General features: G+C 35.0%; 1 non-coding gene and 1 pseudogene across 1 annotated transcript; both read right to left on the bottom strand.

Moving 5' to 3' along the window:
- Positions 1-22,016: 22,016 nt before the first annotated feature.
- Positions 22,017-67,585, bottom strand: LOC107949478 (cytochrome P450 81Q32-like; annotated as a pseudogene).
- Positions 67,586-108,340: 40,755 nt separating this feature from the next.
- Positions 108,341-108,447, bottom strand: LOC121212051 (small nucleolar RNA R71). Its single transcript, XR_005907262.1, has one exon. It is a non-coding gene; the product is annotated as a small nucleolar RNA R71 (small nucleolar RNA).
- Positions 108,448-139,415: the final 30,968 nt, after the last annotated feature.

The following is a 139,415-nucleotide window of genomic DNA, read 5'->3' as shown; positions in this document are numbered from 1 at the left end:
CCCGTACCCGAGTCGTCGCCGGAGTCGGACAGAGGGGTTTGCAGACTTATATCACTTCTTTGCACAATCCATTTTAAAAATTTCCAGGCAGTTGGCTAACTGCGTCACTGTCACCTTAAAAATCATATCTTGAGTTTCACAACTCAAAAATCAGTTTCGTAAATTTTCCCTGAAACTAGACTCATATTCCCATCTACATATTTTTTCTAGAATTTTTGGTGGGCAATTAGTACAGTTTATTAGTCAAATCTCCATGTTACAGGATCGACTACACTGACCTTTGCGCATTACGACTTGGATATCTCCTGCACAGAGCTTCAATACTGATGCGTTTGTTTCTATAGAAACTAGACTCAGAGAGGAATCTATAATATATGAATGACTCCTAATTATCTCTGGTTAATTTATAATGAATTTCAAATTCGGAACAGGGAATCCAGAAACCGTTCTGGCCCTGTCTCACGAGAACCTGAATATCTCTTAACATACTGTCCATATGATCGTTTCGTTACTTTCCTATGAAAATAGATTCATCAAGTTCGTTACATAATTTATTCACTATTTAATTCCATTCTATATTTTTAGTGATTTTCTAAATCTACATCACTGCTGCTGTCAGCATCTGCCTTTAAGGTAGACTTTACCTATTTCATAGTTTCCATGATTCAACTAGCCCTTTTAGCATAAATAGCACAAATTATGATAGTGATTAACCATTCCCATGGCCAATCCTTGTTAAGCATATCCACACCTCTCAATAACCATATCCATACCAAATGATTATAACATTATGCTCAAACATATATAAGCCATTTTCGCATGGCTATCCAAAATTATACAAATCCAAAGGGTCCATGACCCACAACAAAAAGGGTAGTCCTATACATGCCATATCCAGAGTTCAACTAAAAGAGTACCAAAAGGGCTTTGATAGTGTGGATGACTTCGATTCGATGATCCCGAATCGATATCTAACGAACAAATCTATAAAACAGAGAGCCAAAGCAACGGGGTAAGCATTTTAAAGCTTAGTAAGTTTCAAGTAATGAAATCGGCTTTGACTAAAGTATTACATTCACATAGCTAAATGAATCACTTTATTAATACACATTCTCATAAACATACTTACTTCACATTTCATCAACATATACACACAAGGTATTAACCTATCTAAAAGCCGAAAGTTCGTTAGTCGATTGAACGAATACTATTTAAAACGAATCGACTTTTCCGATGCACACGCAAACATACCTTATCGTTTGGGTTTTTCGAGCGTATTAATTGAATTTATTACAGCACAACACGCTCACCTTCGAACCCAAGTTTCTTCGGAATTTAGCCGGATATAACCACAAGCACAATTGCCTTCGGGTCTTAACCCGGGTATAGCAACTCGCACAAATGCCTTCGGGTCTTAGCCCGGATATATCAACTCGCACAAATGCCTTCGGGTCTTAGCCCGGATAAAATCACTAGCACAAATGCCTTCGGGTCTTAACCCGGATAAAATCGCTAGCACAAATGCCTTCGGGACTTAGCCCGGATATCATTCAAATGCTCATGCACACATATATCAACAATCATGACACATCCATATTTCATTTTCGTTACTAAGGCTCAAACACAGAACATTTATTAAACCTTTCCAATTTCGGCTCAATAGCCACACCAAAGAGCATGATTTCAATTGGCTTTATAACATAGTCTCTATGCACATTCGGCTATCCGTCATAGTATGACTAATCATTTCAATATAATTCAAGTAGGGTCATTACTCGAAGACTTACCTCGGATGTTGTCGAACGACTTCAATGGCTATTCAATTACTTTTTCCTTCCCTTTATCGGATTTAGTTCCCCTTTGCTCTTGAGCTTAAGTTCAACAAATTTTAAAATAGTCATTAATCGACTATTCAAGTATTACTTTCAGAATATAATATATATAGATTCGACTTTCACACACATAGATTACAGTAAGCTTTATAAAAATCAATAAATAATTCATTAGCAAATTTTCATTAATGTTTACAATATAATTACAATTTCCCTATAAGCTGACTTCCTGAGCAACAGTCACTAAAGTTTTTATAACTGGAGCTACGAAACTCCAAATCAATTGCCGTAAATTTTTCTTGACAGAAGACTCATTTATCTATTATCCATAAAATTTTCAAAATTTTTAGTTTAGCCCAACAATACCAGATTTTTCTTAAAGTTCACCTTGTTTCACTGTTTGACTAAACTGACTATCCTTCACTACGAATCAAATTTCTCATTGTACAGAATTCAAAATATGTTCTTGTTTATTTCATTTGAAACTAGACTCATTAAGGAGTCTAAGCACATAAATTTTATCTTAGGGCCATTTTTGTACAATTTATACTGATTTTATAAAAACAGAACAGGGAATCTAGTAGTCGTTTTGACTCAGCCCCACAATACTTCAAATATCTCAAGATCGGTAACTCTTTTGTTTTTATAGTTTCTTTTGTAAGAAACTAGACTCTTCAAGCTTTAATGACATAATTTACTCAGCTTCTAATTCAACTCCTACAAATTATGGCGATTTTCCAAATCACCTTACTGCTGCTGTCCCCAAGCAGATTATTACCAAATCAAATGCTAACATTTGCATTTCACCTTAGTAGCTAGCTTAGCAAACCTTAATTTAACATATAATTGTTCATAACACAATTAAAGCATCCTCTCCATTCCATCAATTCAAAACACATACATTGCCCAATAGTATCCAAAATCATATTCGCCTTAGTACACAACTTGTTAGCCGATTTTTCTCCATTTAGCAACTAATGCACATATGTGCTCATTTGTTAGACTCTACTTCACCTAACTACCATTTTCTTTTTCATCCAAATAACATGAACAACAACCATTTCTTGAACATTTTCTCTTCAACAATTCTTCATAAAACATAAAGACTATAACCCAATCTCATCCTTTAATAACTAAAACCGAATGCTCAAGACACCACACCATTTCAAATTTTGGTCATGGGTTAAGCAAAGAACTTAATGACTAACTAAAAAAAATGCTAAAAATCCAAGAATCATCCTTGAACTTACCTTGATTTAGCTAACCACCATAGCTGAATTTTTCAAAGCTTTTCTCTTCTAGGTACGGCAATGAGGAGCAAGGATGGAGAAACTTTGGTTTCTCCTCCCATTAACTAGTATTTTATTAGCCTTATTCCTTATTTCATTTTGTAACATAAAATTATTAGCATAAAATGTTGACACAAAATAATTATAATATGCTTTAGTCCATAACATGGCCGGCCACCATCTAGAATTTGGCCAATTTGACATGCAAGTACAAGCATTTTTAACATGCATCAATAGGCCACTTTAACATTTGCCTATCACATTTCTAAATTTTCTCACACAAGTCCTATTTAATAAAATTCACTTACAATTAACAAAATTAAACATGAAATTTTCACACATGCATATATACATATAATAAGCTTCAAATATGGCGGTTAATTATTTTTATGACTCGGTTTTGTGGTCCCGAACCACTTTCCGACTAGGGTCACATTTTGGGCTGTCACAACTCTCCCCCACTTAAGAAATTTTCGTCCCCGAAAATCTTACCGGTAAATAGGTTTGGGTATCGTTCTTTCATCGAGCTCTCGGTTTCCCAAGTAGCTTCCTCGATCCCGTGTTTGAGCCATAACACCTTTACTAACGGAACCCTTTTGTTTCGCAACTCCTTACTTCACGAGCTAGGATACGAATCGGTTCTTCTTCATAACCAAGTCAGATTGAATTTCAACTTCTGAGGGATTAATCACATGTGACGGATCGGATCTATAACGTCGAAGCATCGAAACATGAAAGACTTCGTGAATCTTTTCAAGTTCAGGGGGCAAAATCAATCTATACGCAACCGGACCAACTCGTTCGGAGATTTCGTACGGCCCAATGAATCTGGACTCAACTTGCCCTTACGGCCAAATCTGAGTACCTTTTTCCAAGGCGAAACTTTAAGAAACACTTTATCTCCCACCTGATATTCAATGTCTTTTCGTTTCAAATCCGCATACGATTTCTGACGATCTGTGGCTGTCTTCAGACTTTCACGAATTATTTTTACTTTCTGTTCGGCATCTTTAATCAAATCAACTCCGAAAATTTTACTTTCACCGAGCTCGGTCCAAAACAATGGTGTACGGCATTTACGACCGTACAAAGCCTCGTAAGGTGCCATCTTAATACTTGATTGAAAACTATTGTTGTAAGCGAATTCAATCAAAGGTAAATACCGTTCCATGAACCACTAAACTCGAGGATGCAACATCTCAACATATCCTCAAGTATCTGAATTATCCGCTCGGATTGACCATCGGTTTGGGGGTGAAAAGAGTGCTAAAATGCAGCTTGGTACCCAAAGCTTCTTGCAATTTCTTCCAAAATCGTGAGGTGAATCTCGGATCTCTATCCGACACGATAGAAATAGGTACCCCGTGTAATCTCACAATTTGAGAAACATACAATTCGGCTAGTTTATCCAATGAAAAATCCGTACGCACGGGGATAAAGTGAGCCGACTTAGTCAGTCTATCAACAACAACCCAAATCGCATCCTTCTTACTTGCCGACAATGGCAGTCCGGACACAAAGTCCATTGTGACTCGATCCCATTTCCACTCGGGTATCATGATCGGCTGAAGTAATCCTGAAGGCACTTGATGTTCCGCTTTCACTTGTTGACATATTAAACATCTTGAAACAAAGTCGGAGATGTCTCGTTTCATACCATGCCACCAAAACGACGTTTCAAATCGTTGTACATTTTCGTACTCCCGGGTGACTTGACATTCGGCTACAATGGGCTTCATTCAGAATCATCGAAATGAGTTTGAATTTCTTGGAACACACAACCGACTTCTGAACCTCAAACAATCGTCATCGTCAATTTGAAATTCGGATTCCATATTCGGAACACATTCAGCCCGTTTTGCAACCAATTCATCGTCGACTTTCTGAGCTTCACGAATTTGACGAATCAATAATGGTTTGGCCTTTAATTCAGCTACTAACACATTGTCGGGTAGAACAGACAAGTGCACATTCATCGCTCGTAAAGCAAACAGTGATTTCCGGCTTAAGGCGTCCGCAACCACATTAGCCTTTCCCGGGTGGTAATCAATGACAAGCTCGTAATCTTTCAAAACTCAAGCCGACGTCTTTGTCGCAGATTTAAGTCTCTTTGAGACATCAAATATTTGAGACTTTTGTGATCCGAAAATACATGGCACTTTTCACCAAATAAGTAATGTCGCCATATTTTTAAAGCGAATACGATGGCAGCTAGTTCGAGATCATGGGTCGGATAATTTTTCTCATGTGGCTTTAATTGTCTCGACGCATAGGCCACCACTCGACCTTCTTGCATCAATACGCAACCCAACCCAAGTAGGGATGTGTCACTATAAATGACAAACTCTTTGCCTGATTCGGGTTGCACTAAAATTGGAGCTTCAGTCAAATAAGTTTTTAGTTGATCAAAACTTTTCTGACATTTCTCCGTCCATTCGAACTTAACATCCTTTTGAAGTAGCTTCGTCATTGGTGTGGCTATCATCGAGAAACCTTTGACAAATCGTCGGTAATAACCGGCGAGCCCCAGGAAGCTCCGAACTTCGGTAATATTTCTTGGAGGCTTCCAGTTAAGTATGGCTGAAATTTTGCTCGGGTCAACTCGAATACCCGATGCGGATACCACATGACCCAAGAAGCTAACCTCTCTTAACCAGAACTCACACTTACTGAACTTAGCATATAACTGCTTATCCCGCAAAATTTGCAACACTAGTCTCAGGTGCTCAGCATGTTCGGTCTCATCTCTTGAATAGACCAAGATGTCATCAATGAACACAACTACGAACCGATCCAAATATGGTCTGAAGATCCGATTCATCAAATCCATAAATACCGCAGGGGCATTAGTGAGCCCAAACGACATCACTAAGAACTCGTAGTGACCATATCTCATTCTGAAGGCAGTTTTGGGTATGTCCGAATCTCGAATTCACAACTGATAATAGCCCGATCTCAAATCTATTTTTGAGAACACTGAGGCTCCCTTCAGTTGGTCGAACAAATCATCGATACGCCGGTAACGGATATTTGTTCTTTATTGTCACTTTATTCAGCTGACGATAGTCAATGCACAACCTCATGGTTCCGTCCTTCTTTTTCACGAACAATACTGGTGCACCCCAAGGTGATAAGCTTGGTCGAGCGAAACCTCTATCCGTCAATTCTTGCAACTGAGCTTTCAACTCTTTTAACTCGGTTGGTGCCATACGATACGAAGCTATCGAAATCGGCGTAGTCCCAGGTACAAGCTCAATACCAAACTCTATCTCCCGAACAGGTGGTAAACCCGGTAATTCTTCAGGAAAAACATTTGGATATTCACAAACCACCGGCACAGATTCGGGTTTCTTTTCTAATTCTTTGTCATCAAGTACATACGCAAGGTATGCTTCGTACCCTTTTCTTACATATTTCTGGGCCAACATTGAGGATATTACAGCTGGCAACCCATCCAAGTCCGTAGACTCAACTCGGATTACTTCTTTATTTGCGTACCTCAAATCAATAGTCTTGCTTTTGCAATTCACAACCGCATCATGCACGGTCAACCAATCCAACCCGAGAATAACATCAAATTCATCAAACGGTAAAAGCATCAAGTCCGCTGGAAAACAGGAACCTCGAATTACTAGGGGACATTTCTTACACACTTTGTCGACAAGCACGTAACGACCCAAGGGATTTGACACCCGAATTACGAACTCAGTAGACTCAATAGGTAAAGTCTTACTGGATGCTAAGGTTTCACATATGTAAGAATGAGTAGAACCGGGGTCAATCAAAGCAATTACATTAGTATCAAAGAGAGTAAAAGTACCGGTAATAACATCAGGCGAAGAAGCATCCTCACGGGCACGTATAGCATAAGCTCTAGCAGGCGCACGAGCCTCGGATCTGGTCGTAGCATCTCTAGATCCTCTCTGACCACCACTAGCATTGCCCGTATTTCTAGATGGTCTACCTCGAGCAGTGGTAGCACCCGGTTTCCCACTCTGATTTACATTCTGTTCAGACAGCCTTGGCCAATCTTTAATGAAGTGGTCAACTGATCCGCACTTGTAACAGGAGCGGTCATGGAATCTACAACTCCCCGAATGCCATTTACCGCAATGTCGACATTCCGTTCTGTCTCGACGTTCATTCCCAACACTGGCGACCGAAGTGCCTCGTGTACCCACAGGGGGTCGATCACGATCTCGTCTAAAAAGGCCCGAAGTGCCTCTAGACCGGCCCACATCATCTCAAAATTTCTTCGATGCCTATTGAAGAGACTTTCCCAAGGATCTTTTACGAAACTCTCCAGTTCCCACATCAACTTTTTGTTTTTCTTTTCTAAGCTCTTCGGCTTTACAAGCTCGCTCGACAAGTACTACGAACTCTCGTATTTCAAGAATGCCAACGAACATTTTTATATCTTCATTCAGCCCATCCTCGAAGCGTTTACACATGATAGCCTCGGACGAAACACATTCCCGAGCGTATCTACTAAGTCTAACAAATTTTCGCTCGTAATCAGTAACTGACATAGAACCTTGCTTAAGCTCAAGAAATTCCTTCCATTTTTTATCAACAAATCTTTGACTGATATACTTTTTCTGAAACTCAGTTTGGAAAAACTCCCAAGTTACTTGCTCTCGGGGCACAACAGAAGTCAGAGTACTCCACCAATAGTAGGCAGAATCGCGTAGCAAGGAGATAGTACACTTTAGGCATTCATCGGGTGTACAAGATAGCTCATCGAGTACCCGGATAGTGTTGTCCAACCAAAATTAAGCTTGCTCGGCATCGTCGCTATCCGTAGCTTTAAATTCAGTAGCCCCATGTTTTCGGATTCTGTCAACTGGGGGCTTATTTGACCTTATTTGGTCAGTTACCGGAGGTATTGTAGGTGCGGGGGTGGTATTTGTCGGGAATGGAGGTTGTGGAACAGCCGTATTAGTTCGAATGTATTGGTTGAACCAATCATTCATCACGCTATAGAAAGCTTGTCTAGCTTCATCATTCGGGTTACTAGCATTAGGTTGAGAGTCCACCGGCGCTGTCCCTTGTGCGGGAGCAGGCGCTACACTCTCAAGATCATCAGCTACCGCTCGGTCGGGATCGAGATCCATTACTATAAATAAACACATTTGCAAATGTCAGAAATCACCACACTATCAAATAATCACATAAAATGGCATGTATAGCTAGACCCAACGCATTACGGTAGTCCTAGAATCGACTAAACCGTAGCTCTGATACCAATAAAATTGTAACACCCCGTACCCGAGTCCGTCGCCGGAGTCGGACACGAGGGGTTTGCAGACTTATATCACTTCTTTGCACAATCCATTTTAAAAATTTCCAGGCAGTTGGCTAACTGCGTCACTGTCACCTTAAAAATCATATCTTGAGTTTCACAACTCAAAATCAGTTTCGTAAATTTTCTATGAAATTAGACTCATATTCCCATCTACATATTTTTTTCTAGAATTTTTGGTCTGGCCAATTAGTACAGTTTATTAGTAAAAGTCTCCCATGTTACAGGGATCGACTACACTGACCTTTGCACATTACGACTTGGATATCTCCCTGCACAGAGCTTCAATACTGATGCCGTTTGTTTCTATAGAAACTAGACTCAGAGAGGAATCTATACATATATGGAATGACTCCTAATTATCTCTGGTTAATTTATAATGAATTTCCAAACTCGGAACAGGGAATCCAGAAACCGTTCTGGCCCTGTCTCACGAGAACCTGAATATCTCTTAACATACTGTCCATATGATCGTTTTGTTACTTTCCTATGAAAATAGATTCATCAAGTTTCGTTTACATAATTTATTCACTATTTAATTCCATTCCTACTATTTTTAGTGATTTTCTAAATCTACATCACTGCTGCTGTCAGTATCTGCCTTTAAGGTAGACTTTACCTATTTCATAGTTTCCATGATTCAACTAGCCCTTTTAGCATAAATAGCACAAATTATGATAGTGATTAACCATTCCCATGGCCAATCCTTGTTAAGCATATCCACACCTCTCAATAACCATATCCATACCAAATGATTATAACATTATGCTCAAACATATATAAGCCATTTTCGCATGGCTATCCAAAATTATACAAATCCAAAGGGTCCATGACCCACAACAAAAAGGGTAGTCCTATACATGCCATATCCAGAGTTCAACTAAAAGAGTACCAAAAGGGCTTTGATAGTGTGGATGACTTCGATTTCGATGATCCCGAATCCGATATCTAACGAACAAATCTATAAAATAGAGAGCCAAAGCAACGGGGTAAGCATTTTAAAGCTTAGTAAGTTTCAAGTAATGAAATCGGCTTTGACTAAAGTATTACATTCACATAGCTAAATGAATCACTTTATTAATACACATTCTCATAAACATACTTACTTCACATTTCATCAACATATACACACAAGGTATTAACCTATCTAAAAGCCGAAAGTTCGTTAGTCGATTAAACGAATACTATTTAAAGCGAATCGACTTTTCCGATGCACACGCAAACATACCTTATCGTTTGGGTTTTTCGAGCGTATTAATTGAATTTATTACAGCACAACACGCTCACCTTCGAACCCAAGTTTCTTCGGAATTTAGCCGGATATAACCACAAGCACAATTGCCTTCGGGTCTTAACCCGGGTATAGCAACTCGCACAAATGCCTTCGGGTCTTAGCCCGGATATATCAACTCGCACAAATGCCTTCGGGTCTTAGCCCGGATAAAATCACTAGCACAAATGCCTTCGGGTCTTAACCCGGATAAAATCGCTAGCACAAATGCCTTCGGGACTTAGCCCGGATATCATTCAAATGCTCATGCACACATATATCAACAATCATGACACATCCATATTTCATTTTCGTTACTAAGGCTCAAACACAGAACATTTATTAAACCTTTCCAATTTCGGCTCAATAGCCACACACAAAGAGCATGATTTCAATTGGCTTTATAACATAGTCTCTATGCACATTCGGCTATCCGTCATAGTATGACTAATCATTTCAATATAATTCAAGTAGGGTCATTACTCGAAGACTTACCTCGGATGTTGTCGAATGACTTCAATGGCTATTCAATTACTTTTTCCTTCCCTTTATCGGATTTAGTTCCCCTTTGCTCTTGAGCTTAAGTTCAACAAATTTTAAAATAGTCATTAATCGACTATTCAAGTATTACTTTCAGAATATAATATATATATAGATTCGACTTTCACACACATAGATTACAGTAAGCTTTATAAAAATCAATAAATAATTCATTAGCAAATTTTCATTAATGTTTACAATATAATTACAATTTCCCTATAAGCTGACTTCCTGAGCAACAGTCACTAAAGTTTTTATAACTAGAGCTACGAAGCTCCAAATCAATTGCCGTAAATTTTTCTTGACAGAAGACTCATTTATCTATTATCCATAAAATTTTCAAAATTTTTAGTTTAGCCCAACAATACCAGATTTTTCTTAAAGTTCACCTTGTTTCACTGTTTGACTAAACTGACTATCCTTCACTACGAATCAAATTTCTCATTGTACAGAGTTCAAAATATGTTCTTGTTTATTTCATTTGAAACTAGACTCATTAAGGAGTCTAAGCACATAAATTTTATCTTAGGGCCATTTTTGTAAAATTTATACTGATTTTATAAAAACAGAACAGGGAATCTAGTAGTCGTTTTGACTCAGCCCCACAATACTTCAAATATCTCAAGATCGGTAACTCTTCTGTTTTTATAGTTTCTTTTGTAAGAAACTAGACTCTTCAAGATTTAATGACATAATTTACTCAGCTTCTAATTCAACTCCTACAAATTATGGAGATTTTCCAAAATCACCTTACTGCTGCTGTCCCCAAGCAGATTATTACCAAATCAAATGCTAACATTTGCATTTCACCTTAGTAGCTAGCTTAGCAAACCTTAATTTAACATATAATTGTTCATAACACAATTAAAGCATCCTCTCCATTCCATCAATTCAAAACACATACATTGCCCAATAGTATCCAAAATCATATTCGGCCTTAGTACACAACTTGTTAGCCGATTTTTCTCCATTTAGCAACTAATGCACATATGTGCTCATTTGTTAGACTCTACTTCACCTAACTACCATTTTCTTTTTCATCCAAATAACATGAACAACAACCATTTCTTGAACATTTTCTCTTCAACAATTCTTCATAAAACATAAAGACTATAACCCAATCTCATCCTTTAATAACTAAAACCGAATGCTCAAGACACCACACCATTTCAAATTTTGGTCATGGGTTAAGCAAAGAACTTAATGACTAACTAAAAAAAATGCTAAAAATCCAAGAATCATCCTTGAACTTACCTTGATTTAGCTAACCACCATAGCTGAATTTTTCAAAGCTTTTCTCTTCTAGGTACGGCAATGAGGAGCAAGGATGGAGAAACTTTGGTTTCTCCTCCCATTAACTAGTATTTTATTAGCCTTATTCCTTATTTCATTTTGTAACTTAAAATTATTAGCATAAAATGTTGACACAAAATAATTATAATATGCTTTAGTCCATAACATGGCCGGCCACCATCTAGAATTTGGCCAATTTGACATGCAAGTACAAGCATTTTTAACATGCATCAATAGGCCACTTTAACATTTGCCTATCACATTTCTAAATTTTCTCACACAAGTCCTATTTAATAAAATTCACTTACAATTAACAAAATTTAAACATGAAATTTTCACACATGCATATATACATATAATAAGCTTCAAATATGGCGGTTAATTATTTTTATGACTCGGTTTTGTGGTCCCGAAACCACTTTCCGACTAGGGTCACATTTTGGGCTGTCACAGGTGTCAGAGTTGTTGAACCCTGAAACAGGGGAGACTTTAACTAATAAACTGTACTAATTGGCTTGACAAAAAATTCTAGAAAAACATTAGTAAATAGATATGTGAGTGTAGTTTCAGGAAAAAATTATATAATTGGATTTCATGTTTCGGAACTCGAGATATAAATTTTTAAGCGACTGTGATGCAGTTGGCCAGCTTGTCTGGAAATTTTTAAAAATAAATTGTTTAAGCTGTTAAATTGATGAATTAAGTTTAGTAACACCTCAAGCTCGACTCTGGCGACTGTATCGGGCGTGAGGGCATTACAACACCTTTACTACTAGCTCCATTTTCGATATTCCTCGGTGGCCTACCCCTATTAGTAGTATTACTAGGCCTCGCACTCTGAAATTTTTCTTTCTCAGCCATTTTAGGGCAATCTCGGATAAAATGCTCTTGGGAGCCACACTTGAAACAAGCTCGGTCATTCATCCCACACTTTCCAGGAAGTCTCCTTTCACAATGCTGGCATTTGGGTTTGTTAGGCCCTACATTACCCGCCCTTGCCATTGAAGTGGCTTGAGATTTAAAACTCAAGTATTGCTTCCCACGGCCTCTGTGAGAATACCTAGCTGATTCATTCAAACGGGAATACATTTCTTTATATTTCCTTGAATGAGATGGAAACGACTTACTCATCAGTCTTTTCCTTGAATCTCTAGCTTCACAATCAGCTTTCCTCTTCTCTTTATTCAACCCTTCAGCCTTACATGCCCGTTTCACTAACATCACAAATTCTTCCATCTCTAAGATCCCAACTAACACATGAATATCCTCATTCAGTCTATCGTCAAATCTTTTGCACATGATAGACTCGGTGGAAACACAGTCTCGAGCATATTTACTAGGTCTGACAAATTCTCGCTCATATTCTGTCACTAACATTCGACCCTGTTTTAGCTCTAGAAATTCCTTACATTTCTGATCAATGAATCGCTGACTAATATATTTCTTTCGAAACTCCTCTTGAAAGAATTCCAACGTAACCCTCTCTCTCGGTACCACCGATACCAGTGTATTCCACCAGTGATATGCAAAATCTCTCAAAAGTGAGATGGCACACTTTAAACACTCATCTGGTGTGCAAGACAACTCGTCAAATACCCCAATAGAGTTTTCGAGCCAAAACTCGGCTCTCTCGGGATCATCATCCACATTAGCTCTAAATATTTAACCCTATGCTTTTGGATCTTATCAACCGGGGGCTTATTCATTCTTAAAAATTTCATACCTTGTGGAGCTATGGGAATCAATCAAGGAATATGTAACAACTCGATTTAGGGCCTAGTCAGAACAGTGGTTTCGGGACCACAAATCTGACGTAGTAAAACTTGTTTTTATTAAATTTTTATGGTTTACAGTTTTATGGAATGATTTCATGAAAATTTTGTTCAAAAATTTTGACATTTGAGCACTTAATTTAACAAAAAGGACTAAATTGTAAAAATCGCAAAGAGTTCTAAATACTAGAGGTGTCTAATTGTTATCAAATTTTAAATTGAAGGTTCTTAGCTGGTAATTAGACCATTTGTTAAGTTAGTAGACAAATATAGACATGAAGTAAGAGAAATTTTATGTTTTAAGTTAGGGGCATTTTGGACATTTGGCTAATAAATGAATTAAAAATCAAATTAAAAGCCAATTTTTGTCCATCTTCTTCCCATGGCTGAAATTCTCAAGGGGGAACCATAGCTAGGGTTTTTTCATCTTCCAAGCTCGATTGTAAGTCTGTTCTAGCCCCGTTTTTAATGATTTTTATGTTTTTGAGATCCTTGTAACCTAATCTAGCTATTTCAAGGACTAATTTGAAAGAAAATCAAAGTCTAAAATTTTTCCAATGAAGAATATTTGTGCATTTTGATGCTAATGGTAAAAAATGTATGTTAGATGTAAGACAAACAACTTTTGCTACGTGATTTTTTATGAAAATGTCAAAAGGACCAATTTGTAAAAAGGTTATAAAATGTGTATAACAGTATGATTAATGAAAATATGGGTTGTTGTAAGCATAAAAGAGGTGGCTAGGCTTTGGAGTCGAAGAATGAATCTATTTCAATTTACAATCCTAGGGACCAAAGTGCAAAGATGTCAAAGTTTAGGGGAAAAAATATAATTTTTTCCATAATGTGATTTTTGAACTAAATTAAGTAATGTAAATACCAAATGAATTAAATTTGCTAAGATCAAGAGAAACGAGGTTCGGACCTAGATCGGGGAAAAAATAAAGTGTTTGATGATTAGGTCCCATTTCTACTATTTTTGTACCTAGGTAAGTTCTTATGTAAATAATGCATTGTTTTAATTATGTTTTAAACAATTTATTATTGTATGAACTATGATTGACCATTGAGTGTGTTTGACAAAGTTACGACAAGAGTGAAATCCCGGTTGAACCTTAGGAATAGCTAGGATACAAATGTCATGACATTAAGGTTATTGAGACTATGTGTAAGACCATATATGGGATATGGCATCAATATGAGACTTCGTGTAAGACCATATTTGGGATATGGCATTGGTGTGGTCCCGTGTGTACGGAACTCCCGAGTATCCTTTAGTGTTCCAAGTGGTTCAATGGGTAATTTAATGAGTATGTCAAAGATGAATTGTGTGTAAATCCAATTCGAGATGACTCAGGTATGTACAAAAAACTCATACGTGATGAGCTCGTTATGTAATGAACCCTCGGTAAGGTTATGATTGAGTAAGTTATGATTATAAGATCTCAATAACATTTATGCCAATTATCATCATGTTAATTGTATGTTAAATGTTGGTTTATGATGCCTATTATTTGCATAGGAAGTTACTAAGCTATATAGCTTACTCCTATTTTCTTTTCCATTGTCTTATAGTGTCACCAAGCTAGTTCGAGGATCGGAGACTGTTGGAGATCCACTTACACTATCATCTGGTTATTTTGGGTACCAACGAATTTGACATTTTGAGTTATGGCATGTATAGGGACTTGGTTATTTTGTTATGTGTCAAAATTGAATTGGCCTAATGTATTGGCTTTTGTTGGTTGATAGCTCATTTTGTAAATGGCCATTAAAATTGGCTAATATTGGTTTAAAATATATATATACGTATGGTGATGTTTTCATGGATGTGGAAAATTTGCATGGTTTAAGTTGAAAAGTATGTGATGTCATATGTGGTAAATGGTAACATGTGAATGATGTGTGGATGTCTTGATTGTAGCTGAATTGGTTGAATGTAATTGCCTAGATTGGTGTTATGTTTTGTTGTGCAGATGTGTGCATAAAAGGGTGACAAAATGGATTGGTAAATAGCCTTGTTTTTGTCCACACAGGTAGACACACTGGCGTGTGTTCTGGCAGTGTGTCCCCTTCACCTTAATTGTTGCAAAACAAAATGCTCCGAATTGAGCACACAGGTAGAGACACGAGCATGTGTCTTAGCCGTGTGGATGACACGACCTCAGGCACAGGCATGTGCCCTGGGTGTGTGAAGTCTGCACCTATTTTATGAAAAATCATAAATTTTAAATCGACCACACAGCCTAGCACACGGTCGTGTGACTTGGCCGTGTGACTTCAATTTGTTCTTGGGTGACAAATAGAGAATTACACAAGTTAGGAACATGGGCATGTGTGACCACACGGCCTGCCCACACGGGCGTGTCCCAAGCCACATGGGCAAGTGACTCTTAAAACATGAAAAATTTTCTAAGTGTTGTGAAAATTTCTAAAGTTTTTGGCTTATTCTCGAACCACTTCCAATGTATGTTTTGGGCCTCGTAGGCTCACTTTAGAGACGTTGTGAATGTTTGTGAAAAGTTTTAAATTTGGATGGAAATTTACATCTTGATTTTGTGTGATTGCTAGTGTATAAGTCTGGTAATGCCTCGTACCCTATTTTGGCGTTGAATACGTGTAAGGGGTGTTACAAAATAGGTGGGGATGGAGGAGGTTGGGCATTCAGATTTATTCGAAAAAACTTTGTATACCGCTCATTCATTATATGGAGAAAGGCTTCCCTACCCCCTTCTCCCTGACCAACCGTTGGGGGTCTACTATCAAATGGTGCTTCCCCTTGAGCAGGAGCCGGCGCATTACTTTCAACATCATCAGCCTCAGCTCGATTGCTATACAAAAACACAATTTAAAATTGTCAAGAGTCATCACACTATCACAGTTCATTTATGGCATGTATAGCTAGACTCTTACACACGCTATGTTAGTCCGAGAACTGACTAAACCGTAGCTTTGATACCACTAAATGTAACACCCCTTACCCATATTTGACGCTGGAACAAGGTACAAGGCATTACCAGACTTATACACAAGCAATCACACAAAACTGAGATGTAAATTTCCATCCAAAATTCAATTTTTTCACAAACATTCATAACGTCCCTAATGCGAGCCTACAAGGCCCAAAACATACATTGGAAGCGGTTTGGGACTAAACTGAGAACTTTAGAAAAATTCACAACACTTAGAAAATTTTTCATGTTTTAAGAGCCACATGCCTATGTGGCTTGGGACATGCCCATGTGGGCAGGCCGTGTCATCCACACGGCTTAGACACATGCCTTGTCTCTACTCGTGTGCTCAATTCTGAGCATTCTATTTTGCAACAATTAAGGTGCAGGGGACACACAGCCAGAACACACGCCCAGGGGCAAGCCGTGTGTCACACACGGCCGTGTGTCTATCCGTGTGGACAAAAACAAGGCTATTTACCAAGTCATGTTGTCACCCTTTTATGCACAAACCTACACAACAAAACATAATACCAATCCAAGAAATTACATTCAACCAATTCAGCCACAATCAAGACATCCACACATCATCCACATGCTACCATTTACCATATACAATCATCACATACTTATCAACTTAAACCATGTAAATTTCCACATCCATGGAAACATCATCATATGCATATATACTTAAACCAATATTAGCCAATTTCAGTGGCCATTTACAAAATGAATTATCAACCAATATAGGCCAACACATTAGGCCAATTCAATCATGACACATATTAAAATGTCAAATTCATTGGTGCCCAAAATAATCAGTTAATAGTATGAATGGCTCTCCGACAGTCTCCAATCCCCGAGCTAGCTTGGAGACACTATAAGACAAGTGAAAATAAAATAGGAGTAAGCTATATAGCTTAGTAAGTTCCTATGCAAATAATAGGCATCATAATAATACATTTGACATACAACTAACATGATAATCATAACTTACTCAATCATAACCTTACCGAGAGTTCATCACATAACGAGCTCATCAGGTATAAGTTTTTCGTACATACCTGAGTCATCTCGGATTGGATTTACACGCAATTCATCTTTGACATACTCATTAAATTACCCGTTGAACCACTTGGAATACTAAAGGATACTCGGGAGTTCTGTACACACAGTACCATACCAATGCCATATCCCAGATATGGTCTTACATGGGATCTCATACCGATGCCAATAGCCCAGCTATGGCCTTATACGAAGTCTCATATCAATGTCATATCCTAGATATGGTCTTACATGAAGTCTCATACTGATGCCATATCCTAGATATGGTCTTACACGTAGTCTTAGTAACCTTAATGTCATGACATTAAGGTTCAACCGGGATTTCATGCTTGTCGTAACTTTGTTGAATATGTCCATGAGTCAATCACATTTCATATAATAATGAAGCATTTAAAACATAATTAAAACAATGCATTATTTACATAAGAACTTACCTCGGTACAAAAATAGTAGAAATGGGACCTAATCGTCAAACACCTTATTTTTCCCTCAGTCTAGGTCCGAACCTCATTTCTCTTGATCTATAATAGTAAATTTAACTTATTTATTATTACTCAAATAAGTTCAACAATCATATTATGAAAAAATTACATTTCTGCCCTTAAACTTTGACAGTTTTTACTTTGGTCCCTAGGCTCTTAAATTGAAATAGATTCAATTTCTTTGATTCCCAAGCCTAGACGAACCTCTTTTATGCTTATAAAACCCAAAATTTTCATTTAATCATACTTTTACACACATTTTATAACCTTTTTAGAAATTGATCCTTTTGACATTTTCATAAAAAATCACCTAGCAAAAGTTGTTTATCATACACCAAACACATATTTTCTACCGTTAGACATCAAAATACAAACATATCTAACATGGTTAAAACCCTAGACTTTAATCATTTCTCAAATTAATGGTAGAAATAGATAGATCGAGTGATAACAACTTCAAAAATGTAAAGAGTAGTAAAAATGGGACAAGAACGGGTTTACAATCGAGCTTGAAAGATGAACAAACCCTAGCTATGGTTCCCCTTTGAAATTTTTGGCCAAGGGTAGAAATTGAACAATATTGTGGCTTGATTTTTGCTTTTTAATTCATTTAATTACTAAATGACCAAAATGCCCTTTTCTTAAAACACTAAAATTCTCTTACCTCATGTCTATTTTTGTCCAACTTAAAGTAAAATGGTCTAACTACCATCTAAGGACCTTCAATTTGAAATTTCATAGCAAGTTGACTCCTCTAGCATGTAGAACTCAACTTTTGCACTTTTTACAATTTAGTCCTTTTTGCTAAATTGAGTGCCCAAACATCAAAATTTTTGAACGAAAGTTTCACGGAATCATTCCATAAAATTTTAAACCATGAAACTGTAATAAAAATAAGTTTTTCTATGTCGAATTGGTGGTCCTGAAACCACTGTACCGTCTAGGCCCAAAATTGGGCTGTTACATTCTTACCCTATGCTTTAAAAAGAACAAAAAATCTACATTTTATTCATATTTCTTCTAAACCTCTTTTAGGGATGTGACAGTTCAAGCCTGATCCTCGTCCATAATTTTAAAGGTTCATTTTTTTATCCAAACCCGTTTTTCGGACCTAATATTCTTCTCCAAATCCTCCTAAATTTTGGACAAGCTTTCGAGTTTGAACAATAACTCGACCCAAGTTTAGTAGTAGAATAACTAAGAAATTGGATAAGGATTATAATAGTTTAAATATATATGCTCTACATTTCTATTTGCCCTCAAGTTGTAATGTAAAGATAAAATCATGAAATGCAATAAAAAATTAAGTTTCCAGTAGAAAGCCACAACCATGAAAGACATTTTTCATGAAAAATTATAAAAACAGTAAAGAAAATGTTTACTAATCCCAAACAGTTTTAAAAACTAACAACATGTTTGGTTGGGGGTTTATGAATAGATTCCAACCCAATTCGGCGGGCCCACCACCAAACATTAGATTGGTTTATTGTAATGGTATTATGAGCCTGAATTGATTCAAGGTCTATTACAGGAATTGGCTGAATAGCCATTCCCATCTGTCATCACTGAATCTTCATTCAATGCTTGGCATAAGAATTTTTTTCTCATTTTCAATTTTTGCCCTCACCTCAGCCGAAAGAAGGAAGAAACTGTAACTTTCTTTTCTTCCCATCTCTACATTTCCTTTTTTTGTCCTTTAATTATAGAGGAGACCTAAGTCAATCTATTGAAGCATCATTCCTTTTAAGCCAATAAAACCCTTTGGTTATAGAGTTGCAACCCTTTTTTCCTTTTTTTTTGTAATTTTTCACTGCATTTTTTATTTCCCCTATTTGATTTCATTGCTTTGATTTTCACAAATGCTAGAAAGATAAGGCGAGTTGTTGTTAAGTGCAGATGGAAGACTGGGGTAAGTTTTAATTTTGGCTTGAATTTGTTGTTAATTCCTAAGGCTTTGACTGATAAGTGATTCTATTTCCTTTTTTATGTTTTATTATGTATGAACTTGAATGTGGGAAATTTTTTTAGAGTTAAATTTTATTGGGTTTATTGAAATTTAGGGCTTTTACTTGTTTTTGGTTTTGGATTTTATGAGGTTTAGTTGAGATGTTTTAAAGGTGTTTGCTTTGAGTTTCTTGGGAAATCGACTATGGTGCTACAAGACCAAAAAGAGAAATCTAGGGTTTTTTTTCTTTCGATTAAAAAGAAAAACTACATGTAGTGGAAGATCACTAATTGTGGCAACATCTTGGGAATCTAGTATTGGCTTCAATTGTTGGGATTCACTAGTTCTTTTCTTGAAACATTACCTGATAGTCGCCTGGTAGTTTTGTATAGAAGTTTTAAAGTGTAAAGAGACCTCAAAGCATATTCATTTCTATTATGGATTTAATATGTTTTTAAGTTGTTAATAAGTGCTAAATATTATGGTTTGTTCCCAACCTTAGTTGGAGAACCTATTGAATTATGTCATTTTTTTTATTCTTGGTTTCCTTTTCTTGAAACCTCCCCCCCTTTTTCTGGCTTAAGAAGTTGTATGTTGTTGTTGCAGAGGATGAGATTCCACCTTTCCTTGCAAAGGAACAACTTAAAAGCAAATGGGATGATGAAGATATTGATGACTCTGATATCAAGGAATTATGAGAGGATGAAGATGAACTTGCTTCGCCTTCGGTATGATGGGCTTCATTGTAACTTGTATTTGTTACATTTACTAAAATTTTGTTGTTGGGGCTCTTTGGTCCTATGAATCTTTTTATTTCTTCTTAAAATTCTATACTAGAAAAAAAGTCCAAAATTGAAACCTTTTAAACCACCTAAATATAGGCAAGAAAAATCTGGTTACAATTGTTGAGCATGGTGTATGGATTTGTTTGTGTTATTCTGAAAGTTATTAGTTCTTTCTAGATTGGTCCTGATTTATTTTTGATACATGTATCTCTTAGCATTGTCAGATGGATAAATCGTATCTAATCTTGATTTAGCAACCTAATTTATAACTTAAATTTGGTAATTCAAGCTCAATTAAGATGCGCCTCATTCTTGATGTGATAAGGATATAACTTAAATTTGGTATTTCAAACTCTATTAAGATGCCCCTCATTCCTGATGTGATAAGAATATATCCATGTGATCCATTACCATCCTACTGCATTAGTTAAGAAATTTGATTGATTATTAATAGTGATTCATGTCTTTTATTCTTACTATTTAGATCTAGAACCAAGTAGATAGAGCCTCTCCCTATATCTTTTTTTATGGTGGCATAAGATTTGTTTTGAGGCTAATTATAGTGTTAGTTATAACAATTTTGTGGATACTGATAGAATCATAGTATTTTCGTAGATCTTTTGTTATAAACTCATTGGCATGAATATCTTATTACTGCTAGAACTTAAATTTGTTGACTTCTATTTAGAACTATTTTGTTGTAGTTTGTTTCTAAATTAGTTGAAGTCTTATTGTTATCCTCCACCAATTTTTTTATTTTTGTGTGTGTATATATATGTGTATATATCTAAAGGTGATTTTATTTTCTTCATTGCTTTTTTGTTAGTAAGGTGCCATGATCTAACATTTTGCTTTCTATTATAGGCTTGTGGAAGAAGTCAATTCATGTTTCTGATGCGGGGTTTTAGCATGATGTAGAGACTAATAGGATTGAAGGCCATGGAGGGTATGGAAAGTGATTTAGATTGAAGATACATCAATGGTAACAATAGGACCCTTTTTCTTTTTTGATATTTTTGGGGGGAATATTTTTGGAATTGATGTTAACAGGTTGGGGAAAAATATAGAGAAGTTAAAATAAGGGTCTGCTTGCTCGGGTTTGTTTGGTGTATAGATGTTTGATATTTTTCATATATATAAAAAAGGGAATAATTATTGTTTTTGGATCAATATTTGTAATATTGGCAACTATGATCCCATGAGATTATGTTAAGATTTTTATTAATTCATATTTTAATAATAATTATATTAAGAATGTTATTAAATTATATATTTTTATTTTTATTAAATTATATTATATTTGGTAATAATTATATTAAAATATGATTAAATTATTTATTATTATTAAATTTAATAATAATTCTAGTAAAATTTAACAACAAAAATTATCTTACTTAAAAAAATTCTACTAAGGGTATTTTGATCATTTTAGTTTTTTTTCTTATGCTATTACAACATCATTCCATTCAACCAAACAATTGAATTACTGATTATAGCTCTATTTCATTACAGCGAACAAAACGTGGTGTAAGTAACTTCTTCCCGAGCTGGCTTACTTTGCACATGACTTCTAATGGTTGAACTTTAGGCATAGTAAAGCCCTTGGCCTTTAGTCATGTCAATTTCCTTTTCACTCACCCTTTCTTACTCAAAACATTGAATCAATGCTCCTAATGTCAACCCCAAAACATGTTGAGTTAATACCATTCCAGGGCAAGCTCTTTTTCCTAATCCAAACGACATCGACTTATAAATCTGGTCACTCATCTCTTTGCGTTCCTCAAACCTCTCTAGCTTAAAGCTTAATGTATCATCCCATAACTTAGGGTCTCTTTGAATAGCCCGAGCATTTACCATCACAATTGCATCTTTGGGTATTTCATAGCGTCCAATATTGCAAACTTCAGATGCTGAATGTGGAACTAACAGTGGAGCTGCTGGATATAGCCGAAGTGTTTTTGAATTATGCTTTGTACGTAAGGTAATTTTGCGATATTAGCTTCTTCCACCAGTTTTTCTTGACCGACAAGTTTGTCTAATTCAGCTTTAGCTTTTTCTAGCATATGAGGATTGTTCAACAGATTAGACCTTGCCCATTCCAATGTTATTGCTGTTGTATCAGTTCCTGCATTTAAAATCACCTGCAAAAATGAAATTCAAACCAATAATAAATGTGTGATGTAAGTTTAGTATATCCCTCTTAATTTAAAATGAAATCATTTCAATTTAAAGAAAGCCGTATTTATATATAAAATAAGATTTAATGTACCATTATTAAATAATAACATGACATGTCATCATTAAATTAAAAAATATATAAAAAAATTTATAAATACATACTAATAATTTTATTCAAACATAATTAAATATCATTGTAACTATTATTAATAAATATAAATAGCTCTCAATATAACATGGATATATATTTAATAATTTTAAATTTAATTATCATTTTATTCTCATATTTAAATATATAATAAATACAAATATCAAACACCAAATACTTAAAAAAATTGCTATGGTAGCTATTAACCTAAATATATAATAAATTTACGGGATAAGTTATAAGAGAATAAATTATATTATGATCATCCTAAAAAATATAGTTTTTAGGCATCAATAAAATAGTGTTACATTGTTAAATTTTAGAGATAGCAAAATATTATTATACACTCATCGATAGCCCTAATACCCAGAGGGTCGTGGGTGGTTTCAATTCCCTGAGGGTCAAGGACAATATTGATGATCATCGTTGTCGGGTAACCCGAGATGACGTTCTATGGAGTATAAGGTTGGATGGGCTTTTCGAGGTCCTACTCAGAGTGTAGGGATGGGTGGGTTGATTAAATCCCCATAGAATGTGTGTTGGTTGGATAGGTGGTTTATTTTATAATTCATTTGCACTCATATGCGTCTGTGTGATTTTGTGACTACAATATCTATTTGACTGTCTGACTGAATTATTTGACTGTCTGATTGACTGAGGAGTCGGATTGTACTATTGGACTGAAAGGCACTCGTGTCTAAAGAAACCTTGTGTGATGGGCTAAGGCCCAACCAATTCTGATTCTGGAAAAAAGGGATTAGGCCAGTTTGTGACTTCTGAGAATTTCAGATATTGTGTCTAACAGAGCTATATGACTGTAAAGTTACATATGGTCTGTTTGTTATAATCGCTCTGTAAGTGTGTTCTACTGCTGAACTATTTTCAGGTTTACTGTATTTATTACTATTTCAGTAGCTAGTTAGTTTGATCTCACACTAAGGTCGTATAGCTTACCCCCTCTTTTGTTCACTTTTTAGGTACACTTTAGGATTTTGGATGCTGGACTCGGTATGTAGACGACTCAGATAGTTTTGAGGCTAATAAGTTATTAGTTTGTGGTTTCAAACTTTTATTGGTTATTCACTTTTGAATATAAGGTTTTTAACCTTGTGGTATAATTTTGTTTTATAGTTTAATCATTTTATTATTCTGCTTTTTTAATACTTGATATTAATTATTTCAGGAATCGAATTAAGAATGACTAGTTTTGTAAGATTTTCTCATGATCACTTCGGTGGTCAATGTAGCATTCTAAATTTGGTTTAGACTTCTAGGTCGGGTTTGGGGTGTTACATGAAATGAATGATTTAAGTGAAATCAATGACCCTATATTGAATTGTGGTAAGTGATGAAATGGAAGTAAACTTCATTATGTATATATGCTTTATATATGTTAGTATCGAAGTGTTTTGTCATGAAGTACTGTGGTGTCAATGATGGCACATTGGTTAAGCATTTGAATTGATTCTATTATATGTTTTGGATGCCACTAAGGGTGTCTAATGACCTATAAAATTATATGTTTGAAAATGTTTTATGTACCTAAGAAAATGGATGAAACTTGTGCATGGAATGGGTCATTTTTGGGCTCATACGGCTAGTGACACTAGCTGTCACACGGTCGTGTGAAATACATGGGCAACCCACGCAGGCGTGTGCCCAAAGCGTGTTTTTAAACAGTATAGGTGCAGATCTTACATGGGCAGACACACAGCTTGGGACACGACCTTATGATCCAAATCAAAGAGTTACGCGATTCATGCACACGGGCGTGTAAAATTGCACACGAGCGTGTAAGTTAACCACACGACCATGTTTGAAGCTATAAGGGCTGAACTCTGCCACACGGTTATGTAACCCTTGACTTGAAAACTTTTGAATTTTCCTTTTATTTACCACAAACAAATCATGTGAGTTGTTAAAAATTATCATGTGTAATGATTTATCACTTATTTATGTACTGAACATATGTAGAAAAAAATAATATCGTCACCAAATTTAGTATAAATATTTTTTTTCTAATAAAACTAAGAGTGAAGGAAGAACAAACCAAACTTATTTGCCCCTAAATATATAAATAAAATCATTATCTTTGAATTTTTTTTCCTTCTATATCAAGGAAGAACAAACCAAAATTATTCTTCCTTTATAATATCTTCTCCAACTTAATTTAACTTTAATTAAATTACTTAAAATAATTAATTTTTTAAATTATAAACAAACATCTTTTTCTTCTTTTACAAATTTTATTCATTTTGTTTTTTCATAAGTTAATATTTTTTATTTTTGTGCAACCAATTTTTTTTAAATAGTAATTTTTTGCAATTTTTTTATGTCATTAACACATAATTTTGGTAATTATTTTATCTTGAACCTTAAACCTTAAACCTTAAATCTTGAACCTTGAACCTCGAACCTCGAACCTCGAACCCTAAAATTTAGGGTTTGGGTTTCAGATTTAATGTTTAAGGTTTAAAGTTTAGGGTTTAAGGTTTAGGTTTAGGTTTAGGGTTTAAGGGTTTGGGATTCAAATTCAAAGTTTAAGGGCTCGAGTTTGGGGTTTTAAGTTTTAGGTTCAGGGTAAAAAAATTTACCAATATTATGTGTCAATGACATGAAAAAAATTGTTGAAACATTATCAAAGAATTGGGAGGGGATCATGAATAATATGGTGGAAAGGGTGCATAAAATAATTTATCTATGAATGAATGTATAATAATAATTTCATGTCCTTTAAATTTTGATGATGTGACAAAATTTTATTGGTGCCTAAAAACCTTAATTTTTTTATAATAGCTGTCATTCATTAAAAATCTTAATTTTTAGGACTATCCTAATGTAAGTTATTCCTAAGTTACAATAATAATACATTTTTATAACAAATAAAAAAAACAATAGTGGGAAATAAGAAAAATAAAAGAACAAACAAAATTGGGAAGAAGAAAAAAACGAAAAAATATGGACAAAAAAGAAATGAATTAAAAAATGGGAATGTTGTCATCGACCACCAAAGTCCAATTTGTCAATTTTAAAATATAAAAAATCATGATGGTTATAAATCCTTTTCCCTAGAGATTTCTGAAAAAGCATGTAGGAATCAAATATAAAAGAATATATAAAAATTCCAGCTGACCTGTATGAGTCCTTTGATGATTTCATTAGTATAATATTCTGGCTAAGATTCTTGCATAGATAGCAAATGGGTTATCATAGTGTTTTTGATGTACAAATCGCCTTTGTTGCTTCTATGTTCATCGATCATTCCTTGCGTTAATTCATCTATTATACTACCCAGATCTTATATTCTCTTGATGTATCCATTGTAATCAACCAATTGCAGTATTGGCAGGAAATCTCCAGGATATGAAGACACTGCCAATTCAAAAAGCTCTTTAATCGTCTCCCGGAACCGCCTCCCTTCATCAGAATTCTGGGTAGCTTCGTCATCGAAATACATTTTCCCAACCATCATTTTCATGATTATGTTAAACGTTAGCTCCGAAAACAATGATTTCAGCTCTACCTTGGCGAACCCATCGGCAGAAACCTGGCACAATCAGCGCAACAAGCAGCTAACTTCATCCCTGTTAGAATTAAGTGACCCGAATCCTTATTGAAATAAAATACAGTGGTAAAATAAAATAAAAGAAGAATCCATATAGAATTACACTTCTTTTATTTTATTTTAGAATAAGGTTTTTTAAACCTTATTAAATTCCATCTATTTGATAATGATTAGAATAAGGTGTTTCAATCTTACTAGAATATGACTTTATAAGCCTATAAATAGACATAGTCTATTTCTCTTGTAATAATTTGAATTCGACATAGTGAATTTTCTTCTCCTTTTCCCGTGGTTTTTTCCCGAAAGGGTTTCCACATAAAAATCTGTATGTTCTATATTTTATTTTATTTTCACAAATTGTATCAGAGCTTCTGGGTTGTTCATCTCGATCACAATAATGATGCCTTTGAAGTATGAAATTTTGCTATTGGATCGCAACACCAGATTTGCATTGTGGCAGATTAAGATGCAAGCAGTTCTTGCCCAGATGGATCTAGAGGATGCCCTGCTAGGGATAGATAAGATGCCTTCGAAATTAACAAATGAAGAGAAGAAGTGTAAGGATCGAAAGGCGTTAACACAATTACATCTGCACTTGTCCAACAAAATTTTGAAGGATGTGATGAAAGATAAGACTGCCATTGCATTATGGAAGAGGCTAGAACAAATATGCATGTTGAAAACTCTAACAAGCAAGCTACATATGAAGCAGCGTCTTTATGCTCATCGTTTGGAGGAAGGTGCGTTTGTAAATGAACACTTAACAGTGTTTAAAGAAATTCTCTCAAACTTGAATACCGTGGAGGTTCAGTATGATAAGGAAGATCTAAGTTGATTCTACTTTGTTCGTTGCCACCGTCTTATTCAACCTTTAGAGACACAATTTATATAGCTGCGAGTCTTTCACAGTTGATAAGGTTTATGATTCTTTGACCTCGTATGATAAGATAAAGCATCTTGTGGTTAAACACGTCTCTTAGGGAGAGGGTCTCATTGTTCGTGGGAGACAAAATCAGAATGCTGATGGTGATCATGGAAGGACACAGGAACGGAATCCTCACGGTAAATCTATGGTATACCAAAGTCTTCAAACAGAGGTAAAACTTGTAGCTTATGCAAGAAGAAAGGGCACATTAAATCTAAGTGCTATAAGCTATAGAACAAGATTAAAAGGCCGGCTGTGAATCAAAAGGGAAAACAACCAGAAAATTCCGGTGAAGCTGATGTTGTAGAAGACTACAGTGATGGTGAACTTCTAGTCACTTAGGTCAAAAATTCTAAAGTGAGTGAGGAGTGGATACTTAACTCAAGCTGCACCTTCCACATGAGTCCCAATCGGGATTGGTTTACAACTTACGAAATAGTGTCTGAAGGCGTTGTTTTTATGGGAGATAATGCTTCGTGTAAAATCGCAGGTGTTGGAACAATTAAAGTTAAGATGTTTAATGGAGTTATTAGAACACTTAGTGACGTAGGACATGTTCCAGAATTGAAAAGAAATTTAATTTCGTTGAGTACTCTTGAGTCAAAAGGATACAAATACACAGCTGAAAGTGGGGTTTTAAAGATTCCAAAGGTTCCCTTATTGTGATGAAAGGGCAGAGAATGACTGCCAAGTTATATGTTTTGCAGGGTTCTACAGTTACTGGTGATGCAGTTGTCGCTTCCTCTTTCTTGTTAGATGATGATATTACTAAACTTTGGCATATGCGCCTAAGGCATATAAGTGACAATGGCATGGCAGAATTGAGCAAAAGTGGGCTTCTTGATGGGCAAAAAATTTGCAAACTAAATTTCTTTGAGCACTGTGTTTTTGGGAAGAAAAAGAGAGTTCGATTCACCAGAGGAATCCACAACACGAAGGGAACGTTGGAGTATATTCATTCTGATCTGTGGGGGCCATCCAGAGTGCCTTCGAGAGGTAGAGCTAATTATATGCTAACCTTTATTGATGATTTTTCTAGAAAAGTTTGGTCGTTCGCATTTAAGTCTTGGAAAATTATGATTGAAAAATAGATGGGAAAAAAAATAAATACCTCTGCACAGGCAATGGCTTAGAGTTCTGTTCTGATGAGTTTAATAGATTGTGCAGGTCAGAAAGATCGTGAGACACTTGACAGTTTGCCATACTCCATAGCAAAATAGTGTTGCAGAACGAATGAACAGAACGATCATGGATAAGGTTCGATGTATGTTCTCAAATGCCAACTTACCAAAGACGTTTTGGGCCGAAGCAGCCTCTACTGCATGTTTTTTGATCAACCGATCCCCATCCATTGCCATTGAGAAAAATACTCTACAAGAGGTATGGTGTGGTAATCCTGCTAATTATTCTGATTTAAAGATCTTTGGGTGTCCTACGTATGCTCATGTTGATAATGGAAAATTGGAACCGAGATTAATTAAATGTGTTTTTATTGGTTATAAAACTGGTGTAAAAGGGTATAAGTTATGGTATCCTGAAAATAGAAAAGTTGTGATTAGCAGAGATGTTGTTTTTGATGAAACTGCTATGCTACCTAATTTATCTCTTACAAACTCTTCCAATAAAGAAAATCAAAAGCAGGTGGAGCATCAGATTAATACAAATTCGACTCCTCAAGCCTGTACAAAAATTGAGAATAGAGTTGCTTCTTCACCACAATACTCTATCGCCAAAAACAGAACTAGAAGAGAAATTAAACCTCTAAAGAAGTATGACGAGGCTAATCTAGTTTCTTGTGCTTTAAATGTGGCTGAAGATATAGATGCGAATCAAGAGCCATCTAATTATTCTGATGCGGTTAGCTATGAAGACTTAGAAAAGTGGATGCTTGCTATGCAAGAGGAGATGAAATCACTCCACAAAAATAGAACATGGGATCTTGTGAAACTTCCTAAAGGTAAAAAGGTTGTTCGTTGTAAATGAGTGTTTAAAAAGAAAGAAGGGACTCTAGGAGTTGAAGAACCCAAATATAAAGCAAGGCTTGTTGCAAAGGGTTACAGTCAAATTCCAGGAGTGGACTTCACAGATGTGTTCTCCCCAGTTGTTAAGCATAGTTCGATTCGAGTTTTGCTTGGTATTGTGGCCATGCATGATTTGGAGCTTGAGCAGTTAGATGTAAAAAAATGCATTTTTGCATGGAGAACTTGAGGAGGATATTTACATGCAACAACCAGAGGGTTTTATAGTCTTAGAAAAAAAGGACTATGTTTGCTTGCTAAAAAAGTCCCTTTACGGTTTGAAACAGTCACGAAGACAGTAGTACAAGAGGTTTGATTCCTTTATGACTTCTCATGATTTCAAAAGAAGTAGTTTTGACAGTTGTGTTTGCTTTAAGAAATGTAACACCCTTATCCTGTAACCGTCGCCGGAATAGGTAAAGGGCATTACCAAATGGACAGAACATTACAGATCAATACAGAATCACAGATATCACATAATATTAATGCATAATCAAATCAACAATTTATTCCTTATGGAGGTCCCCAAGACCTAAGACATACTTTTAGATAAGGTCAGGACTAAATCGAACACAATCAAAATTTTTAGAACTTAGAAAAATTTTTCAATTCTTTTAAGGTCACACGCTCGTGTGATTAGGCCGTGTGCCTTACACGAGCAACAGACACGCCCATGAGGTCCAGCCGTGCCAAAACAGAGTATACATACTGACTTTTACACACGGCCAATAGGCATGGCCGTATGCCATGGCCGTGTGATACTTAGCTCGCAACTCACTTAAGCCCACGGCCATATGACACGCCCATGTGCCTTAACCATGTGATCTTAAGAGGTTACTGCTTTGTATACACGGTCATAAGGCACGCCCGTGTTCCCTAATCGTGTGGCACCATACAGGCTTGGTTTAAGCAAACTTGCCACCCTTTTTGGCTCATTTCTACAAGCAATAATAAATAACATTTATACTAAAATTTTTAGCCAATTCCATGCTCAAAACATGCTTCATTATAACTAAATCATCATCATTCAATAAGCTATTCAAACTCATACCAAAACACATTAAAAATCTTGTTACAACAACATGCCAAAATACTCATTTCATAGCTCACTTATGGCATCTTCTAACTCGTGCTTAAACTTACCATTTCCTCAACTTGCCATATTTCAAAATAATCACCATATATAAGGCCATATAACCTTTACAAGCATACACAATTTGGCATCACAAACCATTTACCAAAACTAAACACAAACATACCATATGCTAGCCAACTCTCATGGAATAACATATATACATATCAAAGTTTACATATAAACATTCTAGCTTATACATGGCATACTTAAAAATATTTACACTTTCAGAAGTACCAAAATGAGTTCGATAGTATGGTGACAAAGAGTAAGCTACAAAGAGCCTAGTAAGCCAAATACAACTAGTCTAACTATTAAAGCATATAACATAAAAGTCAATAGCAAGAACTCATAGCCATTTCACAGAGTAATTCATGAGCCTAACCATGCTCATTTGCTTGTAATCATGTCATGTTTCATCTTCAATGATTTTGTACATACTTTGCATTCATTATTTCGCAGAAACAGAGTCTTTCATGTTTAGAAATTTAGTACGATACAAACGTACCTGTATAGATTATGCATTTCATATATTCATTCCCATATCTCATACTCTATCATCAGACGGTTCAGAAACAACACAGATACTCATAAACGGGTACAATGCCAACGTCCCGGACGTGGTCTTACATGTAATTCAGTATCGATGACTCTACCCCAGACAGGGTCTTACACGAACTCAGATACGATGCCAATGTCCCAGACATTGTCTTACACGTAAATCTCAAATTGAGGCCTATGTCCAAGACACGGTCTTACACGATATCTCAGATCGATGACAACGTTCCTTTAGAAATATATAGAGCTTTTCATATACTAGCATATTATCAGAATTTACTCAGAATTCATTCATCAGGCTCTCACAGCCTTCTAATACAGATTATAACTAGTATATACAACATTCAATCAATTTAACACGTAATTGTATTTTGACTTACCTCGTACAGATTTCGGACGGAAACGAGTCGACTAATCAACTATTTTGGACTTCCCTCGATCTAAGTCTGATTTTCTTTGTTCTTGATCTAATACTATTCAAATTCAACCATTCAATCATTCATTTCATTCAAAATAATCCATGAACACATATTTAGGGCACTTTGCATTTTAGCCCTTACATTTTCACACTTTGACAATTTAGTCCATTTTTCACAATATCACAAATATGCAAAATTCACTAAGACTATAGCTTGGCCGAATATACATAGCTTCCGTACAAGCCCAAATAACATATTTAATTTACAATTTAGTCCTTCAAAACCTCATTTTCACAAATTAGACCAAATAGCTCTTTTCCATCAAAAATTCAAGAACAAAGCATGATAATCTCACATATATCTTTCATAATCCATATAAAAACATTACAAAGCTCATATAATCATCAATGGCACATTTCATAATCTTCAACAAAAATAGAAATTCAGGCATGGGTTTTGAAAAACACGAAGCAACGATCACAGAAACGTAGAAATTATCAAAAACGAACCAAAGTACATACCTTATTCAACCAAATCAATGACTGAACTCTAGGATGGTCTTCTTCTTTCTATTTTCTTGATATAATCGGCTATATGCATGATAATAATAGCCAATTTCATGTTTTCATTTCATTATAACAACTTTAATAAACATTTCCCCATTTTTCCCTTTACTAATAAACATTTAAACTTACCAACTACATGTCCATATTTGTCCACCATTAAAATAAATGGTAAATTTGACATGCAAGGACCTTCACTTAAATAACCCAAATCAAATAGGTACTTTTAACATCTAGCACACAGCTTTCACCTTTTTTGCGATTGGATCCTTTTTCAATATTTAGTACGGAAACAGACAAATTAAATCACAAAAATTTCACAGATGCAAATTCATTCATCATGGACATAGAAAATAATTTTAAAATATTTTTCGAACTCAGATTTGTGGTCCCGAAACCACTATTCCGACTAGGGTCTAAACCGAGCTGTTATAATTCTCCCCCTTAGGGATTTTCGTCCCCGAAAATCTTACCGTTAAACAGATTTGGATATTGTTGTCTCATTGAATCTTCAAGCTCCCACGTGGCCTCTTCAATGCCATGTCAATGCCAAAATACTTTTCCTAACGAAATTTTCTTATTTCGCAATTTTTTAACCTCACGAGCTAAGATACAGATCGGCTTTTCTTCGTAAGTCATATCAAATTTGATTTCAATATCGGACGGGGAAATTATGTGTGAAGGATCAGATCTGTATCGTCGAAGCATCGATACGTGAAACATATTATGTATCTTTTCTAACTTAGATGGTAGCTTCAATCTATAAGCAACCGGCCCAACTCGCTCGATGATTTCATGCGGTCCAATGAACCTTGGACTCAACTTGCCCTTTTTACCAAATCGAAACAGTTTCTTCCACGGAGATACTTTTAGAAACACTTTATCACCAATCTCAAATTTGATATCTTTTAGTTTTAAACCCGCATAAGATTTCTGACGATCAGAGGTAGCTTTCAGACTATCTAGGATTACTTTCACTTTCAGTTCTGTTTCTTTTATCATATCGATACCATAAATCTTATTCTCTCTGAGCTCAAACCAGTATAATGGAGTTTTACACTTTCTACCATATAAGACTTTGTACGGTGCCATTTTAATGCTCGATTGAAAGCTATTAGTATAAGTGAATTCAATCAAAGGTAAGTATTGTTCCCATGTACCTTCAAACTCAAGAATACAACATCTCAACATATCCTCGAGTATCTGAATAATGCGCTCAGATTGACCATCCGTCTGCGGGTGAAAAGCAGTACTAAAGTGCAATTTTGTGCCCAAAGCCTCTTGCAAATTCTTCCAGAAACGCGAAGTGAATCACGGATCTCTATCAGACACAATAGACAATGGCACCCCATGCAATCTCACAATATTAGAATATATAACTCAGCTAATTTATCGAGAGAGTAATCAGATCAAATCGGAATAAAATGAGCTGATTTCGTCAAATGATCAACAACAACCCAAATTGCATCTTTCTTTCTCGGAAACAGGGGCAAACCCGAAACAAAATCCATGGTTACTCGATCCCACTTCCACTTAGTAATCATAATCAGTTGTAACAAACCAGATGGGACCTGATGCTCAGCTTTAACATGCTAACAGATTAAACATCTCAAAACAAAGTCAGAAATATCTCTTTTCATTCCCGGCCACCAGTATAGTTATTTCAAATCGTTATACATTTTCGTACTTCCTAGATGAACAGAAAATCTACTATTGTGAGCTTCACTCAAAATCATCTAAATTAACTCCAGATTTCTCGGAACACAAAGTCTATTTCTAAATCTCAAGCAATCATCAATATCAACTCGGAATTCAGAATCATACTGAGGTCGTTTTGCTATTAATTCATTGTCAGACTTCTGAGCCTCATAGATCTGTTGTATAAACAAAGGTTTTGCTTTCAAATCAGAAAAAACCAAGATATCATCAGACAATGCTAAATGAGCGTTCATCGCATGCAACGCAGACAATGATTTCCGACTCAGAGCATCCACTACCACGTTTGCTTTGCCTAGATGATAATTAATAACCAGCTCGTAATCTTTTAATAGTTCTAACCATCTTCTATGTCGCAGATTCAAATCTTTTTGCGTTATTAAATACTTCAGACTTTTATGATTAGAAAACACGTGACATTTCTCACCAAACAGATAGTGATACTAGATCTTCAAGGCAAACACAATAGCAGCTAACTCGAGGTCGTGTGTCGGATAATTCTTTTCATGCGGCTTCAACTGTCTCAAAGCATAAGCAACAACTTTTCCTTCTTTCATTAGAACACAACCGAGCCCGTTCAACGAAGCATCACTGTAAACAACGAATTCCTTACCTAATTTAGGTTGCATAAGTACGGGAGCTTCAGTTAACAGAGCTTTTAACCGATCAAAACTTTTCTGACACTTCTCAAACCACTCAAATTTCACATCTTTCTGAAGTAATTTTGTCAACGGAGTTGCTAGCACAGAGAAATCTTTTACAAATCGTTTGTAGTAACCGGCAAGTCCCAGAAAACGACGAACTTCAAAAACATTTCTCGGAGACTTCCAATTCAGAATAGCAAAAATTTTGTTCAGATCAACTCGGATACCAGATGCTGATACAATATGACCCAAGAAACCAACTTCTCACAACCAGAACTCACATTTACTGAACTTTGCATACAACTGTTTATTTCGCAGAGTCTGTAGCACTATTCTCAAATGCTCAGCATTGTCAGTTTCATCACGTGAATAAATCAATATATCACTAATGAATACAAAAACAAATTGATCTATATACGGTCTAAAAATTCTATTCATTAAATCCATAAAGACAACAGGTGCATTCGTTAATCCAAAAGGCATAACTAAAAATTCATAATGCCCGTACCTTGTTCTGAAAGTAGTTTTTGGAATGTCAGAGTCCTTTACTCGCAATTGATAGTAACCCGATCTCAGATCTATCTTTGAAAACATAGTAGTTGATCGAATAAGTCATCAATTCTGGGGAGAGGATATTTGTTCTTTATAGTCACTTTGTTAAGCTGACAGTAATCAATACACATTTTCATTGTGCCATCTTGCTTTTTCACAAACAGAACAGGAGCACCCCATGGTAAAAAGCTCGGTCCGACAAATCCTCGATCGATCAATTCTTGCAACTAAGATTTTAATTCATTTAACTCGGTCAGAGCCATTCTATACGGAGCTATCGAAATTGGAGTAGTATCAGGTTCTAATTCAATGCCAAACTCGACTTCTCGAATCAGAGGCAAACTCGATAATTCTTTAGGAAACACATCCGAGAATTCACAGACAACAGGCACTGATTCAACTTTCTTATCATTCACTTTCGAGTCTAACACATAAGCTAAGTAGGCTTCACAGCCTTTCTTCACATATTTCTGTGCTTTCATTGCAGATATCACAGTTGATAGTCCATTCAAATCACTAGACTCAATTTGAATTATCTCATCATTCTTACACCTTAAATAAATGACTTTTCGTTTGCAATTTACAATAGCATCGTGCAAAGTTAACCAGTCCATTCCCAGGATTATATCAAAATTGTCGAAAGGAAAAAGCATCAGATTAGCAGGAAAACAAATATCTCGAATCAATAACGGACAATGCTTGCAGACTTTATCAACCAAGACACTTTTGGCTAAGGGGTTTGATACTCTAATTACTAATCCAGTAGACTCTATAGGAAAAGTCTTACTGTGCACTAAATTCACACAGATATAAGAATGCGTTGATCCAGGGTCTATCAATGGAATCACAGAAGTATCATAAAGAGTAAAAGTACCAGTAATCATGTTTGGAGACGAGGCTTCCTCACGAGCTCGGATAGCATAGGCTCTAGCAGGTGCTCTGGCCTCAGATCTAACAGCAGTATCCCTAGTAGCTCTTTAACCACAACTTGCATTTCCCGTATTTTTGGAAGGTCTACCTCTAGTTGAGGTGTTGCTCGATCTTGGATTCTGTACATTCTCTTGGTCAGCAGATTCAGAATCAGCAGATTCAGAACAATCTCTTACAAAATGGTCCAGAGATCCACATAGGAAACAGGCTCGATCATTCAATCTAAAATTTCCCGGATGTCTTTTACCACAGTGTTTACATTTAGGTTTCTTAGATCAGACATTCCCGAAACTTGCAACAGAAATAGCAGGGGCTCTGAAATTCGAATGCGATCTAGCTCGATCTCGATTCGAATGTCCTACATCAGCATTTGAACGGCTATGATCATCTCAGAATTTCTTTGACATAGACTGAAATGGTATATTCGAAGATCTCTTTCTAACATCTCTAGCTTCAAAATCAGTTTTTCTTTTCTCTTTACTTAATTCTTAAGCTTTACAAGCTCGTTCAATGAGCACTACCATTTCTTTAATTTCCAAAATCCCAACTACCATTTCTTTAGTCCATCTTCAAACCTTTTGCACATTATTGCTTCATTTGATACACATTCCCAAGCATACTGGCTCAATCTCACAAATTCACGTTTGTATTCAGTAACAGACATACGGCCTTGTTTAAGCTCGAGAAACTCTTTACGTTTCTAATCGATGAATCTCTGACTAATGTATTTTTTTTGAAATTTAGCTTGGCAAAAATCATAAGTAACCCGTTCACTCGGAACCATAGATATTAAAGTTTTCTACCAGTGGTACACCGTATCTCTCAGAAGTGAAATGACACATTTTACACATTCCTCAGAATTCAGAGACATTTCATCAAACACTCGTATTGTATTCTCTAACCAGAATTCGGCTCTTTTAGCATCATCATTCGTTGTAGCTTAGAACTTTTCAGGTCCATACTTTCTAATTTTATCAATTGGTGGTTTACTTAACTGTACCAAATTCGCTCGTGGCATATCAAAAGTTTGAGGAGGATTAACCGGGGGTGGAGGTTGTTGTATAGCCAGATTGGTTCTAATATATTGGGTGAACCAATCATTCATTATCTGATAGAAGGCTTGTTTAGCATCATCTTCACAGCTACTCATAGCCAGTCGAGAATCAGCTTGCATCGTCCCTTGCATGGGAGCAGGCGCATTGCTTTCAACATCGTCAGTTACAGCTCTATCTGGATCCATTTGCTATATTAAAGCACATTTCAATGTTAGGATTCATCACACTATCGTAACTTTAGATATATGGCATGTATAGCTAGACTCACATACGCTATGGTATTCCTAGAATCGACTAAACCATAGCTCTGATACCAATAAATAGTAACACCCCTATTCCATAACCATCGCCCGTGTTCCCTGACCGTGTGGCACCATGCAGGCTTGGTTTAAGCCAATTTGCCATCCGTTTTTGGGTCATTTCTACAAGCATAATAAATAACATTTATACTAAAATTTGTAGCCAATTCTATGCTCAAAACATGCTTCATTATAACTAAATCATCATCATTCAATAACCTATTCAAACTCATACCAAAACACATTAAAAATCTTATTACAACAACATGCCAAAATGCTCATTTCATAGCTCACTTATGGAATCTTCTAACTCGTGCTTAAACGTACCATTTCCTCAACTTGCCATATTTCAAAATGATCACCATATATAAGGCCATATAACCATTACAAGCTTACACAATTTGGCATCACAAACCATTTACCAAAACTAAACATAAACATACCATATGCTAGCCAACTCTCATGGCATAACATATATACATATCAAAGTTTAAATACATAGACATTCTAGCCTATACATGCCATACTTAAAAATATTTACACTTTCAGAAGTACCAAAATGATAGTATGGTGACAATCCTTGACAATCCTCGAGCCTTCAGTAGCTACAATAACTGTAAAATAGATAGAAATCACACAGAGCAAGCTACAAAGAGCTTAGTAAGCCAAATACAACTAGTCTAACTATTAAAGCATATAACATAAAAGTCAATAGCAAGAACTCATAGCCATTTTACAGAGTAATTCATGAGCGTAACCATGCTCATTTTCTTGTATACATGTCATGTTTCATCTTCAATGATTTTGTACATACTTCACATTCATTACTTCACAGAAACAAAGTCTTCCATGTTTAGAAATTTAGTACGATACAAACGTACCTGTATAGATTATGCATTTTATATATTCATCCCATATCCCGTACTCTATCATCAAACGGTTCAGAAACGACACAGATACTCATAAATGGGTACGATGCCGATGTCCCGAATGTGGTCTTACATGTAATTTAGTATCGACGCCTCTGCCCCAGACAGGGTCTTACACGAACTCAGATACGATGTCGATGTCCCAGACATGGTCTTACATGTAAATCTCAAACCGAGGCCTGTGTCCCAGACATGGTCTTACACGATATCTCAGATCGATGACAACGTTCCTTTAGAAATATATAGAGCTTTTCATATACTATCATATTATCGGAATTTACTCAGAATTCATTCATCAGGCTCTCACAGCCGTCTTATACAGATTATAACTAGTATACAGCATTTAATCAATTTAACACGTAATTGTATTTTGACTTACCTCGTACGGATTTCGGACGGAAACGAGTCGACTAATCAACTATTTTGGACTTCCTTCGATCTAAGTCTGATTTTCTTTGTTCTCGATCTAAGTCCGATTTTCTTTGTTCTTGATCTAATACAATTCAAATTCAACCATGCAGTCATTCATTTCATTCAAAATAATCCATGAACACATATTTAGAACACTTTGCATTTTAGCCCTTACATTTTCACACTTTGATAATTTAGTCCAATTTTCACAATATCAAAAATATACAAAATTCACCAAGACTATAGCTTGGCCGAATATACATAGCTTCCATACAAGCCCAAATAACATATTTAATTCACAATTTAGTCCTTCAAATCCTCATTTTCATAAATTAGCCCAAATAGCTCTTTTCCATAAAAAATTTAAGAACAAAGCATGATAATCTCACATATGTCTTCTATAATCCATATAAAAACATTAAAAAGCTCATATAATCATCAATGGCACATTTCACAATCTTCAACAGAAACAGAAATTCAGGCATGGTTTTTGAAGAACACGAAGCAACAATCACAAAAACGTAGAAATTATCAAAAACGAACCAAAATACATACCTTAATCAACCAAATCAATGACCGAACTCTAGGATGGTCTTCTTCTTTCTATTTTCTTGATATAATCGGTTATATGCATGATAATAATGGCCAATTTCATGTTTTCGTTTCATTATAACAACTTTCATAAACATTTCCCTATTTTGTCATTGACTAATAAACATTAAAACTTACCAACTACATGTCCATATTTGTCCACCATTAAAATAAATGGTAAATTTGACATGCAAGGACCCTCACTTAAATAAGCCAAATCAAATAGGTACTTTTAACATCTAGCACACAGCTTTCACCTGTTTCGCGATTGGGTGCTTTTTCAATATTCAGTACGAAAATAGACAAATTAAATCACAGAAATTTCACATATGCAAATTCATGCATCATGGACACAGAAGATAATTTTAAAATATTTTTCAGACTCAGATTTGTGGTCCCGATACCACTATTTTGACTAGGGTCTAAACCGGGCTGTTACAAGAAAAACAGTGATGGTTCTTTTGTGTATCTACTTCTTTATGTTGATGACATGTTGATAGTAGCAAAAGATAAAGGAGAGATAAGAAAGGTCAAAGCCCAACTAAGTGAAAAATTTGAGATGAAAGATTTAGGACTAGCAAAGAAGATACTTGGTATGGAGATTGAGAAAGTTCTTTGCAGGTTCAGTATGCAGAGTGCAAAGCCTGTTAGTACTCTTTTGGAAACCCATTTTAGACTTTCATTGTCTTTGTCTCTACAATCAGATGATGAGATTGAGTACATGTCACATGTTCCATACTCTAGTGCAGTGGGACTCTCATGTATGCTATGGTTTGTTCACGTCCAGATTTATCATATGCAGTAAGTGCAGTTAGCAGATACATGGCGAATCCTGGTAAAGAACACTAGAAAGTAGTTCAGTGGATTTTAAGATACTTACGAGGTACTACTGATGTTTGCTTACAGTTTGGAAGAACTAGAGATAGAGTCATTGGGTATGTTGATGCTGATTTTGCTAGAGACCTTGATAGAAGAAGATCTCTCACAGGTTATTTCTTTACACTCGGAGGTTGTACAATCAGTTGGAAAGCCACTTTGCAAACTACAGTCGCTTTGTCTACCATTGAAGCTGAGTACATGGCGATTACTAAGGCTTGTAAAGAAGCTATTTGGTTTAAGGGACTCTTTAATGAACTTAATGAAGACCTTCAAATCAGCACCATATTTTATGACAGTCAGAGTGCCATCTTTCTTACAAAAGATCAAATGTTTCATGAGAGGACAAAACACATTGATGTTCAGTATCATTTTGTTTGTGATATTATTGCTCGTGGTGATATTGTTGTGAGCAAAATTAGTACTCATAAAAATCCTACAGATATGATAACTAAGTCACTTCCTATAACCAAGTTTGAGCTTTTCTTAGACTTGGTTGGTGTTCATTGTTAAAGTTAAACCCTTAAGGGGTTTTATGAAAGAGGTGGAGAACTTGTTCGTTGGGAGCTCGCGATGAAGAACTTGTTCATTGAGAATTCATGTCAAGGTGGAGATTGTTAGAATTAAGTGACCTGAATCCTTATTTAAATAAAATACAATGGTAAAATAAAATAAAAGAAGAATCCATATAGAATTACACTTCTTTTATTTTATTTTAGAATAAGGTTTTTTAAACCTTATTAAATTCCATCTATTTGATATTGATTAGAATAAGGTGTTTCAGTCTTACTAGAATATGGCTTTACAAGCCTATAAATAGACATAGTCTATTCCTCTTGTAATAATTCGAATTTGACATAGTGAATTTTCTTATCCTCTGCCCGTGGTTTTTTCCCGTAAGGGTTTCCACGTAAAAATATGTGTGTTCTTTATTTTATTTTATTTTCACAATCCTTACGAATGTCTAAAGACATGTTCAAACGAGTGGAGGAGAAGATCTCGATGGTTGAGAGTCGACGTAGGTTGCGCCAATGATCGTTGTAGAGAGCAAAACCAAGAGTGGTGTAGTTATAGCTGGCGTACTTGCCCATGATAAAGCGAGGGTGGTTGGCTAAAACGATGTCATTCTTGGATGGCAGAGGGTGATGAAACGACGACCAGGAAACGAGAGCCAAGCTTGAGGGAGAAGATGGGGCCGTGTTTTTAGGAGAGGGTGAAGAGTGTTCGATGGAGGGGTTCCTTAAGGAGATGGAGATGACCCAGAATCGGAAGAGCCAGAGGACTTGGTGGGTGATTTTTGTGAGTTGAGGTGATTAACTTGGGGCACCCATGGTATAAGAGCCAAAAGTAAAGAATAGATTAAGATTTCTTCCATTTTCATTGCTCAAACTAAGATTAGTTATAGGGTTTCAGGTGATATTTAGTACACATTGGATATTGTTTCTCCAATATAAATACACCCACGATGTCAAAAACTTTGACCGTTGGAAAGGAGAGAAGAAACAAGGAAAAAACTTTAAGAGGAAAACTTAAAAGAAGAAAAAACACTATAAGGACAAGATTTTATTTCTTGCTTGAACGTCTTAGTCCAACATTTTACACATATTTATAGTACAAAACTTCATCTTAATATATCCTAAGCACCATTGATTTGTGTCTATGTCATAAGAAAAAAAATAAAATAATATTTTAAACATTAAAAATAATATTATCTTCAACACTCCTTTTTTATTTTAACAGAAACATCTAGATTTATTTTTTATCCTCCAAAGTTTCCTTAGTAAGGTTTTAGTCAAAATATCTACAAGTTAGTCTTGTGAGCTACAATGGACCAACTTTACTTCATTTTTTTCATCTTCTTCTCGAATAAAATTATATTTGATTTGTATGTAATTATTTTTGTAACAACTCATTTTTCAATTGTATCGGAAACGGTGGTTTCAAAACCTCATTTATAATAATATTTATGAGATTAGCATAAAGATTAATTGAAATTTTTATTAAATGGATAGTTAATTAAGGTACAATGACTAAATTATAAAAGTGGTAAAATTAATTGCTATAAATTTTTAATTAATTTGGCCATTTCTAAATAGACAGACAGTGGTGGATGTTAGTTGGAATCCACCAACTTGGCTAAATATGTATATAGTTTAATTAATTAAAGGTTAAGTAAGTTAATAATGGTTTGTTAATTAATAATCTAGGTATAAATAATAAAATGAAATGAAAGCAAATCAATTTTCTATTTATCTTCTTCTTCCCCGAATTTGAAAAGAAAAATAGGGTTTCAAAAGCTTCAATCTTTAAGCCTAAAATTGTTGTGTTTAACTAAGTCATTTTCTTGTAAATTTTTTGTTTGTAAGGTCATGAGAGTTTAATTTAGCTAGCTCATGTACCAATTTGCAAAATTGTTAAAGTTTCAAAAGTGTAGCAACCCATTTTTTAGTGAAATTGGAATAGTGGTTTCAGGACCACAAATCTGACCCAAAACTAAGGTTAATTTTTATTTCATTATATGGTTTGTATTATAATAGGCATGTCATGTGAAAATGTTGATACAAAAATTTTATCAATTAAGTACTTAATTACGAGAAGGACTAAATCGAATAAAATGTGAAAGTTAAATTATGGTAGCTATAATGATTAAATAGCTATGGAATTCAAATCTAGAGGTCCTTATATGATAATTAGACCATTAAGAAAAGTATGTAGATTTTTCTTGGTGACTCATCCATGGAATTAGAGAAAAATGGCAAGGACTAAATTGGAAATAGTAAAATACCTAATTAATTAAAAGATGAAAAGAAATTATATCATCTTATTTTCATCATCTTCAACGTAAAAACACATGGAAACCCTAGGTGAGAGAAAAGAAACTTTCAAGGCCTAATTGGATCCGAACAACACTAATTCGAGGTTAGATTAGGGAAAAGAAAAGGTTTCGGATTAGTAGATTTCTAACGTGAACAAGTGTTGAGGTAAGTTTGTGTAACTTAATTCAGCATGTAAATATGTTTCATTGAATGTTTTGTTGTGTGGAATATGACTTATATTTATGTATATTACTTGAACGCTAAAATAAGAAATTTAATACATGCCTGATATGGTGAAAAAGTGTTAAGTCTCGATTGAATACTGAATTCCAATGATTATATGCGCTTTCCCGAAACTAAAAGGTCATGCATTTGTTGCAAACGGGATTTAGCTCAGACAGGTAATCCCGATATAATACCTCTTGAGCATACGTTATGATTAGGGTTTAGCTTGGACTGGTAATCGAGCTCCTCTAAGCTTACATTATATAAAAGATTTAGCCTGGACTGGTAATCCTATTATACGATAGGTGGCTCGAGAGAGTGTTTTTTGGTTAAGTGCCCTAATGGGTACCCTTGAATAAGAAATTGATAGATTATTGAATCATACACTTTGAGTGTACTACTTAAGCATCCATCGGAATTTAATGATTCAATGGACATATAACTCTAGACATGGCATGAGAATTATAAGATGAAATGATAATGTCTTGAAAGTGATTGCATGATGAGCTCATCTATTCTTACTTGATGTATATGTAAACTTTGTGACTAACATGTTTGATTGAATGCATGTGTTTAGGCAATTTGGCCAGATGGATGGAAAACTTGTTATTGTATGCTTAGATTTAATAAACAGGATTGGTAAGTTTAGTTTCCGTTATACAAACTTACTAAGCATGTAATGCTTACTTTGTTTATTTTTTCCCTGTTTTATAGTGCTTAGAAGCTCTCAAGGTTGGGGATCACTGGAGCATCGTCACACTATCAACTAGTCATTTTGGGTATATTTAGTAAAACTCATTTTGGTAGAATGGCATGTATAGGACAATTTGACCAATAGTGGCTTGGAATGTTATTTTGTAACCTAGCCATTGGAATGGCCAGTAATGGTTTATTTTGGTATTACTAAGTAGATTATTATGATATATATTTACACATGAGTTATGTTAAGAATATGTGATCAATGTTCTGTATGCCTTCTTTTAACTAAGGCAAGGTTGTGATCATGTATGCTTGTAGTGATATGCCTTGTGAATGATGAAATTTGCTCAAGTTGAATGCTTGGATTGGTTGGTATTGGTTGTGTGTTTCAAGTGCAAGTCTTGGGTGAAATTTTGGGTGAGAAATGAAGCTAGAAATGGCTTTATTTTGTTCACATGGGCAGACACACGGGCATGTGTCTAGACTGTGTGTGACGCACAGCCTGGTAATATGGGCATGTGGTTAGGCCGTGTGTTCCCTGCACCTTAATTTTGAGAAATAGAATGCTCAGAATTGGGCACATGGGCAAAGACACAGGCGTGTGTCTCAGCCTTGTGTGCCACACGGCCTAGAACACGAGATGTGTCTTGGCTGTATGAAACCTACACCTAATTTAGAATTGAATTAATTAACCACATGGCCTAGCATACAGGCATGTGGCATGGCCATGTCTGCAAGTTAGAGAGCTACATGGGGTTGAACATGGCCTCCAACACGGGCGTATCCCAGGGTCACACGGGTGTGTGAGCCCTGTACCTTGGAAAAATTTTGTAATTTCGAGAAAAATTCTTAGAGGTCCTGATTAAGCCCCGATTCGATTCTAATGCTCGTATTGGGACTCGAGGGCCCAATTAAGGGACGTTATGTATGATCTCAGTAAATGAATAGTAATTTACATAAGTTATTTGTAAGTGTTTCTAAATGTTTCGATAATGCTTCGAAACCCTATTTCAGTGACAGATACAGGTTTGGGGCATTACAAAAAGTTTTCATTGATGAATGCTTAATGAAATTGATATTAAATTGTTAATTTTTAAGTTTAGAAGTGAAAAAAAGATTAGTCTGTAAAGTATAATTGTTAGTTTTTGAGCATAGAGACTAAAGTGCATGAATTTCAAAATTGGTATAATATTTCTATAATTTTTTTGTAATAAAGGGTCATAGAATGATGAAATTGAGATCGGTTTCAAAATTGAAGCTCAAATTTGAAAGTTATAACAATTTCGGTTTTAGGGACTAAATTGAATAAAATGCAAAAAATTTTAGGGACATTCGAAAGATGAAATTGAATTTAATCATACATAATATGGGATATTATAAAATGATTTATATTGATAAATTGAATTGAATTATTGTATAGATCGAGAATTAAACCAAATCGAGGATAATCGGGAAAAGACAATTTTTAATCAGTCCCTACAATTCAACTTATTTGCTGATTTAGTTGCAAAAGTTCATATGGTATGTTTGCATTTAAATTGTTATTTATTTGAAATATTAATTTGTGAACGATTGGTTGTAATTTGCATTGTTTGCGACTTAGCACAAAAGGTGAGTTATGGACTAAATTGTAAAGAAGTGATTATATGAACTTTATATGCCCAAGTGAATGTAATAAATGATAGGATGTGATTGGCATGCCAATAGGGTTAATTGTGCATTGGTACAGGATATATGTGATGTTACTGAGTATATGATTATACAAAGTTTATTACTGATTGTATTGGAATCCAACATTTGTTGCGGATCACCAAGTTTTTTATATCTTTATGGAGACCCCAATGTAGTAGAGGGACATACTGTTATACGATTATATATATTTGCCTATGGGCTTTGCACTTCGGTGCGCTGGTGTGGTGTAGTTACTCGTGTATCTGAATTTGTACACTAAAGTTCATCGGGCTAAATGATTAGTGAGAAATGACAATGGATTGATATGAGTTTGGATTTCAAATGTTTAAATGTGAATTGAATTATGCAAATGATATTGAATTTTTGATTCCATGGGAATGGTAATGAACCGAATTAAAATGTTAGTTGTTCGAATTTCTATATGGATTGATTATATGATGAACTCATCTTATTAATATGTGGCTGCCATGTTAGGCAATTGTCAAGTTGAATAGCTTGTTGTATTAAGTTGTAAATTATTATTTAATGCCTATGGACTTACTAGGCATTTACTATGCTTACCCAGTTTTTTTTTCTTTTCCTTGTCGATTTCTAACTCTCAGATCGTTTAGAAGCTCACACTATCCTCCTAGTGAATCGATAGCATTTTGATCGTTTTAATTCTGGTTTTGTGGCATGAACATGGGCGTTAATATATGTGTTAACTTTAGTTTGATAGTTTGCTTTAAATTTGGCTAATGTTTGAATTATGAAAAGTTAATGTTGTAACGCCCCAAACCCAATCCGATGAACCGTATCCAAATCTTGGGTGTTATCTTACTAATACATATGTAACACCCCTTTACATGTGTTCGACGCCGGGACAGGGTACGAGGCATTATCAAACTTAAACACAACCAATCATACAAAACCGAGTCATAAAATTTCATCCAAATTAAAAATTTTCATGTTTCATCATAAAGTCCCTAATATGGGCTTACGAGGCCCAATACATACTTTGAAAGTGGTTTGGGCTCAAACTGAAAACTTTTGAAAACTTTGAAAATTTTCTTGAAAAATAGGGGCATATGCCCTGAGCACATGGCTGTGTGGCCAGCCGTGTGTATGAAAGTTAGGCTATTTACCAAGCCTTTTTCCATCCAAAACATTTACACACTTATTACAAATTTATCAACACACAACATGGCATTATCATAAACATACAACTTAACCAATCATAGCCAACATCAATGGCCTTATATAAAATGAACTATCAAATAACATAGGCCAAAATATTTTAGGCCAAATCAATTATGACACATAACAAAATAACCAAGTCCTCTATGCATGCCATAATTCAAAATATTGCTTTCAAAATACCAAAAGAGTGTTGATAGTGTGGATGGATCTCCGATGATCACCGTACCCTGAGCTAGCTTGGTGACACTATAAAACAAGGGAAAAGAGAGGGGAGTAAGCATATAGCTTAGTAAGTAGGCATGTAAATAATAAAAAAAATATTAACATACTTTTATAGATCCTCAAAATATGTTTTCAAAGTAACACAACCATAACCACACATAGATCCACTATTTACTCAAGTACAAAACAAGCTATCTCTTCTAGTCATAGTACTAAATTATTTATATCTAGAGCTATGGAACTCCAAATTAAGATCCACTATGTAACACCCCGTACCCGAGACCGTTACCGGAGTCGGACACGAGGGTTTCACAGACTAAATTCGCTTACTATCGCAGTCCATTTTAAAAATTTCCAGGCAGTTGGCTAACTGCGTCACTGTCACCTTAAAAATCATATCTTGAGTTTCACAACTAGAAAATCAGTTTCGTAATTTTTCCCTGAAAATAAACTCATATGCCCATCTACATATTTTTTTCTAGAATTTTTGGTTAGGCCAATTAGTACAGTTTATTCGTTAAATTCTCCCCTGTTACAGGGTGCGACTACACTGACCTTCATGCATTACGATTTGGATATGTCCCTGCACAGAGTTTCAATACTGATGCCGTTTGTTTCTATAGAAACTAGACTCAGATAGGAATCTATACATATATGTCATGACTCCTAATTATCTCTAGTTAATTTATAATGAATTTCCAAAGTCGGAACAGGAAATCCAGAAACCGTTCTGGTCCTGTCTCACGAGAACCTGAATATCTCTTAACATACTGTCCATATGATCGTTTCGTTACTTTCCTATGAAAATAGATTCATCAAGGTTCTCTTACATGATTTATTCACTATTTAATTCCATTCCTACTATTTTTAGTGATTTTTCACATCCACATCACTGCTGCTGCCAGCATCTGTTTTTTTTTAAGGTAAACTTTACCTATTTCATGATCCTCCATGGATCAACTAGAGTTTGTCATACATATTCCAAAAGTGATCAAGAATAACCCTTCCCATGGCTAACCGTTACCAACATTTCCATACCTCTCGACGGACAACATACAAAACGATTATAATGCTATGATAAAAGTATATTTAAGCCATTTTCGCATGGCTATCCAAATTTACACAAAACCGAAGGGTACATGACCAACAACAAAAGGGTAGTCCTATACATGCCATTTCAAAGTTCAACCAAAATTGTACCAAAAGGGGCTTTGATAGTGTGGGAGACTTCGACTTCAAAAAATCCCGAGTCCGATAGCTGACGAACCAAAATCTATAAACAGAGATTCAAAGAACGGAGTAAGCATTAATGCTTAGTAAGTTTTAAGCAGTGTCAACAGATAACAATCAAATTATAACATAGTTGTTCGTATTTTTTATTTCACTCTTCCTTCGGGCATACCATCCCTTTACCGAATATGCACATCTCATCATATGCAATAGGCAGATAAACTTTCACATAAAAGTGAGCTCATGTGACATAGATATATCGTATGATTTCACATAACCTCTCACACTGATCCGATATCACATAATCATAGGAATAGTCTCATAGATTGCTCTCGTATGCATCACATAACTACCTTATGATTTAGTGCAAATCAAGCTCACATATAAACTTGGAGTACATACCTGTTTAACCTTTCGCATTGAATATATTTATAAGCAATTCTTATTACGAAGTCTTACCCGGATATAATCTCCACACGAAGTTATCGGGTCTTACCCGGACAAAATCCCCACACATAGTCATCGGGTCTTTAGAGCTCGGATATAGTACGAGCACGAAGCTTACGGACATTAATCAGTGATAATATTCTCGCATAAAGCCTGCAGGGTTTTAACCCGGATATAGTACTGACACAAATGCCCTTCGGGACTTATCACATTTATACACTTTCACATCCATCACGTTGGCCACTCGGCCCTGTCACATATATACACTTTCACATTCATCACATCGGCCATTAGGCCTTATCACATATATCCACTTTCACATTCATCACATCGGCCATTAGGCCTTATCACATATATACACTTTCACATTCATCACATCGGCCATTAGGCCTTACCACATATATACACTTTCACATTCATCACATCGGCCATTAGGCCTTACCACATATATACACTTTCACATTCATCACATCGGCCATTAGGCCTTATCACATATATATACACTTTCACATTCATCACATCGGCTATTAGGCCTTATCACATATATACACTTTCACATTTATCACATCGGCCATTAGGCCTTATCACATATATATACACTTTCACATTCATCACATCGGCTATTAGGCCTTATCACATATATACACTTTCACATTTATCACATCGGCCATTAGGCCTTATCATATATATACACTTTCACATTTATCACATCGGCCATTAGGCCTTATCACATATATATACACTTTCACATTTATCACATCGGCTATTAGGCCTTATCACATATATACACTTTCACATTCATCACATCGGCCATTAGGCCTTATCACATATATACACTTTCACATTCATCACATCGGCTATTAGGCCTTATCACATATATACACTTTCACATTTATCACATCGGCCATTAGGCCTTATCACATAGAATCCTAAATCAAAATATAGATTTTCATGTATTCACATCACAATTATCCAAATACACTTCACATACCACATATACTTTCACGTATACACATTGTCTTGGCTGAATCTACATCTATCATTTTCCAATATCACAATTTAGAATTCACGTATGGGTTTAATCAATAGCTTATGAGCAACTAAAACAAGTTTATCAAGGTTTACAACACAATCTCAAATTCAGCACAAGCTGTTTTTCCTGAGCAATAGTCACTAAATTATTTATAACTGAAGCTACAAAACTCCAAATCACTTTCCGTTAATTTTTCCTGAATATAGACTCGTATATCTTCCATCCATAAAATTTCAAGAATTTTAGGTTTGGCCAATCAATACCATATTTTTCTTAAAGTTTCCCCTGTTTCACTGTTTGACTAATCTGACCACTCTTCACTACGAATCAAATTTCTCATTTTACAGAATTCAAAATGTGTTGTATTTGATTTCATTTGAAACTAGACTCATTAAGGAGTCTAAGCATATAAATTTTATCTTATAACCATTTTTTTACAATTTATAATGATTTTCTAAAAACAGAATAGAGGATTACAGTGTCATTCTGCTCTGTCTCACACAACTTTAAGTATCTCATTATCAGAAATTCCTTTGCTTACACGATTTCTTTTATAAGAAACTAGACTCATTAAGCTTTAATTTCATGTCTCATTCAGCCTCTAATTCAAATCCATAAATTTATGGTGATTTTCTAAAGTCACGTTACTGCTGCTGTCCTAAGCAGACTATTTCAAATTTCCCTTAAATTCCCAAGCTCAAACACTTAAGAACTTACCATTTGAGCTTAGAACATATCATGGCCACATCATATCTTATTAAATCAACTCATCATGTCCTATTATAATTGAATTTACTCAACGTTTAAACACTTAAAACTTACCTCGGATGTTGCCGAACGATTTCGGCGGCTATTCGACCACTTTTTCCTTCCCTTTATCGGATTTAGTTCCCCTTTGCTCTTGAGCTTAGTCTATCAAACCACCATAGCCGATTTCCTCAAACCTCTTTTTCCTTCTTTTTCTTTCTCCTATTCGGCCAAGAACAACATGAGAGCCTTTCTTTTCTTTTTTTTTTGTCATGCATGAGAATGATGAACACATTTTTTTCTCTTTGTTTCTTCCTTCAATTTCTTATTAGTTTATTGCCCATGCTTCTTATTTTATTCTTCCATTAACACAACATGTTTCATGACATGTTTTGCCCATGCTTCTTATTTTATTTTTCCATTAACACAACATGTTTTGCCCATCATCCTTGTCATGGCCGGCCACTAGTACTTAAATGGGGGGAAATTGACATGCAAGTCCACCCCTTTGATTACATGCACTATTAGGCCACTTGCATTTGCCTAGCACATTTCTAAATTTTCTCACATAAGTCCTATCAACTAAATTCACATGCAATTAACTAAATCGAAGCTTAAAACTTTCACACATTTATATTCACATATTTTAGGAAATAATTATCACATTCAAATAATTTGGTGACTCGGTCTAGCGGTCCCGAGACCGCTTTCCGACTAGGGTCACTTTAGGGGTGTCACAACTCTTCCCCCCTTTAGGGATTTTCGTCCCCGAAAATTTCTACCGATGCATAGTTTAGGATAACGTCCTCTTATTGAATTATATTCATATAAACATTAGCTCATCGATAGCAATTGTAATTCATTATTGATTTCATAAGCAATAATCACTTAATTTAATTTACAAATGCATTTCAAACACATATTAAGCACATATTAACATGTATAATTCACATCATCAACCCACATATTTGTAACCCACATTTTCATTCATGTATAAGCTGTAACCTAACCTAAAGTCCACCTATACTCAAACATCCCAATAAATATCCTTTATAACTTTATCACATCTCAATATTCAACTTAACTCATTTCCAAAAGAAAATCAACTTCCACATACCTGAACATTGAATTCATTTAGCACATTTAACACTGTTAACGATACCCGTTGAATCATTCAAAATCATTACGGATACTCATTAAGCACATATAGCTCTTACAATGCCATATCCTAGATATGGTCTTTCATATGCTCACATATCGAGCCGATGCCATGTCCCAGACATGGTCTTACACACTATCTCAATCAATGCCTTCGTCCGAGACGAGGTCTTACATGAATTCCACTTCACACACTTAGTGCCCACTGACCGATCTCGCACTCATAGTGCTCGATTAAAGGAATTCGCACACACACAGTGCCTCTAATAATTCACACACATAGTGCTCTTATTCATTCGTTATTACACATTAAAATGACTTAACCAAGTCTATAAACATCATGTATGTACGCTTTTAAACATATCATCTCATTTAAATTTGAATTCGTATAGTAATGAATACTTAAACTTTGCTCAAATTACCGGCACGAAGCCTACTGGGCACGAAGGCCCGAATACACGTCACCAACATGATTGCTCTTCGGGACCTAGCCCGGATATAACACCAGCACGAATGCTCTTCGGGGTTTAGCACGGATATATCACTAGCACGAATGCTCTTCGGAACTTAGCCCGGATACATCACTAGCATGAATGCTCTTCGGGACTTAGCCCGGATACATCACTAGCACGAATGCTCTTCGGAACTTAGCCCGGATACATCAATAGCATGAATGCTCTTTGGGACTTGGCCCGGTTATAGTAACTCAGACAAATGCCTTCGGGACTTAACCCGGATTTAGTAACTCGCACCAACGCCTTCGGGCTTAGCCCGGAATTAGTAACTCGCACAAATGCCTTCGGATCTTAGTCCGGATATGGTCACTTAGCACAAAGCCTTCGGTACTTAGCCCGGACATCATTCGAATAACCATGCACATTTAACAATAAATCATGACACATTCGTATTTCATTTTCATTAGCAAAACTCAAACACAAGACACTTATCACTCTTGCAATTTCGGCTCAATAGCCACAAACAAAGAGCGTGATTTTGATTTGCTTAAAACATGATCTAATCAAATCATAATTTAAGCTCTATTACTCAAGAACTTACTTATGTTATACCCTTCTCAATATTGACACAACATAAGCATGTCTCAGTCCTCTCAATACCATCTGCTACAGCTCGATCGGGATCGGAATTCATTACAATAAATAAACACATTTTCAATTGTCAGAAATCACCACACTATCAAATATTCACATAATGGCATGTACAGCTAGACCCAAACGTATTACGGTAGTCCTAGAATCGACTAAACCGTGGCTCTAATACCAATAAAATTGTAACACCCCGTACCCGAGACCGTTACCGGAGTCAGACACGAGGGTTTCACAGACTAAATTCGCTTACTATCGCAGTCCATTTTAAAAATTTCCAGGCAGTTGGCTAACTGCGTCACTGTCACCTTAAAAATCATATCTTGAGTTTCACAACTAGAAAATCAGTTTCGTAATTTTTCCCTGAAACTAAACTCATATGCCCATCTACATATTTTTTTCTAGAATTTTTGGTCGGACCAATTAGTACAGTTTATTCGTTAAATTCTCCCCTGTTACAGGGTGCGACTACACTGACTTTCATGCATTACGATTTGGATATGTCCCTGCACAGAGTTTCAATACTGATGCTGTTTGTTTCTATAGAAACTAGACTCAGAGAGGAATCTATACATATATGGCATGACTCCTAATTATCTCTAGTTAATTTATAATGAATTTCCAAAGTCGGAACAGGAAATCCAGAAACCGTTCTGGTCCTGTCTCACGAGAACCTGAATATCTCTTAACATACTGTCCATATGATCGTTTCGTTACTTTCCTATGAAAATAGATTCATCAAGGTTCGCTTACATAATTTATTCACTATTTAACTCCATTCCTACTATTTTTAGTGATTTTTCACATCCACATCATTGCTGCTGCCAGCATCTGTTTTTTTTTAAGGTAAACTTTACCTATTTCATGATCCTCCATGGATCAACTAGAGTTTGTCATACATATTCCAAAAGTGATCAAGAATAACCCTTCCCGTGGCTAACCGTTACCAACATTTCCATACCTCTCGACGGACAACATACAAAATGATTATAATGCTATGATAAAAGTATATTTAAGCCATTTTCGCATGGCTATCCAAATTTACACAAAACCAAAGGGTACATGACCAACAACAAAAGGGTAGTCCTATACATGCCATTTCAAAGTTCAACCAAAATTGTACCAAAAGGGGGCTTTGATAGTGTGGGAGACTTCGACTTCCAAAAATCCCGAGTCCGATAGCTGACGAACCAAAATCTATAAAATAGAGATTCAAAGAACGGAGTAAGCATTTAATGCTTAGTAAGTTTTAAGCAGTGTCAACAGATAACAATCAAATTATAACATAGTTGTTCGTATTTTTTATTTCACTCTTCCTTCGGGCATAACATCCCTTTACCGAATATGCACATCTCATCATATACAATAGGCAGATAAACTTTCACATAAAAGTGAGCTCATGTGACATAGATATATCGTATGATTTCACATAACCTCTCACACTGATCCGATGTCACATAATCATAGGAATAGTCTCATAGATTGCTCTCGTATGCATCACATAACTACCTTATGATTTAGTGCAAATCAAGCTCACATATAAACTTGGAGTACATACCTGTTTAACCTTTCGCATTGAATATAATTATAAGCTATTCTTATTACGAAGTCTTACCCGGACGTAATCTCCACACGAAGTTATCGGGTCTTACCCGGACAAAATCCCCACACGTAGTCATCGGGTCTTTAGAGCTCAGATATAGTACGAGCACGAAGCTTACGGACATTAATCAGTGATAATATTCTCGCATAAAGCCTGCAGGGTTTTAACCCGGATATAGTACTGACACAAATGCCCTTCGGGACTTATCACATTTATACACTTTCACATCCATCACGTTGGCCACTCGGCCCTGTCACATATATACACTTTCACATTCATCACATCGGCCATTAGCCTTATCACATATATACACTTTCACATTCATCACATCGGCCATTAGGCCTTATCACATATATACACTTTCACATTCATCACATCGGCCATTAGGCCTTATCACATATATACACCATATACACTTTCACATTATCACATCGGCCATTAGGCCTTATCACATATATACACTTTCACATTCATCACATCGGCCTTATCACATATATATACACTTTACATTCATCACATCGGCCATTAGGCCTTATCACATATATATACACTTTCACATTCATCACATCGACTATTAGGCCTTATCACATATATACACTTTCACATTTATCACATCGGCCATTAGGCCTTATCACATAGAATCCTAAATCAAAATATAGATTTTCATGTATTCACATCACAATTATCCAAATATACTTCACATACCACATATACTTTCACGTATACACACTGTCTTGGCTGAATCTACATCTATCATTTTCCAATATCACAATTTAGAATTCACGTATGGGTTTAATCAATAGCTTATGAGCAACTAAAACAAGTTTATCAAGGTTTACAACACAATCTCAAATTCAGCACAAGCTGTTTTTCCTGAGCAATAGTCACTAAATTATTTATAACTGAAGCTACAAAACTCCAAATCACTTTCCGTTAATTTTTCCTGAATATAGACTCGTATATCTTCCGTCCATAAAATTTCAAGAATTTTAGGTTTGGCCAATCAATACCATATTTTTCTTAAAGTTTCCCCTGTTTCATTGTTTGACTAATCTGACCACTCTTCACTACGAATCAAATTTCTCATTTTACAGAATTCAAAATGTGTTGTATTTGATTTCATTTGAAACAAGACTCATTAAGGAGTCTAAGAATATAAATTTTATCTTATAACCATTTTTTTACAATTTATAATGATTTTCTAAAAACAGAACAGAGGATTACAGTGTCATTCTGCTCTGTCTCACACAACTTTAAGTATCTCATTATCGGAAATTCCTTTGCTTACACGGTTTCTTTTATAAGAAACTAGACTCATTAAGCTTTAATTTCATGTCTCATTCAGCCTCTAATTCAAATCCATAAATTTATGGTGATTTTCTAAAGTCACGTTACTGCTGCTGTCCTAAGCAGACTATTTCAAATTTCCCTTAAATTCCCAAGCTCAAACACTTAAGAACTTACCATTTGAGCTTAGAACATATCATGGCCACATCATATCTTATTAAATCAACTCATCATGTCCTATTATAATTGAATTTACTCAACGTTTAAACACTTAAAACTTACCTCGGATGTTGTCGAACGATTTCGGCGGCTATTCGACCACTTTTTCCTTCCCTTTATCGGATTTAGTTCCCCTTTGCTCTTGAGCTTAGTCTATCAAACCACCATAGCCGATTTCCTCAAACCTCTTTTTCCTTCTTTTCTTTCTCCTATTCGGCCAAGAACAACATGAGAGCCTTTCTCTTCTTTTTTTTTGTCATGCATGAGAATGATGAACACATTTTTTTCTCTTTGTTTTCTTCCTTCAATTTCTTATTAGTTTATTGCCCATGCTTCTTATTTTATTCCTCCATTAACACAACATGTTTCATGACATGTTTTGCCCATGCTTCTTATTTTATTTTTCCATTAACACAACATGTTTTGCCCATCATCCCTTGTCATGGCCGGCCACTAGTACTTAAATGGGGGGAAATTGACATGCAAGTCCACCCCTTTGATTACATGCACTATTAGGCCACTTGCATTTGCCTAGCACATTTCTAAATTTTCTCACATAAGTCCTATCAACTAAATTCACATGCAATTAACTAAATCGAAGCTTAAAACTTTCACACATTTATATTCACATATTTTAGGCCATAATTATCACATTCAAATAATTTGGTGACTCGGTCTAGCGGTCCCGAGACCGCTTTCCGACTAGGGTCACTTTAGGGGTGTCACACACTAATTTTTTTTTTAGAAACTAGACTCGCATATATTCTTACCATAAAATTTTAAGAATTTTTGGTTTAGCCAATAAGTACAGTTTATTATTTAAATTCACCTCTGTTTTGCTGTCTGATAGTTCCAACCCCTCTTCACTAAAAATTAATTATCTCCTCATACGATATTCAGATGATGTTCCCGTTTATTTCTTTTGAAACTAAACTCATTAAGGATTTTAAGCATATAAATTATAACCCATAATTATTTTTTTTCAATTTTTAATGATTTTCCCAAATTAGAACAGGGGATTCTGAAATCATTCTGACTCTGTCTCAAAAAAATTCAAATATCTCATAATATAAAATTCTTTTTCTTACATCATTTCCTTTATATGAAAGTAGACTCAATAATATTTAATTGCATATCTTATTGAACCTCTAATTCGATTTTCACAATTTTTGGTGATTTTTCAAATTCACATAACTACTGTTGTCCAAAACTGTTTTATTACTAAATTTCACTCTTTCATGTTTTCTTTGTAGTAACTTTCAGTGTAACACTTACTCCATATCAATCTTACCAAAGTTCGATCACATATCGAACACATTGCTCATAAGTTTACACACACACGTACCTACACTTATTCATCACATAGTCATATTCAATTACACCTAGTCATTTCCTGTTGAACACATCGGAATAATAACAGATGCCCGATGGCCTGCACATAGTACCACCCTTGTAGTCAAAGATACCTTCTTCACAAAGTGACCTTCACATAGTACCACACTTGTGACCAAAGCTATCTTTCTTCACAATGTGGCCTTCACATAGTACCACACTTGAGTCACTAGTGACATGTCACTTGTATCCTATTCTGTTCCTAGTGTTCAAGTGGGAAATTTCTCACTTTTCAATACTTGTTAATTTCATTCAATATTCAAACACATTTCATAAAACATAATAAAATGTGATAACGTAAGTAAAAACGATGCATTATTTACATACAAACTTACCTCGGTGCAAAGTGTGACGAATTTGCAATTTAGTCCAAAACCTTTTCTTTTCCCCGATCAAGGTCAATTCCTCATCTTTCTTAATCTATAATAACACATTTAACTCATTTAATACTCACATTATTCAATTTAGTCCAAAAATCACACTATGGCAAAGTTACATTTTTGTCCCTAAAGTTTTACATATTTATAATTTTGCTCCTAGGCTCGTAAGATGAAAAGCACTTATTTTTCTCAAATCCTAAGCCTAACCGATTCATATTCCCTCTTATAGCAGCTCACATTTTTCACTAAATTACATTTTCTACACATAATTTTACAACTTTTACAAACAGGTCCTTTTATGAAATTTCATCAAAAATCACTTAGTAAAAGTTGTTTATCACACCCCAAACTTTCATATTCTTCTATAAAATATCAAAACACATGCATGTCATCCATGGTTAAATTTTTAAACACAAACCCTAGCTCAAAATAATGGTGGAAATAGCCAAACCGAGCCACGAGGATCTCAAAATGTAAAGAACATTAAAAATAAGGCTAAAACGGAATTACAACCGAGCTTGGAAGCTTGAAAATCCCTAGCTATGACTTCCTTATGTGAAATTCGGCCAAGGGGCTGAAGATGGACAAAAATTGGCTTTTAATTTTGTTTTTAATTCATTTTAATTACTAAATGACCAAATTACCCTTAATCAAAAACTTTAGAAATATGCCAAACCATGTCCATTTTTTGTCCACCAACTGAACCAATGGTCTAATTACCATTAAAAGACCTCCAATTTAAAATTTCATAACAATTGGACACCTCTAACTTGTAGAACTGAACTTTTGCACTTTTTACAATTTAGTCATTTTAACTAAATTTTCAGTGCCCAAACGTCGAAATTTTTGAACGAAATTTTCACAAAAATGTTCCGTGAAATTGTAGACTATAAAAATATAATAACAGTGAACTTTACTACGTTGGATTTGTGGTCCCGAAACCACTGCTCTGACTAGACCCAAAATTAGGCTGTTACAATAGACATAAACCTAGCCTATTTATATAATTTTCAATCGATTACGACTACTAAATTACAAAGTTTCGTAATAAAGTTACAAAAGTGTAACAATCAGGAAATACAAGCATAATATATGGTAATTAGATTACAACAATACCTAGATTAAAATCCTAATCTAATGTGCAATATCCTAAGGTACTAATCTATAGTAATTTGTTCAGGCCTTAAACAAGTCGCTCAAAATGCTCTGTAACCCCTAACCGACATCCGTCGCCGGAATAGGATTACGAGGCATCACCGGACATATCACAGTTCAAAACAGACATTTACAACATTTCTTGCTTTGTAATTTAAACTCATCAGAATACTTATCTTATTCAATTTCGAACTTAAAACTACTATACTACTATCATTAGCATATTTAAAATTTATTCAAGTATATACATAAATAATTACACAACATACACCAGACATATAGTAACTATTTTTCATACGTTGAATGTCAAACATAACATTTCATAACCTAAGCATGTTCACATATTATAACCAATTAACATCCACACAAAAATGCAACTTTGATTATTATACATTATGGCCGAATATATAGTTGTTTATTAGCAAACATAGTGCATATTTATACCCAAACAATATGAAACACAACACAAATTATTTATCACTCACTTATGCGGCATTAATTGCATTTAACCTAACATAATTTAAGACTAAACATACTTCTTTCCTAATCACAAAACCATGCAAATAAAACCTTGATATCTTAAGCCATTTTAAGCACAAATAACAACTAAGAATACATATAATTCATATGCTAATTTTATATGCTTTAATTCCAGCTAAAATTTTAATCACACAATCAAACTAAATAATTTCATATTCGATCATTCTATATAACATTCAATATGTAATATATCTATATAAATATGCTATAAACCAAATCTCATGCTTATCATTATAGTTCTAATGCCTTAACCTTATATACATATACACTTACATTATCATTTCTAAACCAAATTACCCATTTAACAAGCCATTTCAAATCAACACAAAAACCACATTTCTTAATCAAATTTTTCATAGTCTAACATAGTTCACGTATGTCCAATACAACAAATCCAACGTTAACAATGACTAAACACTTGATGACAAGATTTAAACGCCATAGCTAAATTATAAATAACTTTAAAACATCACTTAAATATTTCATTTCATAACCGAATACATAGATACCTTATAAGCAATGTTCAAACCAATTCATGTTATGAAATATGCATCTCAATAATAAGTCATTAACTATTTATAACCTAAATATATTCATCAACCACATATGTCAAATTTACCAAATGAACAATCATGAGCTTTACCTAACATTACTTTAAACCTTAAGCATATTCCAAACACATCACACACATATAACATACATATTACTCATCTAATATATCAAACCACAATTGCAAATCACACCAAGCACTTCACACGTATATATATCATAACCGAAATCTCCTAAGCTTAGACATCATTTCTAGCCATTTTTGCATGGCTTTAATATATACAAACTTCAAAACCAAACATAATAACTAGACTATACATGCCATAGATTCAAGTTCAAACTTATAAAATACCACAAAAGTGATTGATAGTGTGACGAAATTTCTTGAAGATCCCCGAGCTCGTAACTAACTTCCAAAATCTATAAAAACAAATAACATGTACAGATAGAGTAAGCTTGAATAGCTTAGTAAGTCATAAGCAACGAAATCGTTTTACTGACATTTATAATTCAATTTAACTAAACCTAATCGTAGTAACCATAACCACATATACAATTATCAAGCTTCCAAATTCATATATCGGTACATATACTTTAGCATTTTTTTCCACCTTGCCGAATACACATATATTCCTAAGCATATTTAACTCTCACATTCATAACACACATTTCATATATTCATATAAAGTATATAATGACCTTACTACTCAATCATTTAACTTAGTACATACCTAACCTTTTAGCTTGATTTCACATTCGATCTTAACTCGATATTTCCTGTTGAACCATTCGAAATTAATAAGGATACTCGGATAATTGAAAAGCTCGTACAACGCCAACGTCCCAGACGGGGTCTTACATGTAACCACATATCAATGCCACTGTCCCAAACAAGGTCATACATGCAAATTACAAATCGATGCCAACGTCCCAGATGTCGTCTTACTCAAAATCACACATCGGAATCCTATGTCATGACATATGTATCCAACTATTCCTAAGGTTCGTATGGGACTTTTGGACGTCGTAGCTCGATCGATTCAGGCTTAGAAATACTTCTCCATACTCAAACAAATTTAGCCTGAACATATATATACAAGCAATAGTTCAATTAGGCACAAATATAATACATACAATTGAATTTAACGACATGTATTTACTTATGAACTTACCTCATACGAAGATGAACAAACCGGGTCGACTATTCAACAACTTTAGATTTCCCCCGATCCAAATCTGATTTTGTCTTTTCTTGATCTAAATTAATATAAATTAAACTTATTGAATCAAATATTCAATCAAATTCATCCAAAAACACATAAATGGGCAAATTACACTTTTTCCCCTGACATTTCATATTTTTCACAATTTAGTCCCTATTTCACAAAACACAAAATATTCAAAATTTGACTACACCCATATTAGGCCGAATTTACCCCTAGTCCATATAAGCCCATATGTTTCATTTATTTCACATTTTGACCCCTTAATTTAAAAATTTTACAATTTAGTCCTAAATAAACATTTTTATCAAAAATCACTTAATTAAACTTGACAATCTAACAACATATATTTATTTTTCATCATCAAACACAAAAATCATCAAGCTATCAACAATGGCAATTCATGAATACATCATCAAATTCAAAAATTCAAGCATGGGCTAGCTAGTACTCGAAGCAATGATCTAAAAAACGTAGAAATTATCAAAAATCGAACAAAAACTAACCTTGAATCAAGCTCCCAAAGTACCGAATGTTTAAAGCTTTCAAAATCTTTATTTTCTTCTTAGGTTCGGCCAAAAAGATGAACCACATGCAAAAATTTTACTTATGTTTTTATTATATTAACTTATATTACTAATTTACAAAACTAACCTTTATAATTTAATAAGTAAACCATATATTATAAACACAAAACTGTCCATGCTACCCTTTAATGGCCTAATTTCTTTTTAAGTACCCCACATTATAAAAAGAATAACAATTCGGCACTTATACAATTAGCTAGCTACTTTTACATTTTACGCGATTAAGTCTTTTTAATCAAATCGAAAACTCAAACGATAAAGTTTAATCATGAAAATTTGACATATATAAATTAACATGCTGTTGACACCAAAAATAATATTAAAATATTTTTTTCTGACTTGTATTTGTGGTTCCAAAACCATTGTTTCGAATAGGGTCTAAATCGGGCTGTTACAACTCTCCCCCTTAGGGATTTTCGTCCCTGAAAATCTTACTGGCAAATAGGTTAGGGTAACATTCTCTCATAGTAGACTCGGGCTCGCATGTAGCTTCTTCAACTCCGTATCTGAGCCATAAGACTTTCATTAAAGAGATTTTCTTATTTCTCAATTTTTTAACCTCGCAATCCAAAATTGGGATCGATTCTTCTTCATATGGCATATCAGATCGAATCTCAATCTCAGACGAGAAAATCACATGTGATAGGTCGGATTGAAATTGTCGAAGCATCGAAACATGGAATACATTATGGATCTTTTCTAACTCAAGCGGTAACAATAGTCTATAAGCAACCGGCCCAATATGCTTAATAATCTCATACGACCCAATAAATTTTGGACTCAATTTGCCTTTACGATCGAATCAGAGTATTTTCTTCCATGGTGAGACTTTCAAAAATACTTTGTCCCAGATCTAAAACTCAATATCTTTTCGTTTCAAGTCTACATATTATTTCTGACGATCTGATGCTGCTTTTAGACTATCACGAATCACCTTCACTTTCTGTTCAGTCTTTTTGATCAAATCGACCCCGTGTATCTTATTCTCACTGAGTTCAGTCCAATATAAAGGTGTTCGACATTTGTGACCGTACAAAGCCTCATAAGGAGCCATTTTGATACTCGATTGAAAGCTATTATTATACGTAAATTCAATCAGTGGTAAGTATCGTTCCCACATTCCTTCAAACTCAAGAATGCAACATCTCAACATATCCTCGAGTATCTGCGGATTGACCATCCGTCTGTGGGTGAAAAACAATGCTAAAATGTAGTTTTGTACTAATGCATCTTGCAGTTTCTTCCAAAACTGCAATGTGAACCTCAGATCTCTATCCAAAACAATAGAAATAGGTACTCTGTGCAATCTCACAATCTAATTAATGTACAACTCAGCAAGCTTTGCAAGTGAATAATTTGTGCGAATCGAAATGAAATGATCCGATTTAGTCAATCTATCCATAACAACCCATTTCACATCTATCTTGCCCGGTGACAAAGGTAAACCCTGATAAAAAATCCATCGTAACTCTATCCCATTTCCACTCGGGTATCATAATCAGTTGAAGTAACCCAATGGTACCTAATTCTCAGCTTTAACTTGCTGAAAATTAAGCATTTCGAAATAAATTTTGAAATATTTTGTTTCATACCAAGCCACCAGTAAAGTTGTTTCAAATTGTTAAACATTTTTGTACTTCTCGGATGAACTGATAATCGAATTCTCTGTGCTTTATTCAAAATCATCTGAAGTAACTCTAAGTTTCTTAGAACACATATTCTACCTCTGAATCTTAAACAATCATTAGCATCAATTGTCAGATAGAGCTATATGCGCATTTATTGCACGAAGAACAAATAAAGATTTTCAACTTAGAGCATCAGCAACTACACTGGCCTTTCCCGGATGGTAGTCAATTACAAGCTCGTAATCTTTTAACAACTCTAACCATCTTCGTTGTCGTAAATTCATATCTTTTTAAGTGATCAAGTATTTTAAGCTTTTGTGATTGGAATAAACGTGACATTTTTCACCAAACAGATAGTGGCACCAAATTTTCAACGCAAACACAATAACTGCAAATTCCAGGTCGTGTGTCGGATAGTTCTTTTCGGGCGGCTTTAACTGTCTCAAGGCATAAGCTATAACTTTGCCTTCCTGCATCAAAACACAACCCAAACCATTCAAAGATGCATCACTAAAGATTACGAATTCTTGACCCGATTCTAGCTGAACTAGCGCCGGAGCTTTAGTCAACAAAGCTTTCAACTGATCAAAACTTTTCTGGCACTTTTCTGACCACTCGAACTTAATATTTTTCTAAATTAGTCTCGTCATCAGGGTTGCAATAATAGAGAAACCTTTTACAAACCGTCTATAATAACCAGCATGTAACATCTCAAAATAGGGCCTAAATGGAATAGTGGTTGCGAAACCACAAATCTGAGATAGAAAAGTTTATTTCAATTAATTTTTATGATTTACTGAGTGATTAGATGCATGTGTTAGAGTATTGATAAAGAAATTTTATAGATTGCATGTTTAATTTGCCTATTAGGGCTTATTTGCAGAAGTTACTGTAACAGCTCGATTTAGGGCCTAAATGGAACGATGGTTTTAGAACCACGAATTTGAAGTCAAAAAATTTATTTCGATTAAGTTTTAAGATTTATTTATTGATTAAAATATCGTTAAGTAATTTTACTGATAAAGTGCTTAATTGGACTTTTAGGACTAAATTGCAAAAGTTGCAAAATATGTGTTCTAATTCATAAGTACTTGATTGAAATGGGGGTTTAAAGAGGAGGTCCTTAAATTTAAATTAGACCATTATATTTCATTTGGACAAAAATGGGCATGAATAGGACAAAATTTTAAAGAAAGGCCTTGAGGGCATTTTAGTCATTTGGTAATTAAAAGAAATAAAAAGGGAAAATAAAGCCAAAATTGACTCATCTTTTTCATGGAGGCCGAAATTAGCATGGGGGAAGCCATGGCTAGGGTTTTCAAGCTTTCCAAGCTCAATAGTAAGTCCGTTCTAGCCCCGTTTTTCAAGTTCTTTATGATTTTAGAATCCCGGTAACTTGATTAAGCTTATTTTGGCAATAATTTAAGCTAGGGTTCATATTTGGAAAAATACCCATAGGTGAAATGTGTTTATTTTGATGTTTTATGGTAGAATATGAAGGTTGAAATTATGTTAAACAACTTTTGCTAAGCGGTTTTAAGCAAAAATGAGTAAAACGGCTTAATCGGTAAAAGTTATTATTATTCATAACTATGTGTTAGAGTGAGAATTTGATGTTTCCATAGAAGGGAAAAATGATCAGCATGTCATAAAACATAAAAATAAGGGATGAAGTTTAATTCCCGAGCCTAGGGGCAAAAGTGTAAATATGCAAAAATTTAAGGGCAAAATTGTAATTTTTCCAAAGTTTGAGTTAAGGGTTATTTTGAATAGTACATTAATTAAATAAGTAAAATATGATGTTTTAGATCCCGAAAAATGAGATTTGAATCTAAAATGGGAGAAAAATTGAAAATCGGGAAAGTTGGTAAAGTGGCCATTTTAGCATCGAGGTAAGTTCATATGTATAATAAGCATTAATTTATGTATGTTTCAATGGAAAATTGATATATTTACTATGATTGCTGAGGTGTTGAAAGTAAGTATAATTATGATGATTTAAATGATCAATATTAATTCGACATGGAAATGAGAAAGTATGTAAGTTTGTATGTAAATAATACATTATCTTTATTATGTTTTTGTATTTCAGCATATTTTATGTATTGTAGCTGATTTTTGAATCATAATTGACTATTGGAAGTATGGAATCAAGTATTAGAAAGAGAGAGAAATCCCGGTTGAACCTTCGGAAAGATTGGATGAGACATTATGATGTAGCTAGGTAGCATGGGTGATACTATGTGTACACCATGTAGACAAGAGAGCTACAGGATATATGTAGCTAGGTCGCATGCATGGTTCCAGGTGAAGGACACCATGTAGACGAGAGCTACGAGATTAACTGGCTAGGTCACATGGGTGGTACTAAGTGTTCACCATGTGTACAAGAGAGCCAAATTATTTGTCCAATGGAGCTAGGTCACATGAGTGGTGCTAAGTGAAGGCCACTATGTGTACAAGAGAGCTTCGATTTTAAAGGTGGGCTGTGTGCGATATCATTGCATATCTATTATTATTCCGAAGCGTTCAATTGGGAAATTGATTAAATGAAATTGTGTATGAATTTGTGATGATAAGTGTAAGTATATACGTGTGTAACTTATGAGCAATATGCTCGATATGTGATTGGAAATTGGAAAGATTGTTATGGGAAAGTGATGAATACAATTGAAGTGTGAAAGATCAAAATTAACAATAAAACTGTTCTGGATAGTTGCAGTGACGTGAATCTAAAAATTTACCAAAAATAGTAGAAATTTAATCAGAGACTGAATGAGATATCAAATTAGAGCTTAATGAGTCTATTTTCATATAATAGAAACAGAGCAAGCAAAGGAATTCTATATTATGAGATATTTAAGTTTTTGAGAGACTGGTTCAGAATGACTACGTGATCCCCTGTTCTGACTTGTAAAAATCATTAAAAATTGTAAAAAAATAATTATGGGATATAATTTATATGCTTGAAATCCTTAATTAGTCTAGTTTCAAATGATATAAACGAAAACATCCTTTGAATTCTGTACAAGGAGAAAATTGATTTGTAGTGAAGAGTGGTCAGAACAGTTGAGCAGTGAAACAGGGGTAACTTCAATGAATAAACTGTACTAATTGGAAGGACCAAAAATTTTTAAAATTTTATGGTAAGAATATATGTGAATCTAGTTTCAATAAAAATTAACTTTTTGTAATTTGGAGTTCTGTAGCTCGAGAAATAAATAATTTAGTTGCTGGTACTCTGCTAGACAGCTTATTTTGAACCTGTTTATGATTGTAATAGTGACAGTATGTGTGTTTGTGATGGTAATATTCCAAGAACATATTGTAACTTTGTTTAAAGTATGATAATGTATTGTTTATTAATATTTACATACTTACTTACTAAGCTATAATGCTTACTCCCTTCCTTTCCTTTTTCCTATAGTGTCGAAGATGTTAGCTCGAGTTGGAGGTAGCCGGAGGTTAAATCACACTATCAAACTATTGATCGATATATAAAGGTTTTAAAGTATTTTAAGTCTTTGGCATGTATGGAGACTCGTTTAATTGTTATTAAGTTGCTAGGAATTGGCTTAAAATACTGACCTATGTTATTTGAAGGTCTCTATTGTATAAAGTCATTTAATGTAGATAGTCTTGATTATGTTATTAATTATGAATTGGTTTTTATACTAATTAGTGATTAAGTCTGGTAATGCCTTGTACCCTGTTCCAGCGTCAAACACGGGTAAGGGGTGTTACACAGCAAGTCCCCAAAAGCTTCAGACTTCAGATACATTTCTCGGAGGCTTCCAATCTAGTATCGCGAAAATCTTACTCGGATCAACCCGAATACCCGATGCTGACACAACATGTCCCAAGAAACTAGCTTCACGCAACCAGAACTCACATTTATTGAACTTCGCATACAATTATTTATCATACAAAGTGTGTAGCACAATTCTCAAATGTTCAGCATGCTCGGATTCATTACGAGAATAGATCAAAATGTCATCTATAAATACAACCACAAATCGATCCAAATACTGTTTGAAGATTCAATTCATTAAATCCATAAAAGCAGTAGGTGCATTAGTAAGTTTGAAAGGCATAACTAGAAACTCATAGTGTCCGTACCTCATTCGGAAAATAGTTTTCGGCACATTGGAGTTTTTAACTCGCAGCTGATGGTAACCCGATCTCAAGTCTATCTTTGAAAACACTGTAGCCCCTTTCAACTAATCGAACAAGTCATCTATTCGTGGCAAAGGATATTTATTCTTTATAGTCACCTTATTGAACTGTCGGTAGTCGATGTACATTCTCATAGTTCCATCTTTCTTTTTCAAAAACAAAACCAGTGCACCACAGAGAGAAAAACTCAGTCGCACAAAGCCGTTATCAGTCAATTCTTGCAATTGAGCTCTCAACTCTATTAATTCGGTTGGTGCCATTCTGTAAAGAGCTATCGAAATCAGAGTTGTCCCCAGCACTAACTCAATGCTAAACTCTACCTCTTGGATCGGTGGCAAACCTAATAGTTCTTTAGGAAACACATTCGGATATTCACACACAACTGGTACTGATTCAATCTTCTTTTCGATCACTTTAAAATCGAGCACATAGGCAAAGTAAGCTTCAAAACATTTTCTTACATATTTCTGAGCTAACATCGAAGATATCACTGCCGGTAAACCATTCAGATCATTAGACTCAATCCGAATAATCTCATCATTCTGACATCGTAAATCAATAGTCTTCCGTTTGCAGTTTATAACAACATCATGCAATGTTAGCCAATCCATACCTAGAATTATATAGTCGAATGGCAACAACATCAAATCAACCGGAAAACATGAATCTCGAATCATCAACGAACAATTCTTGCATAGTTTATCAACCAAAACACACCAGCCTAAGGGGTTCAACACTCTAATCACAAACTCAGTAGACTCTACAAGCAAAGTCTTACTGGATACTAAAGTTTCACATACATAAGAATGAGTCGATCCAGGATCAATCAATGCAACAACACTAGTATCATAGAGAGTGAAAATACCAGTAATCACATTTGGAGACGAAGCTTCTTCACGAGTGCGAATAGCATAAGCTCTGGTAGGTACATGAGCCTCAGATCTAACAGCTGTATCTTTAGTTCCCCTCTGACTGCCACTCACATTACTCGTATTTTTGGGTGGTCTACGTTGAGCTGCCGCGTTACTCGACCCCGTATTTTGCTTCATTTCTTGCTCAACCAACTCAGGGCATTCACAAATGAAGTGATCCATCGATTCACATTTAAAACAAACCCGATCATTTAATCTAAAACTATCGGGATGTCGTTTACCACAATGTTTGCGCTCAGGTTGGTTCGGTCGGATGTTACCAACACTAGCTACTGAGGTATCTCTCGAACTCATGGGTGGTCTGTCTCGATCACATCTAGAATAGCCTGTAGTAGCCTTTGAACAACTAAAATCATCTCGGAATTTCTTTGATGCTGACTGAAATGTTTTACTCGATGATCTTTTCGTGAATCTCTAGCTTCAAAGTTAGCTTTCCTTTTCTCTTTTTCGAGCTCTTTAGCTTTGTATGTTTGCTCGACTAGTACAATGAACTCTTTTATTTCAAGTGTCCCGACTAACAACTTAATGTCTTCATTCAACTCGTCTTCAAATCTTTTACACATTATAGCTTCACTTGAAACACATTCTCAGGCATATCTGCTGAGTCTCACAAATTCCCGTTCATACTCTATTACGGTCATATGACCCTATTTCAACTCGAGGAATTTTTTATGTTTTTGATCAATGAATCTTTGACTAATGTATATCTTATGGAATTCAGTCTAAAAGAACTCCCAGGTCACCTATTCTTTCGAAACTACTGATATTAATTTATTCCACCAGTGATACGCATAATCTCGAAGTAAGGATACAACACATTTTATACACTCGTCAGGGGTACACGATAGCTCATAAACACACGAATAGTATTATCGAGCCAGAATTCAGCTCGTTCCGCATCATCATCAATAGTTGCTCTGAATTCTTCAGCCCTATGTTTTCTGATTTTATCAACTGGGGGCTTATTTAATCTTATTGGATCAATAACTCGAGGTACCATGGGTATCTGAGAAGGATTAGGCGGGGTGGGGGTTGTTGAACAGCCGGATTAGTTCTATTATATTGAGTGAACCACTCATTCATCATTTGGAAGAAGGCTTGCTCAGCCTCTCCCTCGTGGCTACTCGTAATCGGCCTAGAATCAGTTGGCACTGCCCATTGAGCAGGAGCGAGCACATTACTTTCAATGTCATCAGCTATGGATCGATCGGGATCCATTAAATATATGAAAACACATTTTAGTTGCCAGGAATCATCACACTATCGTAACTTATAAATATGGCATCTATAGCTAGACTCATACGCGCTACGTTAGTCCTAGAATCGACTAAACCGTAGCTTTGATACCAATCAAATGTAACAACCCTAACCCGTATCCATTGCCAAATTAGGGTTACGAGGCAATACCGAACATATCACAGTTCAAAACAAACATTTACTACGTTTCTTACTTTGTAATTTAAACTCATCAGAATACTTATCTTATTCAATTTTGAACTTAAAACTATTATACTACTATCATCGGCATATTTAAAATTTATTCAAGTATATACATAAATCATTACACAACATAAACCAGTCATATAACAACTATTTTTCATACATTTAATGTCAAACATAACATTTCATAACCTAAGCATGTTCACATATTATAACCAATTAACATCCACACAAAAATTCAACCTTGATTATTATACATTATGGCCAAATATATTGTTGTTTATTAGCAAACATAATGCATATTTATACCCAAACAATATGAACCACAATACAGATTAATTATCACTCACTTATGCGGCATTAATTACATTTAACCTAACATAATTTAAGATTAAACATACTTCTTTCCTAATCACAAAACCATGCGAATAAAACCTTGATATCATAAGCCATTTTAAACACAAATAACAACTAAGAATACATACAATTCATATGCTAATTTTATATGCTTTATTTCCTGCTAAAATTTTAATCACATAATCAAACTAAATAATTTCATATTTGGTCATTCTATATAACATTCAATATGTAATATATCTATATAAATATGCTATAAACTAAGTCTCATGCTTATCATTATAGTTCTAATGCCTTAACCTTATATACATACACACTTACATTATCATTTCTAAACCAAATTACCCATTTAACAAGCCATTTCAAATAGACACAAAAACCACATTTCTTAATCAAATTTTTCATAGTCTAACATAGTTCACGTATGTCCAATACCATAAATCCAACGTTAACATATAACTAAACACTTGATGACAAGATTTAAACACCATAGCTGAATTATAAATAACTTTAAAACATCATTTAAATATTTCATTTCATAACCGAATACATAGATACCTTATAAACAATGTTCAAACCAATTCATGTTACGAAATATGCATCTCAATAATAAGTCATTAACTATTTATAACCTAAATATATTCATCAACCACATATGTCAAATTTACCAAATGAACTATCATGAGCTTTACCTAACATTACTTTAAACCTTAAGCATATTCCAAACACATCACACACATATAACATACATATTACTCATCTAATATATCAAACCACAATGGCAAATAATACCAAGCACTTCACACACATATATATCATAACCGAAATCACCTAATCTTAGACATCATTTCTAGCCATTTTTGCATGGCGTTAATATATACAAACTTCAAAACCAAACATAATAACTAGACTATACATGCCATAGATTCAAGTTCACACTTATAAAATACCACAAAAGTGATTGATAGTGTGACGAAATTTCTTGACGATCCCCGAGCTCGTAACTACCTTCCAAAATCTATAAAAACAAATAACATATACACATAGAGTAAGCTTGAATAGCTTAGTAAGTCATAAGCAACTAAATCATTTTAATGACATTTATAATTCAATTTAATTAAACCTAATCATAGTAACCATAACCACATATACAATTATCAAGCTTGCAACTTCATATATCGATACATATACTTTAGCATTTTTTTCCACTTTGCCGAATACACATATATTACTAAGCATATTTAACTCTCACATTCATAACACACATTTCATATATTCATATAAAGTATATACTGACCTTACTACTCAATCATTTAACTTAGTACATACCTTGTAGCACCCCAAACCCGGCCCAAACGTTATGACCGGATCCGACATGCCACATCGAAGCGTTCAAAACATTTTATATTGTTGATCCAGAAAAACTTACTTAGTGTTTTAAAAGATAATTTCATTATAGGTTAAAGTGAATGGAAGCTGTGCACCAGGTAGGAAACCGGAAAAGAGGTGGTGAGTCCATCAGACTGCTTAAGTACCAAGCTCCCTTCAGATCCAATCCTAGACATGCATACTGCCATTGCCACAGCTTAACGTCATGGATATTTCTAGGAAACCGATTTGATTAAGTTATTTTAAGGAAAAGTGATTAATTTTGGAAAATACTTTCATTGCGGAAGCTTTGCTTGTTGTCGTGTTATTTTGAAATCAATTGTTGTTTTTGAAAACGCGCCCTGAAGCTATCCAAGTTCAACAATTAAAATAAGTAATACCTATCTTAGTAATACATATTAAAACCATCAAAAATAATTAAGCGGCCTTATTACATTTAAAAACCCAAAAATTCAAACGTAAATAAAAGGATGTCAAATTCACCATAAGAGAATCAAACTTTCAGAACGGGTGGCCACTCCGAATTCCCTCACAGCTCCAAGGCCACTATGGTTGGGGATTTCCTGCGTGGATGAAAATAAAAGGGGTGAGTTTGGGGAAACTCAGTGTGTAAGGAAAACCCATTCAAAGCCCAAGTCAGCTCAAGCCCATTGGGCCTAAGCCCATTCAGGTAACAGTGGTACTGGGCCAGAGCCCTTTTCAGATTACAATAAACTGGGCCTTAGCCCCTTATTCAGATAACAGTATGGCCCATAGGCCCATTTCAAAATACATGCAACATCAGTAAACATATGCAAGCCCATTTGGGGAGACTACTCAACCCACCAACCACTGCACTCCACCTGTACCAGCCATACACTCCATGTGGGGAATAGCTCAACCCACCTAGCCCAACACTCCACAGTTGCAGCCTTGCTGCTCAATTAACAATAAATTGAGGCAAAGCCTCCAGTACGTGGACAAGCCACTTTCAGTACTTCCTCCGTCAATATCCCAGTCCCATGCATCAGATAATAACAACATGGCATGAAGTAAATAACAACAGTCAAACATGCATTTAGGTCAATTTAACCCTAAGGGTATTTCAGTAATTTATCTACTAGGGTAAAACTGTAAATTTTCCACTTTTAAAGGTATTTCAGTAATTTATCTATTTTAGGGTTTTTCATGCATATTCCTACTTTTCACGTACTAACAGAATCACGTACCGAGGGTTCTTACCGAATTGGGCCCGTTGTCCCATCATTCCAATTTTGGCCCATTAAGCCCAAAAATATCGAGGGCGCAAAAATCATGCACCTTGCAGTCCAAATTTTGCAGCTTACCAAAAACATTAATCGATTTACCTCACGAGCATTCGCACACTCGCAAATCTACAAAATACCGGTTTTTGACATTTCGGCTTTTTGACTTTTGCCGATCTAGGCTAAGAAAGAGGGTGTTAGTTACACACCTGTTTGCGACGATATGCTGACGAGATCCACACACGAACCGCCTACAATTGGATTACTAACACGTTAATCTAACTATTCAAATACAAACTACGTATTAACCCCTTACAATATTCGGCCAACCACACCTACAGATCATAGTAAGCTTATAAGAAATCAATAAGCAACTCATTAACAAATTTTTGTCAATGTTTACCACATAATCATAATTTCACTGCAAGCTGTCTTCCTGAGCAACAGTCACTAAATCATTTATAAATGGAGCTACAAAACTCCAAATCAAGTGCCGTTAATTTTCCCTGAAAATAGACTCATATATATTCTATCCATAAAATTTTCAGAATTTTTGGTATGGCCAATCAATACCAGATTTTTCTTAAAGTTTCCCATGTTTCACTGTTTGACTAATCTGACCACTCTTCGTTACGAATCAAATTTCTCATTGTACAGAATTCAAAATATGTTCTCGTTTATTCCATTTGAAACTAGACTCATTAAGCTTTAATTACATAATTTATTCAGCTTCTAATTCATCTCCCACAATTTATGGTGATTTTCCAAAGTCACGTTACTACTGCTGTCCCAAGCAGATTTATTACCAAATCAACTCTTTCACACATACCTTGCATGCATGTTATTTAAACATGTATATCACCAATCAATCATCACATATCTATGATTTTACTTAAGTATAATCTCCATTTCATCATTTTAAAGCACAACATGTTAGCCGATTTTTCCCTTTAGCATCTAAGGCACATGCATGCTCATTTGTTTGGCTCAACTTCACCTATCTTCCATTTTTCATCAAAAGAACATGAAACAACAACCATTTCCTTCATTTTAATTCATGACTAAATGCTCACAACACAACTAACAACCAAAATATGCTTCAAGAGTTAAGGTAGAATCAAGAAGAACTCATGAACCTCAAAATAAAAGCAAACTACCATGAACTTACCTTTAATTTTCTTCCCCAAGTGACCGAACATTCAAGAGCTTTCTCCTCTCCTTTCTCTTCTCTAACTTTAGGCTATGATGAACAAAGATGGACAAAACTTTGTTCTTTTCACCCCTTTTTCTTTTAATAAAATTTCATATTTCATCCATTTAATTCTTTAATACAAAAGACATGAAATTCCCATCATGGAACATTTACCTAACCCATTATCATGAAACATTTACCTAACCCATTATCATGAAACATTTACCTAGCCCATTATCATGGAACATTTAGCTAACCCATTATCAATTTGTAGCAATTTGTACCACAAATTATGGATATCAAGTGCTCATATTGTCTACAACAACATGATGGCTGGCCACTTCATGTAAAATGGGAGGTTTGTCATGCAAATCCTCCTATTTTGCACTCCTATTTATTTGGCCACTTCAATTTAGCCTATAGCATTTTCAAACATTTTCACATAGGTCCTATTTCATAATTTCACTCCCTTTTTCTTATGGAACAAAAATTAACTAAAATTATCGGGTTCTATCTTAAGCTTGGGCCTTCTAGAGGCTCACTAACATAATTAAACCTATGACAATATTCACAGGATTCTCGAAAATTGGGGCGTTACATACCTAACCTTTTAGCTCGATTGCACGTTCGATCTTAACTCGATATTTCCCGTTGAACCATTCGGAATTAATAAGGATACTCAGATAATTGAAAAGCTCGTACAATGCCAATGTCCCAGACGTGGTCTTACATGTAACCACATATCGATGCCATTGTCCTAAATAAGGTCTTACATGCAAATTACAAATCGATGCCAACGTCCCAGACGTCGTCTTACACAAAATCACACATCGGAATCCTATGTCATGACATATGTATCCCAACTATTCCAAAGGTTCGTATGGGACTTTCGGACGTCGTAGCTCGATCGATTCAGGCTTAGAAATACTTCTCCATACTCAAACAAATTCAACCTGAACATATATATACAAGCAATAGTTCAATTCGGTACAAATATAATACATACAATTGAATTTAACGACATGTATTTACTTATGAACTTACCTCATACGAAGATGAACAAACCGGGTCGACTATTCAACAACTTTAGATTTCCCTCGGTCTAAATCTAATTTTGTCTTTTCTTGATCTAAATTAATATAAATTAAACTTATTGAATCAAATATTCAACCAAATTCATCCAAAAACACATAAATAGGCAAATTACACTTTTTCCCCTAACATTTCACATTTTTCACAATTCAGTCCCTATTTTACAAAACACAAAATATTCAAAATTTGACTACACCCATGTTAGGCCGAATTTACCCCTAGCCGATATAAGCCCATATGTTTCATTTATTTCACATTTTGACCCCTCAATTTAAAAAGTTTACAATTTAGTCCTAAATAAACATTTTTATCAAAAATCACTTAATTAAACTTGACAATCTAACAGCATATATTTATTTTTCATCATCAAACACAAAAATCATCAAGCTATCAACAATGGCAATTCATGAATACATGATCAAATTCAAAAATTCAAGCATGGGCTAGCTAGTACTCGAAGCAACGATCTCAAAAACGTAAAAATTATCAAAAATCGAACAAAAACTAACCTTGAATCAAGCTCCCAAAGTACCGAATGTTTAAAGCTTTCAAAATCTTTATTTTCTTCTTAGGTTCGGCCAAAAAGATGAACCACATGCAAAAATTTTACTTATGTTTTTATTATATTAACTTATATTACTAATTTACAAAACTAACCTTTATAATTTAATAAGTAAACCATATATTATAAACACAAAACCGTCCATGCTACCCTTTAATGGCCTAATTTCTTTTTAAGTACCCCACATTATAAAAAGAATAACAATTCGGCACTTACACAATTAGCTGGCCACTTTTACATTTTATGCGATTAAGTCTTTTTAATAAATCGAAAACTCAAACGATAAAATTAAATCATGAAAATTTGACATATATAAATTAACATGCTGTAGACACCAAAAATAATATTAAAATATTTTTTTCTGACTTGTATTTGTGGTTCCAAAACCGTTGTTCCGAATAGGGTCTAAATCGGGCTGTTACAACTCTCCCCCCTTAGGGATTTTTGTCCCCGAAAATCTTACTGGCAAATAGGTTAGGGCAACATTCTCTCATAGTAGACTCGGGCTCGCACGTAGCTTCTTCAACTCCGTATCTGAGCCATAGGACTTTCACTAACGATATTTTCTTATTTCTCAATTCTTTAAACTCGCTATCCAAAATTGGGATCGGTTCTTCTTCATATGTCATATCAGATCGAATCTCAATCTCAGACGGGAAAATCACATGTGATAGGTCAGATCGATATCGTCGAAGCATCGAAACATGGAATACATTATGGATCTTTTATACCCAAACAATATGAACCACAACACGACTTATTTATCACTCACTTATGCAGCATTAATTGCATTTAACCTAACATAATTTAAGACTAAACATACTTCTTTCCTAATCACAAAACCGTGCAAATAAAACCTTGATATCTTAAGCCATTTTAAGCACAAATAACAACGAAGAATACATATAATTCATATGCTAATTTTATATGTTTTAATTTCGGCTAAAATTTTAATCACACAATCAAACTAAATAATTTCATATTCGGTCATTCTATATAACATTCAATATGTAATATATCTATATAAATATGCTATAAACCAAATCTCATGCTTATCATTATAGTTCTAATGCCTTAACCTTATATACATAGACACTTACATTATCATTTCTAAACCAAATTACCCATTTAACAAGCCATTTCAAATCGACACAAAAACCACATTTCTTAATCAAATTTTTCATAGTCTAACATAGTTCACGTATGTCCAATACCATAAATCCAACGTTAACATATAACTAAACACTTGATGACAGGATTTAAACACCATAGCCGAATTATAAATAACTTTAAAACATCATTTAAATATTTCATTTCATAACCGAATACATAGATACATTAGAAGCAATGTTCAAACCAATTCATGTTACAAAATATGCATCTCAATAATAAGTCATTAACTATTTATAACCTAAATGTATTCATCAACCACATATGTCAAATTTACCAAACGGACAATCATGAGCTTTGCATAACATTACTTTAAACCTTAAGCATATTTCAAACACATCACATACATATAACATATATATTACTATCTCATATATCAAACCTCAATTGCAAATCATACCAAGCACTTCACACATATATATATCATAACCGAAATCACCTAAGCTTAGGCATCATTTCTAGCCATTTTCACATGGCTTTAATATATATAAACTTCAAAACCAAACATAATAACTAGACTTTACATGCCATAGGTTCAAGTTCACACTTATAAAATACCACAAAAGTGATTGATAGTGTGACGAAATTCCCTGAAGATCCCCGAGCTCGTAATTAGCTTCCGAAATCTATAAAAACAAAGAACATATGCACATAGAGTAAGCTTCAATAGCTTAGTAAGTCATAAGAAAATAAATCATTTGAATGACATTTATAATTCAATTTAATTAAACCTAATCATAGTAACCATAACCACATATACAATTATCAAGCTTGCAACTTCATATATCGATACATATACTTTAGCATTATTTTTCTACTTGGCCGAATACACATATATTCCTAAGCATATTTAACTCTCACATTCATAATACACATTTCATATATTCATATAAAGTATATACTTACCTTACTACTCAATCATTTAACTTAGTACATACTTGACCTTTTAGCTCGATTTCACATTCGATCTTAACTCGATATTTCCCGTTGAACCATTTGGAATTAATAATAAGGATACTCGGATAATCAAAAATCTTGTACAACGCCAACGTCCCAGATGTGGTCTTACATGTAACCACATATTGATGCCACTATTCGAGACAGGGTCTTACATGCAAATCACAAATCGATGCTAATGTCCTAGACGTTGTCTTATACGAAATCACATATCGGAATCCTATGTCATGACATATGTATCTTAACTATTCCTAAGGTTCGTACGGGACTTTCAGACGTCGTAACTGGATTGATTTAGGCTTATAAATACTTCTCCATACTTAAACAAATTCGACTTGAACATATATATACAAGCAATAGTTCAATTCGCTTAAACAAATTCGACTTGAACATATATATACAAGCAATAGTTCAATTCGACACAAATACAATATATACAACAGAATTTAATGACTTGTATTTACTTATGAACTTACCTCGTACGAAAACGAACTGACCGGGTCGACTATTCAACAACTTTAGATTTCCCCCGATCCAAATCAGATTTTCTCTTTTCTTAATCTAAATTAATATAAATCAAACTTATGTAATCAAATATTCAATCAAATTCATCCAAAAACACATAAATGAGCAAATCACACTTTTACCTCTAACATTTCACATTTTTCACAATTTAGTCCTTATTTCACAAAGCACCAAGTATTCAAAATTTGACTACACTCATGTCAGGCCGAATTTACCCCTAGTCCATATAAGCCCATATTTTCATTTATTTCACATTTTGACCCCTCAATTTGCAAAATTTACATTTTAGTCCTAAATAGGCATTTTTATAAAAAATCACTTAATTAAATTTGACAATTTAACAACATATATTTATTTTTCATCATCAAACACTAAAGTCATCAAGCTATCAACAATGGCAATTCATGAATACATCATCAAATTCAAAAATTCAAGCATGGGCTAGCTTGTACTTGAAGCAACGATCTCAAAAACTTAAAAATTATCAAAAATCAAACAAAAACTAACCTTGAATCAAGCTCCCAAAGTGTCGAATGTTTAAAGATTTTAGAATCTTTATTTTCTTCTTAGGATCGGCCAAAAAGATGAACCACATGCAAAAAATTTACTTATGTTTTATTATATTAACTTATATTACTAATTTACAAAACTAACCTTTATAATTTAATAAGTAAACCATATGTTATAAACCCAAAATCATCCATGCTACCCTTTAATGCCTTAATTTCCTTTTAAGGACCCCACATGATAAAAACAATAACAATTTGGAACTTATATAATTAGCTAGCCACTTTTACATTTTACGCGATTAAGTCCTTTTAATAAAATTGAACACTCAAACGATAAAATTAAATCACGAAAATTTCACACATATAAATTAACATGCTGTAGACACCAAAAATAATATTAAAATAATTTTTTTGACTTGGATTCATGGTCCCAAAACCACTGTTCCAAATAGGGTTTAAATCGGGCTGTTACAACTCTCCCCCCTTAGGGATTTTTGTCCCAAAAAATATTACCGATAAATAGGTTAGGGTAACGTTCTCTCATAGCATCCTCGGGCTCCCACGTAGCTTCTTCAACTCTGTGTCTGTACCATAGGACTTGTAACACCCTATACCCCTAACCCAAGCTGGGGAGGAGTACAAGGAATCACCTAACTTGATCTCATGCATACAACCAATCTCAAGTCATCGAGACTCGATTCAAACTTAAAACTTTTTTTTTCAATATCAGCCTTAAACTTCTTATTATGGGTCTACGAGCCTCGAATCGACCGTTGAAAACCATTTGGGACTATGCTAGGTCCTTAAACCAACTATAAAAATTTTGTCCTTAAGATAGGGCACACGCCCGTGTGAAAGGGCAACACGCCTGTGTGACCAACTCGACTTGGTCGTGCTGGTGGCCCGTCTGGCTCATATGGCCTAAGCACCCTGGGACACGCCCGTGTCCCACACCCATGTAGAATTAATTTCTAATTCACACCTATAGGGGTTTTCACACGACCAGACACACGCCCATGTCATTGGCCCGTGTCCCTCATACGGCCATAATGTCAGCATAACATTCTATTTCTGATGTCAGTATGCTCATAATGTCACACGGCCAAGGTACACGCTCGTGTGCTGTGCCGTGTCTTCCACACAGCTGTGTCTCTGCCTGTGTGTTTATTACCATACATACTGACTTGAAATTTTTATGTGTAGGGGACACAGGATCGGACTACATGCCCATGGGGCAAATTGTGTGTCACACACGCTAGTGTGTCTACCCGTGTAGACAATATAAGGCTATTTACCAAGCCTCATTGTCACCCTTACATTTATAGATCCATACAAATACCAACCAATATCGAAACAAGTATAACTCCTATGACTAAATCAACCATAATAGACATTAATTCAACCATGAGAATGTATCTTTCATAAACTCAAAGACACAAAATAATAAAGTTTAAGTCCTACACATGCCATATTCAAAAATATAAATCCAACTATACCGAGTGCTTTGGTTGATAGTGTGATCGATATCTCTAACTTCTGGAATCCTTGAGCTAGTTAGGTGGCACTGTAAGGAAGTGGAAAGCAAAGGGAGAAAGCATAAAAGCTTTGTAAGTTGCATATAAGTAAGTACACAATAACAACATTTTATCAATGATCCACATGCTCATGATACCAAGTAGGCATAGGCATAACTTACTTATTACCATCCATACTAGTCACATATTATTCAATGAGCTCATATCTCATACGTACCAATTAGGTACCTATACCACTCACAACACAGTTATATTTTCCTCATTAGCTTAAGAACATAACGTTCACCGTTGAACCATTTAGAACGCTACTAGATATTCATTAAGCCTTAGACATGGGTAAGGTGTCGATGCCATGTCCCAGACATGGTCTTACACTCACTATCATCTCGTAGCGGATGTATGTCCCAGACATGTCTTACACTGGCTTACGTCTCAAGGCTGATGGATGTCCCAGATATGTCTTACACTAGCTCTCGTCTCAATGTCAATGCCATGTCCCAGACATGGTCTTACACTGGATCTCATAATATGGCCGGTACATGTCCCAAACATGTCTTACACTAGCTCACAAACAAATGACCCAAATGTCATGGATGAATATCCGATTTACTTCCTAAGGTTACAACGGAATTTCCACAATCTCAATTATCCTTATACATTCTCAATTTCACAACCAAACAATTCATGCTATATTAACTCAATACAATTCAATACATACATTAACAATGTAGTCGTATTATTTATATACAACTTACCTCCAATTACAAAATGTGGCGACTAGTCAATTTAGTCGATTTGCTTGGCTTTCCCCTAGTCTAGGCTTTAATTTGGTATTTTTTGATCTATAATAGCAAAACACACTCATTTAATCATTAAGTAGGTTTAAGCAATTAAAAATTCACATCTTCGATAAAATGACCATTTTGCCCCTAAACTTTGGCAAAATGAACATTTTACTCCTATGCTCGAAAATTGAATTTTGTCAAATTTCTTCGCATCTTAAACTTAGCTGAACACGTTTTACTCTTATAGCAACCCCAAATTCTCTTTATTTCACAAATTTATCACTTATTTTACAACTTGTGCAAAATGGTCCTTTTAGGTGTTTTCATGATAACACCTTTTACAAAAGTTGTTTATTACACAACTAAGACTCATAATATTCCATAAAATTTTAGAAAACACACTAGATTCTATCATGGAAAAACCCTAGACCTTCAACCATGTTTCAAGATATACCCTTCATTTGAAAGCTCATGCTTCAAGGGTCTCAAAAATACAAAAATCATCAACAAATGACATGGAAATCACTTACTTGTGAGTTCTTCCAGTTGCTGAAAATTTTAAGCTCTCAAACCCCTTCAATGGATAATTTTTGGTGGAGAAAAGAGATGAGTAAGGGATGATATCATCCTTCTTTATTTTATTTCTATTTTAGTCAAAATTGGTCACCTAAGCCAACAAATTTTGAAAATTTGACTACATATGTCTCCTATGGCTGGCCACTGTATTTCTAGGGGTCTAATTTCCCTTTAAAATCCCCCAATTTTGCTTGTCTAATAAAATAACGCCTTTAGCTATCAAAATAGAACTTTTTCACTTTATGCGATTTAGTCATTTTTCGCAATTAGGCTCACAAACGTCAAAATTAGCTCACCAAAATTTTCATATACTATTATAAACATGCTATGAATCCAAAATAATAATAAAATAATTTCTCCAACGTTGAATTTATGGTCCCAAGACCACTATTTTGACTAGCCCCAAAATCGGGCTATTACAAGACTTTCACTAAAGAGATTTTCTTATTTCTCACTTCTTTAACCTCGCGATCCAAAATTCAAATTGGTTTTTCTTCATATGTCATATCGGATCGAATCTTAATCTCAAAAGGGAAAATTAAATGTGATAGGTCGGATCGAAACACGGAAAACATGAAATTAGGTACAGGTTTCACACGGCCAAGCACACGTCCATGTTCTAGGCCGTGTGGCACACACGACTGAGGCACACACCCATGTCTTTGCCCGTGTGCCCAATTCTTAGCATTCTGTTACTCAAAATTAAGGTGCAAGGGACACACGGCCTAACCACATGCCCATGTTACAAGACACACGGTCTAGACACACGCCCGAGTGTCTACCTGTGTGGACAAAATGAAGCTATTTCTAGCTTCATTTCTCACCCAAAATTTCACCCAAGTCCTTCTCTTGAAACACCCAACCAATACCAACCATTCCAAGCATTCAAAATAGGCAATTTTATCATTTAACAAGACATATCATTACAAGCACAAGTATTTATAAACTTGCCTTGGATTAACTTAGGCATCCACAACATTGATTACATATTCATGACATAACACATGTGTATATGTATATCATAATAATCTACTTAATCATACCAAAATGAACTATTACTAGCCATTCCAATGGACAGGGCTCCGTTTGTTTGCCGGGAAGGTTTTACGATGTTTGGAAGCTTGAAAACATTTTACATTTGGAAAATATTTTCCAAGACACGGGTAAAATGAATGGATTTTAGGGAAAAAGTCTTACAGATTTTTTTTTGTAAGACATTTTCCATCTCCTTCTTCATCCAGGTAAAAGTTCTTTTCCTTCTTTCGTTCTTCATCTTCTATTTCTCTTTCTCTCTTTCTCAGGCAAAACTCATTCTTTTTTGCGGGGTCTTGGCTTAAAGTATGTCATCTTCTTTTTAAAGCTCTTTTTTTTCTTCTTGTTCTTTACTTGTCCACATTTTTACCGATTTTATGTCTGAAATTTTATGCCTTTCTTTGTTTCTTTATTTTTAATTTTTTTTTGGATTTGGGTAAATTCTATCAATTCAGGGTTTTGGTGTGGATGATATTTCAATGTTAGAAAATGGCTGCCTCTATCTTCTTTGAAGTTTCCTGTGCTTCATATCAATTTTGATACTTGAACACTATAAAGATAATATGCAAGTATGTCAATTATAGCTTTTGTAATTGCAATATCATTTCAGATTTTTATGTTGGGTTTATGTTTGAGCCAAATTTCATGAAATACATGTTTAAGTCTTTGAAGCAGTAGAGAAAGGTTTTTTTTAGTCATTATAGTATCAAGCTCTCTGTCGTTGTAACTAATGTCCTCAACTTCTTCATGGATACCTCTTAGCAATTCCAAATCTTTACTAAGGAAACTTATTAATTTCTTCATAACCAAACTCACAGCCACTTCAGCCATCACAATTTTAACTCAAATTCTCAAGACTGCAAGTTTAAACAAATAATGCCAATTTGGATTTTGGGGCCAAAACAAAGACTTTTAGTTTACAGGATATTTACTCACTCCATTGGCATCTTCTTGTATTTCTACCTCACATTGTCTTCAATTTTTTCCCCAGTCCACAAGTTTGGGAAATTTAGTTGCATTTATATATTTCTGCCCGAACCGTATAAATTTTAGCACGACCTATAAAACAAGAGATATTTAATACATATAATTTTTATATGTTTATATGCATTTTTGTGTGGATGCATATTAACAGATGCATTGTATTGTTAGGAATTCAGTTTTTTTCTTGATTTTATTTCTTGGAGGTTCTTTTAGAGTTTTCTCATCAGGCTATCGGCTGGAAGGATAAAAACTTTAGGGTAACCAGCAATGATAGGGGTGGAAAAAGTTTTAATAGTAAAATTTAGGATCAAGTTAGAACTTTGAAATTTGTTGAGTTGAGATTGTAGCTTGGCAACAAATTTTACAATAATATAGTTAGAAATTTTCTGTTGGCTAAAAAGAGAAAATGGGTTTGCATTGTCGGTACTTACAATAATAATCAAGTTAGCTACTGTAGTTCAATACCAACACAATGTTGCTGGAAAGTGAAAAGCTTTTTTGTTTGAAAAGGTTGAGAGATTTACACGTAATATGAATTGGAGCCCACACCAGCTATTTTGGATATTGATTTCAGAATAGAACTAGAATTGGAGGTCTATTTTGGTATTTTCATATATGATCTATAGTATATTTGTATTGTCTTAAAATTCTTTGGTAGATCATGTCTGGAATTGATGGTATATGGAATCAATTATTTTGTTAAATTACACCTTTTGGGAATTTCAATGCTTTTATGCCTTAAATCTTTACAACTGCCTAAGTTGATGCTATTGGAGCTAAAAATATGACCAATGTTTTTTGATTTTTCTTCTTAAATTGGATTTGAGAGTTCACTTTTGTCATTACGTGCTCTTGTTTGTATTCAAGCTGGAAAAGATGAAGAAGCTTTACTGCATTTGACACTCTAACAACTGTGATTTTAGATGAAGAGTGTATTTAAGTTGCATAACGATAGCATTGTAGTTAAAGGTTGCCTATATGCGTTTGTGCCTGAGTGAAGTGTCTTATTTCTACTTCTATTTTATGATGTGTTAAATCTGTTCTGGTGTTTTTGGAACTCTTCTTCTGATTTTTTTCAGTGGTCATTCATGTTCTACTAATAAGGGCTGGTAAACAAAAAGAACTCCTATTCTAGATTTCTATTTTTTTTCTTTGAATGTTGTGCCTTTTACATAGTTTGAAAAGTTAATATCCTCCTAAACCATCCATTTGGTTGATTGGATTTTATATAATTTTTACTCTGGATTTATGCTTGTGATAAAAGTTTTCATTTAGATTTTATTACATAAATGGGTTTTCGCAAATGAACAAATAATTATTTAGAATATGTTTTCCAAGTACTATTACAATTGATCCCGCATTTCTTGCAGTTGGAGGAATTCCGTAAGAAAAAAGTAGCCGAGAAAGCCAAGAAGGCAGCATCTACCTCCCAAACCAATGTTTCTGATGTTAGTTTAAATGAAAAACAACAATTAGAAATAACAATTGCTGAAGTGTACTGCTTGTAATAACAATTTATAAACATTTTTTGAAGTGTACTTTTTGATGTCTTGTAATAACAATCTACCTCCCTTGGGCAAGTTATACTGCTTGTAATAACAATTTCCTTACTAACACAAATAAAAAATTTTTGAACTGTACTTTTTGATGTCTTAGAAATATGCCATTATGAGTATCATGGTTATACTGAACTCATCTGATGCAATTTTACAGTCTATAACAGCCTGATTTAGACCCTAATCGAAAAGGTGGTTTCGGGACCACGAATCCGAGTTAGAAAAATATTTTAAAATTATTTTCTATGATTATTATGTGTGAATTGTTTGTGTGAAATTTTCGTGATTTAATTTTATCGTTTGAATACCGATTAAATAAAAGGACTTAATCGCGTAAAATGAAAATTTGATGGTTAATTATAGAAGGGCCAAAATGAATGTGTCTTTATAAGAGGAAGTTCTTATGTTGCAATTATGCCATTGATTCTATAAGTGGACGATTTTGGACATGTTAAATATGGTTTTCTAATTAACTTTAAAAGGTTAAATTTGTAAGATAATTAATAACTTATATATGATATAATATATCATAATTAAAAACCATATTCATTATATTTCTTAGTGACCAAATGTCATAAACAAAGAAAAGAAGAAACCAAGATTAGGGTTCGGCCATTGTTGGAGCTCAATCAAGGTATTAAACGAGCTCGATTTTTGATAATTTTTACATTTTTGAGATCGTTGCTAAGTTATTTACAAGACCCATGCTTGAATTTTTTATTTTGGTGAATATTTTGAGTTATGCCATTGTTAAAAGCTTGTGATTTTTGTTGTTTTATGATGAAATATGAAAGATATGTTTTAGATTAACATGTTTTGTATTGGAATTTTTGATGATTTTGAGTAATTAGGACTAAATTGAAAAAATAATAAATTGAGGGACTAAAATGTGAAATAAATGGAATATATGGACTTGTATGAACAATAGGAACATTCGGCCTAACATGGGTGTATTGAAATTTTGCATATTTTGTGTTTTGTGCAATAGGGACTAAATTGTAAAAAGTGTAAAATGTCAGGGGTAAAATGGTAATTTGCCCATTTATGTGTTTTTGGACTAAATTGAATGAAAATATGTTTGAATGAGTTTCATTTGAATATTTTTAGATCAAGAACCAAGGAAATCAGATTTGGATCGGGAAAAAACTAAAGTTGTCGACTAGTCGTCCCGTTCCGTTTTTCATCGTCCGAGGTAAGTTTATAAGCAAATTGATGTTGTTAAATTTCAATATAGGTGATCTATAAATAATTGTTGTAATTAGTAGTAAATTATAAATCGACATTGAGTAATGAAAAATAATTTATGTTTGATGATAATGTAATGAATAAGTTTAGGTATTTGAAGTAAAGACATGAACTATATATGTTAAAGTGTTGGTTATATGTTTATTAATTGCAAATTTAAATTCGACTAAATGATATATGTATATGATATTAAAGTATGAATCATGAGTATAACATCCCGAAATAGGGCCTAGTCAGAATAGTGGTCTCGGGACCACAAATTTGACATCAAAATATTTATTTTATGATTATTATGTGGCCTAGAATATGAGTATATGCATTTGTTAAATTTTCATGAAGAAATTCTTTGAGTAAGGTGTTCAATTGGAAATTAGGGACTAAATTGAATAAATTGCAAAACTTGAATTCTAGAAGCAATTTGTATGAAATTGCTTTGGGTTATGAATTAGAAGGTCTTGGAGAGTAATTTTCCTAATTTTTGAATTTTTGGACAAAAATGGGCTTGCATGGATGAAATTTTAAAGAAAGGGCATGAGGGCATTTTGGTCATTTGGTTTTTTAATGAAATAAAATGAGAAAAATCAAGCCAAAATCAACCATTCTTCTTCTCCATGCTATCGAAATTTCTAGGGTCTCCATAGTTAGGGTTTTCAAGCTTTCCAAGCTCAATAGTAAGTGCTCCCAAGCCCCGTTTTTAATTTTCTTTATTTTTTTAGAATCCCGATAGCTTATTCTCTTCATTTCTACCCATATTTCATGCTAGGGTTCATGTTTAAAAATTTACCCATGCATGATTTATTTGTATTTTGGTGGATTATGGAGGAATATGAAAGATGAATATGTGTTAAACATCTTTTCCTAAGTGATTTTCATGAAAAACCCTTGGAGGGACCATTTTGCAAAAGTTATAAATTGTGTGGTAGAAATGAGAAAATAATGAGAAATGTGGGTTTCCATAAGAGAGAGAAGTGTTCAACTAGGCTTGGGTAAGATAGAAAGTGCATGTGTTCCATTATACGAGCCTAAGGACTAAATCGTAAAAATGTCAAAGGTTAGGGGCAAAATGGTCATTTGGAACGGGGTGAGAATTAGACTTGTAATGTATATTTTGGGGCATTAATGATATAATTTTGTTGTTATATACCCCGAGGAACAAATTTCGGAGGTCGATCGAGGTAAACGCAAGGTTTCGGAATAACCGAAACACAGCTCCGAAACAAATACCAGGTAAGTTCGGATAACAGAAGTAAACTTGTAGTATGCATAATTGTATGATTTATAAATGTATGATAACTGCATATCTTGATGGTATGAATATTCATGAAATGCATTCTTGATAATAAATTGTGGTTAGAAGTCTCGGTTGAGGTTGAAAAAGGGAATTTGATGGGTAACCCGTAATTACATGTGATTTGAGATCCTGCATGTGTTGCAGAAAGGATTTAGCTCGGACGGGTAATCTGTTGATCTCAATTATATTAAAGATCTAGCTCGAGCGGGTGTTCATTGAATGATCAAGCCTCCCGAAAGAATATGTGTGCGTTATGGATTTAGCCCAGACGGGTAATCCGATTAGGGTCTAAATTTAGCCTGGACTGGTAATTCAGATCCGAGCTCATTAAGAGTGTTTGTCGTAATAAGGGATTTAGCCTAGACTGATAATCCCGGCATCACCTTATGAGTTCATAAAATTGGGGATTTAGCCTAGACTGGTAATTTCGCCATAAGATGTGAGGTTTGCAGGAGTGCATAAATGAAATGATCATTCGTATGAATTGACAGTTAATGGGTATTCCATCGAGATTTCCTAGAAACTCAACGAGACTAACATGAGATGTTTGTGTAAATGAAATGTTGAATGATAAGCTCATCTAGTTAAATTATATGATGCTTGATTATGTTACTAACTCATTGATTGAGTGTATGTAATAGGGAACCATTTCATTATTGTTGGTTTCCTTATCTATCATGGATGAATGTTAAATATTTGGTAAGTTTACTTTCCTGTTATTTGAGTTTACTAAGCATGTAAATGCTTACCCCTCTCTTTTCCCTGTCTCACAGGGCTCGAGGACTCATAAGGACTGGAAAACGATTTGAGAGTCAACACACTATCAATTAGACAAGCTTTGGTATAAAGACATTTCTATTTTGTACAATGGAATGTATAAGATTTTTGAGTATTTTGTTATATGTGCCATTTGCTTTTCCAAACGAAGGCATGTAAAACTATGTTTATTTCTTTGTATATGGCCATGAAAATTGGATTAATAGAAGTAGGCTATGACCTACGAATCTATGCATGATTTTATTTACATGTGATGGGTTATTACCAATTGGCAATGAGTTGCATGAACGAGCCAATTTCGGACGAATTAAAGTGACATGGAAACCCATAAATGCTAAGTGGGGAATAACCTTTCACGTATGAAACCAATGATATGAGGTTTCCATACAATAAAATTCATCAAAGATTTACAAATGTGTAGTCATGTTTTATTTTAAAAATTATAACCATTAAGTATAGATGGTAGAAAGGGTGACCAAAGGCTTGGAAAATAGCCTATTAAGGTCCACATGGTTGGACACACGGGCGTGTGTCTAGGCCGTGTGTGACACACGGTTCCTTCCATGGGTGTCGGCTATGGTCGTGTGTCCCCTGCACTTAAAATTGTAAATCAATAGTGCACACGAGTAGGCCGCACAGGCGTGTGTCCTTGCCGTGTCTAAAAGACAGTGTTGTCCATGGGCAGGCAGCACGGGTGTGTGCTATGGCCATGTTGATAAGTCAGTGTTGCACATGGCCGAAGGGCATAGGCGTGTCCCAAGTCACAAGGGTGTGTGTGACCACACGACCCACTCACATGGACGTGTGATACTTCAAATAGGAAAGTATTCCTAAGATATCCAGGGTCTATCGAACACTCCTGGTTTTGTCCTGAACTGCCTTAGGGTGTGTCTAGGGCCTCATAGACCTATATAAGGGACGAGTTATTTGTAGGTGAAAAGTTTTTAAATTTGAAGTAAAATCGGTGACCCAAAGTAGTACATTTTAGAATGTAAAGTTCAGGTAATGCCTCGAACCCTATCCCGACGGCGGGTACGGGTGAAGAGTGTTACATATATATTCGATTATATGATAATTTTGTGACCTAAAAAGTGAATAATAACTTTATTAAGGAACATATTTGTGTTTTGGCCAAGTTAAAATTGATATATGGATATATATGAGACTTCAACTTGTGATTATGCGTAAGACCACGTTTAATACATTGGTATCAATATGTGATTCTGATATATGTGTGCGAGTAAGGCTATGTTCAATATGTTAGCATCGATATGTGATTCTGATACATGTGTGCGAGTAAGACCATGTTTAATATGTTGGCATCGATATGTGACTCCGATATATGTGTGCGAGTAAGACCCTGTCTGGGATAGTGGCATTGATATGTGATTACATGTAATACCACATTTGGGACATTGGCATTGTATGATATGTGTGGTTATTCGAGTATTTTATTTAATTCTGAAGGGTTCAACGGGTAATGATAAGTGTGATTGAATGTGTAAAGCGAGCTAAAGTGATCAGGTATGTAATAGCTTATTTCTTATTTGAATTAAGGTAAGTTGGTTATTTGTTACGTGTTATAAAAGGATTAAAACAAATATATGTATATGAACTTATATATAATCGGTTAAATGATGGCATTAAGGATTTGAAGTTGAATGTTACTCAGATAAAAAAATACATAAATATTCAGCCAAGGTTAAATTTGAATATGAAAGTATATGTTATATATATATGAAATGTTGAGTTTGAGAATAAATGTGATCATGATAGTAAAATTAGTTGATTAAAATAAGTTGATATTGATATTGAGTTATTTATTTGCTTATGACTTACTAAGCTATGATAACTTACTATATGTATTTATGTTTATCTCTGTTTTATAGATTTTGAAGTCAAATTATAAGCTCGGGGATCGTCAGCAAAGCCCATCACACTATCAATTGTTTTTGGTATTTTATAAGTTTTAACTCGAACCTATGGCATGCATAAGCTAGGTTGTTTTTGGTCAAGTTTGAAGTATGTATATATAACGAGCCATGCGGAAATGGCTTGTTTATTTTGTTAAGTTCGGTTACAAGGCTTGATCATTATGCTTATGTTCGGTTATATTTGACCATGGTTTATGTTCATTTTGGTAAGTATGCTTTGTGACAAATAGGGTTTATGTTTGGTTTTAAGTTGTAATATGCTATGGATATGTTTGGTTGTGGTTATGATTTTTTGGCTATTATATGTGTTTATATGTAAACTATGGCTAGTATGTTATGTGAGTACATGAAACCTTAATCAAGTTTATATGTGTTATATGCATTAAAGATGGTTGAAGATTTTGGATGTGTATAAATGATTGATTCGGCTTTGTTTATGCATCGATAAAAGTGAATGTGAATTTAGTTGATATGTTTAGTTAAGGCAATATTAGGTTGTTTGGTATTAAAGAATATTAGGTTATACCTATAACGCCCCGTACCCGAGACCGTCGCCGGAGTCGAACACGAGGTGTTAACAGACTTAATTCATTACTTAAACAGCTCAAAAAATTTATTTTTAAAATTTCCAGTCAAGCTAGCAATCTGCGTCACAATCGCTTAAAAATTCATATCTCGAGTTTCAAAACTCAAAATCCAATTATGTAAATTTTCCCTGAAACTAGACTCATATATATATTTACTAATTTTTTTTCTAGAATTTTTGGTCAAGCCAATTAGTACAGTTTATTAGTTAAACTATCCCCTGTTTCAGGGTTCGACTGCTCTGCCCTCTGTATATTACGAATTAGATATCTCTTTGTATAGAATTTCAATGACTATGAAGTTTGTTTCTCATAAAACTAGAATAAATAAGGAATCTGTAAATATAAAGAATGACTCCTAATTATTTTTTTACAATTTATGATGAATTTTTAAAGTCAGAACAGGGGATCCAGAAATCACTCTGGACCTGTTTCACAAAAATTCAAATATCTCATAAAATATAATTTATATACTTGTTTTGTTCAATAAATATGAAAATAGACTCGTTAAGATTAAATTTAATAACTTACTCATCATTTAATTCCATTTCTACTATTTTTAGTGATTTTTCAAATTTACATCACTGCTGCTGTCAGATTCTGTTTTATGGCAAATTTCACTTTACTAAGGATTTTCATGGACTAAATAGCATTTTAAACATACATAACATCAAATATGACTTAGATTGGCCATTCCAACGGCTAATCATTTACAAACCCTTTTCTTACCAAGCCATAGCCATATCATAAGATCAATTACACAAAGTGAGTGTTTTGCCATACATGCCACATTCAAAACACACAAGCCATTTTACCAATTTAAGCCTTCGGATAGTGTGAACGAGTCTTCGACCTATCCCGATTCTCAAGCCGGCTTGTCAAAAATACAATGAAAGAAAAGGAGGGAGTAAGCACAAATGCTTAGTAAGTTCACATGCAAATAGCAAGTAACATAATCACACAATCTCACATAAAACATCATTTGCATAAACAACACCAAGACATTCATGTTTCATTTACATTTAATATCTTCCTACGATTTCATCATACCAAGTTTTCAACCAGAGGGTTTAAGAACATACCTGTCAAATTTTCTCATTTACCACACTTACCAACATGTCACCTTCATTTTAGGCCTTCTTCTTATTCACGTAAGATTCACCCGTTGAACACATCGGAATATAATTCGAATACGCGGATCTCATGAACATAAGAGCCATACCCGCAGCTAGACAAACTCAATAGCCTGCGGAACTTATGTAGCCAAGCTACCATGTAACCCGCCCATAAGTGAACTCGGACTCAACTCAATGAGCTCGGGCATTCGCATCTATAAGAGAACTCGGACTCAACTCAACGAGCTCGGATGCCTAGTTACATCTCACGAACTCGGACTCAACTCAACGAGTTCGGAACTCAACCATCCTAGTGACATGTCACTTGTATTCTAATCTATTCCCAAGGTTCAAACGGGCGTTTTCCTCGATCACACATCTTTTCCGTCTTCCACGAAATATCGAAATCAATACTTCGGTGATAGTTCATACTCATCAAGTAATTCACATAATTACATATTATTCAACAATAACCACAAAGCATAATATTTCATGATAATAATCAGCATCATATCATATAAAAAACATTAAATTGCTTAAAATGACAATTATGTTACTACATTTACACATGAACTTACCTCGGTATAAAATTATTAGCAATCGAGCCTATTCTTCGTAAACTTTGTTTTTCCCTCGACCGCGACTTGAATCTCGTTTCTCTTGATCTATAATACCAAATTAATCTTATTTAATATATACATTCATCAAAAAGCATTTAATACGAACTTTGGAAAAATTACATTTTTGCCCCTAAACTTTTGCATAATTACACTTTTTCCCCTAGGCTCGAAAATTAAACTTCATCCCTTATTCTTATGTTTTATGACATGCTGATCATTTTTCCCTTCTATGGCAACATCAAATTCACACTCTAACATGTACTTATGACTATTAGGTATTTTTACCGATTAAGCCTTTTTACTCGTTTTCGCTTAAAACCGAGTAGTACAAGTTGTCTAACATAATTTAAAACCTCATATTCTATCATAAAACACCAAAATGCACAAATTTCACCTATGGGTATCTTTCCAAATATGAAACCTAGGTTGAATTATTGCTAGCATAAGCTTAATCAAGCTACCGGGATTCCAAAAACGTAAAGAACATTAAAAACGGGGCTTGGAATCACTTACTATGGAGCTTGAAAGGTTGAAACAAACCCTAACCATGGAGAACCCTTGAAATTTCAGCCTAATGAAGAAGATGGACAAAAATTGGCTTTTAATTTTGTTTTTAATTCATTTTAATAACTAAATAACCAAAATGCCCTTACTACTAAACTTTCTAAAAATTCCATCCATGTTCAATTTTTGTCCATAGACTTAGAAATTGGTCAAATTGCTATTTAAGACCTCCCCATTAATATTCCAAAACAATTTCATACTAAAAACTCCTAGAATGCAAGTTTTGCAAATTATTTGATTTAGTCCCTAATTTCAATTTAAGCACTTTAGGCATAGGATTTCATCACGAAATTTTCACACAATCATGCAATCATATCATAAACATCAAAATAATTATAAAATAATTATTTCTATCTCATATTTGTGGTCACGAAACCACTACTCCGATTAGGCCCTAATTTGTGATATTACAACTCCCCCCTTTAAGAATTTTCGTCCTCGAAAATCTTACCGATAAACAGGTGTGGCTATTGGTTTCTCATAGTTTCTTCAGGTTCCCATGTCATTTCTTCTACCCTGTGCTTTTGCCACAATACTTTCACGAGAGCGACACTTTTATTTCTTAATTGTTTGACTTCTCGAGCTAAAATCTTAATCGGTTCTTCTTCGTAAGTCATATCCGGTCGTAGTTCAATTTCTGTCGGTGAAATTATATGTGAAGGATTCGAACGATACCGACGTAACATAGATACGTGGAACACATCATGAATCTTCTCTAATTCAGGTGGTAATGCTAGCCGATATGCTACCGGTCCAACTTTTTCTATTATTTCATATGGTCCAATAAAACGCGGACTTAACTTGCCCTTCCGTCCAAATCTAAGGACTTTCTTCCATGGAGACACTTTCAAAAATACCTTATCACCAACTTGAAACTCGATTTCCCTTCGTTTTAAATCCGCATAAGATTTCTGTCTATCTGAAGCAGCTTTCAAACAATCTCGAATCACTTTCACCTTTTCTTCGGTTTCTTTTATTAGATCAACTCCATAAATCTGATTTTCCTTGAGTTCAGTCCAATACAATGGCGTCCGACATTTACGACCATACAATGCTTCATAAGGTGCCATCTTCAAACTCGTCTGATAACTATTATTATAAGCAAATTCTACCAACGGTAAGTACCTTTCCCAACTACCTTGAAATTCCAATACGCAACATCTAAGCATGTCTTCAAGAATCTGAATTACCCTCTCTGATTGTCCATCAGTTTGCGGATGAAAGGCAATGCTAAAATTTAACTTTGTACCTAATGCTTCTTGTAACTTTTGCCAAAACCGTGAAGTAAATCTCGGATCTCTATCCGAAATGATTGACAAAGGTATTCCATGAAGTCTAATAATGTCACGGATATACAATTCAGCCAACATATTAAGAGAATAATCCGTACATACCGGAATAAAAATGAGCCGATTTAGTCAGTCTATCAATTATTACCCAGATGGCATTTTTCTTCCCCAGAGTTAACGGCAACCCTGATATAAAATTCATAGTAATCCGATCCCATTTCCATTCAGGAACCATGATAGGCTAGAGTAATCCCGAAGGTACTTGGTGTTCAGCTTTCACTTGTTGACAAACTAAGCACTTTGATACAAACTCAGAAATATCTCTTTTCATTCCACTCCACCAGTACATTTTCTTAAAGTCATTATACATTTTCGTACTGCCCGGATGAACCACCAAACAACCATTATGTGCTTCATGCAAAATCTTTTGAATCAACTCATCATTTTTCGGTACACAAATCTGATTTTTAAACGTCAAGCAACCATCAGAACCAATTTTCAAATTTGATCCCGTATCAGCTTTACACTGGTTTCTCTTGGCTTGCAAATCTTGATCATTTTTCTGAGTTTCAGAAATCTTTTGTAAAACATCGGTCTTGCTCTTAACTCTGCTAGAATCGAACCATCATTTGATATCTTTAACTGAGTGTTCATAGTTCTCAAAGCAAATAGCAATTTTCTGCTTAAAGCATCAACAACCACATTCGCTTTTTCCAGATGGTAATCAATAACAAGCTCGTAATCTTTCAATAACTCCAACCATCTTCGCTGTCTCAAATTTAAGTCTTTTTGTGACATCAAGTACTTAAGACTTTTGTGGTCGGTATATACTCGGCACTTTTCACCATACAAATAATGTCGCCAAATCTTCAAAGTAAACACTATAGCAGCCAATTCCAAATCATGAGTCGGATAATTCTTTTCGTGAGATTTTGACTGCCTCGAAGCATAGGCCACCATTTTTCCTTATTGCATAAGTACACATCCTAAGCCATTTCGAGAAGCATCACTATACACTACAAATTCTTTACCTGATTCGGGTTGTACCAACACTGGTGCTTCAGTTAATAACTTTTTCAATTCTTCAAAACTCTGTTGACATTTTTCCGTCCATTCAAATTTAACATTCTTCCAGAGTAGTCTAGTCATAGGAGTAGTAATTATAGAAAATCCATTTACAAACCGCCAATAATACCCAGCTAGCCCCAAGAAACTTCTAACCTCAGTTACATTTTTCGGTGGTTTCCAATCAACAATGGCTGAAATCTTACTAGGATCAACCCGTATACCATCACCTGAAACAATATGCCCCAAAAATCCAACTTCCTAGAGCCAAAATTCACTTTTACTAAACTTAGCATACAACTGCTTATCTTTCAAAGTTTGCAAAACTATCCTCAAATGCTCAGCATGCTCTATCTCATCTTTTGAATAAATTAAAATATCATTTATAAACACCACAACAAATTTGTCCAAGTATGGTCAAAATATGCGATTCATTAAATCCATAAACACAGCAGGAGCATTTGTCAACCCGAATGGCATAACTAAAAATTCATAATGACCGTACCTTGTTCTAAAAGCAGTTATAGGCACATTTGACTCTTTTACTCGCAGATGGTAATACCCAGATCTCAAGTCAATATTTGAAAACCATGTCGCTCCTTTTAGCTGATCAAACAAATCATCAATCCTTGGCAACGGATACTTGTTTTTTATTGCCACCTTGTTTAATTGCCGATAGTCAACACACAATCTCATAGAACCATCCTTCTTTTTCACAAATAACACGGGAGCACCCTAAGGTGAAAAACTCGGTCTCACAAAGCCTTTATCAGTCAACTCTTGCAACTGTGACTTTAATTTTCAACTCTGCTGGTGCCATTCTATATGGAGAAATTGAGATCGGAGTTGTTCCCGGTATCAAATCAATACCAAATTCTACTTCCCTAACTGGAGGCAAACCCGGTAATTCTTCTGGAAATACGTCCGCAAATTCACACACACAACCGGCACTGATTCAACTTTCTTTTCAACTTTTTTTGTATTAATTACATATGCCAAATAAGCTTCATAACCCTTTCTCAAATATCTCTGAGCCGACATCGAAGAAATCATACTAGATAATGCCTCTGATTTGTCTGGTTCAACCCGCAGAATTTCACCACTTTCACACTTTAATTCTAAAACCTTTTCTTTGCAATTTATTATAGCATCATGCAATGTCAACCAATCCATACCCAAAATAACATAAAATTCATCAAATAGCAACAACATCAAGTCGGCCAGAAAGTAATGATCCCGAATCATTAAAGGGCATTTCTTGCATACTTTATCAACTATCACACATTTGCCTAACGGATTCGACACTCTAATCATAAATTCTGTGTTCTCAACAGGTATATTCATACTAGACACCAGTTTCATGCATACATATGAAAGAGTAGAACCGGGATCAATCAAAGCAATAACATTAACATCATAAAGAGAAAATATACCAGTAATCACATCGGGTGATGAAGATCTTCACGTGCCTTTATAGCATAAGTTCTAGCTGGAGCCCTTGCTTTAGATTTAGCTGCTGAATCTCTGGCTACATTTTTGCTGCTTGCTTCATTTCCAGCTTTTCTCGAATATCTTCCCCTCAAGTCTGCACCACTAGCATTTACATTCTGAAAATTTTCTTTCTCAGCTCTCTCTGGGCAGTCTCTAATAAAATGATCCGGAGAACCACATCGAAAACATTCATTCGCTCTACATGGGCCAAAATGATTTCTGCCACACCGCTGGCACTCAGGCTTAACAAATCTCGTATTTCCCACACTAGCCGCAGAAGTAGTCTGAGATTTAGGACCCACATTTTGCTTCTTAGAATTTCCATATGATTGTCCAGTCGAAACCTGTGAACGAGGATTCATATTTCTAGATTTTCTGGATTGCTGTGAGAATGAACTGCTCGTCGGTCTTTTCTTCCAATTTCTAGTCTCAACCTCTACCTTTTTCTTCTCTTTAAGTAGTTCTTCAGCCTTGCAAGCTCGATCAACTAGTACTACCATTTCTTTTAATTCAAGAATCCCAACAAATACTTTGATGTCTTCATTGAGTCCGTCTTCAAATCGTCTGCACATTTTAGCTTCTGTAGGAATATATTCTCTAGCATACTTACTCAACCTGACAAACTCCCTTTCTTATTCAGTAACTGTCATGTTCCCTTGCTTTAATTCAAGAAACTCTTTACGCTTCTGATCAATAAATCTTTCACTGATATATTTCTTCTGAAATTCTTCTTGAAAGAACTCCCAAGTTACTTTCTCTTTCGGTACTACTGAAGTTAATGTCTTCCACCAATGATAAGCTGAGTCCTTCAACAATGATATAGCACATTTCAAGCATTCCTCAGGTGTACAAGACAATTCATCAAATACTCGAAAAGAATTCTCGAGCCAAAACTCTGCTTTCTCGGCATCATCATCAATATTTTCCCTGAATTCTTCGGCCCCTTGTTTACGGATTCTGTCAACTGGAGTTCTGTGAAATTTCATCATATCTACACCTTGTGGCATCAGGGTACAGGTTGAGGAATCAGGAGGTGGGGGAGGTTGTGCATTCGGGTTTGTACGAACGAACTCAGTATACCAGGCACTCATCATCTGGAGAAAGGCTTCCCGAGCGCCTTCTCCTCCTCCTTGACCAACAGTAGGAGTGGATTTTCAGTTGGCACCGCCCCTTCAGCCGGAGCTGGTGCATTACTCTCTACATCATCAGCTGCAACTGGATCGGGATCCATTTACTATAAAAAAAATTATTTAAAAGGTCAGAAGTCGTCACACTATCACAATATATATATGGCATGCATAGCAAAACCCGTACATACAACACATTAGTCCGAGAACCGACTAAACCTGCTCTGATACCACCAAATGTAACTCCCCGTACCCGAGACCGTCGCTGGAGTCGAACACGAGGTGTTAATAGACTTAATTCATTACTTAAACAGCTCAAACAATTTATTTTTAAAATTTCCAGTCAAGCTAGCAATCTACGTCACAGTCGTTTAAAAATTCATATCTCGAGTTCCGAAACTTAAAATCCAATTCCGTAAATTTTCCCTAAAACTTATTTACTAATTTTTTTCTAGAACTTTTGGTCAAGCCAATTAGTACAGTTTATTAGTTAAAGTCTCCCCTATTTCAGGGTTCGACTACTTTGCCCTCTGTATATTATGAATCAGATATCTCTCTGTATAGAATTTCAATGACTATGAAGTTTGTTTCTCTTAAAACTAGACTCAATAAGGAATTTGTACATATAAATAATGACTTCTAATTATTTTTTTACAATTTATGATGAATTTTTAAAGTCAGAACAAGGGATCCAAAAATCACTCTAGACCCGTTTCACAAAATTCAAATATCTCATAAAATATAATTTATATACCTGTTTGGTTCAATACATATGAAAATAGACTCATTAAGATTCAATTTAATAACTTACTCATCATTTAATTTCATTTCTACTATTTTTAATGATTTTTCAAATTTACATCACTGCTGCTGTCAGATTCTGTTTTATGGCAAATTTCACTTTACTAAGGATTTTCATGGACTAAATAGCATTTTAAACATACATAACATCAAATATGACTTAGATTGGCCATTCCAATGGCTAATCATTTACAAACCATTTTCTTACCAAACCATAGCCATATCATAAGATCAATTACACAAAGTGAGTGTTTTGCCATACATGCCACATTCAAAATACACAAGCCATTTTACCAATTTAAGCCTTCGGATAGTGTGAACGAGTCTTCAACCTATCCAGATTCTCAAGCCGACTTGTCAAAACTACAATGAAAGAAAAGAAGGGAGTAAGCACAAATGCATAGTAAGTTCACATACAAATAGCAAGTAACATAATCACACAATCTCACATAAAACATCATTTGCATAAACAACACCAAGACATTCATGTTTCATTTACATTTAATATCTTCCTACGATTTTATCATACCAAGTTTTCAATCCGAGGGTTTAAGCACATACCTGTCAAATTTTCTCATTTACCACACTTACCAACATGTCACCTTCATTTAGGCCTTCTTCTTATTCACGTAAGATTCACCCGTTGAACACATCGGAATATAATTCAAATACGCAGATCTCATGAACATAAGAGCCATACCCGCAGCTAGACAAACTCAATAGCCTGCGGAACTTATGTAGCCAAGCTACCATGTAACCCGCCCATAAGTGAACTCGGACTCAACTCAACGAGCTCGGGCGTTTGCATCCATAAGTAAACTCTGACTCAACTCAACGAGCTCGGATGCCTAGTTACATCTCACGAACTCGGACACAACTCAACGAGTTCGGAACTCAACCATCCTAGTGACATATCACTTGTATTCTAATCTATTCCCAAGGTTCAAACAGGCATTTTCCTCGATCACACATCTTTTCCGTCTTCCACGGAATATCGAAATCGGTACTTCAGTGATAGTTCATACTCATCAAGTAATTCACATAATTACATATTATTCAACAATAACCACAAAGCATAATATTTCATGATAATAATCAGCATCATGTCATATAAACAACATTAAATTGCTTAAAATGACAATTATGTTACTACATTTACACATGAACTTACCTCGGTATAAAATTATTAGCAATCGAGCCTATTCTTCGTAAACTTTGTTTCCCCTCGATTGCGACTTGAATCTCATTTCTCTTGATCTATAATGTCAAATTAATCTTATTTAATACATACATTCATCAAAACAGCATTTAATGTAAACTTTGGAAAAATTACATTTTTGCCCCTAAACTTTTGCATAATTACACTTTTGCCCCTAGGCTCGGGAATTAAACTTCATCCCTTATTCGTATGTTTTATCACATGCTGATCATTTTTCCCTTCTATGGAAACATCAAATTCACACTCTAACATGTACTTATGACTATGAGGTATTTTTACCGATTAAGCCCTTTTACTCGTTTTCGCTTAAAACCGAGTAGTACAAGTTGTCTAACATAATTTAAAACCTAATATTCTTTTATAAAACACCAAAATACACAAATTTCACCTATGGGTATCTTTCCAAATATGAACCCTAGGTTGAATTATTGCTAGCATAAGCTTAATCGAGCTACCGGGGTTCCAAAAACGTAAAGAATATTAAAAACGGGGCTTGGAATCACTTACTATGGAGCTTGAGAGGTTGAAACAAACCCTAACCATGGATAACCCTTGAAATTTTGGCCTAATGAAGAAGATGGACAAAAATTGGCTTTTAATTTTGTTTTTAATTCATTTTAATAACTAAATAACCAAAATGCCCTTACTACTAAACTTTCCAAAAATTCCATCCATGTCCAATTTTTGTGCATAGACTTAGAAATTGGTAAATTTTCTATTTAAGACCTCATCATTAATATTCCAAAAAATTTCATACTAAAAACTCCTAGAATGCAAGTTTTGCAAATTATTCGATTTAGTCCCTAATTTCAATTTAAGCACTTTAGGCATAGGATTTCATCACGAAATTTTCACACAATCATGCAATCATATCCTAAACATAAAAATAATTATAAAATAATTATTTCTATCTCGAATTTTTTGTCACGAAACCACTATTCTGATTAGGCCCTAATTCGGGATATTACAATACGCAAACATGGTTGGATTTTATTTTGAAATACATGTTATATGGTATGAATTGTTTTTATGAATGGTTTATTATTTCTGAATTAATGAAAAGTAAGTTGGTTTTGAGTTGTATTTTGGTAAATGTATAGTATATGTATTTAACATGATTTGGCCTATATATATAATCATATGTTGTAATAAATTTCATATGACATAAATCGTAGTAAAATGTATACTTAAATACTTAGTCAAATATATGGTTTTTAAATTAGTTATAATTATGATCTTTGTTATATTGCTAATAGGTAATCTTATCATGTTTTTATTCAGTTATAAGCTGTGAAAATGTTATACAAATTGTGTTTGATATATATAATTATATATTAGTTTAGACCTTTGAAATGTATAGATTTGTAAATTGGTTGAATAAAGTTGAAAGTGAACAATTGTTAAAGCATAGTTGTTAAAAAAATTTGTATTCGGCTAAATGCATTGAAAAATGACCAAATGTAAGGTGACTTGTGCATTAGTAAATCATGAAGATAATATGAGTTTTTATGTGATGTATAAATGTCCTACTTGATAATTGATGAATGTTGAGTAGTGTATAGGTTAGTCCCTAAATTATGATTATAAACTGGTTGGTTATGTGTTAATGTACATGTGCCGAATATGATAAGATCAAATTGATAAGATTATGTGTACTTGGTTCTGTGAGTTCTATTTATGTATGATTTTTAATATGTGTTTGAAGTGTATTGTAGTTTGTATGTTTTACTCATTCTATAAGTTGCATTAAACTTTATATTCGACTAAGATTTAAAAAAAAAGACCAAATGAATAATAATTCAAGTTATAAGGAAACATGATTATTTTTTAATATAACAGGGTTCGAGTATGAAATGAGATGTTTATTTAATGTTAATGTTAATGTTTCGTAAAATTTTACTTTGTGATTTAATTATTATTATATATGCATTCATAATGACCTAAGAGTTTATGTAATCGTTTGGAAGTTGTGTCTGGTCTGGTAATGCCTCGTAACCCCATTCCAGCGATGGATTCAGGTTAGGAGTGTTACACATTCCATAATATATGCAATTTATTACTACTCTATGTTGTTCTATCCAGAAGAACCATGATATAATGGATGAGTATATTTGTATCCTTAGATCTGTGTCTTGTGTTTACCATCTTCTCTTTTGGTGTGCATGAGCTAGATCCAGGCTTTGTTGGATATAAGAGGGAATGATAAGGAGACTCCTGAGCATTTTAGTGATAATGCACAGTTTTGTATTTCAAGCCTAATGTCATGTTGGTTTCTTAAGATAAGCTAATACTAATGGTTGGTCAAAGAACTCGAAGAAGTTGTTGAAATGAAAACATTGTTGTATGTTTTGAAGCTCTTAATACACTCACATAGATAATTTGATGTAGAAAACTATAATTTTAAGTATATTTATGTTAAGTATAATTTGCTTCAAAAATTTTCTCAAAGTTGAAGATATTGATACTTTAATGTGGTGTAATATTAGTTATGCATTTGGACAATGTTGTTGTTATCATGTGGTGTACTACTAATTATGCATTTAGATAATATTATTAATTTCTAATATTAATTTGGTTTGGAAGTTAATTTATAATTATTCAATTCTTGTTTTTTATTTTTTTATAACACAATTAGAAATAATTTATTTGACTTTGGTTGTGTTCAATTTATGACGGTTAATATTATAGCTTAATATTTGAGTATTATTATATATTTAATTTGATTTATTTATTAATAAATAAATCATTGCAATATATGTAAAAATAATTTAAAATATAAATTTATTAATATATATAATAAACTCAATTAAACAATGAAACGGACCCTAAATTCTTAAATATATATTTGTTTAATTTAAAACAGATTTTATGAAATATATTTAGGAAATCTACCAAACAAAAGAAAATATTTTACACAAATTCATTCAAACACCAAAAAAATAAATCATTTCTAGAAAAGTAAATAATATTCTAGAAAATATTTTACTGCCAAACAAACGGAGCCTAGGTTACAAAATAACATTTTCAAGCCACTATTGGCCAAGTTGTCCTATACATGCCATTATACCCAAAATGATTTCACTAAATATACCCAAAATGCCAGTTGATAGTGTGACAATGCTCCAATGATCTTCCAACCTTCACGAGCTTCCGAGCACTATAAAACAGGGGAAAATAAAACGGGGTAAGCATTACATGCTTAGTAAGTTCGTATAACGAAAACTAAACTTACCAATCTTGCTTAGTAAATCTAGGCATACAATGTTATGTTTCCATTCATTTGGCTAAATTTGCCTAACCACATACATTCAATCAAATATGCTAGTTACCAAAATCTTCATATCAATCAAGTAACATAGATGAGTTCATCAAGCAATATTCTTTCAAGTCATTATCAATTCATCTCAAAATTCTTGTGCCATGTCAAGAGTTTTATGTCCGTTGAATCATTGAATCCCAATAGATGCACAAGTAGTACACTTGAAGTGTACGATTTGATAATCCATCAATTTCTTATTCAAAGGTACCCCTTTAGGGCACTTAACCAAGAAACACTCTTTCGAGCCACATATCGTTTAATAGGATTACCAGTCTAGGCTAAATCCTTTATGTAACGTATGCTCAGAGGAGCTCAATTAGGATTAATAGTCTAGGCAAAAACCTTGTTACTACAAGGTCATTGGGATTATTCGTCCGAGCTAAATCTGGCCCACAACAAATGCAAGACCCTATTTGTTTCAGGAAAGTGCATACAATCATCGAAATTCAATAGTCAATCAGGACTTAACCCTTCATCACCATTTCAAGCATGTATTAAGTTTCTGATTATAACATTCAAGTAATGTACATCAATATAAATCACATACCATACAACACAACTTTCAATTAAACATACTTACATGCCGGATTAAGTTACACGAACTTACCTCGACACTTGTTCGCGTAAAAGTCTACTAATCAGAAATCTTTTTCTTTTCCTTGATCTAACCTTGAATTAGTGTTGTCAAGATCTATATAAATGAATTTAACCATAAATTTCATACATTTCATATTTAAATGGACTCAATTTACGTCCTAGGCAAAATTACCATTTTCCCCCTAACTTTTCCATAAATTCTGATTTTGTCCCTAGGCTCGAAAAATGAAACTTGTGCAAATTACTCCCTATTCCAAGTTGAACCAAAGCCTTATTACAAATTTTCCAGCACATGTATCTATAAAATATCAGAATTTTTCATCAAATTTTACAACTTTTCATTTTACTCCCTAAATCATGTTTTCATCAAAAATCACTTTGTAAAAGTTGTTTATCTATCAATAATCTTTCATTTTCTACCATAAATTTCTAATTTCCAGCATAATACATCCATGACTCATTTTCATACCATGATAACTTTTCAAATTAATCCCTCAAACAGAGAGATTAAGCTATCCCAATTTCAAAAATACCAAAATTACTAAAAACAGGACAAGAGAACTTACCCAATTAAGCCTTGAATGTTTCCCCTCTCTCTTTGTAACAACCCGATTTAGGGCTTAGTCGGAAAAATGGTCTCAGGACCACAAATTCGAAGATAAAAAAATTATTATTTTTATTATAATTATGACATTATAGCATGATTATATCAGTGCATGACAAATTTAGTGAGTTAATTTTAATGTTTTCAAGCTCGATTGCGATAAAGGACTAAATCGCATAAAAAGGAAAAGTTACCTTTTAGTACCCAAATGTGTTAAATAGCTAGAGAATCAAAATTTGGAGTATTTAAAGGGAAATAAGGCCCTTTTTAGAGTGCTTGGTCAGCCATGGGAGACAAATTGGTCAAAAAGTCCAAGTTTGGTTGGGTTTGGTGGCTAATTTGACTAATATAGTAATAAAATAAGAAAAGATGATATCACCTTCTCATCTTCTTCTCTACCACCGAAAATATCAGCTAAAATGGGGGTTTGAAAGCTCAAAAATATGTAGCAACTTAAAGCACTCATAAGTAAGTGATTTTAATGAGTTTACTTTAAGATTTTTATATTTTTGAGACCCTTGAAGCATGAGCTTTCAAATGAGGGTGATATCTTACAAAATAGTTAAGATTTTAGGATTTTTCCATGGATGTATTTTTGTTATATGCTGACTTTTTATGGAAAATATGAGTCCTAGTTGTGTTATAAACGACTTTTGTGAAATGTGTTAGCATGAAAACACCTAAAGGGGCTAGTTTGCATAAGTTACAAATTAAGTAATAAGTGTGTGATATAGTGAAAATATTGGATTGCTCTAGTAGTTAAAAGAGTATATCTAGGCTAGAAATATGAAGAAATTCGATAAAAATTAATTTTCGGGCATAGGGGTAAAATGATCATTTTGCCAAGGACTAGGGGCAAAATGGTCATTTTACCAAAGTTGTGAATTTATGAATGCTTGATTGTGTTTAGTGACTAAAAGGATGTATATTGTTAATATAGATCAAGATTTTCCAAGACTGAGCCTAGATCGAGGCAAAGCCAAGCAATCCGATTAAGCTGTTTAGTCAAGCACTTTTTGTAGTCCAAGGTAAGTTGTATGTAAATAGTACAACTACATTGTTAATACTTGTATTCATTTGTCATTGAATTGATATTGTATGAATTGTTAAGTTATAAACTGAGAATGCCTTGTAATATTTGAGATAGCAGAAATATCCCATTGAAGCTTAGGATATGAATTGGATATTTGTGCCAAGACATTGGGTGATCTGTGCACCAGTGTAAGACATGTCTGGGACATGCTTCGGCCGCACTATGAGAGCCAGTATAATACCATGTCTGGGACATGGCATCGACATCCAGACAAGGGATAGTGTTGTAATAGCCCGATTTTGGGCCTAGTAGGAACAGTGGTTTCGGAACCACTATTCTGAGGCCGAAGAAAATTATTTTGATGTTATTTTATGTGTTATAATATAATTTTATAAGTGCATGTAACTTTTGGTAAGTTAATTTTAGCTATTTCTAGTCCAATTTCAAAAAAGGACTAAATCGTGTAAAAGGTAAAAGTTGTGTTTTGACTTGATAAACTGTAATTTATACATATTTTTACCCCATGTTTAATGCATTTTATGGATGATTTTCCATTAGAATTGGTGAATTTGATGCTCCTAATGCTTTAATTTCATGTTTTACACTTAAGAGAGTAGAGGAGAGCGAAAGAACGAGAAACGGACCAAAAACGGAGAAAATGGGCCAAAGTACGAAATCAACACAGCCTGGACCTCCTCAAACGGGCAGACCACATGGCCGTGTCAATTTGGTAGGCTCGAGCATGGCCTGATGTAATCGCACACGGGCGTGTCCCTGCCGAGCCCAAGTTGAGTCCAATTCAGAAAAGGCTAATTTTGAGGGCTTTTAGGTTTTCCAAAGCCTATAAATACACGCTAGAGGAGGAAGAAAAAAGGAGGACAGAGGAGGGGGTAAGGAATTACTCCAAGAAAGCCGATTGATTCATCTCAGAAGTCAGATTCATCATCAAGACTGAAGATCTCTCCTCAATTCCCCTTTAGGAGTTTTGGGTTTTCTTTATGTTTTGTATTCTTTATTATTCTAAGATGTTTTCTTACTTAGTTATGAACTAAATCCCCTAAATACCTAAGGGGAGCGAAACCTAAGACGAATCTTGTTATTATTTTCTGAACTGTATGATAAATATTTGACTTATTCTTAATTCTTGTTTTGATATCCAAGGATACCGATTCAAAATAACTCTTATTCAGAGGAGGAATAGACCCTGTCTAAGAGTACATTTTTCATAATTAAGCGGATTTGATTACGCGCCTAGACATAGGGTGACAAGATTTTGCCGGATTAGGGTGAAACCTAATAAGGGGATCCATAGATCGAGTTACTGCAACCCCAGAATGTTAATTAGAGAAAATTCTCGGTTATTCAATCTAGGGATTAGACGTTATTAGTCTTGAATAGGGATAATAACATAACTCATGGATCTCTACGGAATAAGTTAAATGAATAAATCGTCTGATTCGGAGCCAGAATTACAAGTACAGTCTAGGTGGATTTTTCCTTAGGTATTGTCTTCATTCAATCGATTTTTCCAAAAGCAATTCCCCAATTCCATTCTTTGTTCGTTCTTATTTTAGATAATTAGTTAGTTAGAACAAAAAAACCTCTTTATTCTTAGGCTAGATAATAAAAAGATAGTCATTACTAGTACTTTTAGTTCCTTTGGGTTCGACAATCCAGTCTTGCTAAAACTATACTACTGTTCGATAGGTACACTTTCCTACATCGGGATAATAGTTAGTTCAAGAACGAGTAATTATAAATATTTAAAACCTATCACGAAACCACGCGATCAAGTTTTTGGCGCCGCTACCGAGGAACTGAAATATATGGAACACTCAATTTTTATTACTTTAGCCATTTATTTTTCGTGCACTTTAATTTAATATTATTTATTAATTTACTTTTTCCTTCTCTTGGCAGGTTTTTATAGTTTATGACTAGAAGAAACCCATCAAGACCATTATTTTTTAATGAAGAAATCGATCGTACAGTTCGCAGAAATCAAAGAGAAATAAGGCGAAGCTTAAGATACACAGAGAATGAGCAAGAAGACGATATTCAACCCCCAACCGAAGAGATGGCTGAAAACCAAGGCAATCACTACCTCCTGCAATTACGGTTAATCAAAATCCTGCTCCACGCACTATGTAAGATTATGCTAAACCTTCTTTAACAGGAACTGAATCGAGCATTATTAGACCTGCTGTACCTGCAAATACTTTTGAATTAACCTAACACTATTCAAATGATACAACAATTTGTTCAGTTTGATGGTTTGCAGGATGAGGATCCCAACACTCACTTAGCCAACTTCTTAGAACTATGCGATACATTTAAAATTAAAGGTGTCTCTGATGATGCCATTCATCTTCGGTTATTCCCTTTTTCATTGAGGAACAAAGCTAAACAGTGGTTGAGCTCGTTACCACGAGGGTCAATTACTACATGGGAACAAATGACCGAAAAATTTATACTAAAATATTTTCTGCCGGCTAAAACAACTAAATTACGTAATGATATCTCTTCTTTTGTGTAGATGGATTTAGAAACAGTCTACGATGCATGAGAGAGATACAAGGACCTTTTGAGAAGGTGCCCTCACCATGGGTTATCGCTTTGGCTACAGGTTCAAACGTTCCATAATGGCCTGAATCCTTTGACTCGACAAAAGGTTGATGCAGCTGTTGGCGGAACCATCAATAATAAAACACCTAAAGATGCCTCTGAGTTTATAGAGGAGATGTCACTGAATAACTATCAGTGGCAAGTCATGAGGACAAAGCCAACGAAAATAGCTGGCGTTTATAACGTCGATTCGGTCACCATGCTCTCTATTCAAGTAGAACACTTATGTAACACCCCGAATTTGGGCCTAGAAGTATTAGGCCTTGAGTGCGGGTCTGTAAGGAGGTTGTATATAGGTATTTAATTGTGCAATGAAATGACACAATTAAATGTCTGCTTTGGTGGTTAATGGCCCTGAGAAGTGTTAGAGAAATCTTGGGTTCAAACTTGGGCTTTAGCAAAAATTTTGGTATTAAGAGAAAAAAAAACCTGGATGCTTGGATGAGGGCTTTTAAATTATTGTGGTAAATAAATGACACAAGGAAGCATGTAGTCTAGTGGTTGTGGCGTCATTAAGGTTGTATGGGAGCCTGGGTTCAAGCCTTGGCTCTTGCAATTTATTTTGGTTTTTTTTAGGGAACCTAGACTTTGGCCTTTAGACCTTATAATTAATTGGGGATAAAATATGACACAAAAAGCCTTGTGGTTTAGTGGCAAGTAGCGTGTGGAGCATCTGAGGGGAGGCATGGGTTCGAATCCCATTGCAAGCAATGAGCATTTATTTTGCTAACAGGGGGCTGCAAGAGTTGGTGTTGAATTTAAACTCTAATGTTGGAGGGATCCCACATCGGGAAGCTAACATAAGAGTGGATGCGAAGCTAGCTTTAAATAGAGAGAACCATGAGGAGAGTAAAGGTACCTTTCTTGGCTGATCCTTTTCGCTTTAAGGCGTGCTCATTTGGGTTGGGCGTCGGCTAAGAGTGCTCGGAGCACGGATTAACTCCAGTCTCCTATCAGGTGTGTATTTTTCACTACTCTAACTGTAGGATGGCTACTTCGGCCCGCGATAGGCAGAAAGGGGTCATATGGGCCCAATGGGCCTACGGGCCTAATTGTTAATGAACATGGAAAACCCTGATATTTGGTAAAATTACGAAATTACCCTTATAATATGAAAAATGACTATTTTGTCCTTGTGGGCAAGTAACTGACTTGGACTATGTGGTTGATGGATTTGATTGTGAATATATGTTGGTGATATGAATGACTTGACTATGATTGTTTGATTCAAATATGGGCATGACATTCTGCATACATGACATGTTGCATGGGTTGGGTTTTATAAATGGAGGAAGTGCTAAAAAGGCTATGCCCTAGTTTACCGAAAAGGGCTTTGCCCCAGTTTATCAAAAAGGGCTTTGCCCCAGTTATTAAAAGAGGCTAGGCCTCCAGTTATATGATAAAGCAGCTATGCTGCCAGTGGAGAGTTTGGTTGGGTGGGTTGAGTTATTCCGCACATGGTGTGTTGGTTGGTACGGGAGGAGAGTAGCGGATGGTGGGTTGAGTAGTCTCCCCAAATGGGCTTGCATACATTCATTAATATTACATGTGATATTGAAATGAGCCTATGAGCCATACCGCTTACAGTAAAGGCTTCGGCCCAGTATATGTCGAGACTGAATTAGGGCTTAGGCCCATATTGCTACTGTTTAAGGGCTAAGGCCCAGACTGTATTGTTACTGAATAGGGCTTTGGCCCAGATTGTACTGACACTGTGTTATTCACTGTTTGTTTGTTGTTGGGGATTACACACTGAGTTTTCGTAAACTCACCCCATTTCTAACTGTGCAGGTAATCCCTAAGCTTAGATGGTTTAGAGCTGCGAAGGACTCGGAGATGGCCACACTACTGTTTCTGTTTCTTTTAATTGCAATAAGTAGCCGATTTATTTCTTTATAAGTTTTATCTTATTAATATTATTATTTGGTTTTGGGTTGTAATGGACATTTTAATTATTTTTCTGGGATTATTTTATTTTATACCCTATATTTTACTGATAACAATCCAAAATGGGTTAGACTTAGGGCACGTTTCCAAAATGATAATTATTTTCAAAATAACGTAACGATACAATTAATCGGTTTATCAAAAATATCTACTTAAATGAATTCCAACTCGTTTTTCTCAAAACCTAACCTTGCACCAAAGTGTGGCAATGGTTGTGGGCATGTCTAGGATTGGATCCAATCAAGAGCTTGGTACTTAAGCAGCCTTCATGGCTCACCTCCTCTGTTTCGGATACCTACCTGGTGCACAGCTTCCATTCACTTTATTAACATAGCAAAGACTATCTTTTAAAACACTAAGAAGGACGTTGAAAGAGGCATGGGTTTTCTTAAAAACTTCAATGTGACACGCCGGATTCGACCATAACGTCTGGGCCGGGTTTGGGGTGTTACATCTTAAATAAAAAGATTGATGGTTTTCTTAATTCTTCGCAGATTCACCCAGTAATGCAGTGCGAAGCAAGTGGAGGTGGAACAAGCCATTTGGAATACCAACCTTATGGCCACAACATGGATAACGAGCAATTAAACTACATGGGTAACAATCCTCGACCTCAAAACAATTTATATAGTAACACTTACAATGCAAGTTGGAGGAACCACCCCAATTTCTTGTGGAGCGGTCAAGGAAATCAAAGACCACAACCACCTCCAGGCTACCAACAACCACCCTACCAACAGGAAAAAATCCAAACCTTGAAGAGATGCTCTCAAAGTTTATTTCGGTGTCAGAAACTCATTTTCAGAACACCAAAAAAAAACCAACAAGCACCAATCCAAGGGCTCGAAACTCAAATAGGCCAGCTTTCCAAACTAATTTTAGAAAGACCACTAGGAAGTTTACTTAGTAACACCAAATCAAAAGAGCATGTGAAAGCAGTTACGCTAAGGAGTGGGAAAGTGTTAGCGGAAACTAAAAAAAAGCTAACACAAGAAGCCGTGGTAAACGAAAGGAGGGAAGAAAAACTCAAAAATAGTGACAAACTAGTGCTGAAGGAATATAAACCTCCAGTTCCATACCCAGCAAAATTGAAAAAAGACCGCATTGATACACAATTCTGTAAGTTTCTTGAACTTTTTAAGCAATTACATATCAACTTACCTTTTGTTGAAGCCATCTCGCAAATGCCTACATACGTAAAATTTTTGAAGGAGCTTCTAACAAATAAAAGGAAATTCGAGGACTTGTCTATAGTAGAACACAATGAGGAGTGCTCAGCCATACTCCAAAACAAGTTGCCAACCTAACTAAAAGATCCAGGGAGTTTTACTATCCCTTGCTTAATTGGTAGTTTGAATGTTGAGAAAGCACTAGCTGATTTAGGCGCTAGCATTAATTTGATGCCATATAAAATGTTCAAACAACTTGGTCTTAGGGAACCTAAACCTACTAGGATGAGTATTCAATTAGCCAATAGATCTGTTAAATATCCTAGAGGCATTATAGAAGACGTACTTGTAAAAGTAGATAAATTCATATTTCCTGTTGACTTTGTTGTGCTTGACATGGATGAAGATGTGGAAGTGCCCTTAATTTTGGGGCATCCATTTTTAGCCACTACTAGGGTTGTAATCGATGTGGGTGACAACAAATTGGTACTTAGAGTAGGTGACGAAGAGATTATCTTTAAAATTTATGATGCTATGAAGTTTTATAGGGAACAGGATGACTCATGTTATTTTATTGACTCTATTGATCATACTACTTAAGATTTTTTTCAGGAAACTTTACAAAAGGACACGACGGAACTGTATCTAGCTCAAGAAGAGGAGACAAATGATGAACCTAATGAGCATTTTTCAAGATGAGTAGAATATGAGGGGATTAAGATAAACAATGAACTTAAGCAAAAACCCTTTATTGAATAGCCTCCTAAAATGGAACTTAAACAATTACCAAACCACTTGGAATATGCATTCCTTGGAAATAATTCTACATTACCAGTTATCATTTCCTCTAACTTGCAACCCAAGGAGAAAGAGGAATTAATCCAAGCATTAAAAGAACATAAGAAGGCCATAGCTTGGAAAATTTATGACATTAAAGGAATCAGCCCTTCTTTTTGCACCTACATAATTTTTATGGAAGATGAATACAAACTGTGTGTGCAAGCTCAAAGACGACTAAACCCCAACATGAAGGAAGTTGTAAAAGCTGAGGTAATTAAACTTCTAGATGTTGGAATTATTTATCCTATTTCTGACAGTTCTTGGGTAAGTCCAGTGCAGGTTGTCCCTAAGAAAGGAGGCATGACGGTTGTGACCAACGAGAAGAATGAATTAATCCCAACAAGGATAGTCTTAGGATGGAGAGTTTGCATAGACTACGGGAAACTGAATGATGCCACAAGAAAAGATCACTTCCCCTTGCCATTCATTGACCAAATGTTGAAAAGATTATCTAGACACATGTATTATTGCTTTCTAGACAGACTCTCTGGTTACTTCCAAATCCTAATAGCTCTTGAAGATCAAGAAAAGACGACATTCACATGCCCATATGGTACGTTTGCTTATTGTAGAATGCCTTTTGGATTATGTAATGCTCCTACCACTTTTCAGTGCTGTATGATGGCCATCTTCGATGAACTCGTGGAAGATATCATGGAAGTATTTATGGATGATTTCTCGGTACTCGGTAACTCTTTCCATCTCTGTCTGGAAACAAACCTTGTGCTTAACTGGGAGAAATGTCACTTCATGGTTCAATAAGGTATTGTATTAGGGCATAAAATTTCTAGTAAAGGGATTGAGGTGGACAAATCTAAAATAGAAACAATCGAAAAATTACCCCGTCCTAGTTCGGTTAAGGCTATTAGAAGCTTTTTAGGACATGCTGGTTTTTATAGAAGATTTATTAAGGATTTTTCTAAAATAGCTAAGCCTTTGACTAAATTGCTATAAAAAGATATACCTTTTAATTTCAATCAGGAGTGCTTAGAAGCATTCAATACTCTAAAGGATAAATTAATTAATGCTCCAATTATAATCGCACCTAATTGGAATTTACCATTTGAATTAATGTGTGATGTGAGTGACTTTGCAGTAGGTGCAGTACTGGAATAGCGGAGAGACAATCATTTTCAACCTATCTATTATGCTAGCAAAATTTTGACATCTGCATAAGAGAATTATACCACTACGGAAAAAGACTTGCTAGCTGTGGTTTTTGCATCTGATAAATATCGATCATTTCTTATATTATCTAAAGTTGTTGTTTACACTGACCATTCTACCCTTCGCTACCTTTTAACTAAAACTAATGCAAAACCTCAACTTATTCGATGGATTCTCCTATTGTAGGAATTCGACTTGGAAATTCAGGATAAGAAAGGAGCTGAAAATCTCGCGGCTGATCATCAGTCCAGGCTTGAGAACTCCAATACCAGAGAAATAGATGAAGTTGAAATAAATGATTCATTCCCTAAAGTACAATTTCTCACTATATCTGACTCCGAGGTACCTTGGTTTACAGACATCACAAATTTTTTAGCTGCTAACATTATCCCAAAAGGGTTAACACACCAGCAAAAGAAACGATTCTTTAATGATGTGAAAAACTACTTTTGGGACGACCCCTTTCTGTTTCGCAGATGTGCAGATCACGTCATTAGAAGATGCGTTACAAGATCAAAAACATCAAAAATATTGGAACATTGCCACTCAAGGCCAACCGGAGGACACTATAGTGGAACTAAGACTGCACACAAAATACTTGAATCAGGTTTTTATTGGCCCTCGTTATTCAAATATGCTAATAGGTACATTACCTCATGTGAAAAATGCCAACGGACAGGTAACATATATAGACGTGATGAAATGCCTCAAAACTATATGCTTTCATGTGAAATATTTGACATTTGGGGTATCGATTTCATGGGCCCATTCCCCAGTTCATTTGGGAATAAATACATCTTAGTAGCAGTTGATTACATGTCCAAATGGGTGAAAGCCCAAACTCTACCTACTAATGATGCTAGAGTGGAAGTACTTTTCCTTAATAAATTCTTCTCGAGATTCAGAACACCTAGAGCAATTATCAGTGACAGGGGCACTCATTTTTGTAATACCCAATTTTAAAAAAAACCCTTAAGAAATACGGAGTTCATCATAGAACAGCCACCCCATACCATCCTCAAACTAATGGACAAGTTGAAGTAGTAAACTGAGAAATCAAACGAATCCTTGAAAAAACAATAGAATCAAACAGAAAAGATTGGGCAATGAAAGTAGACGACGCCTTATGGGCTTACAGAACTACTTTTAAGACCCTTATAGGAACATCACCTTACAGACTTGTTTATGGAAAAAGTTGTCATCTACCATTCGAACTAGAGCATAAAGCTTTTTGGGCTATTAAATTTCTAAACCTTGATCCCGAAATTACAGGAAAAAATAGGTTGATGCAATTGGACGAGCTTGATGAGTGGCGAGCCAATGCATACGAAAATTCAAGCTTATACAAGGAAGCAACAAAGTGGCGCCATGACACTCGTTTAAAGCAACGAAAAAAATTTGAAGTTGGAGACCTTGTCTTACTATACAACTCAAGACTCAAATTGTTTCCTGGGAAACTTAAATCACAATGGTCAAGACCTTTCATAATTCAAATTGTTTTCCCATATGGCACAATAGAGGTAAGTCACCCATCATACGGTATTTTCAAAGTAAATGGACAACGTCTCAAACTTTATAATGGTGAGAATTTTAAAGATAATAGAGAGGAGCTACGACTCCACAAATCGCCCTGAATAAACCAACAAGGTAACAGTCGAGCTTCGACTATAAACAAGTGCTTCTCGAGAGGCAACCCGAGTACTAACGGTTTTAAATTATTTAAATTTCAAGTTTTAAACATTTAGGTCACTAACAAAGTATTTGAAGCACAGGTTTCCAACACCACACAGCCAATCACACGGCCGTGCTTAAGGCCGTCTGACCAACACAGATGGAAACACAGATGTACAAAAATAGGGTAAAAGATTTCCCCAAACACGGGCCGCGATAAAACGGCACAGTCGTGCGATATGACCGTGGCCGAATCTGCCAAATGAACACGGGCGTGTGACACGCCAGTGTCTAGCACCCATGGACAACACTATCAAAATAACACGGGCCTGTACAGAGCTACACGACTGTGGGAAAAGCGAATCACATCACACACAGTTGTGTAACATGATCATATAACCACACGGCCTATACACACGGGCGTGCCAAAAGGCCATGTGACGACACCTTAATTTGCGACGAACACGGTCGTGCCATTTGATAAATTAGAATAATTCTTTTATTTTATTTTTCTTTCATTAAGTTTTTAAGATTCATTTGTTTTCCTTTTAAACACGACTTATCTTTGTGACTACTATCAGGATTATTCCCCTCACTCTCTTTTTATCATTCAGAATCATGCTTGACATCCGGATTAATTTCCAATACTCGATCTCGCCAATCCAAGAATATCATCCATTCTTAATATAGGAAGTTTCACTTCTCCCCCTATCTTACTTTTATACTCTAATATCTATCTTTTTACATTGAGGACAATGTTCATCTTAAGTTTTGGGGGGTATTTATCTCATTATCAGAAAAATCCTTGAATGATTTCCTTGTTCTCTTGAAAAGCTTTCATATCATATTTAAGATAAATTTTAATTGATTTATGATTTTGATTGATATATCTTGAATCAAAACATAGGCAATTATGCATTGATTGTTTAAACTTTAAGACATTAGAGAATCAAGCATGATGAGTTGATTTTTAAGAATTTAAAATCTTAGGCTGTTTCCTCAAAGTTTAGGTATTACTTTGAGTTGGAATTCACAAGTTGTTAAACATCAAAAAGCCATAATTTTTGTGAGATTTTTGAGCCTTTTGAGCATCTATTAATTCTTTTCATGCTCATTTTTATTATTGCTTTGAGTGCGTCAGTATTGAACTGTTATTCTAGAACTTGCTTGATTATGCATGTCGAATATGTCAAAATGATTAAGACACTTAGGATTAACCCACTCATGCCATGAAAAGCCTACCTCCACGATTAACCCCTAGTAAACCCCCTTGAGTCTAACAAGCCATTTCTTGTATTACCCTTAATATTAACCTTTAACCTATTATTGTTGAAATACCCTAAATTAATTTAAGCCCCATTTTTGTCGAGATTTGAATTGAAATAGTTGCTTAGCTATGTTTGATTCTACTCTGTAATTTAATTTGTTCTTAAAAAAAAACATGTATACATATTAGTAGTGATCTTCTGTTTGTAAGCTTCAGAAGTTAAATTCCTTAGTCTGAGAAGAAGCTCTGTTGTACACAAGTGATGATTAACTCTTTTTCTAGTTAGGTAATTTTTCAATTCAATCTCGATTCTAACCCTTTCTTTTAGCTTGTGACCACACCCCCTAACCAAACCTCATTACAACCCTCTAAAGACCTTTTGATTGATGTATCATCTTAAATTATAGTGGCAGAGATTTGATTTTCATGCAAGCCTATGGTAATGACTTTTCATTATTTACTATTGAGTGCTTCATTTATTGTCCTTAAACACCTCGAGTGATTTGAGTGAATCTGTAGTGAGGATGTGAAACTCTGTGATATTCTAAATCAAAGGCAATTACTTAAATGAGTAGAGACACCTATGTTTGTATGATTAATACTCAACTTGGAATGTTTGAAACTTTTATGTTCTTTTAGTTGAATTCTCAATGTATCACCTATGGATTATTATGAGATATTATCGATAGAAATTATAAGTTGAGAAGAATTTATTTTGATTATGGGTTGAGAATTTTGCTTGAGAACAAGCAAATGCTTAAGTGTGGGGGTATTTGATAAATCGTAATTTATACATATTTTTACGCCATGTTTAACGCATTTTATGGATGATTTTCCATCAGAATTGGTGAATTCGATGCTCCTAATGCTTTAATTTCATATTTTATACTTAGGAGAGCATGGGAGAGCGAAAGGAATGAGAAACTGGCCAAAAATGGAAAAAATGGGCCAAAGTACGAAATCAACATGGCCAAGACCTTCTCACATGGGCAGACAACACGACCGTGTTAATTTGGCAGGCTCGAGCACGGCCTGAAGTAATTGCACATCGGCGTGTCACACGGGCGTGTCCCTACCGAGCCCAAGTTGAGTCCAATTCGGAAAAGGCTAATTTTGAGGGCTTTTAGGTATTCCAAAGCCTATAAATACACTCTAGAGGAGGAAGAAAAAAGGAGGACAGAGGAAGGGGTAAGGAATTACTCCAAGAAAGCCGATTGATTCATCTTAGAAGCTAGATTCATCATCAAGACTGAAGATCTCTCCTCAATTCCCCTTCAGGAGTTTTGGGTTTTCTTTATGTTTTGTATTCTTTATTATTCTGAGATGTTTTCTTATTTATTTATGAATTAAATCCCTTAAATACCTAAGGAGAATGAAACCTAAGACGAATCTTGTTATTATTTTCTGAATTGTATGATAAATATTTGACTTGTTCTTAATTATGTGTTCTTAATTCTTGTTTTAATATCCCAAGATACTGATTCAAGATAAGCTCTTATTCAGAGGAGGAATAGACCCTGTCTAAGAATACATTTGTCATAATTAAGCAGAGTTGATTGCGCGCCTAGACATAGGGTGACAAGATTTTTTTGGATTAGGGTGAAACCTAATAAGGGGATCCTTAGATCGAGTTAATGCAACCCTAGAGTGTTAATTAGAGAAAAGTCTCGGTTATTGAATCTAGGGATTAGACGTTATTAGTCTTGAATAGGGATAATAACATAACTTACGGATCTCTACAGAACAAGTTAAATGAATAAATCGTCCGATTCGGAGCCAGAATAACAAGTACAGTCTAGGTGGATTTTTCCTTAGGTATTGTCTTCATTTAATTGATTTTTCCAAAAGCAATTCCCCAATTCCATTCTCTGTGCGTTCTTAGTTTAGATAATTAGTTAGTTAAAACAAAAAAACCTCTTTATTCTTAGGCTAGATAATAAAAAGACAGTCATTACTCATACTTTTAGTTCCTTTGGGTTTGACAATCCGGTCTTGCTAAAACTATACTACTGTTCGATAGGTACACTTGCCTACATCGCGATAATAGTTAGTTCAAGAACGAGTAATTATAAATATTTAAAACCTATCACAAAACCACGCAATCACGCCTAAAGGTGTTTAATAGCTAGATAACTAAACTTGCAGGCTTTTAAATGGCAATTAGACCCTTTTTATTGAGGTGGCCAGCCAAGGGAGACAAGATTGGTCAAAAAGCCATATTTTATGGGATTTAAAGTGACTTTTTGGGTAATAAAATAAATAAAGAAAAAGTTGTTATTTTCTCTTTCATTCTTCATCTTCTCTCCACCGAAAATGGCAGCAAAGAATGGGGGTTTTTGAGCTTTAAACTTTCAGCCACCTTAAGCCCTAACAAGTAAGTGATCTTTAGTTGTTTCTTGATGATTTTTACATTTTTGGAATCCCTAAAGCCTAAGCTTTCAAATGAGGGGTCTAGTTTGCAAAATGATGAAGAGTCTAGGGTTTTTCCATGAGAGTAAATGTGTTGTTTGTTGTGTTTTTATGGAAGATTATGAGTCCTAGTTGTCTAATAAACAACTTTTGTGAAAGAAATTGCATGAAAACACCTTAAAAAGGGCTAGTTTGCTAGGTTGTAAGATAAGGTGTTAGTGTGTGTAATAATGATTTTTGTGAGTTTCCATAGTTATGAAATGGTTTATCTAGGCTTAAGGAGTAAAGAAGTTGAATAAAAATCTTGTTTCGAGCCTAGGGGCAATTTGGTAATTTTGGCAAAATAGAGGGGCAAAATTGTAAATTTTTCCAAAGTGTGTCAATGGACTAATTTGATTAGCACATTGTTTTAATTAGCTAAATGTGATGTTTTCGATGTTGAAAAATGCGATTTGGGCTTAGAACGAGGAAAAATTAATCTATGGACGATTATGTCTTTTTCACCTTTGTGGTATCGAGGTAAGTTCGTATGTAAACAATACCATGCTATACATGTATTTAAATGTCATCATTACATGAATTGTATAAATATTAAGTGTATGTGATTAATAGAAATATGATAAGACAAAGCCTTAATAGGCGAGGAAAAATCCCGTTTGAACCTTAGGAATAGAATAGGATATGAGTGACATGTCACTAGGAATTATGAGTGATAGAGTAACAAAGGCCCAACCCAAGCTTAAGAAGGTGATGGGCTCAAATCAAGAAAATCAAGATTCACTTTCTTGTTTTCAAGAAAATCAAGAAATCGAATCTTGGCCCAATTTTGCTGTTCGGAGCGATTTCAAGAATCAAGAAAATCAAGATTTCAAATCTTGGAAATCTTGGTCCAAGAAACCGAATCTTGCAGCCAAAGCGCGTTGGATCTCCATTACGAGCGTCAACGACCCAATTTCGGTAGGAGATGGATCACAAGCCCAAATTCTTGAAGGCGAGGCCCAATAACCAAAATCCAGCCCAATCAAGAAATTTCTTCATACTTAGTTGAAAATCAGGACAAAATGTCAAAGGGCCCAATTTGTAAACATCTTACTTGTTTAATTTAATTTTTTAATCTTTAGGAGCATTACATGTAAAATTCGGCCCAAAACAGCCCATATAAGTGCATGGCCGAATTTACCTTGTTATTTTATTAATTAGGTTTAATTTTTTATTAGTTACTTGTGAGATTAGGATTTTTTGGAGGCCTATATAAGCATTGGCCAGCCACCCTTTGTAAAAACATCTTATTATTATTTTTTCTATCAAATTTCAGATTTGTTGAGTGCAGAATTTTCTTTGGGGTTTTCTCCAAGAATTCTCTCTTGAGTTTTCTTTAGAAGTTGTTTTAACAATCTTTTGATTGTGGGAGCCATCTTCAACCTTCTTCTTGCCATCGATATTCTTTGGAGGGGAGATTAGAGCCGTTTGAAGAGATTTGTGAAATCTTTCGGGATTTCAAGGATCTTTAGGACTTATCCTTTAATTTTTGCTGTTCAATTTCTTTTATTTACTTCTACTTGTGCCAAATCTCAATTCTAATCTATTTGCTGTTTTATTTGTGTTTCCAGCCCTCGTTTATCTTAAAGAATTGATCAATTTCACTTTTTGCTGGAGTTTGACAATCAGCCCTAAATCCCCAAATTCTAGGGTTCTTGCCGAATGCACACTTATTCTTCTTGGGTGAATTTGGTTGTGGAAACTTAGGGGAAACTTTCATGGTGGTCAATTGAGCAGATCACCTTCGCTTTCTCAGCCTCAATAGCTGTTTATGCCTTCAATTTCTTTCTTTTTCATTGACGCATAAACCCTAATTTGTTTCAAGAAATTCTGGTCGATCTAATTTGCTTGCTGATTTGGTGTTCTTTGACAGATTCGGCTTGTGGGAGTTCATTCTTGGGAATCAATTTCGTGTTCTTGGTTTCAAGAAACCTCTTTCATCAGTGTTTCGTTCCTTGATTAGATCTTGCTGATTTTTAGGGTTCTTATTCCAGATTTTAATTTTCCAGATTTAATCTCGTTCTTTATTTGATTTCAGATCTATTCGTTTAGAGCTTTCGTAGGAGTTTCTCGTGACTTGGCAACTCGATCTTGGTCCGCGCAACGTCCGTATCATTTGGTATCAGATTTTGGGCGTTTTGGGTGTTCTTGGTTGATTTCTAAACTGATCTCTATTTTTTAAAGCATAAACAGCAGTTTTACCCAGAAAAATTGTTCAAAAAAAATTCATTTGAGTGGGTAAACGTTGTCTGATTGATCTGAAATTTTACATACATGTTTTTGGCACTGTGATTGAATATAAAAAAATTATTTCCGCAAAAAAATCAGTCAAAAAAGTCAAAAAAATCAAAAAAGACGAAATTCAATAAAAATTTAAAAAAAGATTCAGTGGGTTGAATTTGGTGCCCAAAATTTCCAGATCAAAAATTCAATATATAAGGACACTCCAGATTTAATTTCGTGATTTTTGGAGATCGGGAACACCTCGAACGAAGTTGTCAAGTTACTCCGCAGTTTTTCGGGTTTTCTGTTTTCAGCAATTTTTATTGATTCTTAGCTGTAGGTTTTCATTTGTTTACCTTTATTCTTCCTTTACGTTATCTAACACCTTCTTGTTTCTTGTGTTAGTAGGATTTAAACGTGTGCACAACTTCTTCCTCGGTGCAACACGAATCAATTGGTGTCTCGTCAGTTTTTGGCATCCTAGTGCAAATTAGGATTCTTTGGTAGTTTGGTTCACACTCTCTAATTGGTTGATATAAACTCTGATAAAGAACTCACAAGATTGAATTTGACCTCATTGAGAATTTGATTTTTTCTTTTTGAGTGATTAACGGTGAGGTTTGATAACTTTTATTTTTGAGTGTTGAGTGTTTTGCAGGTTTTAAAAAAATGTCTACAGGTGATAATAATAGTGACATATTTAAAAAATTCCAACAACAGTTGGATGAATAGGCTGCTACTCTTCGAGCTTTGACTGCTACCATCAATGAGGTGCAATTGAATCAAAAACATCAATATCGAGATCCAATTAAGGAAGATAGGGATAACCAGCCCCATAGGTGCAGCCCTCAACGTGTCCCTAGAATGGATGATGATTTTCATGATCGTGGACAATCATCTTTGGCAAATCCAAAGAGCGAGCAGCAACGAGAACATCCCTTTCATACTCGCTCCCATGTACAAGGTAAGCTTTGTAGAGTTATTATTGATGGTGAAAGTTGCTCGAACATAGCCAGCACGACGATGGTGGAAAAGCTTTGCTTAACCACTACCAAGCATCCACAACCTTATCAACTACAAGGGCTTAGCAACGAAGGCCAATTTAGGGTCACTCAACAAGTGCGCATTGCCTTTTCTATCGGTAAGTATCAAGACGAAGTTGTGTGCGACGTAATGCCTATTCAAGCCTGCCATTTGTTGCTAGGAGAACCATGGCAACTGGATCGAAAAGTCACTCACGATGGTCGTACCAATAGGTATTCTTTCAAGCATCAAGGAAAGAAACTTTCCTTAGTGCCGCTCACTCCGGAACAAGTCCATGAGGACCAAATCAAACTGAGAAATTCTATTAAAACAAGTGAGGAAAAAGAAAAAGAGAATGAAAAAGAGCAAAAAGAGATTGAGAGTGAAAAGGAATGTGAAACAGAAAAGAAAATTGAAAAAGAAGTTGAAGAAAGAAGAGAAAATGAGTTAGAAAAAGAAACAAAAGAAAAAGACGAGGAAAGGCTAGTGAGGAATGTTTCCACTAACCAAGATATGAATTTTTCTTGTGTTGCTACTTTTCAGGTTCCCGAAAGATCGAAAGATAACTTTCAACTTCAATACCTCTCAAATGAAAGACGCTTTCATACGATCAACTTAGGCAAAGATGAAATCACACTACATGATCCCGAAGGTAAGCGAGGTAAGGAAATTTTAGAAACCGAGTCCAGTGCAGATTTGAAAATTATTAATAAAACTTTTGGTGACTTAGTTCTTAAAAGATCCCCTCATTTTGATCCGATTAATTGTTACTCTTCGATTGTGGTTGATAAAGTCATTATGAAAAGAAGCGTGATTTGTTATTCTCTTGATTTACCTTGTGTAAAATCCTCGAACTTGTCCAAATCTGTTTTGGAGAATAAGGTAACGAAATTTTCCAAATTTGTTTTCAATTTATATTCGTGCCTTAAACAGTTTATGTGGTTGTACATGAAGTTTGAGTTCCATTTGACAAAGGTTAACTCAACAACGGAGATTCGACTACACTATGCCCCCGATGAGCGAAGGTTTGTTTTAAATGAAAAAGGGAAATTCGACCATTATTCTTTTGCTTATCAAGGTAAGATGCTTGAAACCTTTGAAACACTTTTGTACTCCTCGGATAGCGACAAAGATCGTGTTGATGAACACTTAGATCGAAATGTGCTTGACTGTCCTATTTTATTTATTGATGATAAATCTATTTTGATGGTTGATAAAAAGATTCTTGTTTTTGATAATGCATGTGTGAGTGAATCTATAGACCGTCGATTAATGCATGGTAATCTGAATCTATCCATTCACATGCATTATACCTGTTCTATTATGCTTATAATTGGACTACAAGCTTGTTTGTGTTGCTATTTACTATTTCATGGCTATTCTTTTCAGTGGACTCAATTGCCATTAGTCCCGTTCGATCGAGGAAAATCGAGTTCATTTGATTTTTAGATTCGAGGATGAATCTTTTTGAGGAAGGGGGAATGATACGAGTCACAAAGGCCCAACCCAAGCTTAAGAAGGTGATGGGCTCAAATCAAGAAAATCAAGATTCACTTTCTTGTTTTCAAGAAAATCAAGAAATCGAATCTTGGCCCAATTTTGCTTTTCGGAGCGATTTCAAGAATCAAGAAAATCAAGATTTCAAATCTTGGAAATCTTGGTCCAAGAAACCAAATCTTGCAGCCAAAGCGCGTTGGATCTCCATTACGAGCGTCAACGACCCAATTTCGGTAGGAGATGGATCACAAGCCCAAATTCTTGAAGGCGAGGCCCAATAACCAAAATCCAGCCCAATCAAGAAATTTCTTCATACTTAGTTGAAAATCAGGACAAAATGTCAAAGGGCCCAATTTGTAAACATCTTACTTGTTTAATTTAATTTTTTAATCTTTAGGAGCATTACATGTAAAATTCGGCCCAAAACAGCCCATATAAGTGCATGGCCGAATTTACCTTGTTATTTTATTAATTAGGTTTAATTTTTTATTAGTTACTTGTGAGATTAGGATTTGTTGGAGGCCTATATAAGCATTGGCCAGCCACCCTTATTAAAAACATCTTATTATTATTTTTTCTATCAAATTTTAGATTTATTGAGTGCAGAATTTTCTTTGGGGTTTTCTCCAAGAATTCTCTCTTGAGTTTTCTTTAGAAGTTGTTTTAACAATCTTTTGATTGTGGGAGCCATCTTCAACCTTCTTCTTGCCATCGATATTCTTTGGAGGGGAGATTAGAGCCGTTTGAAGAGATTTGTGAAATCTTTCGGGATTTCAAGGATCTTTAGGACTTATCCTTTAATTCTTGCTGTTTTCGATTTCTTTCTTTACTTTTCTTTGCTTATACTTATGCTGATTTCTCATCTAATATTTTGCTGTTCTTGTTTATTTTCCAGCATTGATTAAACTCAAGATCTCATCGTTTAAGTTGTTCTCCTATTGGCAGCACCCATTCGAACCCAAAAATCCCCAATTCCTAGGGTTTGGCCGATTGGATTTCTTTCAATTTGGGAATCAATTGTTTGCTGGAAATTGGGCATTCTTGGCCGAATCAATTCCTTGGCAGATTCGCATCTTTTCTTTCTTCTCAATTTCGTTTCATTCATCGATTCTATTTCTTTTCTTCTTGCTGCTCTTTTAATTGAATTTGGGAATTTTAAATTCAAATCTGATTCGGTTTAATCTTAATCTTTGTTTTTGATTTCAGATCTGTTCGTCTAGGATCTTTTGTAGGAGTTTCTCGTGACTTGGCAACTCGATCTTGGTCCGCGCGCATTCCGTATCAATGAGTCTAGATGACTAGCTCGAGTGTGAGCATTTAAATGTAATGAGATATGAGGTAGCTTTAGCTACAATTGAGGCACTTATGTGCAAAGGTTCTTTCCGAGTATCCAATTAGTATTCCAAGTGTTCAACGGGTAATCCGAGGAAAGAGTTGATGATGGTCCCAATGAGGTAGGTCATTGGTGAGTACGCACTTGAGTTATGTTATGAGTTGTGCAGGTATGTACACTAAGCCTATGAGAATGCCTTGGTATGTGAATGATCTATGATGCATAAATATGTGTTCTTACCATGATGGATGAAATGATGTTGTATTAATTTTGTGAACAATGATCATGAATGAGTAACTTAGCCTTGACAGATTTGAGTTACTGCAGTAGTGTAACTTTGAAAATACACTAAAAATAGTGGAAAATGATTTGAAGCTGAATAAAATATGGGAATAAATTTTATTGAGTCTAGTTTCTTATAAAAGAATCCGTGCAAGCAAAAGAATTTTCTATAATGAGATATTTGAAGTTACATGGGACAGAGCCAGAATGACTTTGAGATCCCCTATTCTGATTTGAGAAAATCATTATAAAATGTAAAAAAAATTTATTAGTTATGATTTATATTCTTGGAATCCTTAATAAGTCCAGTTTCAAGAGAAATAGATGAGAACATTATTTGAGCCCTGTGCTATGAGATAATTAACTTTAGTGCAGAAGGGTCGGAACTATCAGACAGTGAATCAGAGGTAACTTTGAGGAATAAACTGTACTAATTAGCTAAACCAAAAATTATGTAAATTTTATGGTAGAAAGGTATGTGAGTCTAGTTTCATGGAAAATTAACGAAACTTAATTTGGAGTTTCTTAGCTCCAGATATAAAAAATTTAGTAATTGTTACTCAAGAAGACAGCTTGTTATGAACTTGAGAATATGTTGTAAACATTGATAAAACATGTTAATAAGCTGCTTATTGTTTTCATATGAACTTACTAAGCATAAAGCTTACCCCCTTTCTTTCCCATGTTCCTTAGGGTTGCCAGGTTAGCTCAGGTTGGAGGTCGTTAGAGATATTATCACACTGTCGAGTTAACACTATCGGCGTAAGTAAATCCTAGTGTTTCGGGTCTATGGCATGCATAGGGTTTTAATGTTGAGTATGTGATATTATGATTTAGCCAAAGGCATTGGCTTGTTATTAAGGTAGTATATAGTCATGTAAATTGGCCTATGTCGGCTAATGATGTTATGGGCCTATATGATTATTCTTATGCATGTATGTTATTATCTCTTGTGATGTGGCTTACAACCTGTATGCCTAGAGATTGAATTGGGATTTATTGATGAGTTAGTAACTGATGCAAGATTAAGTGATTGGTAAATAGTTAATAATGCCTCTTGAATGGTTTGCGGATATGTTCATGCATGCCTAATGATGGACATGAGGTTTGTGACGTAATGATACTTATGACAAGTATGTGGAACTAATGTGAGTAAATTCTATGATATTATTTGAATAAGAAATTGGCATGAGCATAACATGTTTGTATATGTTTAAGAGCTCATTTATGCCATGTTGTATGTTATTGGATAAGTATGTGTGCATATGTTGTGAGGGTGACAAATGGCTTGGAAAATAGCCTTATAATTGTCTACATGGGTAGACACACGGGCGTGTGTCATGGCTGTGTTTTAAAGTTAGTGTTGCACACGGGCTAAGGGCACAGGTGTGTCCCAAGCCACATGGGCGTGTGTGACTACGCGGTCTATATCCACACAGGTGTGTAGAGCCTTAAAGCATGAAATTTTTCAAGTTTTTCCTAAGTTCTCAGTTTATTCCTGAACCGCCTCTAATGCATGTTTTGGGCCTCGTGAGCCCGATTAAGGGATAAAATGTATATGAAATGAAAATTTTTAAATTGATTGAAATTTTACGGCCCAATTTTTGTGTGATTGATTGAGTTTAAGTCAGGTAACACCTCGAACCCTGTCCCAGCGTCGGATACGGGCGAGGGGTGTTACAAGTGTAAGACATGTCTGGGACATGCTTCAGCCATATTATGAGTGCCAGAGTAAGACATGTCTGGGACATGCATAGGCCTCGACAGAGATAGCCAGTGTAAGATGTGTCTGGGACATGCATCGGCTAAGAGTTGTGCTAGTGTAAGACATGTCTGGGACATGCATCAGCACGCATATAGGAGAGTCAGTATAAGACCATGTTTGGGACATGGCATCGGCAATTTATCCCATGTCGAAGGTCCAAGAATATCCAGTAGTATCTCAAAACGGTTCAATGGTGAAAGTTGCAGTTCAATTTTGATAAAGAAAGGATGATCATGTTACGAGTGTTACAGGTACCTATATGATAAGCATGAGAAACGAGCTTAATTTAGAAATTGAGACTTGAGTAAGTTATGTTATGTTTACCTTTGAGCTATAAGCATGATAGCAAATGGTGAGAATGTTGTTGTATACTTATTATATGCAACTTACTAAGCTTTATGCTTACTCTCTTTCCTTTCCCCTTTCTTTCAGTACTGCCAATTTACTCAAGGATCCCTTGAAGTCAGAGATATCGATCACACTATCATCCGTTATACCCGGTATAGTTGGATTCATTTTTTTTGATTGTGGCATGTATAAAGCTAAGTTAGTAAGTTGTATTATTGAGAAATTGTTCATGTATTTTAGTTTAAGATAAAATGTGACAACCCGAATTAGGGCCTAATCGGAATAGTGGTTTCGTGACCACAAATCCAAGATAGAAATAATTTTTTATAATTATTTTGGGGTTTATGATATGATTTCATGATTTCGTGAAAGTTTCGTGATGAATTTCTGTGCATTTCGCGCTTAAGTTGAGATTAGGGACTAAATTGAATAAATTGTAAAACTCGTGTTTTAGAAGTTTTTAGTATGAAATTGCTTTGGGATATTAACTAGGAGGTCTTAAATAGCAATTTGACCCATTCTTAAGTTATGGACAAAAGTTGGACATGGAGGGAATTTTGTTGAAAGTTTAGTAGTAAGGGCATTTTGGTCATTTGTATATTAAATGAAATAAAACGGGAAAAATAACACAAAATTGGTTATCATCTTCATTAGTTACTGCCGAAAATTGCTCTCCTCCATAGCTAGGGTTTCTTCAACTTTCAAGCTTCATAGTAAGTGATTTCAAGCCCCGTTTTTAATGTTCTTCACATTTTTGAAATCCTCGTAGCTCGGTTTACTTATTTCTACCATTAGTTCGAGTTAAGGTTTATGTTTAAAAATTTACCCATGAATGATAGGCATGTATTTTGTTGTTTGATGGTAGAATATGAATGTTTGAAGTTAGGAGAACGATCTTTTCTAAGCGATTTTTAACGAAAACGAGCAAAACGGCATAATCGATAAAAATACCCATTGTTCATAACTATACGTTAGAGTGAGAATTTGATGTTGCCATAGAAGAGAAAAATGATCAGTAGGTGATTAAACATAAGAATAAGGGCTGAAATTAAATTTCTGAGCCTTGGGGCAAAATTGTAATTTTGTAAAAGTTAGGGGGCAAAAATGTAATTTTTGTATAATGTGATTTTTGGATTAAAATAAATAGTTCGAGTGTTAAATGAGCTAAATATGTTGTTATAGATCAAGAAAGGCGTGGAATCGACCTTGAACGAGGGAAGGAGAAAGTTTTGGACTAAATTGCAAAATTCTCATATTTTGCATCGAGGTAAGTTTGTATATAAATAATACATTAATTTAATTTACATTTTTATATTTCAGCCTATTATATATATATTAGCTGATGTTGAAGTATAAATCGACTATTGGAAGAATGGAAATAAGTAATAGAGAGAGAGATCCCGGTTGAACATTCAGAAAAATCGAATAAAATAGAGGGAGCATAGCTAGGTCACATGTATGGTGCCGAGTGCACATCATGTGTACAAGAAGGCTACGAGATACTATATAGTAGCTAGGTCACATGTGTGATACGGGATGTATCCCATGTAGACAAGAGAGCTACGTGAGAGATAAATGTAGCTAGGTCGCATGCGTGATTCCAAGTGAAGGACACCATGTAGACAAGAGAGCTACGAGACAAATCGGCTAGGTCGCATGAGTGGTACTAAGTGTTCACCATGTGTACAAGAGAGCCGAATTAAATGAAATATGATGGTGGGGCTGTGTGCTGAAACCATCAAGTATCGAGGATTAATTCGAATTGTTCAATGGGATGGTTTTGTGGTGACATTGTAGTCATGGACCTACACTTGCGATGTATGAAATGTAGTGAAAATGATTTGTGGTATATATATATGTAAGTTAAAATGAGGTTAGTATAAAGAATGTGTGAAAGAGTGAAATTAGCATTAAAACTGTTTTGGACTGTAGCAGTGATGTGATTCTGAAAATTCACCAAAAATAGAAGGAATTTAATTAGAGGTTGAATGAGATGTGAAATTAAATCTTAATGAGTCTATTTTCAAATAAAAGAAACAGATCAAGCAAAGGAGTTGTATATTTTGAGATATTTACAATTGTGTGTGACTTGCTCAGGATGACTATGTGATCCCCTCTTCCAACTTTGAAAAATCATTAAAAATTGTAAAAGAAATTAAGTATAGTTTTAAATGAAACAGGTTTCATGGTTATTTTAATTGTGTACTGAGAGAAATTAAGTTCGTAGTGGACAGAGGTCAGATCAATTGATCTGTGTAACAGGGGAAACTTTAACTAATAAACTGTACTAATTGGCTGAACCAAAAATTCTAGAAAAAATTTTGTAAGAAGTTTTATGAGGCTAGATTCAGGGAAATTTTACGGATTTGAATTTCAAGTTTCGTAACTCGAGTTATGATTTATTTAGTGATCATGACGTAGGAGGGACAGCTTGATCAAATTTTAGTAAACAGTAAAATTAAAAATATGATATAATTGAGTTATGTTGTAAACATATTAGATTCCTTATTTGTTATTTATATACTTACTTACTAAGCTATAAGCTTACTTTGTTTTCTCTCCTTTGTCTTATAGTGTCATCCAGCTAGCACAGGAGTCAGAGATCGTAGAAGATCCGCCCGCACTATCAATACTCTTGGTATCTGAACTCAACATTTTGAAATATGGCATGTATAGCAGACTTAGTTATTTTGTTACGTGTCATAATTGTCTAGGTTCAAATTACTACTTATAATATCAAACTAATCATTTTGTACGAAGCCTTTAAAGTTGGTTTGTATTGTTAATGGCATATGTTATAATGATCCATGATCAAATTGCACGCCATGTTTTTGTTGGGTTTTATTTAATAGTATATACTATAATTTGTTAATACCTCGTACCCTGTTCCGGCGACGGATACGAGTAAGGGGTGTTACATTTAGTGGTATCCGAGCTATGTTTTAGTCGGTTCTCGGACTAATAAAGTGTGTGTAAAAGTCTAGTTATACATGCCATAAAAATATTGTGATAGTGTGGTGACTCCTGATTATTCTAAACTGTGTTTTGTTTTAATATAGTAATGGATCCTGAAGGAACTACGGCTGATGATGCTGCTAGTAATGCGCCGGCTCCCGCACAAGGGACCACGCTTGTGGAAAGTAGACCTGGGGCATTGAGACAGGGAGATAAGGCTCGAGATGCCTTTCTCCAAATGATGAACAATTGGTATACTGAATTTATTCGAGCAAATGCAAATGCTCAACCTCCTCCACCCCCTCCTATACCTCAGACGATTCCTGTAGCTGCTCAAGGCATAGATTTGGTAAGAATGAACAAGCCTCCGGTTGACAAGATTCGAAAACAAGGGGCCGAAGAGTTTAGAGCAAAGATCGATGATGATCCTGAGAAAGCGGAATTTTGGCTTGAAAATTCTACCCGTGTATTTGATGAGCTCTCATGCACACCCGAGGAGTGCTTAAAGTGTGCTGTATCACTTTTGAGAGATTCGGCCTACCACTGGTGGAAGACTTTGGTAGCAGTGGTGCCAAAAGAAAGAGTTACTTGGGATTTCTTCCAGGAAGAATTTAGAAAGAAATACATAAGTCAGCGATTTATTGATCAAAAACGGAAGGAGTTCCTTGAATTGAAGCAGGGAAAGATGTCTGTGGCAGAGTATGAACGCGAATTTGTGAGACTCAGCAAGTATGCCCAGGAATGTGTGTCCACCGAGGCCATTATGTGTAGAAGGTTTGAAGATGGGCTAAATAAGGACATTAAAGTGCTTGTAGGAATTTTGGAGTTGAAAGAATTTGTAGTATTGGTTGATCGAGCTCTTAAAGCCAAAGAATTGAACAAAGAAAGAAGAAAAGCTGCTATTGAGGCTCGAGATGCCAGAAAAAGGCCGATAAGCAAGCCATTTCAATCTCAATCAAAGAGGTCCAAAAAGACAAACCCTCGAATGACAGTTTCAACTGGGGATTCACACAGAGATCGTGGTAGAGCATATTCGGGGTCTAAAGCTCAAGCTACTTCGGTGGCAAGTGTGGGTAATGTGCGACCTAGAAAGCCCGAGTGTCAGCAATGTGGCAGGCAACATTATGGTGAGTGTTGGGGAACCAAGCGAGCTTGTTTCAGGTGCGGTTCTCGCGAGAATTTTATTAGAGACTGTCCGGAGAAAGTTAAAGAAGAAAGATTTCAGAGTGCTAGACAGAATACCACCGCTAGTAGAGGTAGACCACCGAGAAATACTGGAGGTGGGACTACCAGTAAAAATGCGATGAAAGATTCAACGGCAAGATACAGTAAAACTGCAATGAAAGATTCAATGGCAAGATCAGAAGCTAGAGCACCTGCTAGAGCTTATGCTATACGTGCCCGAAAAGATGCATCATCTCCCGATGTCATTACTGGTACATTTTCTCTTTATGATACTATTGTTATTGCATTGATTGATCTCGGGTCCACTATTCCTATATTTGCATGAATTTAGTATCTAATAAAAAGTTGCCTGTTGAGTTTACTGAGTTTACGATTAAAGTGTCGAACCCCTTAGGCCAATATGTGCTAGTTGACAAGGTTTGCAAGAATTGCCCATTAATGATTCAAGGTCACTGTTTTCCGGCTAATTTGATGCTGTTACCATTTGATGAGTTTGACGTTATCTTGGGAATGGACTGGTTGACATTGTATGATGCCAAGGTAGATTGTAAACAAAAAACACTAGAGTTGAAATATGAAAATGGAGAAATTTTGTGGGTTGAAACAGAAGAATCAAATAAATTGCCTATGGTGATTTCGCACATGTCTGCACAGAAATACATGAGGAAAGGGTGTGAAACTTATCTGGCTTATGTAATGAATACTAAGTTGCCTCAACTGAAGTTTGAATCAGTACCGATAGTCTGTGAGTTTCCAGATGTATTTCCAGTGGAATTGCCTGGGTTGCCTCCGAACAGAGAGATAGAGTTTGCCATTGATTTGTTGCCGGGTACTGCACTGATCTCGATTGCTCCATATAGAATGGCTCCGATTGAATTAAAAGAATTGAAGGCTCAGTTGCAGGAGTTAACAGACAAGGGATTTGTGAGACCGAGTTTCTCTCCCTGGGGTGCTCCTGTATTGTTCGTAAAGAAGAAGGATGGTTCAATGAGACTTTGCATTGATTACCGTCAGCTTAATAAGGTGACTATAAAGAACAAGTACCCATTGCCCAGGATTGATGATTTATTCGATCAGTTAAAGGGGGCCACAGTGTTTTCAAAGATCGATTTGAGGTCTGGTTACTACCAGTTGAGAGTTAAGGAGTCGGATGTGCCGAAAACTGCCTTTAGGACAAGGTATGGACATTATGAGTTTCTTGTGATGCCTTTCGGCTTAACAAATGCTCCAGCTATATTTATGGACTTAATGAATCGGATCTTTCGGCCATATTTGGATAAGTTTGTAGTAGTGTTTATAGATGACATTCTAATTTATTCTCGGGATGAGTCTGAACATGCCGAACACTTGAGAACCATATTGCAGATCTTGAGAGAAAATAAACTGTTTGCTAAGTTCAGTAAAAGTGAGTTTTGGCTTCGAGAAGTCAGATTTTTAGGGCATATAGTCTCAGGTGATGGTATTCGGGTGGATCCAAGCAAAATTTCTGCTATCGTTGATTGGAAACCGCCAAAGAATGTATCAGAGGTTAGAAGCTTTTTAGGCTTAGCCGGGTATTATAGACGTTTTGTTGAGGGATTTTCGATGATTGCCTCTCCTATGACTAAGTTGTTGCAAAAGAATGTTAAGTTTGAATGGACTGATAAATGTCAGCAGAGTTTTGAAAAGTTGAAAGCACGATTGACTGAAGCACCAATTTTAGTACAGCCGAGCCAGGAAAGGAGTTCGTAATTTATAGTGATGCATCATTAACAGGCCTTGGATGTGTGTTGATGCAAGAGGGTAAAGTGGTAGCTTATGCTTCGAGACAGTTAAAACCACATGAGAAGAACTATCCTACACATGATTTGGAATTGGCCGCTTTTTTCTTTGCCTTGAAGATTTGGCGACATTATTTGTATGGTGAAAAATGCCGAATTTTTACTGATCACAAAAGTTTGAAGTATTTGATTAATCAAAATGATTTGAATCTGCGACAGAGGAGATGGCTTGAATTATTAAAGGATTATGATCTAGTGATTGATTATCATCCGGGAAAAGCAAATGTAGTTGCTGACGCCTTGAGCAGGAAATTTCTTTTTACTTTGAGAGCCATGAATACGGGGTTAGCATTGTCTGATGATGGGTCAATCTTAGCAGAGATGAGGGCTAAACTGTTATTTCTCCAGTTGATTTGTGATGCTCAAAAGAACGATAGTGAGTTGCGAACCAAGAGAACTCAATCCAAATCAGGTTACGAGTCAGATTTTCGAGTTGGACCAGATGACTGTTTGATGTTTCGAGATAGGATATGTGTACCGAAAAACGATGAATTGATTCAGAAAATATTACATGAGGCGCATAGTGGTTGTTTATCAGTTCACCCTGGTAGCACAAAAATGTATAATGATTTAAAGAAGTTGTATTGGTGGCCAGGTATGAAAAGGGACATTTCTGAATTTGTAACCAAGTGTTTGATCTGTCAACAAGTAAAAGCTGAACATCAAGTGCCTTCAGGATTACTTCAACCGGTAATGGTGCCTGAGTGGAAATGGGAAAAGATTACCATGGATTTTGTAACCAGTTTGCCTTTAACTCCTAAAAAGAAGGATGTTGTCTAGGTAGTGGTTGATAGATTAACAAAGTCAGCCCACTTTATACCAGTGCGTACCGATTACTCACTTGATAAATTAGCCGAATTATATATTGTTGAAATTGTGAGGTTGCATGGAGTACCTATGTCTATAATATCAGATAGAGATCCGAGATTTACCTCGAGATTTTGGAAAAAGTTACAAGAAGCTTTGGGTACAAAATTGAACTTTAGTACTGCGTTTCATCCACAAACAGATGGTCAGTCGGAAAGAGTAATATAGGTACTCGAGGATATGCTTAGATGCTGTGTCTTAGAATTTGGAGGTAGTTGGGAGAAATATCTATCTTTGATTGAATTTGCCTACAATAACAGTTATCAGTCAAGTATACAAATGGCACCGTACGAAGCCTTGTATGGTCGTAAGTGTCGGACTCCTTTATATTGGACCGAACTTAGTGAGAAACAGATTCACGGAGTTGATCTAGTTAAAGAAACCGAAGAGAAAATAAAAGTAATTCGGGATTGCTTGAAAGCTGCTTCAGATCGACAAAAGTCATATGCAGATTTAAAAAGAAAAGAGATTTAATTTCAGGTGGGTGATAAAGTGTTCTTGAAGGTGTCACCATGGAAAAAGATTCTGAGATTTAGCCGAAAAGGCAAGTTGAGTCCGCGTTTTATTGGGCCGTACGAGATTACTAAGAGGATTGGACCAATGGCATATCGGTTAGCCTTACCGGCAGAGTTAGAAAGAATTCATAACGTGTTTCATGTATCAATGTCGCGACGTTATCGTTCTGATCCTTCACATGTGATTTCTCCAACAGAAATTGAGATTCGACCGGATATGACCTATGAGGAGGAACCAATAAAGATTTTGGCTCGAGAAATTAAACAGTTAAGAAATAAAAGTATAGCCTTAGTGAAAGTTTTGTGGCACAGACATGGGATAGAAGAGGCTACGTGGGAACTCGAGGAAGCTATGAGGAAACAGTACCCGAACCTCTTTACCGGTAAGATTTTCGGGGACGAAAATCTCTAAAGGGGGGAGAATTGTGACAACCCGAATTAGGGCCTAATCAGAATAGTGGTTTCGTGACCACAAATCCAAGATAGAAATAATTGTTTGATAATTATTTTGGGGTTTATGATATGATTTCATGATTTCGTGAAAGTTTCGTGATGAAATTCTGTGCATTTCGCACTTAAGTTGAAATTAGGGACTAAATTGAATAAATTGTAAAACTCGTGTTTTAGAAGTTTTTAGTATGAAATTGCTTTGGGATATTAACTAGGAGGTCTTAAATAGCAATTTGACCCATTCTTAAGTTATGGACAAAAGTTGGACATGGAGGGAATTTTTTTGAAAGTTTAGTAGTAAGGGCATTTTGGTCATTTGTATATTAAATGAAATAAAATGGGAAAAATAACACAAAATTGGTTATCATCTTCATTAGTTGCTGCCGAAAATTTCTCTCCTCCATAGCTAGGGTTTCTTCAACTTTCAAGCTTCATAGTAAGTGATTTCAAGCCCCGTTTTTAATGTTCTTCACATTTTTGAAATCCTCGTAGCTAGGTTTACTTATTTCTACCATTAGTTCGAGTTAGGGTTTATTTTTAAAAATTTACCCATGAATGATAGCCATGTATTTTGTTGCTTGATGGTAGAATATGAATGTTTGAAGTTAGGAGAACGATCTTTTCTAAGCGATTTTTAACAAAAACGAGCAAAACGGCATAATCGATAAAAATACCCATTGTTCATAACTATGTGTTAGAGTGAGAATTTGATGTTGCCATAGAAGAGAAAAATGATCAGTAGGTCATTAAACATAAGAATAAGGGCTGAAATTAAATTTCCGAGCCTTGGGCCAAAATCATAATTTTGTAAAAGTTAGGGGTAGAAATGTAATTTTTGTATAATGTAATTTTTGGATTAAAATAAATAGTTCAAGTGTTAAATGAGCTAAATATGTTGTTATAGATCAAGAAAGGCATGGAATCGACCTCGAACGGGGGAAGGAGAAAGTTTTGGACTAAATTGCAAAATTCTCATATTTTGCACCGAGGTAAGTTTGTATGTAAATAATACATTAATTTCATTTACATTTTTATATTTCAGCCTATTATATATATATTAGCTGATGTTGAAGTATAAATCGACTATTGGAAGAATGAAAATAAGTAATAGAGAGAGAGAGATCCCGGTTGAACATTCGAAAAAATCGAATAAAATAGAGGGAGCGTAGCTAGGTCACATGTATGGTGCCGAGTGCACATCATGTGTACAAGAAGGCTACGAGATACTATATAGTAGCTAGGTCACATGTGTGATACGGGATGTATCCCATGTAGACAAGAGAGCTACGTGAGAGATAAATGTAGCTAGGTCGCATGCGTGATTCCAAGTGAAGGACACCATGTAGACAAGAGAGCTACGAGACAAATCGGCTAGGTCGCATGAGTGGTACTAAGTGTTCACCATGTGTACAAGAGAGCCGAATTAAATGAAATATGATGGTGGGGCTGTGTGCTGAAACCATCAAGTATCAAGGATTAATCCAAATTGTTCAACAGGATGGTTTTGTGGTGACATTGTAGTCATGGACCTACACTTGCGATGTATGAAATGTAGTGAAAATGATTTGTGGTATATATATGTAAGTTAAAATGAGTTAGTATAAAGAATGTGTGAAAGAGTGAAATTAGCATTAAAACTGTTTTGGACTGTAGCAGTGACGGGATTTTGAAAATTCACCAAAAATATAAGGAATTTAATTAGAGGTTGAATGGGATGTGAAATTAAAGATTAATGAGTCTATTTTCAAATAAAAGAAACATATCAAGCAAAGGAATTCTAAATTTGAGATATTTACAATTGTGTGTGACTTGCTCAGGATGACTATGTGATCCCCTCTTCCAACTTTGAAAAATCATTAAAAATTGTAAAAGCCAAATTAAGAAATATAGTTTATATGCCTAAATTCCTTATTGAGTATAGTTTTAAATGAAAAGGTTTCATGGTTATTTTAATTGTGTACTGAGAGAAATTAAGTTCGTAGTGAACAGAGGTCAGATCAGTTGAGCTATGTAACAGGGGAAACTTTAACTAATAAACTGTACTAATTTGCTGAACGAAAAATTCTAGAAAAAATTTAGTAATAAATTTTATGAGTCTAGATTCAGGGAAATTTTACGGATTTGAATTTCGAGTTTCGTAACTCGAGTTATGATTTATTTAGTGATCATGATGCAGGAGGGACAGCTTGATCAAATTGGAGTAAACAGTAAGATTAAAAATATGATATAATTGAGTTATGTTGTAAACATATTAGATTCCTTATTTGTTATTTATATACTTACTTACTAAGCTATAAGCTTACTTTGTTTTCTCTCCTTTGTCTTGTAGTGTCATCCAGCTAGCACAGGAGTCAGAGATCGTAGAAGATCCGCCCTCACTATCAATACTCTTGGTATCTGAACTCAACATTTTGAAATATGGCATGTATAGCAGACTTAGTTATTTTGTTACGTGTCATAATTGTCTAGGTTCAAATTACTACTTATAGTATCAAACTAATCACTTTGTACGAAGCCTTTGAAGTTGGTTTGTATTGTTAATGGAATATGTTATAATGATCCATGATCAAATTGCACGCCATATTTTTGTGGGGTTTTATTTAATAGTATATACTATAATTTGTTAATACCTCGTACCCTGTTCCGGTGACGGATACGGGTAAGGGGTGTTACCTAAAAGCCTTTCATTTTGTATTAGGCTTCGAATAATGGTTATTATTCATTTTGATGAATGCATATAATGTTCTTTCTTTGAATGAATTGGTGTTTTTTGGGGTGAAATTTGTATATTGACATGATCTTGTGTAGGTTGTACAAAATGGGTGACAAAATGGCTTGGGAAATAGCCTAATTTGTCCACACGGGCATGGGTCTAGGCCGTGTGTGACGCACGGATCACACCCATGGGTGTGTGTCATGGTCGTGTGTCCCCTGCACTTAAAACTTTCAAGCCATTTTAGTACACGGGCAGGCCACACGAGCGTGTGCCCAGGCCGTGTCATAAAGTCAGTATGCATGCTTATAGCACACAGACAAGAGACACGGCCGTGTGTCTCGGACGTGTGAAGGACACGGTTATATGGCACGGGTGTGTGCTTGGGCCGTGTAGATTTCGTAGAATGCGCAGGTTTTTAGACACGGGTTTGGGACATGGGCGTGTCCGTAGCACACGGGCATGTGGAGCCTTGATGCATGAAATTTTTTAAGTTTTTCATAAGGTCCTGGTTGGGTTCCGAATCAACCCGGATCTATGTTTTGGGCCTCATAAACCCATATACGAGATAGATTGCTTGTGAAAAGAGAAGTTTTAAAATTGTTTGAGATTTCACAGTCCAGTTTTATTCAGTTCGTTGAATTTAAGGCAGGTAGCACTGCGAACCCTGTCTTAGCGTCGGATACGGGTGAGGGGTGTTACATTCTTCTAGGGTTTCCATAAAATTTTAGGTTGAAGATGATGAAAATAAGATGATGTATTGCTTTTCATCTTTTAAGTAATTAAGTATTTTGGTATTTTCAATTTAGTCCTTGCCCTATTTCTATAATTCCATGGATGAGTCACCAAGAAAAATCTACATACTTTTCTTAATGGTCTAATTACCATATAAGGACCTTAAATTTTGAATTCCATAGCTATTTGATCCCTATAGCTACTAGAATTCAACTTTTGTATTTTATGCAATTTAGTACTTCTCGTAATTAAGCAATTAATCAATGAAATTTTTGTTTCAAAATTTTCACATGACATGCCTATTATAATACAGACCATATAATGAAATAAAAATAAATTATATTTTTGGGTCGAATTTGTGGTCCCGAAACTACTTTTCCGATTTCACTAAAAAATGGGCTGTTATAGAACTTTAGTCATATGAAGTTCCTTACCATATAATCCATAGACATATTTCGTACTTATTGATTTCATTATTTACGTTTGGGAGCAATTTAGAACGTGTCGATTACTTAGCATAGAATTCACTGCAAGAGCAATCTTCATAGCTCATCACTAAGAGTTCTTCCAAAGCACGCCATAATAATAGCCCATCCTGAATGCGCTATCATATTTTTCCTTGTAAGACTTGCCATAGAGGTTATTCCTTCATAATCTGCCACAAGGGCAGTTCTTGCTATATTTTGGCACGAAGGCTTTCACTTAGAGTTCGTCAAGAATTCAATTTCTTCAG

The sequence above is a fragment of the Gossypium hirsutum genome, chromosome A12 (genome assembly GCF_007990345.1).
Source record: "Gossypium hirsutum isolate 1008001.06 chromosome A12, Gossypium_hirsutum_v2.1, whole genome shotgun sequence".
NCBI classification, from domain to species: Eukaryota; Viridiplantae; Streptophyta; class Magnoliopsida; order Malvales; family Malvaceae; genus Gossypium; species Gossypium hirsutum.
The sequence above is the reverse complement of the archived record's forward strand: the minus strand, read 5'-3'. Positions and strand labels throughout refer to the sequence as shown.